This window comes from Amblyomma americanum, chromosome 9 (assembly GCF_052857255.1).
Source record: "Amblyomma americanum isolate KBUSLIRL-KWMA chromosome 9, ASM5285725v1, whole genome shotgun sequence".
Classification (NCBI taxonomy): domain Eukaryota; kingdom Metazoa; phylum Arthropoda; class Arachnida; order Ixodida; family Ixodidae; genus Amblyomma; species Amblyomma americanum.
In genome coordinates, this window is record NC_135505.1 from 137660123 (window position 1) to 137782018 (window position 121896).

General features: G+C 46.7%; 4 protein-coding genes across 6 annotated transcripts; 2 read left to right on the forward strand and 2 right to left on the reverse strand.

Moving 5' to 3' along the window:
• Nucleotides 1-12478: 12478 nt before the first annotated feature.
• On the reverse strand, nt 12479-22355 carry LOC144103721 (uncharacterized). The gene is made up of 4 exons (XM_077636378.1): nt 22062-22355; nt 19356-19500; nt 18381-18591; nt 12479-12485 (listed from the first exon to the last, which is right to left on the reverse strand). The coding sequence occupies exons 1-4, from the start codon at nt 22353-22355 to the stop codon at nt 12479-12481; spliced, it is 657 nt and encodes a 218-aa protein (XP_077492504.1).
• Nucleotides 22356-54971: 32616 nt separating this feature from the next.
• Nucleotides 54972-77117, forward strand: LOC144104551 (lysosomal acid lipase/cholesteryl ester hydrolase-like). The gene is made up of 9 exons (XM_077637638.1): nt 54972-55307; nt 59069-59270; nt 61865-61979; nt 65605-65755; nt 67569-67661; nt 69154-69306; nt 70991-71062; nt 74329-74397; nt 76805-77117. Exons 1-9 carry the CDS (start codon nt 55194-55196, stop codon nt 77057-77059), a joined length of 1224 nt encoding a protein of 407 aa, XP_077493764.1. The 5' UTR covers nt 54972-55193; the 3' UTR covers nt 77060-77117.
• Nucleotides 77118-92167: 15050 nt separating this feature from the next.
• Nucleotides 92168-103427, forward strand: LOC144104555 (lactosylceramide 4-alpha-galactosyltransferase-like). Of its 3 annotated transcripts, none has more exons than XM_077637641.1 (7): nt 92168-92424; nt 94597-94684; nt 96387-96464; nt 99160-99355; nt 100200-100541; nt 101326-101720; nt 101973-103427. In XM_077637641.1, exons 1-6 carry the CDS (start codon nt 92422-92424, stop codon nt 101666-101668), a joined length of 1050 nt encoding a protein of 349 aa, XP_077493767.1. In that variant the 5' UTR covers nt 92168-92421; the 3' UTR covers nt 101669-101720; nt 101973-103427. The 3 variants fall into 3 exon arrangements, with proteins under 3 accessions (XP_077493767.1, XP_077493768.1, XP_077493766.1); XM_077637642.1 differs by having other exon boundaries at nt 99163-99355; XM_077637640.1 differs by lacking the exon at nt 101973-103427 and having other exon boundaries at nt 101326-101775.
• Nucleotides 103428-104706: 1279 nt separating this feature from the next.
• LOC144104554 (short-chain dehydrogenase/reductase family 9C member 7-like) lies at nt 104707-121580 on the reverse strand. Its single transcript, XM_077637639.1, has 5 exons — nt 121243-121580; nt 116176-116382; nt 112528-112710; nt 106823-106955; nt 104707-105957 (listed from the first exon to the last, which is right to left on the reverse strand). The coding sequence occupies exons 1-5, from the start codon at nt 121445-121447 to the stop codon at nt 105627-105629; spliced, it is 1059 nt and encodes a 352-aa protein (XP_077493765.1). The 5' UTR covers nt 121448-121580; the 3' UTR covers nt 104707-105626.
• Between the last annotated feature and the right edge of the window lie 316 nt (nt 121581-121896).

The following is a 121896-nucleotide window of genomic DNA, read 5'->3' on the forward strand; positions in this document are numbered from 1 at the left end:
CTCGGGCTATGAGAGACGCTGTAGTGAAGGGCTCCGAAAATTTCAGCCACTGGGGGTTCTTTAACGTGCACTGACATCGCACAGCACAAGGGCCTCTGGAATTTCGCCTCTTTCGAAATGCGAACGCTGCGGCAAGGATCGATCCCGCGTCTTTCAGGTCAGCAGCCTGGTGCCATAACCACCTGCGAGCACTGAAACCTGAAGGAGGGAGCGTGAATGAACTTCCTGCTGTGGAAGTTTGCGTGAGACGAGAGCTACATATACCACCTATGACCTCACTGGCTTCCGAACGGGCATGATAAGACCGCACGTGTGTCGCCTCGGATCGCTGCATGGTGTGATTCGTGGCGTTTTCACGGGCGTCGCTTACGGCGCTGAACACGACGCCCTGGCGGTGTCTCGACGGAATGACCTTGAAGAATAGCTGCTCCCGTAATCTCAAGGTAAGCGATTCACTCCAGATACGCTGAAAAGAACGGGAACGAGGAAAAAAAATAGTCACTCGCACGTTTAAGCGCTGGAAAAACTTCGTTTATACCTCCATCGCTCTCCTGTTGTACTGGTTTCATTGGACAAGCCTGATTGTCCTCCGGTACCTGTGATTGGGCTGACGTTCGGCTCTCTTTTGACTTCCTCCCTTACTTTTTTTCTTTTATGCAGCTAAAATGTAATTTTTCCTGAAAAAAAAACTTACCTGGTCGTCTTTTGAGCCGCTGCGGTGGCTGAGTGGTTATAGCACTCGGCTGCTGGTCCGAAAGACGCGGGTTCGATCTCGGCCGCGGCGGCGGAATTTCGATGGAGGCGAAATTCTAGAGGCCTTTGTACTGTGCGATGTCAGTGCACGTTAAAGAACCCCAGGTGGTCGAAATTTCCGGAGCTCTTCACTACGGCGTCCCTCATAGCCTGAGTTGTTCTGAGACGTTAAACCATCAGAAACCAAAGCAAACCTGGTCGTCTTTACTGATTTTTTTCTCGGAAATAGTGAGCCTGGGCTCACATGTCACATTGGTTATCACTTTTTCTTTTATTACCCTTTTAGAAATAGTCGCAAGAGAAAGATAAAAAATTAATGAAAGAGAGAGTGATCCCGGACCAGCAGAACTGTGCCGGGTTTAAAGCCAATATAAAATTAATGAAAAGGACACTCATTGTATTGGACATCGTGAGGCTCACCGTCGACAAGACCCAGTTGCGCTGGCCGCCGAGTGAGAAGCCGATCAGCGGCGCAGCCAGGCCGAAAAACGGCGGGGGGATAAGACCTTGCAGCAGGGAAACCGGCGCCGGCGGCAACGCCTTGAGGGCGAACCCTCAACTTCCGCAAATCCAGTGTCGGACGAGGTTCGCGCTTGGAGAGCGACGTTGCTGCAAGAGCGTACGAAGCGCGTGTGAGATCGCCGCCGGCTCTGCCCCATTGTTTAACTAGGTCTTTGCCTATAGTTGAGCCATTTTTTTTTATTTCGCTCTGTAGGCACTTGTTCTTTGCTTTTTTCCCATAGTTCTCTGCAGTGTCCCCTAATCCCGCCCAGAGTCTCGAATCTATAGCTTTTAGCTGTGTGACGGAAAATTTCATCCAGTTTAGCCCTGAGTGATTGTTTCCACGCTTGTACAACGTTGGAAAATTGCAGAGCACGCATCAAATGATTTTTATCTTTTTCTAGAGATCATTAATCAAAAATTAATAAAGTACGTTGAGTAGTTATAAAGAATTCTTACACAGCACCAGTTACTTAATACCGCTTTTCTCTTCATACGGGAGCCACGAAGGGTGCCACCAATTAAATTACTGGGAGTGAAAAGTTGCTTCGTAAGGCTCCACGTTTATTCATAAGTTTGTGCAGGAGTGTGTAGCAGGAATTCTGAATGAAATGTATCCGCATTTTCCTTGTGAAGAAAAGAATGTGAAAGAATTCATGCGTACTGTGATATTCGTGATTATGTTACGGCCTATACGTGCCCACTAAGCCTAGCTTTGCTTTGGAACCGAGAAAGTTTAAACAATATGCGCCCCTGTGCTCCAAATTATCAGTTCTACTGCGCACACGTATACCACGCATCTAGGACCCCCTGATAATCTTATCGCGAGAACCGCGCCCGGACAAGGCCACAGCGGTCATTTGAGGCCATTCAAAGTATCTTGTTGACAAAACCGGCGCGTCTAAAAGCCTGACGACAGAGCAGACAGTCTCTGCTTACCGCGACGCAGTTCGAAAGAGCGTTATGACGAATATAGTTTATGTGCGCGTCGAGAGATAATGCAACGCTACTGAACCTGAGGAAAGGGAACAATACAGTGTAACAGAAGTACTTGCTGTTGGGCTAGCTTGTTCATCACAAAGTTGAATGACGCGACAGAGACGGAAAAGCGCTATGTGTCTTCGTGTGTTCGTTCCCCTGCGCCATTCAACTTTATGATGAACAAACTAGCCCAACAGCAAGTAGTTCTGCAACGCATTTCTTCTACTCTGGGCTCTTTTCTGTGTTCACCTCTCTTACATACGCCTGTGATGTCTTGCACGAACCATATCGCAGTTTCAACTTGCCATGCCAGGGTCTTCACCCAAGGCGCTCTTTCTGTCTCTGTGTCTTCCTGTGTTCGTTCCCGTGGGACCAGTGCTTAAGAGTGCGTCTCAAAATACTTGCCTTTTCCTTTTTCTACCGACTGGTTGGCTTGAACAGGTAATTAATTACCTGTCCTGTGCGATATGGCTTCGTGGATGACAGCACGTAGTTATTGTGAGAGAAGTAAAGAATAAAAGGCGCAAGGGGCGATCTCACTACCGTGAACTCAGCAAAGAAAGGGCGAGCATACAGCATACCAATTTTCTATCCGTAATTCTTCTTTTTAGCCTCATCGACTTCCATTCAGAACAGCCGGTCAGGCAGCGAACGGGCCGTGCTCACGGCTGCCGACATCCCAGAGCGGACATGTGCTGAAAAGTAATCGCTCCTGTACTTCCTGTAGGCGCTGGACGTCGTCGAAGTTGCTGGATCATCATTTTCATTTATTCAAGCATCTTACTCATCTCTCATTTCATAACCTTTCATAACATTTCATAACATTTCATTGCCTCAAGGCAATAAACATCGCGTGAAAAAAAAATATTGCTGGATCCATTCACTCTCGGCGCTGCAGCCTTCTGAAACTCTGAAAAACACACACACACACACACACACACACACACACACACACACACACACACACACACACACACACACACACACACACACACACACACACACACACACACACACACACACACACACACACACACACACACACACGCACGCACGCACGCACGCACGCACGCACGCACGCACGCACGCACGCACGCACACGCACACACACACACACACACACACACACACACACACACACACACACACACACACACACACACACACACACACACACACACACACACACACACACACACACACACACGAAGAGGTATAGGTAACAACAACCATGACCTCCTTAGCTCTTCTTTCACGAAGCTGTTGCTCGCGGCATTGACTTGTTGCTCTTTGTACGTATCTGGCACACAAGCTGTGAGGTGTGCATGCGTGGTATGCGACAACTCCCGAAAGCAGGAGCGATGTCTACGACAAAAAAAAGAAAAAAACTGAAGGCATCCACGGGCCTCCTCTGTCCTGCGGCATGGTTTCGCCCCCTCGCGGCCGAGTCAGGAACGACGCGAAGGCGGCAGATCCCCATCCGTCAACCTCGATCACGAAAGTCCGATCACTTCGTGGTCGGCAGGCTTAAAGACAACGAGAAAAAAAACAATCGCGTCGCCTAGGTGTCTCTCGAAACCGTCCTCCTAGAGTTGTGTGCACTGGGAGGCCGGATTGCTTCGCAACAATCATCCTTTCGATGTTTCTCAGTTTCTTATTTGCTTGTCTCCCTGGCGTCTAACTTAGTGTCGTTCAGATTGTTTGGTCTCACGTTCCGCGAGAAACACTCGACGCGGCGCAGATTGTGGAACATGTGTTTCTGGCGTTTTCCAATTGCATGTCACTCCACGAGTGATGTCCTAGTTTGGAGCAGTAGCGAAGTCACTGTCAACATTGTTGCGAAGGCAGCCTTGTTTTGGTGAGTATCCAAGAAATGCGTTAGACTGATGGGATTATATTGGTAAACTATTGGTTAAATGTTTAGGGGAATCCCTCAAGGTGGTGTAGACTTGTAATAAGGCAGTATAATTCCTTGCAGCGCTTGTTTTGTTCCTTCTTTTTCCGTGTTTCCTGCGCTGTTGTGAAAAGTGAATATGTACCAACTCTCCCTACTGTTTTCACTCGTCAATACTTATTTGCATCCATCCAAGAGCACCCATAAGGTTACAAAGGAAAGCAACAGTTTTCGTGGCTACCAGATTAGGGTAAAGCTTGCGGACGAGTCGGCGACCCACTCTTTATGAACGGGAAAAACCTACAACCTAATCCAATCGAATTTATTCTCCTAGATTTGGGCGGGGTAAGCAACACAAAAAAACAGCTGAATCAAGAGGCCAATTAGTTTAATGCTGTCTATTTCATGAAAGAGAGCCGTTCCTCGCACGCTACAACTTTATTAACGCTACAATACAGTTATATCCAATTTGTTCTCTAAAAAAGTTTCCAATTAAACCATTACCAAAACATTGGATTTTGCTCCACAGCCAAAACCAACGTTTGGTTGGTTGTGCAGTTTTCTCCAATTGCAAATTTTCTAAAGTTGTCTTGGTGGGGTAACTTCACCGTTTTGAACAGTGCAAAACGCTGATGTGAGGACAGGTATGCTTTTCTGGTCGTTCTTATACCTTTACACCTCTAGCATGAACTGAAAGCAGGCGTCGGTACTACCAGTACTTCGGTATCTGATGTTTCTTTGACTAATACTTCACCTTAATGTCGGTACTGGGCGCTACCAGCGGTAGCTAAGTTTCGCAGATATATTTATCTGATAGTTACTTAGAGACGTGACCTGGTGCAAGTTAGAGTAACCGTCTTTTATATCATCCTAACGTTAGGTCTTCTTCTTGTACTTTTTATTGAAGCTGTAATCCTTTGACCAAGCATTTTGAGCGTTAACAGTGCGTTTCCTTGCATTCCGAATCCTAGGCGTTTATCGTCCCTTCAGTTTTGCCGCGTTCTATGTGCCCTCCAACTTACCCTTGCTGTTTTATATTTTTATCTTAATCAAGTGTTATGCTCGTGCATTGCAGTTTGCTAGTGCGTGTGCGTCTATTTTCATGCTATTTTTGTAGTCCTCTTCTTCCTGTAAGAGAAAAAAAATGTTTACATAACCCTCTCTTCCTATTTTGTTTTCGTGCTTACCTCATTTATTTCATTGCCTTAGCCCAAATGCTCTTTTTTCCTTTATTTCGCCCGCTTAATAAATGCTATTTCTAAATTAGACTGCAAACTATGAACTGAAAAAATAAATTCTTTAGGATGTTTACCCCGTATAATTTTATCTGTATTCTCCGTCTGTATAGAGTCCCTAACTTATCGGCATGAAAAAAAAAATAAGCAGGAATTCTTTTCCGCGAGCACTTTAGAAAAAAAATGCAATAAAAAATAAAACAAAATCGAGAAACAAATCAGACAAGCTTCTAGCGAAATATGCACAGTCCTCCCAACCAGATACAGAAGATGCGCCAGTCTAAGCTTCCCTTAAAAGCCGGTGTTTAAGGGACCGCCCAGCCACATGCGGAATGGGCGCCAGGCAGCGTCAGCACATAATGTGCGTTTACGAGGACTTCGCGGCCCACAAAGGATACATTGTTTTTACGCCTTGCGTTTCAATCGTTCGTTCGCGTCGTCCTTTGTTACAAGCAAGACCAAATTTGTCGGCAAGGCGGCTGTTATACGAGCCGTTCTTGAGTAAAGGAGGACTGGGATCGAGCTAATCTTAACCTATAACGCTCTCAACAAAAAGCAAAACGTCGCATATCCCGGAGGCTTTTAAGAAGCTCCGCCCACCGGCACGTGTGTATCATCGATGTCTGGACAAGCAGGAGCGTTGCACTGGTCGTACAACTACTTCCTCCTGCAGTGAAATGACACCTTTTTCCCCCTACCGCCGAATAGCTTTGCTGGTATTTCTTTCTTATACAGTGGAATCGTAGAAAACGGTTCTGAGACTTTCACGTGAGTTTCGCCCCGCAATACACTGTATGTTTTACTGCCTACTATCGAACCAAACAATAAAGGATAAATGAAACAACATTATGCTCGAAATAAAAGGGCAGCCGCGGAAAGGCTAAACGGCTCAGAATTTGGAAGCAAAGCTCGCAGTGAGGCGTGTGCTATCACCGATCCTTCACTTTTATTCATATACGCGCTGGAAACTTTCCGAAGCACTGCAGTATAAGCGGGGTTTTAGAGACAAAAACAAAGAAAAACGTGAGTAGGAGCGTCCGGATTTGTGTGAATGCTTGAGAAATGCAGGTTTTTGGAAACGGTCGACTCGCTGTCGCTGCTGCTTTTGCTGTGCGTGCAACACAAGGTGGTCCCTGGAGCAGTGTGGTAGACATAAAATAAACTAAGTAGGCACTAAAAATTCCGCCTTAGAGACTGGGAAACCGAGGCTGATATAGCATCGATTGTAATAAACATTGCGGTCTGCGCATGAGCGCAGAGGTAGGTAGGTATGATCATTTTTATTGCGTGAAATGAAGGGCCTGGAGCTCGTAAATAAAGAATAAAAAAAGGCGCGCTCAGCGGCCGGTGCTCAAGTAAACGATATTCTCAAATATGGCGGACATCTCTAAAAGGGGCAAAAAATCCACAAAAAATACACGCGTCTGGATAGTCGACACAGAAAATGTAGAAACGGAGGCTCCGCGTCGGAAGAGCGGTTTCCAACGAAAAATAACGCCAGACAGAAATATTATCCACGCGGTTATTGAATACTTCGACTGAAAAGCTCAAGTGGACTGGACACGTGGGTGGCCAGGGCAAGAATAGCAGCAGCCAGAACAGCTGCCATACCCCTTGCTTCAGATCAACGGCACCCTGAGCTCCATATATATGAACGCTTTCATCTTTTGAATCGAAAAGCTTCACTAGGCTTGTCAACACCGGGCTTCGCGTGAGCCACACTACAGATTTGCCACAGCTGCGCATGCGCGAAACCGATTGACGTCACGCGGAGCGCAGGTGGCCGCTGCTGCCGCAGCCGTCGTCGTCTGACCTTTCGCCATGGAAGGAGAAGACCCAGAAGTGGTAGCGTGGGAGCTGGAGATTTTAATAGCCTTGTATAACGACTGTACAAGCTTTCTATACCTAAGACAACACGTTTTGGAAAAGCTAGAAAGGTATACCCAAATTGTAACCCTATGTATGAAACCTTAAGCTAATCCACGAGCATCGCCACGAAGCTTTTCGCTTCGAGATATCCAGGCTTAACACTTTAGCTAAGCCTAAGCCCAACTTTTTGTTTTCAGTTCTCATTTGTTATACTTGACACATGAAAGCAACTTCGGGAGCCTAGCACGCGCAAATGATAATGACGGCAATTTGACTAATTTAATTGCGCCACAATGCAAAACACGAATTTTCAAAGTCGAACAGGCAAACGCTCCCGTCATCCTGTGTACGCTGTATTGTCACCAGTATTATATGTCCTGCCCATGTATAGCATGCATACATGCTATAAATGCTATGCTATACATGCGTGCTCTATATATATATATATATATATATATATATATATATATATATATATATATATATATATATATATATATATATATATATATATATATATATATATATATATATATATATACATGCTAGCAGCATGTATAGGATGTTTTTTGGTCGAGTGGCTCGCTAATCGTAAAGAAAGAAACTGTAAAAATGAAAGAAGGCATGGATGACACAGAGAACGGAACTGCACTGTCCCGTTCTACGTCTCGCACATATCTTTTTTGGGGCTGTTTCTCTCTTCACTATATCCACTGCCCTCCTCGTGTATTTACTTTACAGCTATGGCCTAGTGGTATGAGCAACCACCTCGCATGTGGTAGGTGCGGTACGTACCCATATTGAAAAATGTGTACAGGTTTGAATAGGAGACAAATAGGATTACGGCACATTTCGTTTAACATTATAGGAAGAAGCTTCCAAAGCGATTCAGCCTTTGAGTGACTCCTTAGTGGAGGGCTCCGTATAACTCCCATTACCCGTGGTTAATTACCGTGCACTTACATCACACAGTGCATGCAAGCCGTGGGTTCGAACCCGCCCACTACGGTGGCACTTCGACGGAGGAAAAAATCTGAAAATTCCGCGTAATGTGCATTGCTAGTGCCCGTCAAGAACCCCAGGTGGTCGAAATTATCCGGAGCCCTCCACTACGGCGTCCCTCATAGACTGAGCCGCTTTGGGACGTCCATCCTATAAAGCCAAACCAAATGTGCCATAATCCTATTTGCTGACCCGTTCTAACCTATATACATTTTTCAGTTCATTCCCCGGTACCGCCGGGTACCCACCGGTGATACAATTGGTACAAGCTTCCCCTGGCCTGGTGCTCGGCTTAATCAGGGTGGAATGCTTGGGAAATTGGTCTCTGACCCCAACTTGAGCAAACAAAAAAACCCCTTATGCTATATAGCGCTCTTTGGCCGGAGATGCCCTTGCGCCATTAAAATTCACTATCGCCATCATAGATATTGGTGGACGCGGGATATTTGCCTCTGCTTACTTAGTGTGCGTTATTTAGAATTTTTTCAGTTTTTTTTTGGGGGGGGGGGGGGGGGGGCGGGGAGAGTTGAGGGGGCTTTTTGTGCTATAAGGTTAATTCCTCTTACAACGGCTTTGTTCCGTTCCTCTTGAAGGTCACTTGGGCGAAATGCCGATTACAGCAAAGTTTAAGTCAAGGGAAAACAACGGCCCTTGGAAATGCCCGTTGTGAAGGCAACACTAAAAAAATAAACACCAAGAATAAAGAGACGTTTGCAGTTACGCGAAGCGTGCGATGAAAAGCGCTGCCTCCGAGGATGTCCCATGCCCACGTGCGTGTCGTAGTTGCCGAGTGGCATCTGACGGGAGTAGCGCATCGCGATAACAGCGTCGACGTAGCGTGCCGGCGTGCTTTGAGAAAGCCCTTGGCGAGGGGTTATCCAGGCATGACCGGTATCTCGATGTCCACTGCGCGGTAAAGAGCGGCGGAAGCGGTCTTTTGAAATGCCCGCTTGCTGGGTTCTCCTTTCTTGCCTCGGGTGACACGGTGCTAACAATGTTGCCAGGCTGAGTGAGTCTCCTCTGCGCGATTTCATTTTGTTTCTTCGTCCCAAGAAGTTCACCGCATAGCGAGCAACGGTATTGAGCTCGGTCACTCGCGTCTTGGATGACATAAGAATGACTCTTCTAAAGCCCAGTAAAGATGTAGCGTCCTGCTGACCTACTAGGTTCGTTATCTTTCTTGCACCACAGGTGCCCACCGCCAGAGACGGTTGCTTGATTTCACTGACCGAAGACTTCCTTCGCACCGTGGGTGTCCCGTCTGAGACGGGCTTGCGATGAATCAGGATGCAGGTATTAAAGGAGTACGACGACTGTTTTATATAGAAAAAATTACATTACAAACATGTTGATACACAAGAGACAATTTAAGCGGCAAAAAGTTTAAACAACAAAAAGGATGGAGCTGGCTAACACTAAGGGAGGCCCCTACTCGGCATAGCCGGAGATGCAATACATCGGGCACGGGGCCCTCGTTTTAAAGACCTAAAGGCCCGGCCCATATTCGGTAGCGTCCAATCATGTCAAACAATTAAATGACTGGTTAAACAAGTCTATGGCCGGCCCTCCAATGTCCGTAAGGCATATAACCCTCTTCCTGAAGTAAAACACGCAAAAATGAACATCAAATTCACTTTCAAAAAAGAAAAACCAATTTTCTCAGAAGGCGCGGCAACCCTTGGTCCACTGGTCTGCCTGCCCCGCCCGGCAGCCTTTTAATAATAATAATTGGTTTTGGGGAGGAAAGGAAATGGCGCAGTATTTGTCTCATATATCGTTGGACACCTGAACCGCGCCGTAAGGGAAGGAATAAAGGAGGGAGTCAAAGAAGAAAGGAAGGAGAGGTGCCGTAGTGGAGGGCTCCGGAATAGTTTCGACCACCTGGGGATCTTTAACGTGCACTGACATCGCACAGCACACAGGCGCCTTAGCGTTTTTCCTCCATAAAAACGCAGCCGCCGCGGTCGGGTTCGAACCCGGGAACTCCGGATCAGTAGTCGAGCGCCCTAACCACTGAGCCACCGCGGCGGGGCCGGCAGCCTTTTCAGTGTTGACCAAAACACTCTATCCCGCAGAAAAAGGAAAACAAAAACAAACAAACAATCGTGCCCGCACGTGCAGTCGATTCCGTCGAAGCTCGTCAACCCTGGCGCCGTCCGGCAATTAGAGCTGTCACCGGACTCCCGCGGGGTGCTTCCGCTGTGCGCGACTGCCCGCTCGGTCCCGAGTTTCCCAGGGGATTAGTGTTGCGACAAATCATAAGCGGCTTAGCTCCCCGGAGCCGGCTAGCCGAGGCCTCATCGATACCCGTTCAGTGCGGTTATCTCACATCTGTGCGTCGCTGCCCATCCGTCATCTTTATTGCTCCCCTGCTTGACAAGACTGCCATTTTTCAAAATCTTCGGAACAAGATGTCCGTCACAAGGCCACGTCGCGTCATGTGTCTGTCAAGAAGAAGGCGACGTCAGGCGCGAAACAGCCATGGAGAACAAAGCGCACGGCCGGGGTGCCCGGGGTGCTTGACCCCCCCAAGACGGGCGCTTCTTTTCGGCGCGTCCCGTCGCCGGGGGGGGGGGGGGGGGGGGGGGGGGTTTAAAGGCAGGCTGCAGCGGTGGGGCGCCGAGACCTGGCGACCGGTCCTAATGAGCCCACGCAACATCGATCCCTGACAAGCCTGGAATTAATTATTTATTTCTTACAGTCTATCTGTTTCCTTCTTTCGTTTTCTTTCTTTCATTTCTTTCCAGCATTCCAGCATTGCTTTCGGAAAGCCATGCATACTGCCATGAAATTGATTTTGACTGTGCAGGAGGAAAAACGCTACGGCGCTCGTGTAATAATAACAATAATTGGTTTTTGGGGAAAGGAAATGGCGCAGTATCTGTCTCATATATCGTTGGACACCTGAACCGCGCCATAAGGGAAGGGTAAAGGATGGAGTGATAGAAGAAAGGAAGGAAGAGGTGCCGTAGTGGAGGGCTCCGGAATAATTTCGACCACCTGGTGATCTTTAACGTGCACTGACATCGCACAGCACACGGGCGCCTTAGCGTTTTTCCTCCATAAAAACGCAGCAGCCGTGGTCGGGTTCGAGCCCCGGGAAAACTCCAGATCAGTAGTCGAGCGCCCTAACCACTGAGCCACCGCGGCGGGGTTCTGTGCGATGTCAGTGCACGTTAAAGATCCCCAGGTGGTCGAAGTTATACCGGAGGCCTCCACTGCGGCACCTCTTCCTTTCTTCTTTCACTCCCTCCGTTATCCCTTTCCTTACGGCGCGGTTCATGTGTCCAACGATATATGAGACAGATACTGCGCCATTTCCTTTCCCCAAAAACCAATTATTATTATTATTACTTTGCACGAACTTCGAAGTGTGCTAGACGTGGCTGGTCAATTAGATGTCTTGTTCTTTGATTTTCCTTGAGAGTTTGACACGATGCCGCATGCAAAATTGTTTGATGGTTTGGAACGTAGAGTCCTATCTTCAAATATTTATGAGTGGACTTAAGCATATCTCAGGGAATGGCAACCGTTTGTTACCATTAAAAACCGTCCTTTTTGAATGCCATATCTTACTTAAGGCACGAACCAGGGAACTGTCCTGGGACCGCTCCTTTTTTTCATCAGTGATTTTTTGTTGATGTCATTCACAGTGGCGTTTGACACCCGATTCTTTGCCAATGACTGTGCTATTTTTAAGGAAATTACATGTGCACATGTTGAGGCTGCATTTAAAGAAATTTTGGATTACTCCTACTGCTGCAGAAGTTGGGGCATGAAGGTAGATTCTGGAAAAACAGCACTTCAAAGACTACTGACAAGGGAGAAAAATGCGAGTGTTTTTAAATGCCAACGTCATAGTGCCGACGTCATAGTCCGAGGTGGAATCCTACAAGTACTTGGGAGGGGGGGGGGACGCTTAGATATAAGCCTACCTGACCAAACCACATATCATCTGTTTCCTCCGATACATTTTATAAACAGTGATTCCTTGAGATCAAACTTTGGGCTGCTCCTGTCAATACCAAGCGTATAGCCCTTAATAACTGTGCTGCGGCCAGACTTGAATAAGCAGCCATAATATGGAGCCCGATAAAAAAAAAGATATCCTCGTGCCCAAAGAAAGGCGATGTGGTTCATTTATGAGAAATGCAGATGAAAAAATACTTTTCGGGATTCTGAGACAGCATTGCAAATGCACTTTAGAATCTCGTAGAAAACTCATTAGTCGTATCATACGTAATCAATGTCTGTAAGAAAAAATAAGCACAAACGTTCAAAACTTTAGAAAAACTCACTATACAAGCAGGACCAGACATGCGCAGGAACACTCACTCGCACTCAAGATAAAATTTGGCCTTATCATGCGAAAATACATGCGCCTTCGAAAGCATACAGGCAAAGCAGCCCCTCCAGTGCACGTAACTAGTCGAAATAGCCAAATTTTGTCGAGCCACAGCGTCAAGGGTAATCGCGATTTCAAAATTATAAAAACGGCTGCAAATATGTAAATGCAACAAGACGCCCAACTCTAATAGTTAAAAGTGAATTATTGGAAATAAGTTAATCATTTTACTACTAGTTTAGGTGTTTCACCGAATTACTGGCGTCCGCCAACTCTGCCAATACCATGCCGCAATAGCCATATTTTTGCCTCAAAAATCATATTTTTCAAAATTACTTTCGCGAACGCTAGCTATCGGCTTTTAATCAAAGGGAACACCTACCAAAGACAGGGGCGAGACAATGAATTGAAATCAGGCCTTAGAAAATCCGGCGCCAAATTTGTCTCTTTTGTCCTTTGCAAATGTATTTTTGTTTTGCCGTGCTTCGTGGCATAGACCGGTTCGTGGCATAGCCGGTTAGCGGAATTCGTTACGAGCGGAGTCATTCTGTTTTACAGCGTCCGCGTTAACGTGCTGCAAAAGTAATTGGTCTGCGTACCCGTAATTAAAAAAAAAGTTGCTGTATTTTTACGCCTTCAAACAGCACTGCGCTATCACTAGTTTTCACTATTTGTTTTGTTCACCGCAGCGGTGGCGAAGTGGTTGAGCATCCGGCCTGACATGCGGGAGGTTCGGGGTTCGATCCCCAGTGCCACCGGTTACCCACCGGTGATACAATGGGTACAAGCTTTCCCCTGGTCAGATGCTCGGTTTATCTGGGGTGAAATGCTTGGAAATACGATCATTTACCTTATCTTGAGTAGTCGAAAATACCTTGTGCCATTGCGCTCTTTGGCCATAGATGCCCTTGCGCCACGAATATCTATAGTCATCATCATCATTTTTATAGTGGGTTTTGCAGTTTACCAAACACTGTGGATCGCAGGCAATCAGCCCACTCGTCCATTCTCATTACATGTCGAAGTTCAGGGCTCCCGATTTTTCTTGATAAGCCGGGGCTTCAGTATAGTTACCATGCGTGAAATATCAGTAAAGCGCAAAGTCGTGTCAGCAATAGTATGTGTGGTACGAAGCTTCGTCAAAAAAACAGAATTAGAAAGGGAATAACGTGTAGAGGAACCGTAAAATACGAATCTCGAATCTGTACAGGGAAACAAATATGCATAAATGAATAACCGACAAAGCGTAAACAAAATTCGTATACTCAGAAGCCGGATGTGCAGCTACATGAAACCAAACCGCACGAGCTATGCGAATACGAATGCAGCGCATAAGCCCAAAACAGTTTTTTGCGCGCGAACGTCAAGCCCTGTATGCCACCTGCAGTTTTTGTGGTTTCCAGGAAACACCGAACCTACCAAACAACATTCCATGTAAAATATGCCCTTACCAAAAAGATATGACCGTATTTCGAAATGAATATTTATGTGAACGAGTGTGTGTTGCAGGACGCAATTCATTCTCAACTTGACCTTCATCGCCCAATGAATCATTCGTCACTTTTGCCACGTGGTGCGACACATGGCGATAGAAAATTCATTCCCTCCCAACTGTCACGTGATTCACTAATAATACTGTCCTCTTTCTTGAAGGCCCAAATTGAAGAACGCTCTCCAAATAGTTCCCAGTTTAAATACCTTAGTCTTATTTTCACCATTAATATGTCCTGTTTGAAGTACTATCGCGATCACACTATTGCGGGACGTGGAAGCATGCGGCAAAACTGTTACACGCCTCCTAACGGAACACGCCCGCAATCCCGTACCTCGCAGGCAGCTCTTGTACCTTCACTCCTATCTTAAGGCGTGCCGTGCATAGATAGGAACCAGCATCAGGTGCCGCTTCGGTATACCTCGGGCACCGAGGCACCGTAGCGTCTGCACCAGCCGCTGTGACCGTCGAAGAATACCGCGCGCCACCTCCAACGCGGCGGCGATTAAAATGACAAGGCGACAATGGGCGCAGTAGGAAACAGTAAATAGGAATGCAATGCGCTCCATCACGGCCTTACCAAAGCTTACCCACATCCCGAATTTATTTGAACTTGCACAACTGAGTGCACTGACATAATTGATCAGCGAGAGGCAACAAAAATATAAAGCCAAAGTACGTTGGGCCCATAGCATTCTTGTACAATGCAGTGATCATACCCAGCACTTCTGAACAAAAGCAATCTTGAGCGGGAAACCGTTGTCGTGGCGCAGGGGTTCACTGCAACCCGGGCTTTATTGGGTAACGTGTCCGAGCCTACGGGTTGAAGAAATATGGAACTCGAAGCTTGGGAAAACTAAAAACAAACGGGTTTGCTGGCACTTTTCAAGAAAGCAAGAGTGGCAGATCGGGCTAGTTGGTAATTCATTATGCGATGCAGCGCGAACAGAGACAAGGACGAAGAAGCGCTTTCAGAGCTGTGGTGTCGTGTCTTTCTTCGTCCTTGTCTCTGTTCGCGCTGTATCGCATAATGAACTTTTCAAAAAACTTGATTAGATAATTTAGAGGGAAACAGACAGAGCAAACAGTCAAGAAATAAAAGTTCATTGCGTCCAGCGACTGGGTGAGTCTTGTCGCCAAGGCCCAAAGCGATTGTTCGTACTCAGGACGCTCGTTAAACAGACTGATGTTGAATTCCAATGGCAAATCCGGATCAAGTTTTTCTGCTCTGTTGGGAGCAATCGTATTCCAATGGCAAAATGGGAGTGCGAGTTGTCTGTTCCAATGGCAGATCGGGATCAGACGTCGATCCCGGATCGCTCCGTGGAGCAGCGATATTTGCTCCGCCGAAATCGGCAGATTTGACCGGAACCCCGCGCGACGTTTTAGTTTCCCGCGTCTGCTTCCGGTCACGACCGGCCGCTGCCTTCCTGTCGTCGCTACGCGGTGATCCGGGCAACGTACAAGCAGTATTTTTGACTTTTTTTAAAATTGAATTGTCCCAAATGTAATTATTTTTCGTTTTGTTCGCGTCCGCACAAGTTAAAACAAAAATTTTTTTAACAGGATGTCAATTCCATCGCGGTCATTTCTTTGTGACCGCTTTTTAGACCGAAATCGTTGACTTGTTTGAACCTCCCGCGCTTTCTGACGTCAGACGACGCGTACTCTCTAAGCCTAACAGCTCTGTAAATAAGGAAGCAATCTGAAAATTTGGCGCGTTTCATCACTGGAATTTTGTGGTGCGGGCATCATCACACAAAGCGAAAGCTTCGTGCGCCTTTTGTTTGCCGTGAACGCGAGAGACAGAGTGGCGGCAAGGACGAATCGCTGGTGAAGCGAGAGGCCGCGCTTCGAAGGGCGCCGCCATGTTGCCTGAACTTGGAGCTATTCTTGCGCTGAAGTGCCCCCGCGGGAGCGCATGCATTCCATTGGCAAAATGGGAGGGAGTGATCTCCGCCTGAACTACGCGCTCCGTTTGTGATCCGGCGGAGCGCTCTCGATCTGCCATTGGAATTCAACATGAGTCTCCGCCTCTTTCACCACACGATCCACAGACGGGAAGAGTGGCCGCACATAGCTCGCAGAGCCCCGTGGGAATGGGCGAGGAGGATTGGGAGGTTCGCTGCTACTTCGTCCGAAGCTGTCAATCACGGCCCACTTCCCCCTTCGACTGTACACCGTTGGTCGTGTCTTGCCAGGAACTGCAGACAAAGGGAAGGTCATCTCCCCCCCTTCGTGTGCGTGGGAAAGATTCCAGCGGCTGCTTCCCCGGGAGGCATCTTTTTTTCGCGGGGGTCCTCGTGGGTCAACGATATGTCGAAATTCCCGCTTCCCCGTGGTCATCCCGGTTGATGAATCTTCGCTTTAATCGCCGGTGTGGATACCTTTCATAACACCGTCTATGAATGCAATTTTTTCATGTAATGTAAGATTTCACTAATATAACTATCAGTATATCCGCAGATCACCAACCCGCAGCTATTGTATTCTTTTTTCTATTCACGTTTTTTTTCTACTCTGTTCAGTATCGCGATCGCACTATCACTCGACGGCACTCTTGTATATTTTCTATTACACGTTTTCTCGATTCTATTCACTGTCGCGATCTCCTACTCAGCTCCGATCCGTATATTCAGACAGGGGTCGTCCAAGTGGTCGAATACGCCCCCAGACAGCGCCTCAAATTGTTCGAAATAAAAGTTTCACAATCCTACAAAAAAAAATCTATTCACGTTTTTGCTCGTCAAAAGCGTTGCCCATTGGTTTTCAATGGCAGTTTCTACTGTTCCATGCGATCGCTGGAAACACATTAAAAGAACGATTTTGCTACATACCAGATTAATGGACCACTACCTTCAACATTTCATCAACAGTGTCTTACAATTTTTCAATTTTCAAAATCTTTGCCCGAGATAGCTGGACTTGAGTTAAAACACGTGCAATGGCTGAACCCCCACCATGGGAATTCAAGACTATTACGACAAGGAAGACGACTAAACTTCGTCCTAAAGAGAAGCGTTGAACTCGACGCAGATAAAAGAAGACAACCTTACACACCAAGTTCCAAACACTAATGCATCCCCTACCAGACACCCTTTTGATACGCGCTCCGCTCTCCCCATCTTAGCATACTCTTTAGAGAAGAGTACACGTGCCCTCATTCCCCCGTGCACTTTCCCCCTCCCTCATAACTTATCGATATTGGAGGAAGTATCCTTTAGGAGGATCAGGGCTGGGGCTGGCCCTTGCCCCGTCGGCTACGTACCGATGGAGCTCTGAAGAAGACGCAGGACCCACCACTTGCCCGAGGTGTTCCACACCGGCTACAGAGGTGGATGTTCACCACTTACTGTGGATTTGTGCAGGGACAAGGGCTTTGACCAAGGACACGAATTTTACAGGGGAGTAACGGCGACAAGGGAGGAGGATTTCTCCCAGTAGCTGACCGACAAATATAAGAGCAGGAGCGTTCTCCGGTTCCTGCATGAAAGCAGCTGCTTACACGATTTCTTTTAATTAGTATACAGCGAACCCAAATTATGCCTTTATGGCAAGTGTGCAAATAAAAACAATCATTATTGTGTGCAGAAATGCTTGAACACAGGACCCACCTCGTCCTTCAACCGAGCCCCAAGAGAGCTGCAGGTATCTAATCATTTTAGTAAAATTGACTAGACTCAATGAATTTACACGCATTACATGTTTTTAATCGTAAAGGGTGTTTAAAGAAACATAAGAAATTACATATTCGTACAAGGAGTGAGGACTATGGCTCTAATGGGTGCGTTTAGTTAAGAAGAAAAAGTGACGCATATTCTCCTCGTGACTGCAATGAACCTCACTGCACACTAGCGTGCTCTTTGAGTGCACACTTAGGGCATATGCAGGCTGATTTTCGCGGCAATTTACAGTAGAAAAAAAATTATTCGTTCGAAAATAGCTTCCGGTGTGTAACAGCGACACCCTGTCTCGGGGGGATCATCGAGAAAGCTGGAGTTGGTGCTCTGCCAATTAATAGCACCGGCGTGAATGGCTTCGTCCGCGGATGGGAAGTGTTGTTCTTCGAAGAATGGGGCAGTGGCTTCCTGGCAACCCGGTTCGGGAGGAGCGCCAGCAGCAGTATTACAACAGCTATGATGGCAACGGCGGCAATGATGTATGGCGCAGACTCCCCACTGGCGAGCAAGGTGCCCCTCTCGACCGCGGTGTTGGTCCTTGTGTTGATGGCTGTGGAACGACTGGAACCCGTCGAATGATCGGCGCTCCTTTTGTGACCAGTGGCGAGCACGGCGCCTATGCCTTGACCTTGGCTCAGCTCGCGGCTTGTTTCCAAAGTTTTGTCGGCGACCGCTTCCGTTGGTCCGATGCTGGCGCCATCTCCAGGGGAAGAGGTCATAGCTAGCTTGTTGTCTGCGGCCGTAGATGGCGACACCAGGCAAGGCATTGTCGGGGAAGACAATGGCAATTTCGTCGGGTCCGCTGGACTTGTTAACGTAGGGGACGGTCTTGATCTGGCCTGGAATTTGTGCGGCAGAACAGAAGTGGCGAGTTTTAAGCGGGAACAATGCGAAGCAAATATTCGCACAGAGGGGTCGAAATTAAAACCAAAATAGAAGTGAGAAATGCAGGCTCCTGAAACTGCGCGCATTTAGAAGGCACCATAGTGGGGTATCTCGGTCTGGTCCACCCGGGGTTCATTAATTTTGCATGTTGTGATTTGAAGAGCTGATGTGCATGCGTGAATTTAAGCCGCATGTAGAATGCACTGCTTCCCCGGTCATTCTTTCGCAATTCCGCTATTGGTGGACTCCACCGTTGGCTTTATAGCCAGCGAATGAGTGCCTGTTAACTTTCAGTACTGACGTCAGATGCAGACAAACCAGGGACAGAGGAGCGAAAGAATTTATTGAAAGAGAATCCTTAAAAGACAAAGTGTCAAATAAACTGAACCATGCCAAGAATGAGAATCTAACTTCAGCAATGGAAAAAGTCCTGATTATAAACGATTGACTACATCAGAAGAATGACGTGAAGGATGCAGGTTCAGGTTTTTGGATTACTGTTAACGCAAGCAACTTTCAGCGCACAGGAATTTGGTATCTAAATATAACACACGCTGCCGTGAGAAATATCAAAGTTGAACGTGCGAAGTGAAAAACAATGAGCCATTGTTCGCTGTCTATACCGTCTTTCACAGCCTACTTCCGCGCTGGTATCTAAGGTATTTTTCAACATCAGCGTGGCGTTTCCAAGCGGGTGTACGATAAAGAGTCGTGATACTCGCCTGCTTCTTGAGTTCGACGACCGAAGGTGACGGTAGCGCGGTCAGTCGCTGAGAGAAGCCCGATTCAAAAATATTTTCTTTTGGAATCTTGCTTGCATCGGCAAAGGCTCCGAAGTAGATTCCGTGGCTCTCTCTCCTCTCCTGCATTTTTGAATATGGCTACTGTCATGAAATGGTCATGCACAGCCGTCGACCAATGGACCGTCATACTCCGAAATCATAGAGTTACGACAATGAGGCTGTCTTCCAACAAAGGAGTATGCCGGGCTAGTTGGTACATTATTTGCATGGAAACAGCGCAGCCGACGGGACCAAGAAAGGAAGACACACACACGAGCGCTGACTATCAGCTGAAATAAATTTATTGCAGCGAAGAAACACGAAAAAGCTTTCGTTGATTGTACAAAGGAACTCGTCTACGATATTCCTTTATCGTGTGGATCAGCATACATAGGACAAACTGGGCGCTGTTTGAATGACAGGCTCAGAGAGCATAATAAAGATATAAAAGACGGCGCAAGGAAGAACTTGCCTGAACACGTGACCTCATGCCAGTGCACTGCCACTATGAACAGGACCAAGGTTCTTAAACGATACAAGAACCAGCTTGACCACGAACTTTTTGAGACGTATATGCCATTCATCAACGAGGGGAGAAGTGCGTCCGCACTTCTGTTAACTTGAAAAGAAAAGAAACCAGATTTCTCGATGGCTGATTAGAAGAATCTCGTCACCTAGTTTTAAGGTTTCATGCTTTTATCATATGTATGGGTTTTATATATTGACGTTGCTGCAATAAATTTATTTCAGCTGATGGTCAGCGCCCGTGTGTGTGTCTTCCTTTCTTGGTCCCGTCTGCTGTGCTGTTTCCATGCGAAGAGGTTGTCTTAGCTAGATTGCAGAACCGTTTGGTTGTAGATATCACACCCCCTCACATATATCTGAACGCGATCATTTCAGATGGTTCCGGCTAATGAACTGCTATTCTTTGCTTCTATCTCTCATTGGCTAGCTTTTATGGTTGCGCCCCTCCGGCGGTGGTGAAGAGAGCACTTCGCAAATAGCTCCAAAATAAAGACTAATTTATTTTTTTCGTTAATATTTCTTTTATCTTGAACCTCGTATTGAGACGTAAGCTGCCACTCCCCGTAAGTGGCGCCGCACCGCGGCACGTAAACGATTACCAGCGTCAAATGCGGCTGTAGTCCGAAGGGAGTTAGGCGACTGGCGTTGTATCCTTGACGTGTAGAGCCCGGCCTGCTAGAAATTGCTTTGCAGCAGTCTGTAGTCTGCGTTTTCTGCAGCAGTCTGCGTTATCAACTTACAACAGGACAACGTTTTCTCTGCGAGAACGGCATGTGCGAATATGACTTCCAGGCGCGTCGACACGAAAGTTTGACGTCCGGGGATTGCATCGTGCATGTGAAAAATTAGCGTTCTTTGGTAGTACAGTTCATATTTGACGCTGTGTTGCCCAAAAAGAAATACTTTTTTCAAGATAAAGAGTGAAGCCTAGGGTTGCTCCCATCACAACGTTTATTTTCCTCTCAAAGGCGCCGTAAATATTACGTAACTGTTTCCACTAAGAAAATTTACAGTCATGCGTGTTTCCTGTCAAACGGTAGCTTAAGCCAAAAGGTACCCAGCGTAAAGAAGACATTGGCGATCCTGGGTGGATTTGTTAGAAAATCTGAGGTTGACCCACTAAAGCTTATTATATCTGAGGTGTTACAATTAGGGTCGTTATACACGAGGTAACGCAGAAACTTTGTTATATACGGGATTAACACTCTGAAGTTTGTTATATTCGAAGTGGCATACTAAGGTTCGTTATGCCTTACGCCGGCGCCATACGTGATGGCGGTCGCCATTTCGTCTTGCACATACTTTTCTATTGCTAATGCATTAATGAAGAAAGTCAAGTGATTATGAAAAATGCCACTGAAATACAAAACGAAAACCAAACAGTAAAGGGGATGCAGAAACGTCCAAGCAAAGCTAGTTACACAAAATAGTTCAGGTCGATAAATTAGCGACAGGAAACAAAGCCAAGGCAAGTTTTAAGCTCGCTGCACATTCTTCGAGCAGAAAGTAATATTGTTCAGCAGCAATAAGGCTAAGCTGTTTCAGGACCTACCAAAGAACAGCACTACTTCTGCACGTATTCAAAAGGTAAGAAAAACGCCGCCAAGTAGCTGTACTCAAAAAACAGCATTTTCCATCCTCCATCTAGGTTCGGAAGTAAAAGTGATGACTCTAGGACCGAACAGTTCAAAATCAGAGAATCCTATCAATTTGCAGTTGGCGCTAATGGCAGCTGGCGCTTCAGAAACTTGACTTCCTTAGCTTCAGCTCGGACGCCACCAGCCCTGTTCATTTTTGCAGCCGTAATGACCTCGGTATAGCACTTCCCACGTGACAAAGCAGACAAGCACCCTTGCACCGTCCTTTTTCAAAGGTTCATAGCTCGCCGAACTCCAAGCTGAAACGTGGGACGGAGGGGCCGTAGATCCCTTGACACTCCAAATCTCTGAAGCGATGAGGAGCAGTTGTGCGCACCCTTCAGTGATTTGAAGCGCCTGTCATATCCTACACAAACGCTCATAAATGGTGTAGAAGCAATCCTAGACCCTTTGGTACATTTCAGAAGGGCAGTGCTTTAGTGGTCTAGCTAGAACCAACACAGGTAGCAAAGCACTCACCTTTGCAGCCTTGTCTAAAAAGTCGGGCAAGTCTTCTTCACTGGACTTTTTCTTCCTGTGCTTCTTCTTTTTCCTGCGCCGCTTGGGCAGCTTTTCCTCGATGGGCGCCGGCGTCTCGGTCTTTGGCGGAAAAGCGAACAGCACGGGAGGAAGCTGCGGTTCCACCGGGGGGCTCTGCAGTGGCGAGCGCATGGACGTCGGCGTTCTGGGGCGCACGACGAAGCGTGGCGGTGCCCGGCCCTGGGTACCACTCACACCTGGAGCTCTGTTTCTCGGCTCCGGACTCCAGTACATGGCTGCTTGAAGGTGCCCCTCTTCTTCTTCTACCTCCGCGCTCAGCACGTGGGTGTACGTTAACGAGAACTTCTTGTTTTTTTCTTTCCTATTTAATTTTTCCTGTGTATCATCCAAGGCGCATCAGTGATTAATTATTTAAAGTTTAGTTATTCAGCCCACACCGCTTTGTTTCCTCGATTTTCTTTCCGATTTCCTCAGCATCTCTCAAACTTCGTGATTTTCTTTCTCTCTCAGATTCCTCTATATTTATGAGCCGCTTGAGATAAACCTGGATGAGGTTGTTCCTTTGAGGATCTGCACCAAACCCTGGCCAATCCCCCACCGTGGGTATGTGCCATCGCTTTTCAGACAACAACAACGACGACAACAACAACTTCTTTCTTTATTCCATTGCGGCCCAACTGAATACAATGCAATTATATTTCTGCCTTCTAAAGTTATTTTTGTCTGTCTACTCCGTCCTTTTCTGGAATTAATTAATTAACTAATTAATTAATTCGTTTTATCTTTTCTCTTCAGCATTTCAATTCCTCGGGGTCTTCAGTCGTTGACAATGTCTAAAGGAGCATGCACTCTTTTCAAGAACTCAAGAACGAATGCATGAACTGAAAGTACTTGACGTTTCGGATTCTCTGTGGGAGCCGTAACCTCAAGAGCGTTTCGTCAAGGATGGATGTTTCGCCTTCAACTTAACATCCATCCCCGACCAGACAAGTTTGCGTTAAACCCTCGACTTCTACTGCTGTATACATGGCTTGCACGTGACGTCACATCCGCCTGCTCGTTGACCCGACGACCATGCTTGTGACCCAGTCGCTCAGTCTTCGTTCAGTGCTGTGCTGCCGCGGATGCTTTCAAATTCGTGGCACCGGCACCGTTCACAGCTCTTCTTCATCCGATTTGTGCCTGCTATGGCGCCGCATGAACCTTTAAACGCGGGTTATTACTCTGAACTCATCGGCAGTATTCGCCTTCGTTACGAAGACAAGTTGAAACTGTGCGATGATATCGATCCACACACGCTGCGGCCCGGAGTGGACACAAGTGCCGATGTGAGTGGCTTCCCCGAGATTTCGCACGGCGACATCGTCACGTATCTTGTGTTTTCCGCGAACTTTGTGACTTTGGAAGACATGAAAGCGTACAAAGCTTTGGAGTCCCACAATTATTTTACAAGCGGCTGGGTGAAGCACCTTTCTGCCAAGGAATTCCAGGACGGCAAAGTTGTCCTGCTCGGCGAGGTAAGCATTACGAATCCATTTGATGATTGCAAACCTTGTTAATTTGTATGAGCAAAGCTGTGACGAATGGTCCGTACGCCGTTTGCGCTAAGCGCTCTGTGCGGCGCATCTGAAGCGCGACATTCGGTTATGTATGTACGCGAGCGCGTGAAGTGCCCGCAAAGCGTGAAAGGAGGCGGAAAAACCTTATCGGTTCCAAAAAACAAACAGAAAAACGGAACTTGAGGTCAAATCTAGGTGATCAGAATACTTTGCTTCGTGATGACCTCGGTGGCTGGCTCGAGGACCCGGCGTTGAACAGCCAAGTCCGAGCTGGGCAGCGCAGTCTCCCACAGATTAAAAGAACCGAGTTGCAGATCCCATTATGTGCCTTTGTTTTTATTTTGCGCAGTCTGAATGGCATTGCAAATGAGCAGGTTCAGACAGACAAGTTCGTGCACCGCAACTCTGAAAAAAAAAACGGCTCAAATGTTTTGTTCTAAGACGACATCCCTAGGCAAAGTGCAACTGAACCGCAGCAATTTTGAAACGATAGGTCAGTAAAGCCGACGTTTTTTCTCGTTGTCTTCGCAGGTGAACCACTTACAGAGGTTGGGGCACAAACCTCTCCAAGTGTGGATTTTGTGCAAGAAGGATGGCGCTGTGATCACTGCGCACTGCACATGTATGGCTGGAACAGGGGAAGCATGCTCCCATGTTGGAGCCTGTTTGTTTGCAGTTGAGACCGGCATCAAAATTATGAAGTCAAGAAGTTGCACCCAGAAGGATAATATGTGGCTGTCCGCTTATGTCGAAAAAGTACAATATAAGCGACTCAAGGACATAAACTTCACATCATCTAAAGGGAAAAAGCGGCCGCTTGATAGCAATTCCTTTGAGGCAGGTCCAGTCAAGGAGCGGGCTCATGTCCCGCCACTTTCAGAGCAGGAGCGTACCAAGCTTTACGGCTCAATTCAGGATGCCGGCATTGTTCCTTCAATTTTTTCAGACCTCCCCGGATATGATGGACACTTTCAAAATCCTGTACCGATGCATGATGCCCGTTTGAGAAACCTCTACTCCGAAGAAATGTTGGCGCATGATTTGGATGTTTTGGTTAAGAAAGCCAATGATGTCATGCCATCAATAATTATAAGTGAAGAGACCGTAAAGGCCGTTGAAGCTTTGACAAGGCAACAGAGCAGCTCGTCTAATTGGTTTTTGTACCGAGCGGGCAGGGTGACTGCTTCTGTAATGAAAAGGGTGTGCCACACAAGCATTGATAACCCTAGCATATCACTGCTAAAACTGATATGCTATCCTGAAAAGCAGTCGCTGAAGACGCCTGCCATCACATGGGGAGTGAAAAATGAGCCCCGTGCCTTCAGGGCATACCAAACCAGTGAAGCCGAGAAGCACGACATGTTCAAGTGCTCCAAGTCGGGGCTGCACCTGAGTACAAGATATCCGTTTGTTGGAGCAACACCAGACGGTCTTGTTTGTTGCGCATGCTGTGGGAAGGGTGTTGTTGAACTTAAGTGCCCATTTTCGCTCAGGGAAGTGAAGGACGTTACAGAGATGGCTACTGCAGGTAGGTGTAGTCCAGCTACGGCGACAACACGGATATTTCTACCAAGTGCAGACACAAATGGCTGTATGTGATGTTCAGTGGTGCGACTTCGTGGTGTGGACACCTAATTTGTTGCACGTGGAGAGAATACAGAAAGACAGGCACTTTTGTGAGAAAATTCTGGCTGCTGGAAGAAAATTCTTCATTCATGCAATCCTGCCCGAGCTTTTCAGCACCTACTTCACCAGGCAGCATGCTGGTCCAGTGGTAAACTCTCCCAGTGATGTCCACTGTTTTTGCCGTGGACCAGAAACTGGAAAGATGGTTGCTTGCGACAACGCATCCTGCCACTACAAATGGTTCCACTTTTCATGCGTGGCACTCAAGCGAGCACCAAAAACTACACTGTGGTTTTGTCCAGAGTGCAAAGGACCCAAAGGCTAAGCAACCTGTAACACAACTTGGACAGCTGCCTCATGTTTCAACCTTGGAAGTGCGTCTTGAGGCTGGAACACACGTGGCCCATATGGGACACGCTGAAATCTGGCGTTGAGAAATGACAATGCCGTCAGCAGATTCTGAGTTTGCTTTATTCAGACATGCAGGAGCAGGACTCACAATCACTTATCCACTGAGGCCGAAGCCTGCTGTCCAGTGCTTTATTCAGACATGCTGAAGCAGGATTCACAATCACTCATCCACTGAGGCTGAAGCTGGTGCAGCAACAATTGATGCACACAAGTTAGATAGCACACAACACACAGTTACAATTTTGTCGAGTGGTGCGACTTCATCTCCTGGCCCTATCCTTTGCCAGCAAACTTCTTAATCTCCTCCGCCCATCTAACCTTCTGCTGCCCCCTGCTACGCTTACTTTCTCTTGAAACCCACTCCGTTACCCTTAAAGACCAGCGGTTATCTTGCCTTCGCATTACACTTTGTACACTTTCCTCTTGAGGGAAATTGGTAAACTACCACTCATTGTCTGCGAGAATTTGCCATATGCGCTCCACCCCATTCTTATCCTTCTAGTTATCTCCCTCTCATTCGCTTCCGTACCTACCTGACTACAATACTCTTGGGAACTGTTTCCGCTTCAGTGCCGCCGCATCTTTTGACGTCACAGCCTGACGCTTGTCGATCCTCACTAGATTCTAAGCTGATGTAGGAATGAAAAGGCGAAATAAATGGATTCTCCGCTGGGAACTGCAGCATGAAAACGATAGTGGCCGTGTGTCGTATTGCTCATGTATTTGCAAATTTTGAATGACAACTTTCCGCAGGCTTGTCTTTCAAGGCGGACGATCACCTATTTGACAGCCATATCGATCTACAGTAATGTTGAGCCAGGAGAAAAAAAATGGGTGGGGGGGGGGGGGGGGGGGAGCTCGGAATTGCTCAGTGCATGTGCCCAAAGGTCAACGTGCCTTCGACTGACAGGTGGGTACACGTAGGCACAAGCATCTCGAGACCGTGACATGCAAGCTGTCACGGTGCAGGTGGCAACCGGGCAAGTAAAACACACGATTGGCCAGATTTTTTATTTTGAATTTTTTTCCACACAACTAATTGGTCACCCAATAGTTTTTTTTCCTTGCACTGCGTTATTCAGCGCGTCTCTTGACCCGATCTTTAGTTATTTCATATATTGCACTTATTTCCACTAATTTGCCTCCCAATGGCCAATTTTCTACTAATTTGTCTCCATCATTGCACCCTTGTCCCTGTTCTGGGGATGCCAGATGTGGGGTGGCGTCTAGCCGCTCTTTCCGTAGTAAGAGGAAGGCCTCTCAACCTCGACCTCTGCGTCATCGACGGGGGTCAGGGGAGCCGGCTCGGGCTGTAACAAGAAAGGAAAAACAGGTTTGGTCGATCAAATTAAAATAACAGAGCTTGGCATCACGAACGTGCATTCGAATAGAGTGCGCTTGGGAGCCCCGAATAAACGGCATTGTATGCTTATTCGCGCGGAAAAGCGGCTACTTGATCCCTGCAAGCTTCTCTTTATGTAAATATTGGGGAATGGGGCATTGCATTGAGATGTGGAGCTCTTGCCCGTATCGACCAGCTAAGACTGCCATAGAAAACAGATGACAAACCCGATAGCAATTTGATAGCAAAAACGTAATAGCATGAAGTTGCAGGCCTGCCGACGGGATATCTCCGGATTATTGACGGTTTTTCACACGTTTCACAGCTGCATAGCTTTCCTTATTAAAACCCCTTTACCGTTCAAAAATTCTTACGAATGGGATTGTTGAGTATGTCTTCTCAACTGCGGCGTGCCTGAAGCTATTCGCGAGGCCATATGTGTACGGTAGCGGTCACTGTACCCGCGAGGTACACACTGAGGTGCACTGCAATTCCAGAACATTCCTTATGGCAAAGACCTACCTTAGGCTGGGGCTTCGGCAGCTGTTGCTGGGGCTGCGGAGGCTGGAAGTGCGGCAGGGGTGCCTGGTGTTGGGGGGCCTCGTGCTTGGGCACGGGCACGACGGCGGGCTGCGGCAAGCCCGGAGCGCCAACCTGCTCCACTTGCTGGTTCAGGTAGTAGAACTTCTCAGCCTCGTGGCATGGCACGGAGCCCGGGGGAGGGGTGCAGGTCAGGGTTTGCTGGTCGAATACGGTGTTGTTGGGGCACACGAAGCTGTACTGCATCATGGCCACCTAGCGGAAAGATGGAGAGAAACGGATTAGTTCGGTTGGCTAGCCCACGGGCGGGAGCAGACTGCTATTTATAAATATACTTTTTATATATATCAAGCGTTATTACATAACCTCCCACTTATACTAAACAAAAATACGCACACTTTAGGATTGAGTAGAAGATGTTTGAGATCTTGTTCTATCCTCTGGTAATACTACAATGGTAATTGTACAATGTTTTTGCCACGTTTCTTGAAATGTGTTTTTTTATGTCTGATCTGCTATAACTATCAGTGCTCCGAATATTGTATAAAATTTGCATTTACTGTTGAAAATTAGAGGTAACATGTATGTTTTAACTAAAATATGATGTTACTGATACTGCTGTGTATAGTCTTCTGGCCTTCGCTGCATGAGCAGCTTTTAGCCAGGGAGACCCTCCAGGAAAATACATTGGATTGAATTGAACCACCAAAAGCTTATGATAAGCTAGGCTCAATGCCTCAACGGAGCACTAGTAGTGGGCCGTCTAACTGTGGCAAAAACAGGAGGCCATCATGCGAGCACATCCGTAAAGAGGCATTGTCAAGATTGAAACCGAACATAAGCTAACAGTGGAGAAGGCTGTGCGGGATTAAGTGGACAGACCGCAATGGTCCTCCACCACATTTCAAATCCATTAAGCGCATCTACAATTATAACCCTGCGATGAAACCTGGGATGAAATTAGGACAGTACCTGGCCATCAGCCACAAGAACAGGATTGCAGACGTGGAAGATCTTGCACTGGTTGTTCACATCAGCGTAGTAGCCGAGGTTACGCTGAGCGCAGCTGAAGGTGATGTCGATGGGGCTGACGATGCCATCCGAACCCGAGGGGAGGCCCAGGTAAGCAGACTCGGGAGACTCCTGAACGGGAGCCGGCTGCTGGCCAGGCTAACAGTAAAAGAATCATTAATCCACTGGCTAATGAGTGAGTCAGCAACAAAGGAACGAGTCTGCGCAGTTTTCGAGCTTTGCTGCGCTATATCCTCAGCGGAAGTAGCCATGCGGGCTTGAGCAGACCTTTTGCACACCCAGATGCTCATAGTCCAATAAATGCTTTGGGCGTAGGCGCTATATGGGATGTGCAGCTTTTGCATTTGCGGATGCGATATAGCATCTGCTGTGCGTGTAGCATGCTATACGCACGAAGCAGCGGTATGCTCGTGCAGAATACGCAGATTAGGAAGCCTTGCATTCGCGGAAACCACGCGACACTTACCACAGGCCCAGTGGACACGAAGGCGCACACGACAGCCAATATCACAGCAACTGCAAACGGGGAGCAGAAAGCGAGTGAGACTGGGAACAACCCGCCTTTCCAACCCGTCTGCGCATGCGCAAAACAGACGAGATGCGTTGTCAGCCTCGAACTCGAGCTTTGACACCCGCAAGTCGCGTATGCCGAGAGAGCCGGGATTTTACGGTTGCTACAGCTCAGCACAAAATCAGGCCAGCCGCACAGAACTCCTCCACAACAAAAAATTGTTCCGCTGTTAAAGCTTTCCTTGTAAGCTAACCAAACAAAGGATAAAACATCGTAAGCTGTAGAATTTTGATAGATTGGTTAATAGGGTCACATTAAAAATCGGATTTCGCTTTACTGTTGCGATTGGCTGGTGGAGCAACAGGACGCCGCTAACTTCCGAAAACAATTAAAGAGGATAACGCCGGGGCCGTTTTTTGCTAGTAAGACTAAAAGGTGGGAAAAAAGGGGGAATGCGATGCAGAGGGTAAACAAGTTCGTTATGGTGCAAGTCGGGAATGCAAGTGGGACATAATAACAGGGAAATAGGGTAAAGAGCTCTACAGTAATCCCGGACTGCAGTGTACTAATATTAAAAAAAGTAAAAGTAATGTAAAAGTGCTGCACTAATATTAAGACATGCAGGGCTTATGGCGCCTAGGTTTCCCGTGGGCTAGTGGAGCTAGGCTTCTTTAGATTCAGAGAAGAAATTGGAAGCACGCTATTTTGCTGTGGACAGCCGGGCAGCTCGTCGAGTTGCCGTGTATTACGTGAGCGGATAGAGGCAAAACTAATGACTGGAGCGCCAGTGCTTCAGCTCAGTGTTGCGCAGTACTGACGAAGAAGAGAATACAGTAATAAGCAGACTCACTTGAGATAGCGTGCCTCATGATGGCAGGTGTGGCTGAAAAAGAAACGAAAATTAACAGAGGTGTCGGTAATGCACACAACTAAATCAAACAAGATCGGTGTCTACGACAACTGCATCAAAGACGCGGTAAGAAGCTATAAGCGGCAAGGTAAGCCGGCTTTTGCGGCGACCGTCAAAAAACAAGACAGGACGAATGACGAAGCTTAACCACTTTATTCTTCTCTTGGTAGCATGCAATGAACATGCGCAACAACATTTAACACGCATCTATTCAAGGAGGAATCTGGTGGAAATGGCTGCAGCAGAAATAAATTATTCAAAAATGGTACATTGCATGCCCCCCCCCCCCCCCCCCACCCCCTTGCGCTGGTAGCCATGCAATTGAGCGGGCATTGCAAGAATTTTTCCCGCACCCTTTAGATTAAAGATAAACCAACAAGCCGTGCGACTGCAATGCTGCGCCTATCGACTGCATGGTTCTCTGCATTACTGCAGCCGTAATGCAAAACGCATTACGGCATGAGGAGTCCTGCAGTCACCGGATTTATAGGATTAAAAATTTGGGGCGGATAATTTCAATATTTCAGCATTAACTAACGTGTACGTAGTCTGCGTGCAATTCAATTAAATAACGCAATTCTTTCTTCACTGTTCTGTCTACCAGTATATATATTGGATGTTTCCACCATGGTTGCAGTACAAATTTTGTGACACAGGATTTCTAAAAGACGAATAAGCAATGAACTCGCTATTTTAATCTCCCTCGTCGGAACACATTAAGCCTACATTGTAGCACGGAAGGCTTTCTTTTAGTCTTCTATGGAATCTGACAGCATCAACCGCATGACTTTGGTGCTAACAGTACTGCAATACTCAAAGTTAGGTATCAGCTTTGTTGCCCTGTATTCAAGTTCTATATTCAAGACCAAACAAAATAACCTACGACAAAATTCTCACCTAGGTTGAACTGTCCGAGGAACAGATGAAAACTTCACCAAGGGTTGGCTCCACGCTTCTGGGGTCACGCGCCTCAGCCGTCGAGCTTAAAAAGCCTTCAGAGGGCGTGCTTAGCAAGAGGGAAAGGGCTGAGACCTCCTCGCGGCATTAGTAAGACTTCTGGAACGAGAGGGCGTAAAAAAAAAGGAAAGAGCTGACCCCAAGCAAGTCCAAAGCAACCACCCCCCCAACAAGCTGCCTGTACCTCACCACCTCCAAGTACTCTGGCTGACCCATGCTGTCAAACATGCAGGTGGATCTCTGGAGAAGTTTCAACCGTGTGGTTATTCCTGAGGGTTGCACATGTCAGTGCAGTGGGAGGGGAAGGGAGACCGTGACTGAAGACATGGGTTGAAGGTTTTTTTTTTTTTGCTTCTGTAGGGCTTGGGGTGTCTGTAACTCGAATACCAGAGGTGCCCCAAAGGTGGAAAGGGCAGTCGGGCTGCCGGGGAAGGGACCACATCGCTGGGGTGGAGGGAAGAGAGTGGCGGGAAGGACCCGGAGCCGGCGGACGCTAGTTAAGGGATTAAGGCTCTCCCCCTCCTACCTATTATGAGAGGGGGATTTTAAAGTGAAACTTGGACCACATTGGAGGAGGAGACAAGAAGAAAAAAGAAGAAAAAAGAACGCCTTGGCATTTGGACACTGCATGGGAAGCCGTTGCCACTAGTGTAGCAAGAGGAAGAGGCTCCGAGCTCGAATTGGTCCCGGAAAGTAAGGAGACGGGGGCGAGGTTAAAAGATACCGCATCTTCCGCAATACAGTGCACAGACTATCCGTGCTTGAAGGTTACAACTTCAAGCTTTACGCACTGTTTATTTGTTTTTTGATTTTGGCCATTTGCCATTCCAAGACATACATAATTCTCGCCATCATGTTTTATCCTCTTTAGATCATACTTCCGCTCTGCGTCTTGCGCCATCACCCAGCTCACTGTTTTCACGGCTGCTTACTGGCATTCCCTGGCTGCGCGACTTGCTCCTTCAATATATATATATATATATATATATATATATATATATATATATATATATATATATATATATATATATATATATATATATATATATATATATATATATATATATATATATACATATATATATATATATATATATATATATATATATATATGTATATATATATATATATATATATATATATAGATATATATATATATATATATATAGCGCGTGTCTCTTGCTAAGCGGCTTACTTCTATAAAGCATGCATTTTTGTTTGTCGGCCCCCAAATCGGGAACATAGCGATAACCAGCGCGATAAAAACACGGTACCCGTGCCTTCTGAGAGAAGCACTCTCTTTGTAACAAGAAAACAGAGCAACAGGCTTTTGGTTATAAACCGTATAACGGAGCCTTTACGGCTCCCCTGAAGACCAACAGGTGTGAAGACGTGAGGACAAGGGTTCATCTTATTTTACACACATTCAGAGCTGAAGGGCTCCTCTACGCGGCTAAGAAACAAGCCACCATAGCCCGGTTACTTTTGGCAAAGACGTTACGTTTATACTAAACTGCAGCTTTCCTTTTGAGACCTTACTCCAGGTGCGTGAAATCTTAAGCAGAAACTTTTTTTTTTCCTGCTGAAATCGAGCCCCATGGACTAAACGGGGAGTGCGGACTGTAGTGCGGAAACCACGATAGGAGAAGGGAAGAGTGTTTGAAGGGTAGTGAAGGAATGCCAATGCCATGAGTAGGCGCGCAAACATACGGGGGAAGAAAGCACCAAGAAAAAAAAAAGAACTTGCTTATTTTTTTTAAAAAAAGAGAGAAAGAGAAGTTAAGGAAAAGAATGTTTCCGGACATCATCAGTACCCGAGCTGCAGGTGACCGCTTAGCGCGGTGCGATGGCAGTGGTTGGGAGAGTTAAGATGGGCGGAAAAAATTTGAATATTCAGGCGAAAGTCTTTACTGGCTCATTCTCCCCGCGTTACATCTAGCGACTCGATAAGAAAAGAAATCATTGTGCACGAATTAATGGCTCATACTCGCGGCCATGAGCCGGTCCGTCCGATCTCATGCTCTTCAGCAATTTGATAAAAAAAGAATTCTTGTGCACGATGGGATTCGAACCACCATCCTTCCGGTCAGCAGCCGACGGTGCTAACGACTACACTACTTCCTGCCAATGTATATGTAGTTCTCTTTGACTAGGACGCCGGAGCGTGTTTGCTGAGAGGCGTAGAATCAGGAGGATGCCTCCCGAACGCCCTCCAGTGTCTCCAGCATTTAAGGTACACAAAAATGCGTGTACTTAATCGAAATCTTAACCACACATCAGTGACACAAGCAGCCACACCGAGCTGAAGGCTTTCCCCTCCCCGGCCAGTAGGCCAACAAAGTGGCCCCTGAATTTATTTTTTTTTCATCCAGCTTCACTCCATTCACGTTCAGATGAAACACGGCTCTCTGGCCACACCATCACTGCGAAATGGTGATATGAATGGCAAGAATTTCCCATTTGAATCTTCGTTTCTCGGATATAATGCGAAAAGTGGCTAAGTAACAGCTAACGTTTCTTGATAACTGTCCGTCTGCTCCCTCGATCACAATGCTTTTCCTTCGCTAGTTTAAATCACGTTTCAAGCTCTAATTTAGACACCATTATTAAATTCGAATGACCTACTGGTTGCCGCTTCAAATAAGAGAATACATTGCCTGTGCTATTACCACATATATGACCAACATAATCTGCCGTGAATCTCAGCCGACATTCAGGACAACTACGTGAGAAAATGTAGACCGCTGGTAAAGCTCTTCTTTTTACTTAAACAAGGAGCCAATCACGAGACGAAATTGTAGGTTCAAGAATCTTGATGTTTCTGGCTTGTTCGATACAGCGAAACGTTAAAAAAGCTTATTTTGTTCGCTGTTGTAATTGATAAGTGGAGCAGTACAGGATGCCACGGATCGTGGCCAGTGTCACCAACTGCTATTTTATGATTTCCTTTTCAGTTGTGTCCTTATGGCGCGAAATATATACGCGTACCGCATTTATGCGGGCAGGGACCACAGTCGTGCAGGCATCAAACACAGCGTCAGACTGTCTGGGTCGTTACAATAGTTTCAGACGCTAGCTTAAAAACAGGACTGTAGAATTCCGGTTTCGGATTATCGCTGAAAACAAAAAAAATCGCGAATAAAAGCGAGGCCGTCACCCTCATATAGACGGTAATCGCCGCACAGAAACTCGCCGAAAGAAAAAGAAAGTGAAAGTGTAGAAAAATTGCAGGCTAAAGTCTCTGTCCTCTGCCGAATTTGGTGCACGCGTCAACGCGGACGGAGTTCTTGCGGCACTTGCGAGCTAACGACTCAATGCTCACATCGATAAAAATTTATTTCCAGCCTTTAATGCGGCCAAACTCAAGCATAGGCTTATTTATAACTGAAAATGTCGGCTGGAGTTAAATCTCACACGAAAGATTCCACAACATCACGGGGCCGCTTTGCTTCAATGGCAGAGGCCCCATCACCACCGCGCAGCCAATGATACCAATTATAGGCACAATACCTTCTTTTTAATTTAAATTTTTATATTTATTTTCCGCAAGACCCGCCTCCCTTTAACCAAAAGAACGAACATTTCTCAGTGGTCGGGTGGTCCATGGTCGGGGGGGGGGGGGGGGGGGGTGCGATCGAAGGGGCAGTGTTTCGAGACCCGGTTAGAACATTTTTGTTATAAGCGAAATTGCTTTTCTTAATTGGAGTTAAGTAATGATGCCGGATTGACGTCAAGATCCTGCAGACCGACGAGGAATTGTGTGCTGACGTAATCACTGCTGTACTGTGTGATTATTGTGGGGTGTTTGAATTAACCGTGCCAGGTGCGCACTATTTAAAATGTACAAAACCTAAACTTTGCGCCCTTCGCCCGCGAGTGTCCACGCATTCGCCGCAGTACGACTGCACGCGAGCGACCAGTACAATATTTTCAAAAATATTTTCAAAATATTTTCAACTATATTTTTGTCACTGTTCACTGTTCATTTATCATTTTTTTCTCTCGTTAACACTGTACTGCACTTCTGAATATAAAATAAATTACGACACATTTTTTTGTGATTTCAACAGTGCAGTTCTACGCACCGAATATTGCACCGAACAAAGGGCTTTTTGCACTGCTTTAATAGATTTTTTTTTGTCAGAGCCGCAGTGGACCTAGCGTTCTTTCCCGCCAAGGGATTCACAGCGCGGAATGACCAAGATAGAAGACAGGGACACGGGACAAGCGTTCTTGTTCACACAAAACCTCCCGCAGTCGTGCGGGGCTTTCTAACTTTTGGATGTTGAGAATGGGGCAAACGCCAAAACGCATCGGCACTTTGTTTTTTTTTTTTCGAGGGGGGAGGAGGTGATTAGAAACTGGGCAACCACGTAGTAGTAGTTGTTTTATTGTTGTAAAAAGTATGCAAGAAAGAGAGGAAATGATCATGGGAGCCGCGGCACTGAAATCTAATATTTTAAGCTCCAAGTGAGGGCCGGCGTAAATAAAGGGAGAGGGAGACGATAGCGAGAAAGGAATGGGGAGAACTTTATTCGGCGTCGCCTGTCATGAAGTTGCAGGTAATTCGGTTAAAGCGTGGTTAATCCCCTGTCAGCTGCCTGGTGCAAGGGGATTTGAGCCGATATATTTAAGACAATTGGTCGAGACCATTGGCTTGAGGGCATCCTTTCAGAGCAAATGCCGCTTAGTTGTTCTATCCCTTTCCTAGGTACAAATACTACAGAGATCACTGAGCACCAGGACATAAAATGAGGTAAAATTTCGCTCTGTATATTTTTCAACAAGAATCTGCTACTGAATGAATGCAATGCGCAATAATGTATGCAAAGAAAAAAATTATGGGAAAGCTTAATCTGTGGCTTTCCAGGGTGAACTGAATATAAAACTAAACACCACCTGGTGGGAGCTAGGACAGACTGGGGAATTCGTTATTGCGGAAAGGAAAAGGGAAGCAGCCTTTCCCACACTGATTATCAAATCGTCAAGTTGAACTTTGTGTTGTCAACTGAGCCAAAAGAGATTCGATCCTGTCTGGTAGTAGAAAGACTGGAATTTTCCTTTCATCTCTCTTTGTTACCGACTGTTGCCATTGACTGTCATCATTGAGGCAGTGCCGGGCTGTCCGCCCAAAGGCACCGCGTGTAGATCGGACGACGTCGCACTGCGGTGCTTGGGACCTCCGGGCGGGGCTTCTCGCGTGAGGGAGTGTCTCCAGGGGGCCCTTGACATTGTGGACGTCCGGTTGCGGGGCCTCGGCCTGGCGCTTTGCGCGGACAAGTCTGCAGCCAGGGCCTGCGGCGCTCGCCGGTGCGCCCGCCTGGCGCCGCTGGCATTGCCTGGTCCCCGCTGCCGTGGAAAAGCTCCGTGCGGTACCACGGCCTGGACATCGACGAGCGCCTCGCCTTCCGCCCCGCGGTGACCAGGGCCTGCAAGCAGACGAAGAGGACTACCGGTGCCGTGCACAAGCTCACTGACCGGGGCCATGGGGATATCCCAGAAGGGTGCGCTGCACCGCTACAACGCTGCAGTGTTAGGGGCGGTACACTACGCGCTACCCTTCGTCACGGTGCGCAAACCATCATGGAAGGCACTGAAGGTGCAGCGTCGCAATGCGATGCGAACATATGCTTCGGCCTACCAGGAAACTCGCAATGCGAGGCGACACTGGCCGAGGCAGGCGCGTGGCTACTGCAGCTGCATCGCTGCGCCTCATCTCGCTGTATCTCGCAGCTCGCTGCATCACATCGACCGCCTTCACCGCGCACCAGACCGCGGGGCACTCCTGCAGCGCCTTCGGTTATACCTGCGCTCAAGAATGGGCGCGACATTGCAGGACTATGGCCAGCTGTCCCGCGCTACGCCCCCCGATGGCCTCTGCACCCCCTGGCCCCTCACGACGGAGGTGAAGCGAGAGATCGTCGGCATCGCGGGAAAACGCTGCACACCACTATGTGCGGTGCGGCAGCTAGGCGGAACCGTCATCTACGAGCCACTGCGTGACCATCTGCTTGTATACACGGACGCCTCCGCGGCAAGCGAAACCAGCTCACTCGCCGCAGCGGCCACCAGCCCCGCCCTGCAGCTGCGCCGCAAGCAAAGAGTGGCTCACCTGGGCTCTTCAACGACGGCGGAGCTACTGGGTCTTCGCCTGGGCTTGGACCTGGTGCTAACCCTTACTCCGCCGCCGCCCAGGTATGCTCTGCTGTGTGACTCCCGTGCCGCACTTAGCCGCCTGCAGACTCCTGGCCGTGGCACCCCGGTGATGTGCGCGATACGCGAGCGCATTGAGCGTCTCGCGGAGCGTAGATGCAGTATTCGCATGCATTGGGTGCCCGGTCACTGCGGCATCCGCGGCAACGAACAATCCGAAGAGCTCGCCGCCGACGCACACCAGCTTCCTCCCAGCGACGAACCAATCACCCTGGAAGACGTGCGTGTGGTGATCTACGACCACCTCCGTCGGCAACACCCGGATCCTCGCATCGCGCGAGGGGAGCGCATTTATGTCGTCGGCGTGCGCTCATTGTCGCGCCTCCAGCGCTCGATGACCATCCGAGTGTGCGTCGGATGCGTGTGGCGCGGATAAAGACGGGTGCGCCACGGACTTTCGTCGAGCGACGAGTGCGGTTACTGCGGTGCAGTGGAGACATTGGAGCACATGCTGCCTCGCTGCACCGCTTCCGCGGGGCCGCGTCGCGAGATGCTCGCGGCCTACAGGCCGCTGGGAATCGTTTTGACGGTAAATTCAGCGGGGAGGGACGAAAGACACTGGAAGGGGGACAACTGCATCCAACTCGCCCAACTCACCATCTTTCTGCTGGGAATCGTCCCGGACAGTCTCGAGCGTAGTCGCGTAGTCGGAAGTAGCGTAGTCGGGAACGACTACGCTACTTCCTGACAACGCATATGTAGTTCTACTTGTCTAGGACGCTGGAGAGTGTTTGCTGCAAGGCGTCGAATCAGACGGATGCCTCCCAAACGCCCTCCAGTGTCTCCAGCATTTAAGATTCTAAAACAATTGTGTACTAAATGACATCTCAACCACACATCAGATCCGCCGCGGTGGCTCAGTGGTTAGGGCGCTCGGCTATTGATCCGGAGTTCCCTGGTTCGAACCCGACCGCGGTGGCTGCGTTTTTATGGAGGCAAAACGCTAAGGCACCCGTGTGCTGTGCGATGTCAGTGCACGTTAAAGATCCCCAGGTGGTCGAAATTATTCCGGAGGCCTCGACTACGGCACCTATTTCTTCCTTTCTTATTTCACTCCCTCCTTTATCCCTTTCCTTACGGCACGGTTCAGGTGTCCGCGATATATGAGACAGATTCTGCGCCATTTCCTTTCCCCAAAAAACCATTATTATTATTATTAACCACACATCAGTGACACAAGCAGCAACACCGCACTAAAGCCTTTCGCCTCACCCTACTTTAGGGCAACAAAGTGACCCCCTGAATTTTTCCATTCGGTTACCATCCCTTTTGAGATTCCATCGTATTTTAGCTTTATCACCCTGCTATGTTCTTTATCGATGTTACGGCTATTTACACCCTGTGACGTTGGCTGAATCTGATTACCTCTGCCAGTGCATTCCTATATATTGTGAGCGTTTTGCTCAATAAAACTAGGATGTCAGTTCAGCGATCTTTCCTGTCTCTTCTTCGGTTCGCCTTGGGGCTTCTTCTTTCGCGCTGTTTCACTTATGTAAGCTGTTAAACAGCTCCAATTTCGCATTACAATTCGACGAGCGAGTAGGGGCAGAAATCAACACCCTCTCTGTTTTGTGCGGAATAAGTCCTGGTTTGGACCAGCCGGTAAGGCAAAATGGCCGCAGTTGTCACAGGACGTTGTTAGGCTGCTGCTGATGATTAGCAGTTAAGAACGCTGATTCATCTTTCCTCTCTTCTGTGGAGAAGCTCAGGCGTGTCAGAAATTCTTCTCGACCGTTCACCAAAAATTTTCCCGACGGCCGAGACCAGCCTTGAGCTCAAGAAGGCTTGCTGCCTTCCCCCAAAACTTCTTTTCTTTTTCTTTTCTTCTTTTTTAAAAATAAATCACTACGACCACCAAAGCGTGATGAGCAATCGTCAAATGCTAGAAACGCCTGGAAACCGGGGAGCGGCGTCCTCGAGTCCGTGACTAACATGACCTTTCAGTTCTCTGCCTCTCCCCTCTGGGGTTGCCTTCGCGAGGCATTAGGAACCCCTTCGAAAGGGGCTGAAGGTCGTTGCCCCCCCGACAGCACCCAACAAGCGTATCCTCTCTTTTTTTTCCCAGCTGTTCCTCTCTGGCAGACTTCCACATTCCCTTGCTCCCATTCTGTCTACCCCAAGTTCAAAATTCCGCAAGCACCAAATCACTTGGACTCCTGGGCACGAGGGGCTCGAGGGAAACGAGGCCGCGGACAGTCTAGCTCGAGGATATACTAACCGAGCGACTAACCACCCCGACCTCAGCCCTCTCCCCTCTACGTACGGCGAGCGCCTCCTCCTTCTCCGAACACAAAGACAAGTCTATCCCCCACCACACCGTAAGCTAACGGCGGCAGAGGCGAGGGACTGGCGACAACTACAGACGAACACCTTTCCTAACCTACACAAATACCATATCATCTTCCCCGATAGATATGATGGAATCTGCCCCTGGTGCGGCGGAGCTCGAACTACATACCATGTAACATGGGGCTGCTCCGGTCCCAAGCTCCCCAAACTACAGACAAACATCAATCCGAGGAACATTGGGAGTCTGCCCCGCTAAGCTCTGATTTCGCGACCCAGCATGAGCTGATATCCTAGGCAAAAGCAACTGCGGTGGACATCGGGGTCCTGAAATAAGGACTCCACCCAAAATCTATATTTTGTCTTCTTTATCTTATCTTTCTGGAATAAATGTTTTCTACTACTACTACCACCAGCGGTATGCTGTTGAGAAGACAAGTGTGTTGATTGCTGTCGTGCCCAGAGTAGGCGCGCAGCCGGGCCAGAACAATGGTGAGCCTGTGCATACATCGAGCAGGTGGTCTTGACGTTCCCCTTGCTTACTGCAATATAGTTCGCGCAACAAAGGAGACGCTCAGCTTTGTGCAGCTCTTGGACGAAAGGACGGTATGGAACCGGGGCGGGGCGCTCGGCCAAGTCGGGCTGCAACCCGATGTGGCCGAGGGTTAGCCCGCCTGGCTCACGACCCAAAGGATTCGAGACCCGGCTCGACCATTTTGCTGTTCAGCGTAGTTCCTTTCCTTTCATCAGAAGCGCTGCATAATTGTGCCGGAATGACGTCACGACCCGTAGCATTAGTAAGCGGTTTTTATTAATATGATAATAAAAAAAGAGGAAGAGATTTTGCTAACCCCGACATCGACCATCGATACTGAAGCACCTGTCGACCCGCAGCACAACGAATAATTGTGTAGTGACGTCATAAATGATTTATTCTGGGATCGTTAATTAGCGTTCGAATAGCCCGCGCGATGTCACGTGGCTGTAACGTCACAGAGAATTTCTCGGCGCTATGCGTGCTTGCCGCGTTTGGGGTAGACAAAAAGGAAGGCCCATTCTTTTTTGTCTGCCCTGCCCAGAAACGCAGAGAAGGGGATGAGTCACAGTCGCTACCAGGCGCGACAGGGGTAGCCGGACAGCGGAAGATTTTGAGAATACTGCAAAGGTCAAACCCCTCCTGGTGAAAGCACGCGGCCGGCGACGAGTCATCATAATCCGCGTGGCGTCGCATGGCTTTTGTCCCGCGTCTGCGGCACCGCTGCTCAAAGCGTAGTCTGTCTAAGGCGGCACTCGTTGACAGCTTGAGGCCCGCTCAACAAGACATTGCCCCCCTAGTTGCAGACATGAAGAATGGCCGCTCATTAGCACGGGTCAACCTCCGCTCACGTGCACAGGGAAGGGACACGCTCGAGACGTGCTTTGTACGAGAGTTGATGTCAGTCTACCCGTCTACTGTGCATCGTGACAGTTTGCGAGGGACGGCGCCGGGTAGATGGGCCTTGAAGATTGCCTTTCCTCGAAACTGGGTTCACCAGAGGTTGAAATAACCCGCAGCCGTGGGAAAGCGACAGTGTTCGCGAAGCTTGCGGAGGAAAGGAGGGTGCTCAGAAATCTCGGTAGTGTAGTGTGTTGTAGTAGTTGTGGTTTAAGAAAAAAAAGTACAAAAAGTAAAGAAAAAGAATGTTGGTGGCCGCGGCGATTGCTACCTTATATTTTGAGCACCCAAGCTGTAGCCGGCGTAGGTGAAAAAGAAAGGGAGAGGATAGCAAGAAGTGCAGAGGGGAACGATAGCAAGAAAGGACCGGGGAGAGCTTTATGCACAATTTACGAAATTGAAGAAGTAATCACGTTCGCGGCGCTCGCGCGCTAATGTGCAGCCTCTGTTCGAAAATAATTGCGCGCTAGCTGCCACTGAGCACCGTCATTTACAGAAAGGAAATAAAGTGTATATCGAACTAATCGCGCCCGCGACAGACTGCAAGAGCGGCCGGGTTGGGGCGCCCTGCCGCGAGCCGCCCGAGGTAGCACCCACGGAGCGTTCATGTCACGCGTGCACTACCTGGCGAAGAGCAAGCGGAAAGTCAAGCCCGCCTGCTCGATGAACGCAGAGGCTCACCATTGTTCTGTCACGGGTGCGTGCACTGCCCTGCGGCCACAGGAGCGCCTCGAGACCGTCTGGGATGATTCCCAGCGCCCTGTAGGCCGCGTAGTCCGAGAGTGTAGATACCTGTACAGTATTGGTCTAGATGACTTATCTTATTAAGGCCAAAGCCTTTAATGGCTCGTTCTTGCGGCCATGACCTTGTCCGGTCTCAGGTCATGTCACTGGATGACTCAAAAAGAAGAAAAAAATCTTTGTGTAAGGCGGGATTCGAACCACCATCCTGCCTTTCCGGAGCCGCGCGGGTTAAAGACTACGCCACTTCCCGCGAACGCATATGCACTAGTTCTCCTTGTCTATCATAAGGATACTTCTTGACACGGGCAGGGACAATATTTTTCATTCTTTTAGAGTTCCACAATAAATTATGTCTAGCGTAAGGACGATGGACAGTGTTTGCGGAAAGGCGTCGGATCAGACGGATGCCTCCCAAACGCCCTCCAGTGTCTCCAGCATTTCAGATACACAAACAATTGCGTACAAAATCAACATCTTGACCACACATCAGTGACACAAGCAGCAACACCGCGCTAAAGGCTTTCGCCTCACCGCACTTTAGGTCAACAAAGTGTCCCCTGAATTTTTTCCCGAATCATCCATTTCATATGTTCTCCTTTCCCCAATGATTTATTGAGTGGGTGTTTGTGAACTTACCTAATTGGTTATTATCCCCACCGAGGGCGGGACATAGGGTTTAAAACCAGCGTTTCCTTCGGAGGCGAGGATTGGTTTCGTCAGGTAAAACTAAGAGTCAGCCAAATGTAAATAACTTTTCTCCTTGTCTGTATCTTTCTTTGTTCTATTCATTATTAACAAAAAGTTCACCTCCCCAGAAGTGTCCTCGAGCAACGTAATGCAGCAATATCGAATCTGCAATCCTGATTTTGTCAGCACGCTTATGTCGACGCGGAGAGTTCCCTTAAATGGGACGTTTAACGTTATCGACATATCCTGAATTTCAATGGCAGATCCGGATTCAAGTTTTTCTGTTCTGTTTGGAGCAATCGCATTCCAATTGCAGACCTGAATCTAAGTTCTTCTGCTCTGTTTGGAGCAATCGCATTCCAATGGCAGATTCAGTTTCTTTTTTTCCTCTGTTTGGAGCAGTCGCATTCCAATGTGAAAATGGGAGCGCTTCTGTTCCAATGGCAGCTTGGGATGAGGCGTCGATCCCGAATCACTCCGTGGAGCAAGGCTATTTGGTCAGCCGAAATCGGCAGATTTGACCGGAACCCCCCGTGACGTGGGGTTCCGGTCAATACGCATACGACCTTCGTATGCGTATTGCAGTTACGTTACACGAAGACTGTGCAGTCCTTAAATAATGGACTAATGTGAAGTATATTGGTTTTTGAGGCGGACGTTCGCAGCAAACGAAAAATATTCATCAAACTTCAATCCATTCAAGTCTAGACCAAACACGGTTGTCTGGCCACACCTTAACTGCGAAATGGTGTTACGAAATGCAAGAAAATGACAATGTCATCTTCGTTTCTCAGACATAATGCGCAAAGTGGCTGAATAACCGCAAACGTTTCTTATCGAATGTCGTCTGCTCACTCGATCACCGCGCTTTTCTGCCGCTAGTCGAAAACACATTTTGAGCGATAATTCCTACTGTATAATTAAGCTCGAATGCCCCTCTTCCTGCCACTTCAAGCAACAGTACGTCTTCTATTTCCGTTAATGTGACCAACGTACGCTGCAGATAAACTATATATAGCCGGATACAACTCGATCTGCAATGAAGCTTCGCCCAATTTTTTTTAAAAATTGGCTTTTGGGGAAAGGAAATGGCGCATTATCTGTTTCATAAAGAAAAGCGCACAGTGAGGAATTTGAAGGAGTCAGCAACTTCCTTAAGGAATCCCCGTAAAGTCTCCTCACGAGTGTGTGCCGTCGGTGCGAATAGGAAAGGCAAATGAGCACTGAGACGCCTAATAAGCACAGCTACTAAAAAAAGGTGGTTAGACGATTTGAAAATGAAAAAACGCGAGACAAGCTGATGCACGAATAAGTGAACAAGGCCGATCTCCCAGACTAGAGAAAGAAATAGCTTATCGCGACGCATGGGTTCCCATCGGGAACACCATACGAATGTAGTAAATATTCTGTGCATCACCTGCACTTTCTTCCTCGCACAGTGGAAAACCTGCAGCACATAGGCAAGTTTTGCTCAGGCTCAAGTCTGCAACATTTTTATAGTTTATGGTTTATAGGGATTTAACGTCCCAAAGCAACTCAGGCTATGAGGGACGCCGTAGTGAACGGCTCCGGATATTTCGACCACCTGGGGTTCTTTAACGTGCACTGACATCGCACAGTACACGGGCCTCTAGAATTTCGCCTCCATCGAAATTCGACAGCCGAAGCCAGGATCGAACCCGCGTCTTTAGGGTCAGCAGCCGAGCGCCATAACCACTGAGCCACCGCGGCGGCTGAACAGGAGAGTTTATGAAGGCAACTTTTCATATATTGCAAGATTTGACTATTGCAATCAATATATCTGCAGATCTCCAGTCAGCAGGCTTCTATTTTTTTGCTATTAACGTTTTTTTCTATCGTCAAAAGCATTTCCCTTTGGTTTTTTACGGAAGTCCTAACTGCTCGATGCAAGCGATGGAAAAAACTTTAAAAGAAAGATGTTGCTGCACTTCGGAAATATGGACCATTACCTTCAATATTTTTATAACAGTACCTTACAGTTTTTCAGTGTTCCAAATTTTTGTCCGAGAATGGTGAACATGCTTCGAAGCAAGGCAAACATTGGACGTCCATTTTGAACTTCAGCTTGAATTACTGAAGAACCGCGCCGTAAGGGAAGGGATAAAGGAGGGAGTGAAAGAAGAAAGGAATAAACAGGTGCCGTAGTGGAGGGCTCCGGAATAATTTCGACCACCCGGGGATCTTTAACGTGCACTGACATCGCACAGCACACGGGCGCCTTTTGCGTTTCGCCTCCATCGAAACGCTGCCGCCGCGGTCGGGTTCGAAGCCGGGAACTCCGGATCAGTAGCCGAGCGCCTAACCACTGAGCCGCCGCAAAGGGTATCATATCAGTTTTTGGAATATAAAAACGCGGTTACCCTCGGCGCCGTGGCCCAACAAATTTTGGCTATTTCGACCAGTCACGTGCACTGGAGAGGTTGATTTGCGTGCAAGCTTCTCGAGCATATGTATTTTGGCCCGATGCAGCCACAATTTGTTGGGCCACGCGCCGAGGGTAACCGGATTCTCGAAATTCTAAAAACTGATATGGATATTAATTACAACGCTAAGGCGCCCGTGTGCTGTGCGATGTCAGTGCACGTTAAAGATCCCCAGGTGGTCGAAATTATTCCGCAGCCCTCCACTACGGCACCTCTTTCTTCCTTTCTTCTTTCACCCCCTCCTTTATCCCTTCCCTTACGGCGCGGGTCAGGTGTCCAACGATATATGAGACAGATACTGCGCCATTTCCCTTCCCTCAAAACCAATTATTATTATTATATTAATTACGGTGGCCTACAAGCCCCCCAATAATTAAGCAGCCTTACAGTAACAGCTAAAATGTTAACTATTCACTATTAGTCAACCAGCCTGCTAGTTAGCACGTCTTAGCTGTGTTATGATGTACTTCACCGCCGATAAAGCAGTGCCGAAAAAAGCGCTCTTCTAACTCAGAAAGCCCATCTTAAAATTGTGTAATGTTTTAGGTTAAACACCCTGTATATCCGGAGGCGGTTGGACGCAAAATGAAGGTTAGAGAAAACGCCAGCAGTGCGAGCTGTCGGCTTAACTACGTCGACAAACTACCTCGTAAAACAGAAAAAAAGGGCGATAAAAAGTAGAGCTCGGGGAATACTAATTCGCAGCGAAGGCATCGCAACTGCCGCAGCTGGTCCAGCTTTGAGGCTTCGTCACTGTATATCTTGCCATGGACCCAGGTGTTCATTTTTCTCGCGACAAAAAAACAGGACGTTTCTATGCGCGATTTTTTTTTAACCATCTGGGGCAATTTCAAGCGAATTCGTTCGTTGCGCAACTGTTCGTCATATCCCCTGCCAGCTCTAGCAAGGAATGGGCTGTGACGAGGTTTTTAACGCAGCTGCAAACCTCCTAGTGAAAAAAAAGTTACCTCTGTCACATATTCCTCAGATATCTGGAATGGCGGGATTCCTGGAAAATTCAGAAATGATACCGCGATTGTCCTATGCATGACACAGGTTGCTGTCTTTGATATCAGTGGAGGGGTTGCTTTGGCCTTGCAAGCTTCTCGAAAGCGTGTGTATTTTGGCGCGATGTATAGTCAAAGTTTGTTCACGCGCCGAGGGTAACCGCATTCTCGAAATTGTAAAAACTGATTTGGATATTGATTACGGTGGGCTACACGCTCCTCAATAATTAAGCAGCCTAACAGTAACAGCTAGAATGTTCACTATTCACTATTAGTCAACCAGCCTGCTGGTTAGGCGTCCTGACATCTTCAAAAAGCTATGCACCAACTAGCCCAAACCAAAGTACTTCTTGAGCATATTTCAGTAGAGCTCGTTCTGAGCAAATGACTGGCACAATCTGGTGATTGTGCGGAAAAATACAGGCAACCAAAACATGGCTGCTTAAAAGCGACCTCAGTTTTTAGAAAATGTGTGTCGTAAGCCACTGCAACGCACAGAACCAGGCTAAGGTGTTCTTGATCATTTGATTTGTTGCCATCTACTCGCTAGAACAACGTACTTTACTATGACGCATGTTGTAATTCAAAGCAGATTGTCAATTTCCTCTAGAATGTTCTCTTTTTCTATAGGTGCACTGTAATTTTAGTGGCCAGGTATTTTAGCATTTCGTCCTTTTCGATCGAGGTGCATCCGCAACAGCCGGGTTTGGATCCCGCGGCCTTGGGCCCAGCAACCGAACCATTTAGCAACGGAACCGCACAGCGGCAGGGGCTGATAGGCGGCTAAAGCAAGTAAGGCTACGGGGCATGCTAAAAGCCGCACCAACATCATAAAACATAAACTGTCCTGCCTCAGTAATGCACGCAGTACGCGTAATATTAGAACAATTGACTTATGACTGATGCCTTCCCCTTCCCTCCGCTTTTGGCGCTGCGATTCATGACAAAAGCCAATGACGAGAATGGCATGCCTTCCCCTATCTTCAGCATTGCGGAAGGTGTAGCAGAAAGTCAATACTTGCAAATAATTGAAAAAAAAAATTGGCGGTGGTTTAGCTATGGTTAAACCTGGAGTGACGCGATAGCTACAGCTTGCCGAGTGGAACTTGGTCACGTGACCAACACGTGACGAACCACGTGATCAGCCACGGCGCCGCGCCGCCGGCAGCTCCTCCGCACCACGTACGTGACCAACCACGTGACAGCGTGGCGGCGCAGCCACGCGGAAGGCTCGAAATGCTACTGTAATGTAGCTATCGCTACAAAAAAAAAAATTGCGCTAAACAGGTCTTCGATAAATTGTGCTAATTTTTTTTCGGTAGCAGCTGTACATTCACAAAACACGCCGCTGTAATGCGTAAGAATAGAGGGCACATTTCGTGCAAAAAGTTACGCCCTAGGTAAGGCCCTGCCCATCCGATTATGAGAAAATTGCCCACTGTGGCCGGTGGCGGTTAAATTAATGATTGGCCACGAGAGGTAGCCGGGAAGAGCAACGTGAATCGCCCAAGCCCCACCAGGTGGCAGCACCTGCTATTGCATGGCAGTGGCGCATCGCTTAACCGCTGCACCACTGTGCCAGGAGGAGTATGAGGACTGCCAGGGAGAGAATGACCGATGACTCGGCGTTAAAAGAAGGTGACGAGAACGAAGAGATGAAGAAAGAAAAATGAAAGAAATTAAAAAGAAGTCGGTGCGTGGTCATTGAGCGCAGTTCGAAACTGCGGCCGCTCACTCATTTTAGTCGTGTCGCCCATGCGAGCGCCACTGAGTTTTTTGTTTTATAGTACATATGCCACACACACCCCAGCCCTCGTTATAGGCAGCTTTTCTAGGTGGTTTAGATGTCTCATTGTATTATAAACTGCTGACTGCAGAACGCGACCAAAAAAGTTCATGTATCGCACAGCAAAAATAATTTATTAGAAAAAATTTAATTTGGAGCGCACTTTGAACGGACATGAGAGGGCTTATACAGTTAGTTTCCCTAAGCTGAAAGGCAGGTTATGTGTAGGTTGTGTTGCAGATGCTGCTAGGGCTGAGGGCGCCGCAACAAGCAGTTGTCACGGTTGTTACAACTGGAAGTTGCAGAATGTTGGCAATCAGACTGGGGTGCTGTTTTCTGGCTGTGGACCTGCAACAGGTTCTAGCGAAAAACATTCATGCAGCTGCAAACATAGACTGCCTTAACGGAGCTCAAAAAAAGAAAAAACTACAGCCATTTACGTTCACGTGCTGAACAGGTGTGTGAGGCGCAGGGTTTTTTTGCGGATGCTGTGTGAACTTGTTTTATGTGTCTTGATTGTTACTACGAAAGCACTCATACGCTCACCAACACCGACAAGGAATCTTGTTACGTTTGGCTATTGTTGTTGCCTAGCGACAGCGACGCCAAAAATCTTATCTGTGGATCTTATGCTGTTTCATAGCAAGCGCGAAAAAGAAATGAAACTAAAAACTTGTGGGCGCGCTTAAGCTCCACCATAAAGGTATGACGCGATTGCGTACCGTGCTATTGTGTATATATGCAGAACTGGTCACTCTCTACATTACACTCATAGATCCCTGGGAGACCTCACATCACTTTCTGCGCCGTGGTGCAGCGATTAAGCGACGCGCCACGGCCCCGGGGATGGGAAGTGGCGCCACCGAGCGACCAATCAGTAATTTAACTGCCACCTGCCACGCTGGGCAGTTTGTTCACAATCCAGTGGGCAGGTTGTGATGCTCCCACAAGGTCACGTGACCTAAGTGGCCCATCTGCCTGCTAGGTTGCTTCTTATGGGATTTATTGGGGTTTTTGCGCTCACGGTCAACGACGACGCCGGATTTTCTGAGTCATGAGCTCCTTAACGCTGTCGCTTTAATAGGTGTGTCCACGACTAGGATTAGAACCCGTGGCGGCGCGGACAGATCAGCTTCGCAGGCCGCTGCGCGAGAGCACTAGGCTAGGCTACGCCGCTGCGCGAGAGCACTAGGCTACGGCGCTGCGCGGGAGCACTAGGCTACGCCGCTGCGCGAGAGCACTAGGCTACGCCGCTGCGCGAGAGCACTAGGATACGCCGCAGCCAGACACGTCTCGTGTTAAACTGCAGCGCACTCTCGCGCTGTGCATTGCACACCTCTTCTCCGTCCGCTAATACTGCTACGAAACTAATATTCGCGCTTTGAGCTGTGTGGCGGTAGTGATAGAGAGATGTGGGCTGCCTACGGTGGTGCGGACAACGTTGTGGCAGATAAATGGCACTAGAACAATACGCGTTCACGTTCACAAAATTGCTGGAGAAACGTGGGACGGGAGCATAAGCCACTGGCGTAATTTAGGTATTGACATTAACCATGACCAAATTGAAGCCGCGCCCGTGCTTTCGAACTATTATCGGTTTAACCAAGTCAAAACCCTGACACTTTGGCGACTGCTATAGTTACAAGATGTTGTCCCATGAGAGAGGAATGCTCTTATCTTTCTGTGGGCCAGCAACGGGCGGTAGAATAAAACGTCGCTTCAGCTGCACATACAGGCTGCTTTATGACAGTCCGAAAAGATACACCATCGACCTCTTATGCTGCCAGAGCATGTCCGTAGCTATGGCAGATTTTAAAAAATTTAAAATACAGTAAAAACGAAGCTTGTGCGCATTGAGAATAAATTCGGCTTCATTACCACCAGCAGCACCAACATAGATGCCCAGTGGATAAAAGCTGTACATTGTAAGCTTACATCCCGAAGTGACACGTGCTATCGGGCACGCCGTAGTCAGGGGACTGAGGATTAGTATAGACCAATTGGGTTTCTGTAACGTGCGCTGGCATCGCACAGCACGTGGCACTTTTCTATTTAGTTGACATTGAAATATGCCCACCGCAGATGCGATCGAACCCGCGAAATTGGCATCACGAGCCTAACACCAAAGGCACTGAGCCAACGCCTCTAGTCGAGACAAGGGCGCCATCCCCTGCCCTTCAGTAGACAGGCTAAAGTTTACAAACAAAGTGACTTCATGATGTACAGCTTGGCGGGCAGAGACAATTTCAGTGTCTTTACAGGCAGCATACACGCTTCACAACTGTCATTACATGGCTTTTCTGCAACATCACAGAACAGAACCTGCAACTTGCATGCCGCACCTCGCTGTATAATTGCAGCCAGCCGACCGAAAACGTGCGTTGATGTACTATGCGATAGGTTTTCCCCACCGACTGGGTTTACGCCGCCAAAGAAATAACTTGATATTGTCATTCCAGCTTACTCACTGCATCTTCTAACTAGGATTTGTTTACTGATGACTCGTGGATTTTTTCAGGCCAGAGCAAAAGTTTATGGTTTAATGGGGTGTAACGTCCTAAAGCGACTGAGGCTATGAGAGACGCCGTAGTGAAAGGCTCCGGAAATTTCGAACACCTGGGCTTTTTTAACGTGCACTGACATCGCACAGCACACGGGCCCCTAGAATTTCACCTCCATCGAAATTCGACCGCTGCGGCCGGGGTCGAACCCGCGTCTTTTGGTCAAACAGCCGAACGCCATAACCACTCAGCCACCGCGGCGGCCAGAGCGGAAGTGTATATAGGTATGATGGACGCCGTAGTCCGGGGCTCAGTGTTTAATGCGGCTACTTGGGGTACTTGTCATCCTTTAAATTTTTTTTTATCTGAGCCAAAGTGCTGATATCACACCCAGTGCTTCATGTACATCGAAAGTTTAATACATCCATCGCTGCATCGAAGTGGTGGGAGCAACATCGAAATCTCGAATTGGTCCTGAACAGTTCAACGCCAAAGCCTGCGAGTGACAGCTGTAGGCCTTGACTGCACTTTCTTTCCTTTGATACCTACCGTGTCCCTCTAACGAAGCATTGGTTATCGGTTCTGAGTTGACCTACAGCTTAAAGCCTTAAACGTTTAATATTATGACATCTTATTCTCATCATGAAACCCTAAATCCTTGCCTCGGTCAGAAATTAATTTCGTGCCATGCCCAAGCCCTATTCCAGCGCCTATTGTGATAAGTGACAGAGTAAAATAATTATAAAATTGTTTCAAATGTTTCCCGTATTTCCAGATACAGGTCATGGTTCACCGTCACGCACGTGTGATTCTGAACGCTGCAATTTTGTTTCCGCAAGTCGACCAGCTGCACAGGTCACGATGCGGTTTATTTTAGGGTACTTGCACAAAGAAGTGAACTAAGGAAATACATGTGCTCGCCTTTCAGGACAAAAAAAAAAATCTCACTCCCTCTTCCTTCTCTGGGTTATCTTCTGGGTTATGAGCACATGGCCATCAGAGATACACAGAAAAGCTTCATTTCTAGTTCAGTGTTCGGAAGTTCCTCTTGTGATATAAAAAAGGGACGTGATCGAGTGTTCGGTTGCTACGGACATGCTGCAAGTCCACTGCGGTAACTGGTAGCGCACGCCCCACGCTGCAAAAGCACCATAATAAAGTCGTCGTAGAAAAAAGAATATTGCTCATTGTATGCAAGGTCATGTTCAAATACTTACGAAACTGGTAAGGTTGCTCGAAAACTTTGTGCATCTAAGGTGGCAGTCAGGTTGCCAAGCACTCTGTCTGGCGAGAAACTCATCACTTTTGACAGTAGATGCCGTCGCAGTAGGTCTCTTGGGGAACAAAATCATTTTATGTTTGTCCGTTTCCTTGCGCAAAACATCGAGCTATGACCATTTCGAGCACTTCAGTTAGTGTTGACGAGAAATGGAATAACAAAGTGACGACAGCCTTCGTGCCAATATCCATGAATTTGACGACAGAAAACGAATACATCTACAGCTCGACACGAGTGTTACACTAGAGCAAGCGGGAGAGAATGATGAACCACGCGATCAGACAGGCCGTGCTTGAAACTACCCTGGGGGAGTTCAATGGCATCCCTCTCAAGTTTCTCCCGTCAAATAATTCGCATTCTGTGTTGCATTTAAAAGTTAGGTTTGGTTTATGGCATTTAACGTCCCAAAGCGACTCAGGCTACGATGGACGCCGTAGTGGAGGGCTCCGGAAATTTCGACCACCTGGGGTTCTTCAACTTGCGCTGACGTCGCACAGTACACGGGCCTCTAGCATTCCTCCGTCATTGAAATTCTACCTTCGCGGCCAGGATCGAACTCTCGTCTTTCGGGCCAGCAGCCGAGCGCCACAGCAACTGAGCCACCGCGGCCGCGTGGTAATTATAAGACCCCTCTAGTTTGATTAATGATCCCTCTCGACATTATTATATCATTTTGTCCTTGGCAGTTTTATTATGTGCTTTGTAGTCAACATACGTACGCATCCTGATTCTCGGCGGCCTCCTAGTGTGGGTTGTACGTCTGGGCCACAACAAATGATTACGCGAACACGTAAGTAAAAGTGGAATACGATAGCAATGTATTTCACATTTGTCGCACCTTCTATTTCAATACCTGTGCGCGTTTGCGTCAGTTTCTTTGCAGTTGTCCGTTCATAAACCGTCATATTCGGCCTGCTAGCTGTAGTAGCAGGTATCCGCAATGCCTTGACGGTGGCGACATTTGCGTACACCATATTTTAGAACACAGCTCCTCAGCCTCTTAGACGCCCGTTAACAAGTTGAGCCGAGTCGTCGCCATCGGCGTAACCGAGCCAAACCATAAATAATTAAGAGAACAAAACCGCGACTGCAATTCGAGCCCACGGCGCCCTGAACAGATCAGCTTTGCTGGCCACTGCACGAGAGCACTATGCTATCGGCGCAGCCGATCACGCCTCGTGTTAAACTTCTTCTTCACCCCAGGTATATGGCAGATACCCACGCGGGGGGATTGGCCAAGGTGTAGTTGAATAAACAAAGAAGTTTCCATGGAAGATGAAGACAAAATTGTAGCACCGATCGTGAATGTTGAAAGAGCAATGAATAAAAACATCAGAACAATATTGACAGTTAAATAACAGACAGCATTTTGGTGAAAAAAGAAGAGCTCGTAGAACTTTAAAAGAATTAGCACTTCAACCTACCAGTTGCAAATATGTAATCGTGGAGAAACCCACAAATAGAACCCAATGCAAATCCCTTGGAGTTCGCACCAAACGATAATAATACTGGAAAAGATAAAGGGAGCCCTAAGCTGGAGAGAGGGACCTCCAGGTAAATCTTTCTCTGAAGTGCGAACCTTGGGCAGTAGAGGAGAAAATGGTCTAAAGACTCAACTTTCGCACATGCGTCACATAGGTTCGTCGGTGTCAACCCACACCTGCATAGATATAAATTCAAACTTCCTCTCACTGCTCATTGCACATCGCCGTTGTCTGTAACTAATACTGCCATCAGACTAATATAGCGCATTCTCACGCGCTGTGCATTGCACATCGTCATCTTCATGAAGTAATACTACTATCGAACAAAAATCGTCGCCATACGTGCCAACGACCCATCAAAGCAAAGCAATGAGCATACAAAGCCTGACACACTGACAGAGCTGCGCTCAAATTTCATATTAGGGACAACCATTATCGTCCTTATATCTTTTTTTCTGAATTTTGATTGCGATTATCTATGTAGGTTTCTGTATAACAACTAGGTTGCTTACAACCACGTGGGCAGGCCGTGACGACGCCATAGGTCACGTGATCTCTTTTTTTCAATAAGCGAATTCAATGCCCTCCAGCCACCATGAGACGATTTCTTACAATCCGGTGGCTGTCACATGGACAGATTGTCATGACGTCACAACGTCACCTGACGTCGCTCGATCAATCAGCGAATTTCGTCTCGGATACCGCGTGGTATTGGTCTGACGACAAGCCTTGTGCTACCACATAAAAACAGCGGCCTTTAACCTCGGCATATAACGTCGACTCTCATACTTCTCGTGGTTGCAGATAGATAGATAAGGAGAGAGGGAAAGGCAGGGATGTTAACCAGAAAGGCTTCCGGTTGGCTACCCCGCACTGGGGAAGGGAATGAGGGGATTAAAGGGGGAAGAGAGAAGGAACGGAAAACACAGTCACAATCTGTCAATCAAGGCAGTCGTTCGCAAAAAACAAAACATTGCCTTGTAAGCCTTGATGGCAATCTACTGTTGTGGCCACGGGCCGAGGATCTTGGCCTCTGTGAAAGGGCGAGGATCAGGGCGGTCCAGAGCACAACGCAGCTTACGTCTTTCCTTCACAAAGACAGGGCACTCACACATGAGGTGACTGATTGTCTATTCGCAGGCACAGTTTACACAAGAAAGGCTGTCTGCCATCTCGATCCGGAACGCTTATCGATTTGTGAGGGCAACGCAGGGGTTGCAGGGGTTTCGAACAAAAAGTGGAGCTAGCAGCAATGCGCTGAATCGGATCTACTCTTGTTTTTTTCCTGAGAATTAGCCTAACGCGTGAATACTTGGTTAGCTCTGTTTTGCTTTAAGCAGTGCCTGTGAATCGGGGCCCGAAGTTAGAGATCTATGCGACTCAAAATCTATCAATAATCAATCATATGGACGCCAGTTCAGTCTTCAGTGTTGCACTGGAACGTTTACTACGCATAACGAACCGGTATTTCTGGTGGCAATTAGAAGGAAATACTTCGAACAGCGCCTACGCTTGCAGATACGGAGAAATTTCACGAGAGGACTCAGCAAAACAGAAACTGCGCTACACCGACGCTTTTGCACATTAATGCGATAACAAAAAAAAAGCAATCTAAACGACGCACGAACACAGCTGCGCGTTTCAACGTTCTGAGGAAACCGAAATGCTGTTTCATTTTACGCCTGTTTTCGGCGACGTCATGTGTGTCACACCGGGACAAACAAGATTGCGCGTAGTTGTGTTCAGAGAGCATGCACTGGCTCGACCGTCATTTTCGCTGTTTCAGTAGGGACCACTCTAGGCTGCTTTCGGAGACGCTCGCCTCTTTAAGCACCATACATTAAGTTCAGGCCCACGCTTCACTATTGGGGCTTATCAGACGGAATCACTGACGTAAAAACATTTGTAACTGGCGACACGATACTGCCTTTGCCTCCTGAGAGATACCAGCGTACTCGTAGCCTCGTAGCCTTTAAAATGCTGCACTCAACTGTTGCACCTCTCAGCAGCGATAGATAGAAAGAGATGACCCGCACCGCCTGCTGCGCCCGCAAGAGGGCGCATGTGTGCGGGATCCGCCTTGGCCTACTGCTCATGACGCTCGGGCCGTTGGTGTTGTGTTTGCAGGTGTTGTGTGGCGTTGTCAGAGTGGCCGAAGCCCCTATATTTCCCGTATATTAAGTGACGGCCCGATCATAACGTCTGCCTGAGCAGAGGCGCATTTAAAACGCCCTCAGCTTGTGGTTGCTCCGTTTCAGTATAGAGCTGCATCGATACAATCATTGGCCCATTGTTCTAAAATTAGTGTCGAAAAAAAATTCAAAAGAGGACGCGCGTCTTGCCTGTAGCAGAGTAACATGATTCCGGCTTTGATGATAGCGTTCTGGCTGCGAACGCTTGCTTTGCTGATACCGCTGGCGATGACAGGGTCGGCAGCCTCCGATGTTTATGAAGACGCCATGCAGGACCCGGTATGTAGATACGGTCATCTTTGTTAAAACGTATCTATTTTATACTCAACTTATGGACTCTTCCTGCAGCAGTTTGAACGCAGTTACATGGAACGATATCGTTTTGTTTTCTGGAAGACTGGTGACATCTTCTCGGAATCGTATCTTACCTTACACAAAGTGAGCGACAGATCCAGAACTTCATTTATTTCCACAGCACAGTAAATCAAAATTTTGTGTGAAATAAAATAAGCGACGACCCTCTCTGTCTATAGATAATAGTTGGTTTTTTTTGGGGAAAGGAAATGGCGCAGTATCTGTCTCATATATCGTTGGACACCTGAACCGCGCCGTAAGGGAAGGGATAAGGAGGGAGTGAAAGAAGAAAGGAAGAATAGGTGCCGTAGTGGAGGGCTCCGGAATAATTTCGACCACCTGGGGATCTTAAACGTGCACTGACATCGCACAGCACACGGGCGCCTTAGCGTTTTTCCTCCATAAAAACGCAGCCGCCGCGGTCGGGATCGAACCCGGGAGCTCCGGATCAGTAGTCGAGCGCCCTAACCACTGAGCCACCGCGGTGGGGCCCTGTCTATAGAGGCGGGTTGAGGATTCTAGCAAGCGTCTGATCAAAATTTCATAAAGACTTTGTGCTGTCAACGATCAATACTTAGATCGTCAATAATCTCACAAAACGACGAAAACTGTGGCATAATAGTCACTAGTCTTCCCGTGTTTTTGGTAGCAGCATTTCGTAGCTGTGTCGAAGATTAATAAACGAAAAGTACAGCATGACAGAGGAAAAGCTGAATTAAATTACCAAGAACTGCGTCAAAGTACGCTGCTGGGAATCTTGTTGGCTTCCCTTACAAAAATATCTTCAGGCCGTTTTGTCCTAAATGTTTATAGACTTTCTGTAGAAAAAATCTACAGACTATTCCATAGACATTACAAATCCTATAAACAGTTCTGAGACAATCCAGAGATTTATGAGCGTACACTTCATTTGACTTTTGTCTAGAGACACTCTATGGGCTATAAATAGAAAAAAGGAAATATCTGTCGGAATGAAATAGAGTCAATATAAAGTCTATAGAATGGTTATAGACCATTTTTGCAAGCGTTAACATTGTGAAAGAATTAACACGGCGCAAATAAGCGGGACAGGAGAACAACCGACACACGGGCGCTGACTGGCGTAGAAGCGTGGAAACAGAAGCTTTTTCGGGCACTGATGGCCACTGGGCACGTTTATGTAAAGTCCTGATGTTTTCCAGGTTCTCGTTTGTAACACCATCGATGAATTTTATTTACTTGACGATGTTCATGTTTTCCTACACTACGAACCGACTGTTATCAAAGTTGTGCAAGACTTAGAAAGTAAGTTCACAAAAGAGAACTTCATTAGCGCTTTCAGCGAATATGAACTTTTCACTTTACCTTAATTAGAACGTAGGCAATACGATGCTTGTGTAACAAAAAATTGAGGAGGGTATAAGGGGTATAACAAAACAAAAAACAGGGTACAACAAATTTTGGCTACCTCGACGAGTTACGTGCACTGGAGAGGTTGCTTTGCCTGCAAGCTTCTCGAAAGCGCATGTATTTTGGCTCCATAGGGTAACCGCAGTTTCGAAATCCTAAAAAACAGCTAACGATATTACGGTGTGCTAAACGCCTTTGAATAATTGGTTCGGTATATTGGGGTTTAACGTCCGAAAGCAACTCAGGCTATGACCAACGCAGTAGTTAAGGGCTCCGGAAATTTCGACTACCTGGGGTTATCTAGCATGCACTGACATCGTGCAGTACACGGGCCTCTAGAATTTCACCTCCATCGAAATGCGACCGCCCCGGCCGGGATCGAATCCGCGTTTTCCGGACAGTAGCCGAGCGCCATAACTACTGAGCCGCCGCGGTTGCGCGTCTATAATTAAGTAGCTTAACAGTAATAGTCAGCAAGTTAACTATTCAATATTATTTAACCAACCCGCTGGTTGGCATGTATTACCTATATCCAGATGTACTGCATCGCTGAAAATGCTATGGACGAAAAAGCGCTCTTCTAATTCAAATAGCCTACATTTAAGAAATTGTGTAAAGTCTTAGGTGAAACACCCTGTATAGAAGCTTTGTAGCTCGCTATGTATAAGGCAGAAAAGTTGTGTCTCCGGCTTAATATGTGAAAGCCCATTGCGGCTGCACTCGAGAGCATGAAGAACGAATATACGTGTTTGTAAAGTCACTGCTTTAGTTTAATGACGGACGGATTGCTCAGAGGGAACTTTACGTCAAAGCAGGAGCAAAAGTATAGAGGTGCACCGTTATTATATTTTACCAATTAGTCCGAAACTACAGTCCCAACTACTATCCTTGATTCTTGTGCGCAATTTCTCAGTTAAAAACAAGATACACTATGATCGCAATTGAGGCGTGTGCCGACCGTACTTTTTCGAGACAGATTCGAATACGAATAGTTCGAATAGTATCATCCTGCTATCGAATCGAAGAAGAATAGCGTGAATAAGTACAGAATAGGTTTTGAATCGAATAGTAAATGAACAGAATCGAGCATAGCAATTGAATATTTTGTTTATAATTATTTGTACTTGTGCGGATATTTGTACAAACCGAATATTCATGCGAAACAGTGAAGCGCTGCCACCCGCGCTATAACTCGTGCATGCTGCAGCTGTAGAAACACGCAACACTGATCTCGACTAGGGGGTTCGAAACACGTCGTCAGTATACGTTAACTCTACGACTGTCATGTCACACGTGTGGGAACATTAATATTTTTGGTGACGACAGCGAATTAGCTCCACATTTAAGTTCATGAGAGGGATGATAGTTATATGTCAAGGCTTAGAAGATAGGGCATCGAGGTTAACCCTGCAGCTGAAACCTCCCGTGCAGCCCAACATCGAAGGGCGTATGTATGAAAGGATTTGATCCTCGGCGCTTGGCCAGATAGTTTTATAACTGTAAAGGCAACGCGAGCGCTCTCACGCTTTTTGAGCGACACGGACCTTGTCTCGCGTTTGTGATGTCAGAAAGTGTGCCTTGTTTTTTAAAGTAGTTTTTCATCTGCCTCCTCCCATCATCATCGTCCCCCATCGTGACCTTCTTTTATCTCCTCTTCCCGTCCCCCAGAGCAGAGTAGCAGGCCAGATATTTATTTTTCAGGCCAACCTCTCTGCCTTTTCTATCAATAAACCCTCTCCCTCTCTCTCATAATGAAAGCTGTCGCACATCGCGTCCCGACCGTCAATCTTCCCTCCCTTGCATAGCGATCGCGGCAACATGCTTTGAGGGGTTGGAACGGCCCTGTTTTTGATACATCCGCTGGATACAACTACTGCGAGCCCAAACTTCACAACGTATATGATTTGTAGTAAGGGAGTAATTACTTAGTGGCATCCACCTTAGCGCAGCTAAACGGCTACAAATGAAATCTATAGAGATTTTTCAGAAAATTAGCTGTTAAATTGTCCTCGTCCGGGGTTCGAACCCGGGACCACCGCTTCACCGGAGCAGTCGCTCTACCAACAGAGCTAACAGAGACGGCAAGCTTATGGTAGGGCGAGAACGAATTGATCAATAACTCGAAGTGTGAACAGAGTTGGTCATATGTTATGGAGAATCCCTTTTTTTCGAATAATTTTGTGCATGCCCTATTTGCGTTCTGCAAGTCGAATATGAGGTAATTCAATTCGCTATTCAAAATATGAAATATTCGGAGACTCAACAACATTCAAAGCAACCAATTCCTTTTTCCACAGGCCGGTCTCATGCGCAGTTTCGGCTACGAGGTCGAAGTGCACAAAGTCACCACGGAAGACGGCTACATCCTGGAAGTGGACAGAATACTACCGCGACAGCCGGCAAACGGATCCGCGACTAAGAGGTCGCCGATGTTGCTTGTGCACGGACTGCTCTGCAACGCCGCCACGTGGACGGCCAACCAACCATGGCAGAGCCCAGGCAAGTTTACATGCCGGCGTTGCTATTGACCGATACAACTCACGAAACGCAAAAGTCCCTCAAAAGCTCTCCAGCCAATGGCGTAAACCGATTGTCATGACGTAGTTGTTAAATCACCTTGCGCCAGCTAGCGTGGCACCATTGGATGGCTGACAGCTGCAAGGGGATTGGTCACAGATCAACCGTGACGACATGACAATCCGTCGACGCCATTGGCTGGAGGAGCTGTACTGAGGGACGTCTGTCAGTGTTCGAGTAGTGTCTGTCTACATATATTGCAAACATGAAAGAATGAAAGAATGTCTTGTTAGTATTAGATCACTTTTAGACAAAGTGGAAAGTGACGTTGAGACACTAACAACTAAAGCGCGAGAGAATGAGCTGACTGTTTATTGGAATTTCATTTACAGCATTTAACTTGTATAATGCAAAGACCGGCGCTAATACAAAGACAGAGGAAACGGGTAAAACTTATGAAGTTCCAGTATTACGTCATTACTCTTCTCTAAATAGTCGACTTTTTAAACACTGGTAGAATGAAGAGAGAAATTCGATAAGTAACCTATTCAAACAAGCAACTTGTTTTGATTTCTGAACAATATATACCATGTCATATAACATATGACATATGTTATATAAGGGGCATGTAAGTTCAGAGTGGACGCGTTGGGACACAACTGTACAGACACCAAATTTTGGTCGCTTTTTCTTCCGTGTAATGATGCGTAAAATATCACCAGAGTCCTTCAATTCTAATTAAGGCGGAAACTTGGGCTAGTTGGAAGGCGTTTGAAATCATTTTGCTAGTCTTCAATGGCCGTTTATTTGAAAAACATTCAATATAAGACATCTCAAAATGCTGACACCTACACACGCGCAGTAGCCACGCGACGTTTCAGGAACATTTCTTTTCTTGATAGATTGACAGACGGGGTGCTGACAGATTTCGAACCTTCTTTATCAATGCACATAGCTTCGAAAATTGCACCTTCAGATTGCGTATTTATTGTACCTAGAATGCTTGTATCTTGAAAGATTGGTGTGTAAGGTACAGAGTCAGGGTCGCCATGGTACCGTTCGATAAGACAGTGTTTGCAGTGCGCAGCGAGATTCCTCGGAACGGAATCCATATCGGCGGGAGGGAATCGCTGCGCACTGCAAACGCTGTCTTATCGAACGGTATCCTGGTGACCCTGACCCTGTACCTTGCACACCAATCTTTCAAGATACAAGTATTCTAGGTACAATAAAAACGCAATCGTAGCGCGAAATTTTCGAAGCTATGTGCATTGATAAAGAAGGTACGAAATGCGTCAGCACCCCGTCTGTCAATCTATCAAGCAAAGAAATGTTCCTGAAACGTGGCGTTGCTACTGCGCGTGTGTATCAGCATTTTGAAATGTCTTATATTGAATGTTTTTCGAATAAATGTCGGTTGAAGACTACCCATACAGCACAGGTAATTGGCCTATTATTGGAAATGTATTGGCAAATGATGGTTCTGCATCGGAGCAGTGTGAAACAGTCCATGTCCAATATTGGGCCAACTATATGTGCTGCTTGGGTAGCGTCTGTCCAGTGTATTTGTGTTCTTTTGTGTATTTGTGTTCTTTGTCTCGTGTGCGCACTAAGCGCCAGCAAAATGATTCCTTCAATACATCTCTACTAGTCCTGTCACTTCGCCTTAAAGCTGTCGGCGAGCTTTGCACGCAGCCATGGGCGTCCGCGCAGTGGCGCTAGCTGTCGTCTAAAGGCACCAAGCGGACGGCAAAGTGACTGGTGTTGCCAGTGGGCGGAGTGGAACGTAGGGTTTGCAGTTCATTCTAAGTGTTGCGACTGTTATGTTGTGTGTGAGTGCAGTGCAGGACGCTGAACACCTGCTGGTTAACCTGGCTCCTGCTCCGGCTACAGAGTAAAGCGGGAAAAGGTGGCTTGTTTTGGCATTTACACCGGCAGCGCAAAAGATAGAAGCGCTCATGCCGCTGCAGGAAACGGCGTTTTACGGCCCGACTCTCCACATGTTCGTCTCGTGAAAAACATTTGGTCTTGCATGACATTGTTCGTGTCAGTGAATGGGCGGTCCAAGCTTCCGTATTCAAGGCGCAGCGCATGATACGGAAACTCAAGCCACGGCTTCTCTGTGTTTGTGCCGAAATCGAGACCTCGGACAAGAACACAACAAAAAAATTGGAGGGGACTCTAGCTCCGCCTTAAGGACATGACGCGAATGCGTAGCGGGCTAATGTATATATATGCAGACGGTCATTCTCTACTTTCCATTCATGTATCCCCTGGAGTTCTCATACCCTTCCTGGCGCAGTGGTGCAGCGGTTTTCTGAACAACGGGGCCTTTAATGCTATCGCGTCAACACTTGCGAAACGTCGTTGAGAGTTGTTCTTGGGGTTCTTGAAGGCACCCTGAGATGACACATTACATGGTGGGTTTATCTTTTCGCCTTCATTGAAACGCGGCCGCCATGGCGGTTGCTATAATTTCGCGACCTTGGACCCATTACGCGATGAAAGCCACAGGCACAGAACTTGCCCGGCGGGTGACTTCCAGTAATATTTCAATATTCCTGTCCATATTTCAGGCTTTCTCCTGGCTGACGCCGGATTCGACGTGTGGTTAATCAACACCAGGGGTGTGCCTCAGTCCAACTATCACGTGACACTGTCGACGAAGGACCCCAGGTTCTGGAAATGGAGGCGAGTTCTATTCTCCTTGTAAATCGGTCTGTCTGTCTGTTGCTTCGAGGAAGAAAGGAAGGAACGTGCACAGGCCTGCTCACTGGCTCAAGCCGAGCCACAATCGGTACCACGTGCAGATAGAAGGAGAGTTGAAAGATGGGATAAAAAGACAGGACAGTAAAGACGCGCTAAAGACAAGGCCGATCCCGGAGGTAGTGCAATACCGGGCCAACCGGTGGCGGGAGTGAAGCATCCTTCAATCTCTCCGCCACATTTCCAAAAATAAGTCCAACTTGGACCCGTAACAGATACTCTACGGGCCCGGACAATCGCTGCATTCCTTGTAAATGAAAGCGAATCTGGATATTTATTAGCTGGGCTTCTGGCATTACTTAACAGGGTAAGGTGTTCAGTGAAACTGAGTCAGTGTGGAGGAGTTGTTGGAGAAGGGTAAATATTTGAGGAATATGGAGCAGCAGGAGGCGATGATGATACCGAAGAGGTACGAGCCTGACTGCCAGTATTAGCAGTTGTTGTGACTAAAGAATTAGTATTGAAGAAGTGTAGCTTGTTGGGACAGTTGGTGCGTGGTTACGAAAGAAAAAAAACAGCATAAAATGACGCGTTCACATAAAACAGAGTAGAGAGGACGAAGTTCCTGTCTAGTCCTTGTTTTTGTAAACACGCCCCTTTTCTGCTGAGTTTTTTTTTCAACTGAAGAATTAGACAGGTGGACTCACTTATAGCGAACATTGCTAATGATGTCATGATCATATTGCAAAAGAACTGATGAGCCTTTGTGGTGGAGAGATTCTGATTCATTGATAAGTTTACGGCAGATAAAGCGAACTTTTAAGGAAGAGTCTTCATGAGTACATATTTCTAATGTTTTAGCTTCAAGGCTTTCTTAAACATCTTGTCTTTTTCTTTCAAGGAAATCTTAACGTTTTAATATAACAGGTTGGAGACCTCCTTTGCGACTTCTGGTAACGGAAGATAACGTTCCATTCTAGCACACGGGATCTTTTTGTCTAATTACTTGCCAGATTTTAGTTAATAGTCAGACACTAACTTCTCTTCCCCCTCAGATAGCACAGGAAGGTTATAGCTGTTGCGATGGCCGGTTTTCTAAATCATCTGTCTTAACCTTGACTGCTTTTTTAACGGTGCCAAACACGCAGTAGTCTTCCCTTTTAAACACCCACAATTTCCTTCTATCTAATACGTGAGGCTGCCTCAGTCATTTGAAACTGTACTCTCGTATGACACCACACAGCTGGGCTACAGCCATATATAGGCCACTTCGATTTATCATTCACAAGTTCATCGTTTCCTCTTGAAGGGCGAATATCACTCTGCAATGCGTTCTTTCCACCACCCATCCTGTGCTTCTTCATTCAAAGCTCACATTCTAGTTCTCTTAGTTGTGGTTTAAAAATTGGCGCTTTGCTTTCTTTCTACTCCAAAAGTTTTCTCAATTGTGCTATAGGCTTCGGTAAAACGGTAAAACGAGCTTTTAAGCAAGTTGGTTACTTCTTTGAGCCGTATTTACAGTGCGAAAACCACCAACGCGTAAGGAAGACAGCAGCGATTGTTCGTGTCTAGGCTTTGATTTATTCCATATTGTGTGGTACATCCGCCCTCTCTCCTTCCAAGGATGCGATATTTTGCTAAGGCACAACAGCCTATAGCCTGCACAGTGGTGTGGTCCGTTATATCCTTTGCCTACAAGTCTTTAAGCGTAGTTCGCATCACGCTGACTCTCCACTAATTTGGTCAACAATACAAGATGACGAAGTGAAGGTTCACGCTTGGGGTGTGGCTGCTTCGGTTGCGCCTTGGCCTCCCTAAATGTGTGGACAATAACGTCTTTTATCTTGAAGCCCGTATTCCCCCCTTTATCATCTAGATTTCAATTCCTAACTGTTCAGACGTACCTAAAGATATATGAATCAGACTTACACCACTCCTTGTCTGTATTTTGTTGCCAGCCGACTTCCTTTTTTGGAGTCCACTGGCCTAGATTTCATACCCCGCAGGTAGTTATGGTACAAAATTTGCTTGAACCTTTAAATGTTCTTTTGTATAACATCCTTCCGACAAAAAACAGTGGGTACTCTGTAGAAATTGTCTTTAATGACATTTTCTCGAAAAATGCTAAGCATTTACCATCCCGCATTTTAAATGGATTATTAGAAGACCATTTCCAAAGCCAACCTATTAGCTTAACGATAGCTACTGACGCCTCTCAATGTGATGAAAATGCAGGGGTGGGAATATATTGCCCGCTTCTATATTGCTCTTTTTCTGTGTGACTTCCCGAATACACCCTGATTTTCTAAGCGGAGCTCCTTACCGTTTTTATGGAGGAAAAACGGTAAGGCGCCCGTGTGCTGTGCGATGTCAGTGCACGTTAAAGATCCCCAGGTGGTCGAAATTATTCCGGAGCCCTCCACTACGGCACCTCTTTCTTCCTTTCTTCTTTCACTCCCTCCTTTATCCCTTCCCTTACGGCGCGGTTCAGGTGTCCAACGATAAATAAGACAGATACTGCGCCATTTCCTTTCCCCCCCAAAACCAATTATTATTATTATTATTTCTGGCGGTGGTGCTTGCTCTTCGCAAACTAGAGACAGCTTTCTCTTCAGTGCTTTTCATAACAGACTCTCTTTCTTCGTGTTCATCCCTTGCTTCGGCTGTAGATTCGCCAATCTTAAACACCATCCATTCCTTACTCCCTCCGCATTTGAGCCTTGTTCACATGATATGGGTGCCAGGTCACAGCGGTGCGACAGCCAATGAAGTTGCGGACTGCCTGGCAAAGGCGTCCCTAAATGGCCCCGTGCTACCTATCGTTCCGGCTACAGCGTGCATTACAGCAGCGAGGTTCCGGGGACAAAATTTGTTAAGAATGACAACTGCATCTCTTTTAAGATCTGATGATTACATGCACCGGAGGTATTCGTGGAGCAGGCAATCATGCCATTCACGGCAGGTTGAGGTATCTCTATCAAGGCTCCGCTGCCGGATCCCACCCTTAAAACATTATTTGCCCAGGTCTGGGTTGGCGCTTAATCCCATCTGTGTATTCTGTGGTGAGCACGAAACCATAGACCATTTTTTGTTGTTTTGTCGCCGATACGCCATGATGAGAAGATAGCTTTTAGAGAAACCACTATTACAGCTTGGCCTTTGTTTGAGCAGCCCAGTCATATTGTCGTTTGGAGCCATCATACTTGGGTACAGTCACAAGTCTGTTTTTACCGCCGTCCAAAATATTTTATTACAATCAAGTCGGCTACCTTGTTAATATTTTTATTTTTTTTCAATATTATTTTTTATTTTTACAATTATCATTATCATTTGACTGCTCGGCTATAAACATCAGTTTCGATCTCCTGCGTGCGTTATGCATTTCGCGTTTCATTTCGTTGTTCCTTTTTGTTTACTTCTTCCGTCCTTACCATTCATTTTAATTTCGTCCAGGAATTATTTGCCTCAAAAACTCTCTCTGCCCCCCAATTCTTGGCCAATCCCCCTTTGTGGGCATGTGCTATAGTATGTGGACAACAACAACAACATGCCCTTGATGTCTGAAATTTTTCGCGTGGGTTAACGCGCCCTTTAACGTCCACGAGCGCAGTTTCGACGAAATCGGCCGGTACGACCTGCCAGCCACGGTCGACCTAATCTTGAAGGAGACGGGCTCCACCAAAGTAGGCATGTTGGTGACGTCGCAAGGAACCACGGTGTCACTGATCTTCTTGTCTATGCGACCGGAATACAACGACAAGGCAAGTGACAAATTTGTTTTTAAAACTGTAGACACTACCAGGCCGAAATGTACCGTCCTGTTTCTACCTTTTTATCTGCCTTCGTGGAGTTAGATTTATACATCGAGCTATGCAGCGTTAACAACGCGAACTTAGAATTCATTACGAAGGACATCTGGAATTTGTAAAACATAAGCTCCAAACAAAAATTTCCAGATTTCGCACATGCCATAAGTAAGACAATGTATGCTTCAGTCACCTCGCCCAACGGCGAAAGTTTGAACGCTTCTCCTTTTATAGTTCTTTGAAAGGGGGCGGCAGATTTTTTGTTTTTTTATATTTTGTGAGCAATGTGGAAAGCTTTGTGGCAGTTCCAGCAGAAAGAAACGGTGCGCGCAGTTGCTGATTATATTTAACGTTGAATAAAAAGCTGCGTGAGCATTTGTAAAAAAAATCAAAAATTCTTTCACGATCTGTTCGGCCTGTCCTTTCGTTTTAGCCGAAATGCTGGAGTTAAAAAAGTTGTGACGCATCATCTGGGGTTCTCGCGGTAGCGCATGCACTCGTTCAGTGAGCTGACGCAGACCTACAAGGCCCAGCGTCGGCTCTACCTTCTACCACACCCTGTCCTCGACAATTACCATTAGACACTTTGGAGGCGGCTCCAAACACGCACCCGACCCTTCCCCTACATGCGCTCACGCTATCACCAGATCCGCACAAACCCCTCCGTACACTCAGCCACCACCCAAGAGCTACCCTCGACCATGTCCTTTTCTTCTGCACGGCGTACCCTCCACCTCGGGGTCCAGAGCATCTTTCCACTTGGGAAGCTTGGGAGACCCTGCTACTCTCCGCGGACCCGCCCAAGAAAGCCACCGCCTCAGGCCGCGCTGCGCGCGTCATAAACCTTAGGTAGATGAACGTTTGAGCGCAATGGGGTCGTGCGGGGGCGCAGGGACCTGCGTGTCCCAAACTCCCCTGTGTATAATAAATGTTTTCGCCAGAATCACCACCAGCACCCGCATCGCGGAGACGCCCTCAATCGCCCGGTGCGAGCCATGAGAGTGCACTGCACACCTCCTAGCCAAATGGTCGCAAGGTGGCCGCCATTAAAGAGACGTTTCCCCCTTTCAGGAGCGCCATGAAGATAGGATTCTGCAGCCGATTTTTGTGCGTTTTGTTTGTGTTTTTTCCACACTTTCGTGACTCATAACCCATACTGCTGCTTTCAGACCTGGAAGCCCATTAACCATTTACATCTTCTACTAAGCCACTATGCTACTAAACCTCTCACCAGTGCATACGGTGACACATTTTTCCACCTTCGATCTCTTTTATCTGGTGAGGTATTAATTTGCTCATCCCTACCGCTCTTACATGGTGTCGGGACACCCAAGAACCGGGGTGCTCTTGAGGCGGCGTCGTTCACCCTCTTGTTTAATCACGAATGGTTCCAGTGACGGTGCGAATGGGAATGAATTGTGACCTCTGTCACACCTGGCCTGATGTAGTTTCTTTAACAAAGCATGGCTTGTGGTATGGGGTATAAGAGACCGGGCGACATTGAGCACGTGCCCAGGACCTGACTTCCACTTTCTGCCAATAAAGAGAAAAGAAGACAGTAGTACAATAAATACGTGCATATGGACATTCTACACAAAGGAGGTAAAATGTCTGCTGTGCGTTATTTAGCTTCTTAGTGCCAGCAGTTCTTCACTCTTGTATTCTTGCACTGCAGTTCTTCACTCTTGTATTCTTGCACTGCAGTTCTTCACTCTTATATTCTTGCACTGCAGTTCTTCACTCTTGTATTCTTGCGCTATTGTTTCAGGTGAACATTCTGGTTAACTACGCTCCTGTTGGAAACTTGACCTATTTCACATCGCCATTCCGGCTCTTCATTCCAGTGGCCGAGGAGGTGAAGGTAAACATCGAGTTCTGAATGATTTTCAATTGATTTCAATTCCATTTATTTCCAGGAAAATTCTGGTTGGCTGCCTCGACTAAAAGCTTTAGGTATACAGCTTGACGAGGCCCAGGCAGCCGTTACAAGGAACAGGGGCAGACTCAGTTCAAAATCGTTACATGCGCAGAAAAAAAAGGAGCAGATTCAGTTGAAAATCTTTACATACACAAAATAAAAAAGCAAGCACATAGTCAGGCTATGTGACTATGTGTTCACAAAAACAGGACAGTCAAAAAGCACAAAATCATCATTCATGAATCATCATATTCATTTTGTGCAACTCGTGTTCACAGGCATGCATACCTGCAGTTGAAAGTTCGTACACGGCCGTCTTAGCATGCTGCCCGGGTAGAAATATTCACCCTAGCGCGCAGCATACGGATTACATAGTAAACTGTTAAATCACAAGTAATGCACCCTCCGCACTTCGATTTGTTCGCCAAAGTCCGATGTCATAAATTTATGACGGCTGTTGTATGCTTTTATTGGCGACAAATTTATTGCAATACAGACTTACTGGAAGCAGCGGCACTAAAGTATTGCTATAAAGAAAAGCTTAGTAGCGTTATACGTCTGTCATAGAGAGTTGCAAAGTTTAGAGTATTGCGTGAAGATATCAAAGGCAGTTAGCTTTCTTTTCAATATGTACGTGATTTTCGAGTCCTAGGAAAAAAAGGCTGATATACTCTACACAAGCTAGCCCTAGGGAATTATATGATGATCCCTGCACATAATCTGTTATAGGACAGTAAATACCAGTAATTTGGCTTTAAAACACACATATACACGCTTTCTTGGCTCAGTGTGTTTTAATGTGAGCACATGCTGTGTACCAGACAAGCCGATCGAGTGATGGCTACGCTTCCCGATAGTGCGAGAGCATTTTCGCTACCCGCCCTTGCAAAAATGGTCTATAGATAGTCTATCGACTTCTTGAAGAGCCTGTTGCCTTTTTTATTTATATATTACAGACACATGCAACGCCCGAAGGCGTTATTATAGGGAGGGGGGGGGAACAAAATAACTTCTGCATGTTTGGCCGAAAGTACACTGAATAGCAAAAATACAATGACACAACTAATAATAGATGAGGAAAAGCATGCACTGAAGGAGGACAACCGCGCCCCATAAAAAGAATGACACTAATGGTATAGATATTTCTTTTTGTCTAATGGTAGTCTATAGAGAAAAGCCTACTAAAAGTGTATGACCATAAATCTATAGACTCTCTATAGACTATCTGTAGGACTTGTATTTTCTATAGACATTTCCCTGTTGTTTGTCTATAGAGAATCTATATACTTTATAGACAGAAGTGTATGGATGGAGAGTCTATTGACTGTCTAAAGAAATTTTTGTAACGGCGGGCCTCCACTATATGGCCTGCTTGGTGGCCACAGCAGGTGGAAATGTCCATGAATAACGGATTACTTGTCTTCAAATCCCGCAGGCCGTGAATGACCTCATCACCAAAGGCGCACTCCTGGTTCAGAGCCCGGCACAGAAAAAGCTACTCGCAACCATTTGCGAGGGGCCGTTTAGTGATGTCTGCTACTTGCCATTCACTATAATTTACGGCTTTAACCGGAAACAACACAACAGCGTAAGAATTGTTTTTTTACAGACTCTTTTTGGATTCCAATGCACGTTCGCCCTCGAGCGGTAGCTGAGGCAAGGGGGACCTCCTGGCATGAATTTTGGCCCGGCAGGTTTTCAGAACGAAGCCGAGGAACAGCAGAGTCTATCTGTCGTGGCTAAATCTGTCGATGGGGATCTCAGATGTTAGCGCATGGCAGAATATGCAAATTTTGATTGAATACAAGACAGCGGCTTCTGCCGCTCTGCTCTGAGCAAATACGGTATTAATACAAAACGAAAGAATACAAAAATACCAACTCAAGAATAAAAAATAATAATAAAAATACAAAAAGAAAGGAAACGATGTTGCTGGCCTCGGCCAATACATTCAGCACCCGAGCTGCGGCCGGCGGATATAAGGGGACAGGAAGAGGATTGCAATAAGTACCGAGGGGAGCGACCGCGTGAAAGGACAGGACAGGGGTTTACGCACTATTAACAAGCAATTCATTTCCGAGAGGCAGAGCTCTACTCATTATAGCAGTAGGCAGCTACCAAATCGGCATCAGCCTAGGCAACCCCATTTGATGCCATGAGCAATGTTTTTAACAAAATTATGTATATTAGCGTGCGTTATCCAGTTCATTTAGCACCCCGTTGAGATATACAGACTATATTCTTCATGATTAAACAGCTCTTTGGGAACCCTTGCGGGCTTCTTAGAGCTTCTTGGCATGAATTCGTTATGCTGCATTTAATGAAAATTTGTCTATTTTGTTTATATTCTTTCGGAATAATAGCTAGAGCCTTTGCAAGTTGGCTACCGAATTCAATAAATTGCTATAAACGGAAAGAACGCCATGCACGCGCCCAGGACTTGTATTATAAAACTCTGAGTGATAAGAAAGGGCTGACTTTATCAGCATCCAGAAAAACTGGAGTGTGTGACGCGACAGGGTTACTAGGTGCAGAATTGATCAATCTCGACTTTCATAGATCCCTGGGAGTCTTCATACCATTCCTGGCGCAGTGGCGCAGAGGTAACAAGAACAGCTTGTTCCGCGAACGCAGTATTCATGTTAGGGACTGGCGCAAGCGACAGATGGCAGCAGCTGTCAAGCAAGCACATGCCACTTCTCGGGAGAATGTGCGTTTTTTTTTTTCAACTGGAATCCTGGTTAAAAAATTTTTTGGCGCACTCCGTAGAAGAAGTCACATCCTTTGAATGAGGTGAACTTCGGCGATGAAGGTGCGAAAGTAGCAGCTAGCTGCTATAACCAGTCAGGGAGAGCGGTTGGGGGGGGGGGGGGGGGGGGGTGGAGTGTGGGGAGTTAATGGTGTCCGTCACGCGGGGACATGCTTCGCACGATATAGAGAACCCAAGCTCAACTTTGGTCGCACTAAGGCAGCGCTCCATTTTTCCCCAAGTGACGTACTGTGATAATAGGTTGCAGTTACGCCGCCTGCAACATCATTTCTCCCTTTTTTTTTTCATTTTTTGCAATAATAACTCACTACTGCTAATACTACGCCGGCCTATCCATCCATAAAACACTCATATAAGGCGGGAGCCAGGCGCGTATGCGGAATGTGTTGTAGGATTGATGAGGTAGTCACTTGTTTATTTTTGTTGTACATAGAGTTGTCCCCCTTGTGATACTCAAAATATGCGCGGTTCTTGATAACATTTTGCTCTTCTCTGAACCCAGACTAGAGTACCCGTCTATGTCGTGAACCTGCCCGTGGGCACTTCGAGCCAGGACGCTCTGCACTACGCTCAGGTAAAATGACGTCACCAAGGTCCTTCCGTGCGATTGAATTACTTAAGTAGTGTATGTTCGCTACCACACTTATTTTTTTGCCGCGAAGAATTTTGTAATCTGTTAATATACCTGGTTAAAAGTTCGCTTTTAGGTTCTAATTTAATTTTGGCAAGGAAGTGTTTATCGCCCTGGAAACCGGTGAGTGCATGCGCGAGCTTTATATTGAATTTCGTTGTAGCATGGCCCTCGACGCAGAGAGCAGATTTGACACATATGGGTTCCTGCTACCGGATTTGGACTTACCTCATAGTTACGCCCTGTGCGAAGGTGAAGTAGTTATTACCGTGTTAGCGCATTAAAAGATATCAGAGGCATATACCGAGACACAGGACTGCGCCCGTCTTGTGTATTTCTTTTTGTGTCCTCGTTTTTTTAGCGCTGAAAAAAAAACTTCGAGGAACCGTCCCGAGAAACGGCGAAAAATTCAAATGCTAAAGGCCGCTGGTGTTCCTTCTTGAGTCTTGACTCAGCCGATTAATCGTCATCAGCATTAACATAAATGCGTCCACCGCAGAATAAAGGCCTCTTCCATATCTCGTCAAATAGCCGTCTTGTCCGATCAATACTATCTGCCTTCAGAGAGCACCAGTGCAGAGGGCAGGCGTAGATAGCATCTAGTCCAGAGAGGAGGCACTCTGACACCTTCGCCCTTCAATGCGAAGGTCTATAATTGCGCTTCATAATTAGCGTCTTGCTTATGAGACAAGGGCATCAGCAACGGAGTATTTTTTTTTTTGTCGCAGTCGAATCCACTGTGGCGGTCATAAATATTGTTGAATCTTCACTGCAGACTTAACTTGTAACCGACCATAGCTTCGATTTCAAATCTGTTTGCATTATGGTATCGCCCTTGTACTCACGTCTTTAGTAGCGTTTAGATAAACGGTGTAAAACTGTGCCGCATACATTTGGCATTGCACCGCTTTTAAGCGAAGACCGCTATATATCCTTAATGTCTCAGATTCGCTTTCCCAAGACGCATATGTAAGCAGAGGTGTAGCACGTTGTAAACTCGATGCTTTCGCGTTGCCGTTCTATCCAGCACTGTTACTCCCTGCCCTGCGCTCGTGCAGTGGTAGTGGTACGCTGAGTACGGATATTTCGGCGCACGTCAAAACATGAAGACAGTTTTTTTTCTTAGTAAGGATTCGTTTCCCGAGCCATTATAAAGCTGATTTCTCGTTTGCAAATTCATAAAAACTATAGCCGCCGTACCTGCATACAGCTTTGCTGAGTAAGAACGCTGACTCCACGGCCGCAGCTACCAATTTAATGAATAGCGAAATGGGCCAGTTTGTACTAACAGATGCAAAATACGGCTGCATGCGGTGGAAATATTTTCGCGCCCTGAAATGCGGCCATAAATCATAGTTTCTGGTTTGACAATTTGTGGCACGTGGGTGAGTGTACATTTATCGTTAACTGGTTCTATAGCCACGAGGATTGCATTTTTAGCATATAAGAATGACCGAAACAGTCACATCAGCCACAGCCACCCCATGGCCAGCATCAAGAGCCGTACTTTAGCAATGAGCAGTTCTTTTTTTCCTGACGCAATAACCCATTGGAATGCCCTGTCAAACGACATAGTTTCATGCAACGATCGCAAAACATTTCGCGCGAAACTCACTAGTCATTTTCAGAACACGTGAACTTGTAATTGCCCTGTACTTTTTCCTGCATTTTTTCCCTGTATTTTTGTGCTTTTTTCTTTTGTATTTTTCTTTTTTCTTTTTTTGCTTACCATTTTGTAACCGCTTGATCCTACTTTTTTAGTGTTTTTTTTAGTGTTTACAGTTTGAGTGTTAAGTTCATTGTGCCTATGTTTTCATCATGAGTGCATTTACACAAACCCATTTGTAAGCCCCTCATTATGTAATGCCTTCGGGCCTTTAAGGATGAAATAAATGAAATGAAATGAAATCATTTATTGCCGTCTGAACACTAAGCAAAAATTTTGTCTAAAGCGAGAGCAAGCTCTCAATATAGTCAGCGCAATGAACGGTTGGTATGTAGAGAAAATTGTGGTTTATGTCAATTTTCGGTCATATTGTATACAAGAGAGTAATGATTGCCTTCCTGGGGACTAACAGCTGTGCCGACGCAGTCACTCTTCAAAGGGCTAAGCCTAGTCTATAGAACTTGTTCTTCCTGGCTTATAGTGTACAGGTGACGGGTGTGAGACTACAAACTGGCACGAAGCCAGCGGGGCGTACGTACAGACGTACAGTTTTGACGTGTAGGTACAGTTGTGCTAAAAGGGTAGATTATTGGCATTAAAGCAGTGATTGCTCTATTGTCATGAGTAGGTACCGGCCTTCCATTATCCTAACGAAGTTTCCTGTGGATGAACAATGCTCACTTATCATTTTATATTTAGTGCAGGAATGAGGACAGATTAGGCCAAGTGTTCGAACTCGCTGTTCCCTTTAACATTACAGCAAGCTGTATGATTGGCGTTCCTTCTCTCGAGGATAGAAAGAGAGGAATGGAAACGGGAGGCATGCATAATTAAGGGGTCAAGACGTTTGACGCCTGAGGCAAGGCGTGTTGAGAAGTGTCCGGTGTAGAAAGCCAAGGAACCATTTCGTTGCCACACCTGTAAGTCTAATATGATTTTGAGTTAAAAAAAATTATGGCATCTGTGTGTTGCTTTTCGAAAGCATGCCTAAAAACCGTCGGAGTGAAATAACACTTTCGATTGGAAAAATAGTCTGTCCGGCCTTTCATATGAATGCACCTGCTATCGATTGAAAAGCTCATATTTCAGTGCGCGTGATGATTTTTTAATTGGTTTTCAGGGAAAGGAAATGGCGCAGTATCTGTCTCATATATCGTTGGACAGCTGAACCGCGCCGTAAGGGAAGGGACAAGGGAGGGAGTGAAAGAAGAAGGAAAGAAGGAGGTGTCGTAGTGGAGGGCTCCGGAATAATTTCGACCACCTAGGGATCTTTAACGTGCACTGACATCGTACAGCACACGGGCGCCTTAGCGTTTTTCCTCCATAAAAACGCAGCCGCCGCGGTCGGGTTCGAACCCGGGACGTGATGATATGCTGTTTATGCATTCGAAACGCTGTCGTCTCGTTTTCTTGTCTTCTCTCTTTTTCTTTCCTTTCACTGTTTCATTTTTTCCTTCCATCTCTCGTTCCTTTCTTCCTTCCTTACCTTCCCGCCATCGTTTCGCTCTCCCTCACTCTCTAACCCTTTACGTCTGGCTTTCAGGTGTTCAGGCGAAAAAACCTTGTTCGGTTCGACTACGGGGCAGTGGAAAACTTAGTCAAGTACGGCACGGTAAGCGAGTGAGCTAATATGTTCGAATGCGATGGCATTTTTAGACGACATTTGGACTCTTTCTACTAAGTTGCGCAGCGAAGCAACATAAAGGGTTAACAGAGAACATTAGAAATCTGCGTGGGAGCGGAATTTATAATAACGACTACGTCGACGCCACAGGTTTATTGGGCGAGGCGGTGCAGGTCCAGCTGTGCATGCTGCCTCTTAATAATAGTAATAATTGGTTTTGGGGGAAAGTAAATGGCGCAGTATCTGTCTCATATATCGTTGGACACCTGAACCGCGCCGTAAGAGAATGGGTAAAGGAGGGAGTGAAAGAAAAAAGGAGGAAAGAGGTGCCGTAGTGGAGGGTTCCGGAATAATTTCGACCATCTGGAGATCTCTAACGTGCACTGATATCGCACAGCACACGGGCGCCTTTACGGAGATTTATAATAGGTAGACCCTACCGATTAGGGCGACAAGAGTATAGTGGGCTTCCTGTGCGCATGCGTAAAACAATGATGCCCCTCGGGTTATTGCCCTGTGCATGCGCACTGACGCTCCGGTATTCCCTTATCCTCCTAACCTACTGGGTCCCGCAATTCTAAAACTCCCTATTGGCAGGCTGCGCAACAATATTCCGCAACAATATTCCCCTTAAAAATGGTCTTTAGAAAGTCTATAGATTTCTGATAGACTCTAATGCCTTCCTATAGATATTTATTTTTGTCTATTCATAGTCTATACACTGTCGATAGACAAAACTCTACTAAAAGTGTATGGCCATAAATCAATAGATTGTCATAGACTGTCTATAGGATTTGAATTGCCTATAGACTCTGCTCTAGGGTTTTTCTATAGAGATTCAATAAACTTTATAGGCAAAAGTACATGGACAGTCTATGACTGTCCAAAGAAATTGTTGTAAGGGCGGCTAGCAAAAAACACACTGAGCGCCCTCTTTTGGGGCGTGCCTCGTAGCCCATTCATGAGCTTCGCTGAGCAGAAACACGTAAAATGATTGAAGCACAAATTACGTGCATGATATCACAGCCCGCCGTTGTGACTTTTATCTTAACGAAACATTCACTTGGACTGGTTCGTACAGGCGTTCACACACATGTTTAAAGCGCTTGAATTGCGCACTCTGTTTTTGTATTCACAACATTCGCCGCAAACTGGCGGGCCTGGTGCACCTATTAAGGAGACGATGAGTTAAACACGATCCATGGGAATGTGCAGCCTTAGGGAAAATCCGTAAGGCCAAAGGCTTTTATCTTTAGCCGCATAACAGAGCTGTTATGGCATTATTAAGGATAGAATGACCTTGAAATGCTGCAGAAAGTTTTTCATTGCGGAAGAGAAGCTTCCTGCTTGACTTGTGTTTTGAATGCTCCGCTACACGGAGCATTCTAGGAACATTCATTTCGCTGCAGCTGAACGCTGTGGCCTTAAGACTTTTCACCAAGACTGTACGTGCACCATAAGGACAGAATTATTGCCGTAGATCACTGGTAAGTGACACAAGCATACTCCCCGGAGTGCAATTCGAGCGCTGTAGACAGGTGTATGTCACTTGTTTCCTTCATCCTAGCTTCGCGATCTGTTTCACTCGTTGGTCACATGTTTAGGGGAATCCTCCAGGGTTAAGCAGATTTGTAATAAGAAAGAAATTACTCATTGGCATCCACCGAAACGCAGTCATACTGCTTGAAAAGAAAGCTATACAGCTTTGATTCTCAGAAACTTCGCAGTTAATGAACAGTTCGTCCTGGTCGGGGCTTCCAACCCGGGACCACCGCTTCTCCGGAGCAGTCGCTCTACCAACTGTGCTAACCGGGACGGCAATATTATGGTAGGGTGAGAGCGAATTGATAAATAAATTGATATAGAAACAGGCATACGGCTACAGACGAGAGCTGAACAGCTTTCTAGGGACCACCGCCTTTCCAGGGAAGTCCCTCTAAAAATTGTGCTAAAAATGACAGAATAGAAGATGGCAGGGCAAGGTCTAACTTTTCAACAACCCGAACTGGGAACTCTGTTAGTCCGGTGTGTTGGTATAACGGCTACTTTGGAGGTGGGCTTCACCCTCTGGCTGACGGTCAACACTTAGACCCTGACCCTGCTCAGGTTTCTGGATGCGGATAGCCTCCACAATCTTCTATAGCATATTGACACTCCAATCTCATGCCATATGCAAGTCTTCGCAAAAAAATATTCCCTTGTTACAAATCGACTCTAAACGGGGGCTTCTGCCAGAACTCAAGAATGAGCATCGCTACATGTGAGCATGTTTCGTTTGGTCGTGGGCTGCTTTCACAAATGCACAGAAGCACTAACCAGGCATACCTTCTGCATTATCAAAGAAATGATCGCTTGGTTTTACTTAAACAAAAAGGCTAAACTGTGTCCCTTCCAGGCAACGCCTCCAGCTTACCCACTGGAGAAGATTCGTGTCCCAGTCGCTGTGTTTCAAGGCCTTGGTGACATCTTCGCTGATCCCAAAGACGTGGAAGACTTCTGCAAGCGGCTTCAAAAAGTGCTCGTGTTCAGACGCGTGGTTCCGGACCCCGAATTCGGTCACCTGGACTTCATATTTGGCTTCAACGCCACCGACATTCTCCACCGGCCCATGATTGAGCTTGTCTCCAACTACACCACTGACGGGGCTTAAGTGTGACAGCGTGTAATTCATCACTCTAACCACAAAACCGTTCAATCTTCAGTTCACATTAAAAAAAATAATTCACACGAACAGCTAAGAAGGTGCAAATTTAAGCACTGATTGGTGGCGTAGTTCAACCTCAGTATCATATTACTGAGGAATAAGTGAGTTAAACGCAGAGCCCTTGCTCTGCAGCTGTGCTTAACTGGCCGCATGACCCTGTCACGTGACAGACAGTGGCTGCAATCGCCTTTTTGCAGGTAGCACTGTCTGGGGAAGGTGAATTCACACCTGCTGTGCACCCATGCGAACGACAAGTTCTGCAGACTGGCCAACGTTCCTTGCACAGCTAGCGCGATAAAAGTCATTCAGAATGCCGTAAAGGAAGTCTCAATATACTGCAAGCCCAAACCGGACAAAATTGGACTAACGACGAATAGTTAGTTCCCGCATGGAATCACAGTGGCTGGTGATCCCATTTACATTTATCCTCTCAGAGAGTAAAGGTTGGTCTCTGAAAAGGATCTAATGTTAATGGCAACGTATGTGGCTTCAAAATCTAACACACGCGCTCCTTTGTGTCTTTTCTGGCTTATATTGTACACGTGCAAGTTCTGGCACTCTTGATCACTTTTTTTGAACGATTGTATCTACAAGGCGCTTAAGTCAGTACAACGCCAGTACGAAAGATGCGCTGGCGATCATATCACGGGATGCGACAAATCTGCGTTGGCAGTATCGGCTGTAAATTTAGCTCCTAAGAACGGGTTTTTCGTTGCGTGTTGCAACTTTCTGTTGCCGTCATTTTTTCCTCCCAGTGTTGCGTGAGATTGGCGTGAACTTAAGCGCCGCTATAAAGGCACGCGCGTTGCAGGCAGCTCTTCCTCAGCTACCTCCCTCGACCAACCTATAATTTGCCTATCACCTGTGTAGTTTGCTAACAATCTGGTGGGCAGGCTGGAATGGCGTCACAAGGGCACGTGGCCTAGATTTAATTTGTGTCACGTGCTTCTATGGAGATTTTTCACTCAAGCTGCCGCAGCGAGCGCCGCCGCCGACGACGATGACGCTGGGACCTCGCTGAACGCTATCGCGTTAAATGCCACCTTTGGCCTTATTATCGAAATACTTTCCTCCGTTTATTTTTATTCGCACCGTTACCACTGACAGGTACCGCGTGTGACGTCAGGATTATCAGATAGCGGGCAGCGCCATTCTGTGCGTCGGCTGGCAAATGCGTCGCTGTCGAACCGCTTCCAGGCAAAGAAGTAGGGCGGAAGAAGAATTATTGCAATACACCGCTTCCGGACTGCGTTTTTAGACTGTTTCTTTTGCGGCTATTTATTCCTTCTATCTCCTGTACCTGCTACCTGTGATGCCACGGCGTGATAGCAAGCAAAATTCTCTGCGATGTATCGCGATGGTGTCCACAGATTTGGTAAGAAAGACGGTGCTATCCAATGGGTAAGATTAAAAAGCCTGCATAAAGTAACACCTGGAGGTTTTTGTGCGCATTCTGTGAAGCATGGGTATAAAAAAAAAACTGACACCTTTTGCGGCTTTCTTGTATCTCGAGCCTTTATATTGCGGAACATAGAACATCCGAGAGAAACACACGGAGCTCATTCAAATTCTGGCGCCCGTCGGAAAGCTAAGAAACACGCATAAATATCAACTCTAGGTTCGTAAGAACGCAAGGCTAGAGGCATTAGTGCAGACTCAATCAGAAATCCTGCATGATTTCAAGTCTGAAAACGGCACCCGAGATCCTGTCGTATAATGCTAACATGTAGAAGAGATAAATTATTCCTTCAGTTAAAATCCCGTTTAGGCTATTTAATTACTAACGGAACTAATACGATGAAGTAACATGGACCCGAGCAGGTTACCACGGAAGGATTTAACGGCAGATCAACGCCGTTATACTGCAGTTGCGATGCAGGTCAGAGCACTACCAATTGTAGAAGCTTCATTAGAGCCTACCATACTGGAATAACAGCTTTGGCGCCAAGCGAGAGGTTGGTATCTTTCATAATTAAGTCTGTAACGAATTAGTAGCCAGTCAGTATATGAAGCACAAGTGGTCTCAATCAGCACCGCGGCGCCGCTGTCTGAATACTACCACGTGTAAGATGACTACCGCTGGATCCGTAGTAAAGATTGCTCATCAGCAAGTACCACTTGTAGCGGTTGCCGTAGCACATGTCACCGAAGTTGTCATAGTCGTGATCCACCACCAGGACGCAGACTTGCCTAGGCCGTCCGGTCGACTGCCGTCCGAACATTCGGTAGTAGTTGAGGCGGAGGTGGAGCGTGCTAGCGCTGTTAACCATGTTGAGCCACGAATAGTTGCCGGACGCGTTCCGAGCAGCCGGAACACGGTGCAAGATACAGCTGGAGGTTTGAACCGTGTCCCGGCAGAAGCTGGTGTCGTTGCAGCGCTCGTATATGGGCATCCAGTCGAGCGACGCGCCGGGAACGAATCCGTACTCATCCGTGTTGGGGTCCTGCAAGCCGAGCGCCTCCATAGGTGCCAGGCTCTCCGTGATGCATACCTTCTGCGGCGGCACGCGGCCCCCAGCGGCGAAGGTGTTGGCAGCTGAGTGGACCGCTGCGGTTATTCCCTCACAGAAGTTCTCGACACTGGTCGTAGGCCTAGGTATAACACGGTGCGTCTCGAGAAAGAAATAGTCCACGAAGCCGGCAACGTTTGCGGCGAGAGCGACGTTCTCCGGCCGCACGTCGAGCATGACCGACAATGTGGCCGCCGTGCGGGCCCTGTTAAAGACCTCTCTCAAGCCTCGTAGAAGTATGCCCATGACTGCGTTGTCGTTCGGACCACGGCACCGGGCATCGGGCGTAACCCAGTGCACCATGACCCCGTTGAGGTCGTGCAAGAGCAGAGCGACTTCGACGCTCGACAGAAGACGCTGCAAGGTCGTGTAGTCCGAGCGGAGCCTGGTGAAGTGGGGAGAGTCCTCGGCGTAGCCGCCCAGAGCCAAGATGATTTGGATGTCTGGCCAGCCCCGCCGAGAAGCTACGTGGCGAATCCTCTCCAGACCATGGTCGTGGTCAAAGTTGGGAACACGACTCTGCAAGCTGCCGTTCTCAATGCCCACCGACCAGTAGACTATGCTCGAGCAGAACTGCATGGGCATTGTCTCGATTCCGTACAACAAGGAGCGCGCCGGGTCGTAAAAGCGCGAGTTATTAAAGAGGCAGAAGAAAGGCTTCGCAGGCAGACTTCTCGGTTGGGAAGCAGCGGCTGACGGCGATGAGACGTTAGTGGGACCGTAAGTGTCGCCAAGGGACACAGGGACGCGGCAGTCAGCCGGAATACCTTGCCATATGTCGACAGTCGTGGTGGGCACAGCAGTAGTAGGAAGAGGCGGAGTTCGCAGCGTGGAGGTCACAGTGGGGGACGCGAAAGTCGGCAGGACGGTAAGCGAACTTCTGTTGGACCGCACTAAGAAGGGAAGGACGAGGAGCCATGCCGAGAGGAAGTAAGGAGCAGTCAAGGCGAATATCATGGCCCAAGACTGGACGCACACGCGATCTTCCTCCGGAGTCTGGCCTTGTGGTTGAACCATGTTGAGTTCGGGTGACGTCGCCTCGGAGGCGGGTCCGGCATTGGTGCCCAGAGGGGTGCGCCTCGGCGAGAAGACAATGACGTTCGGCGCAACCTGGATCGCATCGATCCCTGCGAAACCAGCGTCCCTTGGGGCTTTTCGGGGTGATGTCCTGCCAACGCCGACAACTCCAGGTGGTTGGACAACAGTGGCTGTGGGTGCTTGGTGGATCGGTTCGCCCTGCTTTACTACCGCAGCCCGTTGCTTATGAGCCAACGTCTTGATAGCAGCGGATGCTCCGCCAGGCGCAGACTCCCGTGTCGGCACTGCGACGTCGTCGCCGTGCTCCGCAAGGCCTTTTGTGGACTGAGGGTTGGACATGCGGTCGTACGTTGAAGAGCACTTCTTCTGCGGTCCGGGGGCGGCGATATTGTCGCTTGTTTGGACAGGTTTGAAGTCGCTGGCCGGGATCGCGTTGCGAGCGCTGCACCCATCGACTTCTTCTTTCTCTTCCTGTATTTCTCGAAAAAGGTCGTGTGATATTGACGCCACTTATTAACAGGAAAACGTGTGTTAAGCGTTAGGGAATACCTTCTCGTAATGTCGAGTCGGGAGGCCGCGCGAAGTGACGAGGCCGTTGACTCTACGGCGACTAGCTCCGAAGAGCATTTATTTTCGTGACAATTACCAGCCAATTAACAGCTACTTATGTACACAGACAAGGACACAGCCAATCCAACGAAACAGAAACCAAAACCAAAACTCACGGCTCAACACGTCTAAGCTATAGTGTTTTTTGATTCCTAGTAGAAGAAGACTGACAAAATCGTGTGTTACGCTAGCTGCTAAGCAACGTTTCAGGGAACGGATTGATTATGTCGTTTTATCTATTGAGCATAAAAATATACCACCACAAAAGGAGCCCCACCATGAATAAACTACGCATGACAGAGTAACGTCGAGAGCATGCCGGTATATATACATACCCCTTTTTTCAGCAGAAATGAATGTCGTGACGCAGTTATCGCATTAATCAGTTATTTAACGCATGGCTTGAGACAAGTCTTTCATTTGTCTCGTTCAGGCCATTAGTTTTCTGAGCTTAGCTATCGTTTTAGCCGCAGTTTAAAAAAGGAACTAAAAAATGTTGCCAGCGGCGATGTTTGTTACGTAATATCTTAAGGGCAACTTCGGCGGTTTTTTTTTTGCCACTTACAAATCTACTGAAACTTTCACAGTGCGCTCTCCTCCTGTTTCTACTGTGCCAAGTGTCGCGGCGGGGCGGTGTTTTGTTCCAGCGCAGGTTAGGTGAGGTTAGGCGCACATTAGGTGAGGATCAGCTGCCGACCGACGACGTATCAGTAAGTCTATTTTCACAACCCATCGGGGGTTATCACTGATATAAATTCGATGACGAGGTTTTTGGGTCGTGCGTGGCCATGCGCGCTGTGAAATAGAAGTTGAAGAAGAAAGCGAAGTCTTGGTGCGGGCATGTCGCGTATTGAAGAGGTTGACGGCGAAAACCCACAAGCCGCAGCTGAAGAAGTGTTCCCGAGCGTCGAGATGAAAACCCGTCGCCATAGCAGCAGGAGCACCGTTAGGAAATCAGCAAAAAGGCGCAAGCATTCTCACAAGGCATCAAGAAAACGTCGACGCCGTAGGGCTCATGTAACGGGACATAGCGAAGCGGACGTACTTGAGCCCGAAGGCAGAACGCTTCAGACGCCCAACGGAAGTGTCTGTCTGTCGACAGTCGTAAAAGTTCCCACCCCTGAGAACAACTCACCACCTCAAGAACGACATTCAAGCAACCCGCCCAAGGATGCTCCAGGAAAGTCCAGTCTGGGACACAAAGCAGAAAGAACTCAAGGTAAAGAACAGTCAGCTCTTGTAATTAACGGCGAGAAGAAAAAAAATGGACGTGAGGAGGAGTCAGTTCTCGTAATTAACGGCGAGAAGAAAGACAGCGTGGCCTCAACGACGGGGTTCGCCCAGAGCCGACACGTCCCCGCTCCCAAGTGCCCCCCCACGGGCAGTCCTCGCCGTGACTTCAAGGCTGAACCAGGCCGTGTGGCATCGGGGCTTGTTCCAGAGCAAACCAACGCTAAAGTGATGCAGAGAGATGGGCAGTTGGCAGAGGTGACCAGTCCTTCCAGCACCACGGCTCCGCCGTCACCCGAACAAGTCGCTGCGCCAGGGAAGAATGTCTTAATGGACATCGGAAGTCCGGACGAAACGCTTCTTTCGAGAACCAGGTCCTTCTTGGCGTTTTGGAGGCTGGGAGTGTCGGAGTCTTGCAACCAAATATCCCCATGTAAGTCGGCACCTTGAAAAATATTTCAGCAATGCAACACAAAAAAAGGCGCTGCCACTCTATGAGGGAAGGAAGTTCGTATATTTTACCAGAAATTAAACGCCTTGAATGGTGAAGTAGAAAGCCGGGTGGATCAAGGAGTCGGTCTTCCCGGCGATCCAACCCAAACCATGCGCTCCATCTGAATGATTGTAGATGATAGCAGTTCGAAGAGCACCCGCGGCACTGAAAGGGACAGCGCTCCTGGTACGAATACAGAGACGAATATTATCGGGAAGAGGCATATCATCAGCCGAACAAGACCAGCAGAGGTTCTTAGGCTGCAGGTTTGCATGTTGTGCAGCATGTGAACCTTCAACGCTTTGAAGGCCGTGGGACGTAGGGATGATCACCAGAAGTCCTGTCTAGAGCCGTGATTCTGTGCCCTGATGCCTCGCCTATAAGGTAAAGCATGCTATGAGGAGGAAGAGTTTGGCCAGGATACCACTTTGTAGGTCTCAATAACACGGTGACGGCATGTTTTTCCCTTAAAGCGCATGGCCCATACCTTTACCGTTTACCGTTGCAGTAATTCAAAGTGGGGTAAACATTTTTTTTACGCATCGAACTTGAAATGTATCAAATGAATTATGCCTAAGTACTCAAAAAGGAGAAACCCATACCTTGCACTCTTACTTGAACAGTAATAATATAATACATGCTACTATTGTAATCTATCACCGATTGCTTTAGATTGTGACGACCTTGCTCAAGTGCCATTTCATAATTATAGTGAGCAAGCCTGCCAGTGACGGTGCTTTAATTCTTTCCTGTACAGTGTGTAATTCTTAGTACCGGGTAAAAAGTTCTAGAGCATGCGAAGATCAATCTAAACTCGTATGGGCCACCTCCGCGAAAAATTTTAATCATTATGACCTTTGAGTCCAACTTTCACCGCTTCGAATGTGGCTGTTAGCCACCGCATAATGACCGAGATATCGGCTCTGTGGTTGCTTCTCCCGAGTCCCGGGAAGGGTCCCCTATACTATAATCGGATTACGGAAGGCGAAATTTTTGAGGCCTGTGTACTATGTTATTTCAGTACATGTTAAGGAACCCCGGGTGGTCGAAATTTCCGGAGACCTTCACAACGCCGTCCCTCATAGCCTTAGTCGTTTTGGGACGTTAAAACCCCAAAAAACATAAAACATAACCATATACGGTTTCGCCTCTTTTTTAGTCTACCTAGGCCTGCTGCCATCGAAACTCTAATTACACTTCCGCAGAGCTAGTAAAGGGTCTACTCAATTAAAAAAAATGTTAAAAAATTCTTCAGACAGCCTATAGACTGTCCATAGATTTGTGTCTGCAAAGTGTTTAGGCTATAAACAAATCCTAGACAAAAGTCTATATGCAATAATATCCTGCGGATAGTCTACAGACAATCTATCGATTTGTGGCCATAGACATTTAGTAGACTTCTGCATACGCGACCGCTCACGGTTTTTAAGCGACACTGACCTTCCCTCGCGTTTTTGAGGTTAGAAAGTGTGCCTTCTTTTTTATTTGTTATGTATTTTTAATCTGCCTCTTCCCATCATCATCATCCCGCATTGTGACCCTGTTTTTTCTCCATATCCCGTTCCCGAGTGAAGAGTTGCATGCCAGATTATTTTTCAGGCCAACCTCCCTGCCTTTCCGCCAATAAACCCTCTCTATCTATTGTACATACGCAGTCAGCAAACTGTTAATAGACGAAAGGAACTTTCTATATGAAGGCAATAAAGTGTACAAGAAGCGTTTACCATTACAAAAACCTGTTTACACAGTCTATAGACTGTCCATAGACTTTATAGGCAACGTAAATCTTATAAACAGTCAATAGACAATCAATAGATTTACGGCCATACACTTTTAGCAGATATTTCTCTATGGAAAGTCTATAGACTATCAGTAGGCAAAAAATAAACATCTATAGCAAGGTAATAGTCTATAAAAAGTGTATAGACTGCCTATAGACCATTTTCATAAGGGTAGACTGTATATGGTACACTATTATAAGGGTTATGCGTAATCTTATTTCTATCGCAGGTTCCGAGAGTTCTCCCAGGTACCGGTTTTCCAGATCGCTCCCCAACGCATGCACCTCCGACAGCCACTTGTCCAAGGCCAGCCGTACAACGCTCTTTGTCGCGCTCCTGGTGCCGTGGGCGTGTGTGGTGCTGGTCGCTTTGCTGCTGGTTCGGCCTCACCCCAGGACGCCCCAGCTGCGTACCACGCCGTGGGTAGAACAAATGGGCAACGCCTGTGTCACCGATGGCTGTCTGAACGCCGTATGGGAACTCACGTCTTCCATCGACCTGACCGTGGAGCCGTGTAAGAATTTCTACGGTTTCGCTTGCGGTCTCTGGGGCAACGAGTCGTCGTCCCCGATTGCACACCACGGCAAGCGGCACGACAGTTACATGTCAATCCAGCGCGGCGCCTACGTAACCGCTGTGAACCTCAGCCTCCTACAGCCGCCGCGTAGTCCCTCGGTGGCGTGGATTACCACAGCGAGCAACATGTCGGTGGTCTACAGGTTAGTATCAGGCCGCGTTCAAACGTTGTGATACTTTCTCATGATTCACCCCTCACAAAAATTGTATATATACAGTTTATAGACTTCTTATAGACCCTATTTCCTTCCTGTAGATATTTCTTTTTGTCTATTCACCGTCTATAGGCACAGTCTATAGACTGTCTATTGACAGAAGCCTCCTAAAACCGTATGGCCATAAATCTATACATTGTCTATAGACTATTTTTAGGATTTGTATCACCTATAGACTGTTCTTCAGGGCTTGCCTATAGACCGTCCATAGACTGTATAGACAGGAGGCTATGGACAGTCTAAGTAAATTTTTTGTGAGAGAACTCTCCTGACATCAGCAGCATATGGACTTCAACGGTGTTGTGCATTCGAATACTTGGGCAGAACGCGACTACTAAATTTCAGGACGTTTCTATTTGTAGACGCTAACCTCTCAATTTTCTCTTGCTCTTAACTCCGCTCCAACACAGAGCTCGGCAGGTATTGTCTAGGGCTGGCACTGTTTAGGCCTTGGTGTAAAATAATTTGAAAAGCAGTGTCCTGCGTTCACAGGGTCTGGAGCTGGCATTAGACATTTTTAGCATACCGGATACGTACTAGAGGAGACGTATAAAGGTTCACCAGACCCCTAGCTCTATCGCATGGGCAGTGGCACTGGTGATGTCAGGGGGAGCCGAAAAACGTCTATTACGAAGTGCCTTATTTGACATGGAAAAAGAAATTTGGGGCTAGATGTGACTTAGCGACGCCGCGGTGGCTGAGCTGGCGTGAGGTGCTGCTCTGAAGGACGCGGTATCAAACCCCGCAGCAGCGAATGCTTTGAATGGGGGCTGAACGCAAAGCTTCTTGTGTGCGGTACGGTGTCAGTACATGTTGAAAATAACCCCGGGTGTTCGAAATGAATTGGAATCGTCCCTCCAAGCTCTAGTGTACAGTCCGCGTCACACATGTGTAAAACGTTCGAGCGGTGCATACCTGGTAACAAAAAAATGAAATTACACAGCAGCGCCTGATTTCTGGGAAACGTGCTCGTGTCTACTTTGTTCGCGTGTCTATCTCGCAATACTTTCGCTCAAGTGTCGCCCTTGGAACCTAGCAGCTGCGACAAGATCTGGATTTATTTGCGGGTTAGTAAACCACCCGTGCGCTCACCACAATGATGACGCGGACTGTACATTTTGGGGTTAAACCCTGCACGTCATATGCCGCTTAAGCGGTTACCTGTGAGTGTGGCTGGTGCGGACTAGAAAAAAAAAGGAAATATCAACTAGCAACTTATTTTGCTGGAAATTGCTAAATAGTGGCTGCTGTTCGTGCTACAGCTTTAAAGCTTCCTATAGCAAAGACAGAAATAAGGTTTTACTTCCTGGATTTACGTGTTCCCGTCCTAGTTAATTATTTCTAATGCTAACGATCTATTTTTATAGCTCTAGTCTCTATTTGACCAAAGAGCGCAACGTACTTTCGTATACACAGCATGGGGTCAAAGGGCCATTTCCCGAGCAATTCATCCCTTATAAACTCTGCACGAAGCAAAGGGAAAAGGCGTACGTTTGTATCACATGTGGTCGAACTCCCCACCTCCCGCATGCTCGGCAAAAGCTCAAACCACTAGGCCACCGCTATGACATGTTGCTTATTTCTTTCACCAAGAGATGCCTGACGTTGCACAAATGAGAGCAAATGGCATGATGACGAATGCAGCACGAGTAGACGCCATAAAGAGCTTAACAGGAAGGAAATAAAAACCACGCACTTATAAAAGAAATGAGCAACAGGTTGCTTATGTATGCACTCCGGTAACCTTGCCTGAACCAAAAGGAAGTTATTCATTGAAACAGAAAAGTGAATAGCTTCTAAATGAAGTTAAATAAAGTTGAAGATAAGGACAGCGCAGCCTGCTATGGAAAGAAAAATGATAGGTGCAACGTCAATAGACCGGAAGCGGGCTGAGTGGGTCGAGGATCAAACACGAGTTAATGACATCGTAGTCGAAATCAAGAGGAAGAAATGGGCTTGGGGGTGGGGGTGGGGGGCATCTAATGCGAAGGCAACACAACCGCTGGTCTTTAAGGGTAGCGGAGTGGATTCCAAGAGAAGGCAAGCGTAGCAGGGGGCGGCAGAAGGTTAGGTGGGCGGATGAGACTAAGAAGCTTTCGGGGATGCGGGGCCAACAGCTGGAAAATGACAGGGTTAATTGGAGAGACTTGGAAGAGGCCTTTGCCCTGCAGTGGGTGTAGTCTGGCTGATGATGATCCTTCGGAGATATTGAACTTTTAATTTAAAATTTGCCGCAGGTCATGCCTTAGATTCTTCGGCGAAGAACCGGTGGATTTCTACGAGACTATGCGGGCCTCGGGAATCGACTTCAACGCCTGGACAAGCGTGTCAACTTTCGACGATCTCTTCGCTCTCGCCATCGGGCACGCACTTCAGTACAACATGACGTCCGTCCTCGGCGTGCGTTGGCGAGACGACCGGGGCGGGTCTGAATTCCTAGACATCTTCACAGGAATGAGCATCGTGCAGCGCATGGGCAGTTCTTCACGGCGGCGCTTCGTCATCCGCGGACTCATGCTCATCGGCCAATACAACACGCTCGGCCAGATCGCTGCTGTGGAAAACCTCGACAACGCCATAACGGAAAAGGTGACGACGCCGTGTTCCTCCAGTACGCCGAAGACTGAGATAAGCCTAACTGAAATGGACACGCCACGGACAAACTGGTCCCGAGCGGTTGCCGAATACGCGGAGCTGGTCGGAAGACAGCCGCCTTCAGAGGCGCTGGTCGAGAATATTTCCGGCGTTCGAGCAGTCCTCGAGCAGCTCGCCAAGGCTGAGAAGCTGTCTGTCGCGGTATATTTAATGCTCTCTTCACTGGCGGAGTTCTTCCTCATTGAGGATGAAGTCCAGCGCCAAGAGCCCGTAAGCATTGACGGCGGGGAGAGACCGGCTATGTACGAGGCGTGCGTCCGGACCCTGGAGTTACTCTTCGGGGAACATTACAGGCGATGGGTGTCAATGCATATCCACAAGCAAGGCATTACCAGTGATGTGAGGCGAATCTGGAAGGTAGTGTTGGCTGCGCTTGAAAGATTCGCCCTAGACCGCCCGAGCACCCCTCTGGACTGGGAGACCGTGTATGCGGTGTCCGAGTTAGAGACGGGTGAGTTTACCAGTTATGTTCATAGGCACTTATACACATATACGATCGTCATGAGGCTCAACATTTGAAGTAGTTCCGTGGTTACAGTATTGTGAAGCTTGATTTCCTCTCCTTAAATGCTTGGGATGTTAAAAGGATCGCTCTTGAATATAACAGGCGAATCATTAAAACCACTGATGCGCCTAAGAGTCTTCTTGACAGACGTGAAGAACTTCCTAATCTTGTGTGCATACAACTCTTAAGAGGTAAAAGCCTATACGCGCGGCATCGACATTATAGACGTTGCATTATTTCAGTACACCACGCAAAGGGATAATAAAGTAGTAGGATTAACCGACGGGCTTCATACGAAACACGTTCTTGAACACTTTGTTCACTTTGTGCTGTCAAGAAACCCATTTACTCCCCCCCCCCCCCCCCCCTCCATGTACTTCGCCATGAGAAATTCCCTTCCAACGCTGAGTTGCCCGTTGGGAGCCGTTGAGTGCACTTAACATTTCATTCAATCCGCAGCTCTTCCAGACACCGAAAGACGCACGCCGCATGATCGGATCGAGGGCACGGCCTTGCCTTCTGAATACAGCCGAGACTTCATCTCGAATATAATCCGCTTCTCGCAAAAAACTGGTGCAAAGAGAAGATGTGAGCCGTTCCTCACCCTGTACTCAATTGGCATGAGATGGAGTGACCGAGAGACACTCCTGCGACTGGCCGTGCCCGACTTTTACCATCCTGAGGTGACTGAGCACGTCATCAACTACGCCACCCTTGGCTATTTCCTCGCTGAACTGGCCATCAGATCGGCACTGCCGAAGAACTGGAGCTCTAAGGGCTACTTCCTCTGCATGGAGAATTACGCGCGCTTTCATTTAGGCCTAGTGTCATCCAAGTGGCACTGGCGCCAACTGAGGGAACGAATATGGGCAGCCCAGGTGGCGCTGCGGGCGGCAGTGATGGAGAGCGCCGACCTGTCGACGCGCGACGATCTGTTGAGACTTTTCTTTCTGCGCCTCGCGCGCACGTCCTGCTCTCTAGCGGCTCGACGCCGCGATGATGCCGGCCACATTAGTGAAGTGGCGACTTCGTGCAATATGATAGCAATGACAGCGCCAAACTTTTCCCGTGCCTTTGGTTGTCCGAACTTACCCGATGTGGACTGCTGAAGCTACTCTCTTATTGCCTCTACTACGTATTGGTGTATGTTTGCAGCTATTTTGTTAGCGCCAATTGCCCAACTTTTCTCATTATTCTCGCAAAGATTTTGCTTAAATATCTGGCAACTGGTGAGTTAACCAAGAGGTGGTCACAGGTTGGAACACACATGTTTAATTTACGTCAATTTGATATCGCACCATGAATACGCTGTTGGCGGCTTTATCACCGCCTGTAATCAAGCCCTAATTTTTGACATTGAGCGATAACGGATCAACTAATGTATGCTATAACTTTCCCAAGCCCTGAAATTTTCGTCTCACAGTACGACAAGAATTGATTGCTTCGCTCTTTGCTTTCTTTTCTTACACAAGAGATTCTGAAGCTGGGCTATGTTGCTATTCAAAAAATTTGCTGTGCAATGTGGCTTTGAGCAGTAAAGGAATATAGGTTCCACATCTGTAGGACTAGTTAGGGGATATCAAAAATTAATTTTGCAGTACTGGTGTATAACCTCTGATAGAATCGCCAATATCGAATAAATAAATACGCAGCCAGACACTCATTGGCCTATAGCCATGAAGCATCAGTCCATTTTCAACGCGATAACAATAAGGATCCTGTTGTGGTGCAAATCCGGTGTCGTCGTCGGCGTTGTGAGAGCAAAATCCCCGGAGAAGCAGCCTATATCTTGTGACCTATTGTGATTAGAACCTGCCCACCGGATTGTGAGCTAACTGATCACCGTGGCAGGTGGCAGTTTAATTATTGGCTGCTAGAAGTTGCCCAGCTAGGGGAGCAACCAGGAGAAATAATCAGGATACAATTAATAAAAACAGGACAACGCAAAGAACGCTTTGATCGAACGCAATAATCATACCCAACAATTTGGACAAAAGCAATTATCAGCGAGAAAGAGTTTTTGAATGAGATTTTTTACTACACTGTTAAGATTTCACTTTAACAACCAATATATCAGATCTCCCATCGACAGGCTTGCATTTACTTTTGATTTAATGCTTTTGCTATCGTCAAAAACGTTCCCCATTGGCTTTCTATGGCAGTGTTAACTGCTCGATGAGAGCGATGGAAAAAATGTAAAAGTAAAATATTGCTGCACATCGCAAGAATGTACCATTGGCTTCAGTATTTGAACAACAGTACCTTAAAATTTCCTAATATTCAAGATTTTTTTCTAGGAATGATGGACATGAGGAATTCTCGTCACCTCTTAGTCAACCATCAACCAATTCCTCACCATTACAGCTTCGATAGGTAAACTAGGTATGTAGAACGTCACCATTTTGTCAACCATTTCGCGAACCAGCTTGTCCTGGTCACTTGCCATGCCATCGGGGTAAGTAAGTGGTTGTCATTTTTTGCAATAACGATGCTAATGATTTTTTAATTGCGCAAGGGCATTTACGGCCAAAGAACACCATGGCAAAGGGTATTTCTCGTTTGCTCAAGGCGAGCTTAAAGACTTTAAAGACGATTTCCCAAGCATTTCACCTTGAATAAGCTGCGCACCAGGCCAGGGGAAGCTTGCACCCATTGTATCACCGGGGGGTACCCGGCGGCACTCGGGATCAAACCCCGCACCTCCCGCATGCGAGACGGATGCTCAACCACCGAGCCTCAGCTGAAGTCTTTTTTTTTTTTGGAATGAGTGGAACATGAATGCCTGATCTGTGTCCCTTGAGTTTCGTGCTAAGATCACGAGAATGGGCGGGACATACCCATGACTACTGGAGGCAACGGAGTCGTGAGGTAAAGGCGTCCACAACACGTGACGGCCATGTGCAGCCGCTATTCCGTTTCTAAAACAATGGCGTCGCGCGTGCGGCAGCGGGCGGATGCGCAGTTGGCTCCTCGTTATGCGGCCACGCTCATTTCAACCTTTGTCCCGCAGACAGGCGTGACGGAAAAGTACGATTCCGGAGTCGCACAAAACGGTCGCCGGAAACTCGTCGCCCTACCCCACGAGCTTGTCCCCATCAGCTCCAGAGGAAACAACTAGCACGTTCCGCGAATGTCCGCTGGTTATGTTCGTCACGCCTTCCATCTAAACTGTCTCTTCTCTCTGCCCCTTTCCTTTATTTGTCTCTTTTATGTTTCCGCCTTCCCTTCGCAACAGGCACTTCTTCATTTCTAACTTTCATTCTTCTATCGTTATTATGCTATTTTTTACGCTTTTGTTTGCTAGCTTTTGTAGGCTCCTTTCTGACGACTTATTGCACCCTCGCACCAAGCGGGCTGTTTGGAGCACGGGGAGCTTGGATGTTGTTGTGTCTTTTTGCCCCTTTTTTATTCTAGGTGCCTGGCTTCAAGTGTCAAAGGTAGCGCTCAGAAAGAGGGCGGAGCTCAGCAGAAAACAGCTTTCGTTTTTGTTGTAACTCTTCGTGCTGTTGGAGAGCGTTTTCAGGCTGCCAGTCGCACTGTTTCGAGAAGTGCCGAGCTGCCATGCGTCGTGGTTACCTCCTATGGTAACTTGCACGCTCAATTGCTCGGGTGCGGCTCGACAGAGAATCCCGGAGGGTTAGGATGTAGAAACATGACTGTTGGCGTCGTCAAGTGACGTTCTCCTTCCGGTGGGTCATGGTGAGTGGTTCATTTTTTGGGGAACTTAGAATGCAGTCTCGCTTTGTCTCGTTTCTTGAAACTTTGTTCTCACTTTATTCTGAAAGAAGGCGTGTGTGCATGAGTATGTGCAAATGTCTTTGTAGGATTAGGCAAAGCTGCAGATGTCTCTGCAGGACAGCGTCGAATGTTCACTCTACTTGCTGCTTTGCGAGTGTTCCACAACGCGATCTAAAACCACCGCCGGTTCCTACTTATGTCTCAACAGAAGTGAGGATCATAATCTTGACTATGACAGACGCGTAGCTGACATCAATCTTCGCTTTTGCATGCGCGGTGCGGTCTAGTCACGTAGACGCTTACAGCGTCTACATAACCTGTTTTCAACAGTGCAGAGAGAAAAGGGAGTTAAGTACAGGCATTTTTCATTTGAGCGCCTAACCACAGCTGTTGCGAAACCGCTTCTGGTCTTTCCGCTTTTAATTCATTGCGTGAGGGAACGTTGTAGGCTATGGGGACTCCGCTACCCAGCACAGCACTCTTTCATGCAGTTCGAGACGTAATGGCTGCGAAAAGCATCATCGACGGCGCTAGTGAGGTGGGTTAATAGATCGCCGCCTTCTCATTTGAGCTGCTGCACTGGGACACACGACTCAACTGAGCTGGACTGACGTTGATAGGTCAACAGCAATTGACACCACGGAGGAACACCGTTACATTGGTGTTTAAGCCAAATGCAGCACAAGCAAATAACTCCCGTTGGAAACAGCCGTGTAACAGGGTCTCTAATTCTTTCAGGGCTTACAGCCGTCGCAATGGCGAGGAGGGGAAAGCAAGCATCCGATTTTTAAATTTTTTTTACAGGTCCACTGTTATTTTCCGTTTGATAAGAATTCCGTCAAACTCGGCAAAATTGCAGACTCGTTTGAGGAGATGTTTGATGCCGGTTATTTTTAGATAAGCGCACTGGATTTGGACATAAAGTCGACATTTAGGCCATGTTCTTCCCTGAAAAAACCATGTTGCTAGAAGCCCGCGTAAGAAGCCGAGAAATTTATTCATGTTTTATTTATTTATTTCTTACAACTTCAAAGGCCCCATTAAAGGGGTATTACATGAGGGAGAGGGATTCAGGGCACATAGTTGATTCGATGGATTGTTTGAATGATGAAGGGGTCGGAGTGAAGTACGACGGCGTTGGGAAAGTCATTCCAGTCCTTTGCAGTGCGGACAAAAAATGATGACAAGTGAGCACTAGTCCGGGCAGGGGGAGGGTAAACGGCCTTCTGGTGGTTCGTGCGTCTGGAGATGAGGCGGGAAAGGCTGATAATACACTTGATCATGGGGTGATAGTAAAATTTATGAAAAAGGCATAGACTTGCAATAGTACGGCGGCCTGCTAAGTTTATAAATTGAGCATTACGTTTTACTTAAGTGACACTTACATGATAGAAATAGGACGAGTGGATGAATCTTGCTGAGCGGTTTTGTGTTGCTTCCAGTAAATTTATAAAGTAAGATTTATAAATGTAATAGAACAGTATGTACTTTATTTTAGTGAACTGACCTTGAATATGAAACAATTGACTCTGAAGGAATGGTCATAGCCCATTTCCACTAGCTCATCTCTACTAAAACGCCGTCTAATTGAAACCGCTTTTCCAAGGCGGTATGCCATTCAGCGAAGAAACAGTCACGCAATTAGCCCTAGAAAATAAGGAGGGTTTGTCGATGCTTTTCAAATACTAAATCCTTGCTTCTAGAAACACACGTCAAATCATTTTCGCGAGTTTTAAGCTCTCGAGATGAGTAGAACTTTGATATTAACTCCCCATGAAACGAACTTTCTTTTCCCAGGTCATGTCCTCCTCTAGCGAAACGAAAAGTTCGATGTGAAGCCATGCTTTGCTTATTAAGCCTTGTTTTCATGAGCACATCTCCGATGAAGAGGTAGCTTGCTTGTGGCCGCTTAAAAGCACGCGCATGAAATCTTTTTTTTATATCCATTCCGTATGCTAGCATTCCTGTTGCATTCAAACAGTTTTCAGAGTGGTCTGAATGCTTCAGAAGCTTTAAACTCTAGTGTTCCTCAATGCGCAGGTATTAATAGCTTTCGGCGTGAAGATGTCAGTTGTTAAAATCGTTAGCTTGTTTAACGGAAGCTTTACTTTCATCTCTGGCGATTATTCGCAGGGGCCACTGTCAAGGCTGCACAGTCGGGGAAGCTCGGAGCTAACAGCCCTTGTTACTGTGCTCTTCTTTGTGCTGCTCACAATCATGCGTAAGTTTAGCCCTTATTTGATCTTTTGTTGTTTTTTGTTGTTGTTAGTCTTCATGGCTATGTTGTTCTTTTATTTCTTGTGAAGCGCACAACATGTCTTAAAATAGCAAACTGATTTCGAGTTTACACCCGCCGCGGTGGCTCAGTGGTTAGGGCGCTCGACTACTGATCCGGAGTTCCCGGGTTCGAACCCGACCGTGGGGGCTGCGTTTTTATGGAGGAAAAACGTCAAGACGCCCGTGTGCTGTGTGATGTCAGTGCACGTTAAAGATCCCCAGGTGGTCGAAATTATTCCGGAGCCCTCCACTACGGCACCTCCTTCTTCCTTTCCTCTTTAACTCCCTCCCTTATCCCTTCCCTTATGGCGCGGTTCAGGTGTCCAACGATATTTGAGACAGATACTGCGCCATTTCCTTTCCCCCAAAAAACCAATTATTATTCGAGTTTATCATTTACTGCTCTGCTGTGAACGCTGTTGGATTGCGTCATCACGCTCCTATTGCGCCCGCTCTGTAATATTGAGGTGACCCCGAGTTCCTGTCTCAGTAGGTTTTGGGTAGCATGTTAGCGAAAATTCAGAGCGGCAATCCCAAAGCCGAATTTTTTAACAGAAAGCAGATAACTGGCCGAAAGATTGTTTTACTCTAGCGAGCTGCCCATATCCCGAGGCCCACACTTTTGAAGCCTTCTTTATCCTCAGCATGCGGCATCTGGATAAACCTAACCACCAGGAACTCAGCGAAGACAAGCAATCAGCTTCTTTTCTCTTACAACTATTTTTTTGGTCACCGCGAGGAATGCTTAGCGCATAGCGGAGCAGTGCCCGTACAACGGCGAGAAGTATATGAAAGCACGAATTTTTATGTGTTAATTTTTTGCAACGTGGTTTCGATCTAAAAATAGCGGTCACAATGTTTCAGTAACGCATTTAAATGCACACATATTTGACAATGGACGAATGTTGTATTTGTTCAGGATACTACGATTTATGGTTTAAGGGGGTCGAACGTCCCACAGCGACTCAAGCTATGAGGAACGCCGTGGTGAAGGGCTCCGGAAATTTCGACTACCTGGGGCTCTTTAACGTGCAGCGACATCGCATAGTACACTGGCCTCTAGTGTTTCGCGGCCGGGATCGAACCCGCGTATTTTGGGTCAACAGGCCAGCACCTTAACCACCTAGCCACCGCAGCGGCTCAAAGTGCTGTGAAATGACGAGAAGTATAGTTCGCGCCATCTGACGAAAGAAACAATTTTGCTCCACGAGTCCATAGCTAATATTTGCGGCTGTCCAGCTTTTTTCAATGCACGAAGTGCCAGTGTTACAATCTTGGGGTGGATTTACGTGAACACTAGGAAAAGCACAGTGGACCATTGCGCATCTCCTGTAAAGAGTGAAATCTCAGCAAAATTATAAAGGCAATCTTAAGAATGAAATTCAATGGGACCGGCAGCCAATAAAACGTCCAGCTTGTCATAAACGGTGTTTTGTTTATCCCGGAGGCCATCTGCTAGAAAATTGTTTTTGACCGGCATCTTCCACCGTTGACCACAGACGTTAATGAAACGTAGCGCAGCATTTTTTCATGCTTATCAACCAAGGCCCGAAACCACGAATTCTGCTTGTAAAGTCTGCTGTTGCGTGTTTCATCAATGAAAACTGTGTGTATCGATTTCTGATTATTCCTGCCCGCCTTTGAAGTCAGCGCGAGGCACCTCGGCTACGATCCACGAGGTTTACTGGTGGTCTCTTCGAGCGCAAAGAAGCAGCAGTGCTTGAGTAAGTCTCTTTTTGGCATGTTGTATCTCTTAGGTCGCAGTACGAACGTCGTAATTATATAAATATCGTGGCACCGAGCGTCTCAGCCTCGGTTTGTTCCCTATAATTCTCCTCCGCGCTGTTAACGCAATACTGGCCCTTGTGGGCAATTTTTCTTCTTATCAGCACAAACTTCGGAAATCGAGTGCAGTGTTTGTAATCAGCTTGCATTTTTTGCAGAGTTTCTAAAGGGTATTCCCGCGAAAAGCAAACTTTCCATGGCCATAGTGTCGCAGCAGCTTACCAGTCGCTAGTGAAAAATAATGCTGGCATTTTTTTTAGTGCTTACTCATTGGCGTCGATCGTATGCTCGATGACACTTGGCTATGACAAAGAGAATAGCACGCTATGCACACCCGGCCAAATGTTAAACTGGCCTGAGTGTTGCATCCCTAATTGCACCTTGTAGAAAGCTTCTCTCGGCTAAGCCGGTGGCATATTCATGCTGTAATTTTAAGCGTGTTGAGGCAATTGGTGGTCTATTTTTTTTCATATTATGCTTGATTGTAGCACTTTTCTGATTGGATCAAAATTATAAGAAAATCACACCGTTTGCAGCAGCGTAGAGCTAAAACAAGCGGCACACGCAGCAATTGTTCTGGTTCATGTCGCCTCTTTCTCTGGTTAAACTACCCCTCCTTATGTGGTAGACAAGTCGTTTACCCACAGTAAGCGCGATTGCGCCACCAAAATCATTGCTACGTATCCCTCTTGTTTTGGCTCTTCGTAGCCACGGACACTGAAGATTACTAATAATTTTGATTTATACGGGCAATTACTCCACTCAAGCATAATATAAAAAAGGACCACCAAATGCCACCACATGCCTAAGATTACATCATGCATATGCCAGCGGCAGTAGAGACGAGAGAAGAAGCGTTTTACAAGGTGCAATTAGGGATGCAAAAATAACGCCAGTCAAAGATTTGGCCAGGTGTACAGTGCACTTTAACCGCGCTCGTCATATAGTGGAGTTGCAATGTAGCGTCCGGAATCCGTGGTGCGTTTTAGGGTTGAATCATGGTATGTTATGTGAAGTTTAACATTCCGATTAAAACACCGGCTATGAGGACGTAGCGGAGGCTCTGGATTAATGTAGACCACCTGAGATTCTCTAACAGTCGAGTTGGTGAAGAATGATACTGGTAAAACAGCACGAAAACTGATAGACAAGAAGAAAAGAAGACACGCAACAAGTCGTCGTCGTGTGTCTCCCTAATGGGCGCATGCAGTCCGTCACCCAAGTGCCACTCACAGTGGACCCTACGTTAGGTCCTTAAGTCTGCTAGAGGCAGCAGAGACGTGCAATGATATTCTTATTTGCCTATTTAGACGCTGTTACTGTTTTAGACAAACTCTAAACTGCCCGAACACTTGGTCACCACACTGTACATGCACAGAATTTTACTTCGGTCTCATCCAAAGACGCCATCATGCAATGAACTATTGCGTTACAACCCTTTTCAATGACCGCACTCTTTCCTAGCACACTGCTGTCACCTTTACTCCCCAGTTCCCTGCCATACGAAGAGTAGCATGTCAGCCGTAATATTCATGCCGGCTAAAATCTGTTTTTCATTGAAGGGCTCTCTCTCTTTCTCTCATAATGGGCGGTGGCATCGCAGAGCATACGGGCGTTTTGTAGCAATACCTACATTACGGTAGCATTTCGAGCGTTCAGCGTGGCGGCGCCGTGGCGGTGGTGGCGCTGCCACCCTGTGGCTGCTGCGCCACCATGCTGTCACGTGGTTGGTCACGTGGTGTGGAGCAGCGGCCGGCGGCGCGGCGCCGTGGCTGATCACGTGGTTCGTCACGTGGTTGGTCACGTGACCAATTTGCACTCGGCCAGCTGCAGCTATCGCGTCACTCCAGGTTTAACCAAAGCTAAAGCACCGCCAATTTTTTTGATATTTCGATTCCAACGAAATACGAGCGCAGCAGCAGGGATTTTGGAACCCGCAGTCTTAGAACCAATAACCAAGAGCTGAAGCCACAGAGCCACCTTATCAGGTAGGTGCCATTTCATTAACGCAGGTTCCTGTAACAGAGAGTACGGTGCTGTGCGGCGCGGCACAGTGCAGGAAAACCTTAATGCAGGGAAAGGTTGTTCTGCTCAGTGAACGAATGAAATGTTCGAGCAATAGGAGTCGGACGAGTGACGACGTCCACAAGTGTCAATGAACGCCGTCCGTTGTCTTTCCCCGAATTCCTTTCATGCTAACATATTCCTCAACATGTCTTTACCTCATCACAACGTCGTTATATGTGAAGCAAAAAGTAAACGTTCACAAATTTTAAATGTTAGCAAATGCTGTCTGGCTGGAAAGGTTTCAGCTTTACTATAAAATTTTGTTCCATTAACCAAAAGGGCAGAGAGTTCCTGCGGCAACATCTTTGTAATGGGTGGGAGAAAAAAAAACAATTAATCAGCTGAAAAGTGTTGTTTTTCCTCACTTTATAGAAACAAAACACCTCATAGTTTCGTTTTTCCGACAGCAAGGGACCAGCTCTACATTTTAAATAATTCTCTCTCTTGGATGTCACAAGCCGACTGCGCTAGAAGCGGCGAATTCGGATTGAAGGCTGTCTATATACCAATGTAGGGCAAAATATTAACAGCAGTAATGAAAGTAGCTCTGTGATGTTAATCGTGAAGCAGGTCCCGAAGACAACCGCAAAGACCTCGAATGGCGTGCTGCTCCGAACGAGTCGGAGAGGAACTTCTTCTTCCTCGAGACTGCCGGTGCGTCCTGCATCAACGACCGGGCAGCATGCTCCATCGAGTCGGCGGCGCTTCGGAATCCAGACTACACCGTGTGGCTGCTTACCATCCTCGACATGCGTGGCTGCAGGTGAGCCAGACAGGAAGAAAATCGAGGCGCTCGGGAAAAGAAAGACCTCAACTGTACGCCTCCTGCCTTGAGTAAAAGGGGACATACATAATTAGTTGAATGTGGCCAATTAAGCGCCCAATGGGACGAATTAGGGTCACAATGTGCACAATTAGACGAAATGATCCATGTGAACCAGTCTCATGTTTGCTTCAGAACGGGATCTCTGAATCCCGGGAGCTGGGAGACCATTCTGTCAGCTGATTGTTCCAGTCCCGGCATTGCAGAAAGAGTTCCTTGACCTTTTTTAGCTCACTACTGTGTTCAGTGCTCGATGCTTTTTTTATGACAACTGTTTCACTTCCTAAGCCTCCACAACTTTTGTTGGTGTAGCACCCTTGGCGTTCGAACGACATGTTTTTCTAAATAATCTTTAGGAAAATAGGAAGCCTTGACCACGAACATGTCATATGCAATAGAACACTGCATTGGGCGTATCGAAAGATTGTTTTTGTTCCAAGTGCACGCCAACAAATGCTTCCGCTCCTAACAGTGAATTTCAATCGCCTCTGTATGCTCCCTATGAAACTTAGAACGACTTGGTTGTAGGCCAGTTGGTAGGACATCGTGAGGAGCAAAACCAGTCAGTCCCGTCCTGTTTTGCGGTTTTTCGCCTCACGACTCCCTATGAAAGTGGTTACTGCTATTAAGAAGAGCACTGCGGGGTGTGCGGTAGAAAGCATGAGTTTACATGAAAATTACCTTCTCATATAGAAACATATACAACGAAGTAACTAAACTAACTCTAAAACGAAAACGTGCAGTAGAACATTACACGCCAGTTTTTTTGTTCTTTTCTACTCAGGTTCCTTGAAAATTTGCGCTACCTGCCAAATTTTAGGTTGCTCAACATAGACTTGAACACACTGGTAAGAGACAGCGTGCTTGTGCACTGGTACATCAAGGACGACTGGATCCGCAGCCCCTTTCGGATCAACCATCTTAGTGACGCCCTACGGCTGCTCATACTGTGGAGGTACGGTGGTGTCTACGCAGACATGGACGTCCTCATCCTCAGAAGTTTCGGCAAGCTTCGCAACGTCCTGGCGCGAGAGCACTTTCCCGACCTTGGCAACAGTGTCATGGTATTCGAAAGAAAACACCCTTTCCTGCTTCGCTGCCTCGAGGAGTTTTCTTGGACGTATAAGTAAGTATTTCAGAGATCGTTGGCTTATCTGGAGTGGATAAGTCATCGTGGCACATGACAATATGGTCTTTTATAGACGGTGACAAAGTCTCCCCACTTTCTACAAAGTGTAGCCATCGAGGTGGCTTAGCGGTTATAGTGCTCGACTGTTGATTCGAAAGACGCGGGTTCGACAGTGGCCACAGAGGTCGCATTTAGATGGAGACGAAATGCTAGAGGACCTTGTATTGGCGATGTCAGCACACGTTAAAGAACCCCAGATGGTCGAATTATCTGGAGCACTCCACTACGACGTCCGTCATAGCCAGAGTCGCTTTACAGCGTTAGACCCCTATTAACAAAACGAAACCTGCTCGTTTTCGTCGCGTGTTCTTGGGCTCAGGAGTCGAACGCCATAGCAACTAAGCCACCGCAAGGGTGCGAGTGTTCGTGCGTACGTGTGCTGAGAACGGCGGTGGGGGGAGCTGCACCATGGGTCATGAGAGACGCTATGCATAGAGGGCTCAGAATTAATGCACACCTTGCGCTTTCGAAACCTTACTCAACTGCGCAAAGCTGTTCGGCTTTGAATTCCGTCTTTATTCGAATGCAAATCTCAAATTACCCTAGACTGAAGTGGAGCTGCAGCGACCAGGATTTGTTCCCCAGACCTTGGGCTCGACAGTCAAGCACCAAAGTCACTTAGCCACAACAGCCGGTAATGGATATACATAGTAAACGATGACGAAGATATTGAATTCTCAAGACAGTGTCTACAAGTTCATTCTACCTGTGACTGGCGCAGGTCTCACAAGTGGGCTCACAACGGACCCCGACTCCTGGAGCGCGTGCTCGCATGGTTCTGCCCCCGGAACCTGCTGGGAAAGATTCCACTCGTCGAGTGTTCGGGAGTCACTGTGCTTCCCAGCGTTTCTTTCTACCCCGTGAGCTACTTGGAGTGGCAGAAAGCCTTCTTCAGAAACGCGACGGTGGCTGTCATGCGAGCCACGACCGAGAGCTATGCGCTGCACCTCTGGAACTCTTACAGTCGGTCAGCCGAAGTGCAGCGCGGCTCTGCGTATGACGTGCTGCGCAAGGCCCTGTGTCCCAAAACTTACGCCCTGCTAAAGAAGCAGAACTTGGTTTGAACGTGCGAAGTGCTGGGCACGGAAAGTGCGCTGAAACGGCGACGGGACTACGGCACCTCAATCTTTCTTTCTTCTTTCACTCCCTCCTTTATCCCTTCCCTTACGGCGCGGTTCAAGTGTCCGCCGATATGTGAGACAGATACTGCGCCATTTAATTTCCCTAAAAACCAATTATTATTATTATTATTATTCTTATTATTATCATTATTAATATTAATATTATTATTATTATTATTATTATTATTATTATTATTATTATTATTATTATTATTATTATTATTATTATTATTATTATTATTATTAGAGTGTACATGCCATTTGGCAATATTTCTCGGATTACTCGGATCTCACAGAGTGTATGGTTCCCCGTTGTGGCAACCAGCAATCTGTGCATTTCTTAATGACGTATTCTTTTCCTTTGCATGGGAAATGCACAAGGCCAGGGCGTGTAATATACAGAGCAGGAAATGATGTTCGCGTTTGGCAACAGAGTTGAGAACAAGAGAAAGGAAAATAAGTAGAGGCCGGTATATAGAGAGTCTGTCTGTGGGTCTATAAAATTAAGAAGTCTGTGGAGACAGGATGGCCGTAGGGGCTGTGAGGTATGATAAATGGGAGATTAGTGGGAGTGTCCTTTGTCCTGCAGCGGCCGAAAGCTTGAGCTGTTGAGGGAGATGACGGTCTTCTTCCTCCTGTTTTATCAGATTGTCAGAATCGAGAAGAGTTATCCGCCAAAATAACGAACAGGAAATGTTTGCTGCATCTGGAGGCAGCTGAGAGGTTGGCTATAAACAGAAATTTAGCGTGCGCGGTAAATTTAGACAAACGTATAAAAAAAGCATTCAAGTACTAGAAAACTAAAGCTAGAAAACAGAATCGGGGCATGAGTTTCATAACACCCCAACCATACTGCTACATGTTTCTATCCTATCACCCACTGAGGTATCGCAGGTTCCCACAGGTTTGCCGAATAACTATGAAACGAAGTATAGGCTCATACTATGTAGGCACAGAAAAGCGTATAGTGGACCACGACATCCGAATGGGGTGTATTCGTGGCGACTTTGGTCGCTCGGACCGCTGGGAGGAGCTCCCAGCGGTCCGAGCTCCCAGCGGTGGGCATTGTGCGGCTGAGGTTGCTCTTCCCGAGCGACCAATCATTAATTTATCTGCCACCTGCACGGTGGGCAGTTTGCTGGCTATCTAGTGGGCATGTTGTGACGACAACGCTAGGTAACGTGAGCTAGGTGGCTCACCTGCCTCCTAGGTTGCTCTCTGGGGGCCACCTCCCAGAATCACGCGCGTGATGTTTCGCTCCCAGCACCGACAACGTCGACACCGTATTTTCTGGGGAAGAGGCCTTTAACGCTATCGTATTATAAAGGGCTATAAAATTATTTCCTTTGTGCAAGCAAAAGTTCGAAATGAAGAAAAAGGTAATTTTGTAACGACGTTACAAAGATTAACATAAACGAACTTGAAAAAGGATTGACACTTATTGCAGGAGTGAGGAGGACATTTCTTGTACTGAGATCGTTGTTTGGAGATATACAGCCTCAAAGAGAGCACCTGTACGTTGCTCGCTAATTCTCATTCGAATGCGGCGAATCCAGCGCAGGGCGCGGTTACACACCGCAACCCCGGCGAACGTCGGCCGTAGTGCGGTGGACTTATGAAATGTGTGCGAGACTGGATGCTTCCGGATTTCATGGAGCAGCAGACACGTCCTACGAAAAGAAATACATGTCCTGGCCTAGAGTGTCTGACGCGAATCTTGTCATTGCGGCCAACCTGGGTTGTCAGAGCAAACACGACGGCGGCGGATTCGATCCGCTGGATACCATTAGTTCTTTTCAACTCTGGTAGTGGCTGGATGATTACACGTCTCCTTCAAGAGGATTATATATGTGCATGCTCTTGGATACTTTCTGCTAGTGTGATTCACACAGAATCTAAAGCAGCCTGCGTTGCCAAAGCATATTTAGTGCACAATTTACAGCAATCAAGGGCGAATATGAGATGGTGAAGAAAGGACTTTCCTCACCTTTGAATCCTTCATTTGCACAAACCTCCTAGAAAAAGATAACTCGTCAGTAGAGCAGTTAAAAGAGATGACGTGCGGGTGTGCAAAAAAAATTGGATGATATACTTAGGCCCCGCCTTAAGAGTGTGACGCCATACCGATAATGGGTTAATGCCCATATAAATGGAATTGGTAGATCGATCCTTTACACTCATAGATCCCTGGGAGTCTTCATCCCAATCCAGGCGCAGTGGTGCAGCGGTTAAGCGAAGCGCCACAGCCCTGCGGTGGCACTTGATGCCATTGATGGAGCTTCTGAGACCCAGGTTTCTTTTTCCGGGCAACCTCTCGCGACAAGTCATTAATTTAACTGCCAGTTGCTACGGTGGGCAGTTTGGGACCAATCCGGTAGGGAAGTTGTGATGACGCCGCAAGGTCGTGGGACATAGAATAACGTGACGAAGTCACGTGGCCGGCCCATTTTTAGACCACGGCAGGTTGCGCAAGGCCGAGCAAAATGTTTCGCCGCAGGTTCGCCGTAGGGTGGACCCTCTGGATGGATAGAGTGGCCACCTGCGCAGCCCTACTCAGCTCAATTTTTCGGTCATAACGCTGACTACGACGCCGGATTTTGTGCACAACGGCAGCCTTAACGCCATCGCGTTCAAACTGAAGGTGCGTCAACTTTTGTCCTTTAACTTAAACCAGGGAATAGTATTTCAACCATACTTTTGTAACCGAGTGGTCACAACGCAAACGTCTCTAAAAAAAAATCAATGACAATTTACGCTCTGTGTACCAGGAGCATATTGATTACAATGATGATTCATGCGTTTAACACCATGACGTGCGCACTCCGAAGGCGAGACAAGTTTTTACATTAGGCTGCGCCGGCATTCAGTGGATGTGACTGATATAGACGGAAAAAAGAAATTAAAGGCCTATAGTCTGTGTAAATGATAGCACCAAACAGCTCATAACGACAGACTCGGTTTTAATTACAGCCACTAGTGGTTGTAATTAAAACCGAGTCTGTCGTTATAAACGCTAGGCATTTCAGTAGCACAGTAAGATTCACCCTACGAACTGACGCCCAGTGTCATGTCTGTCGTAGTTCCTTTGTGGTTCTAGTAGACTTTAGGCTTCAGCTTCATATCGTAGTTCCGTTACATGCTCGAAAACGCGCATTGGTGACTAACACATATTTTGCCTAGCTGGCATCGGCAGGTCACGCTTCTCGCTCGCTACGCAATAGCGTACGGAGCTCTTTCTGCTGAAAATCCGACGTTGGTCGTCGTCCTGTGTAAGTCGTAGGGTCTGGTTTCGAACCCAGGCCCTCGGCGTGCAAGTGGGCACGCAACGCATAGGCCACAGAGTTGCTGATTCGAGCGTTTTAGAGGGGCACCTAGTGAGGGGCACAGCAACGTGTGTTTGAGATCTGCACTGACGGTGTAGTAACTAATAAAATAAAACCTAACATAAATATGCTAATTACGCAAAAGAAATTGCGCGGAATGAAAAGTGAAAAGGCGGTGTTATGGTCCCTCACTGCACTGAAACAAATGGTGCGTATGTTTATGAGCATGTATAGTGGCGCCGTACGCCATGCAGTGTAACCTAGATAATAATTGGTAATCAATAATTGTGATTGTTTATTGATGATCGGTAATGTGATCTGCAATTGTGATTGTATTAGATGAGCGTGATCAGTAATGGAATTGTGGATTAGTAATCAGTCACAACTGAGAATGAAAACGAATAAAATGAAAAAAAAGGAGCAGAACGCGCTATGTCGTCAACATTTAGTTTTAAGGGCAAGCATTAGAGTTTTCGTAGGTTTTTTTTTTACCTTCCATCACAACCGTCGGTCACGAGCCACGATGTCCATAGCGAGTTTCGTTTCATTTTACAGTTCACAGAACTTAGAAACACTGTTCAGGTGAGGAGGTTGACGATTTTTCTCGTGACCACGATGACATAGTCAACTGCTTCGTTGGGTAAAGTTCTAAGGACGCAGAGGGATGCGTACTCCAATGGACCAGTGGCCGGGTAGCAAGTCTTGGGGTCCGTCTCCCTCACAGCTGCAACCATCTGATCCACGACCTCGTTGGTGTTCTCGCGCATGGAGTAGGCGTAGAAGTTTGTAGCCGTCTTCAACCAGCCCTGCACTTCTGCCTCCGTATAATCATCGACCACTTCCGGTGCTTGCTTCTTCAAATCCTTCTCGACTGCTCGCTGTGATCCAACGTTGCTGTTGATGCCAGTACTGGGCAAAACAAAGTTGCGGGCACCCGAATGCAACACCATGAGACGAAATAAACAGAATTGAAAGGTTCGAATTCTTAAAGGGCCCTGAAATGATTTCGATGGGCATATTGTTGTGCAGTAGATCTGTAGGGGTGGTTATTATGGGTGTTCGAGTTAAATTTTAAAGCTCTGCGTAGGCCCTATAATATAGAAACAATTAAAAAAAATCGCTGCTCGCGGTAGCTCGCAATCGATTAAGGCGACACACCTCACGGCGCGTCTCCTACGTTGATGACGTCAGTGGGCAGACGGGGCGAGCTTGAAGAGTGGTCCTTCTGGCCACTGACGTCATCGAGGTAGGAGCGCGCGGTGAGGTGTGTCGCCCTAATCGGTTGCGAGCTACTGCGAGCAGCTATCGTTCAAAATTATATCTAAGTTATAGGGTCTGAGCAGGGCTTGCAAATTTGACCCGAATAACCACAAAGAGCGCCTCTACAGATATGTTTCACTAGAATGTTTCTACTGAATTCATTTCAGGCTGCCTTTAAAGTTTAAAAGGCCCAATTCTTGAGGTTAAATGCTATAATCGTGAAATAGATTTCTGCGGAGATCTAAAGATTCTATTGATGCAAAAACAGCATTACGCCACACTACAAAAATATCTCCCTAATGCCCTCCGTACTATGCACTGCTTTCAGACCTCCTAAGTTCTGGCTCTGTGCCTGCTAGCAAGACTGACTTGTCCGCCCTGGTAAATTGAAATCGATTCGGCTCAGACGAAGAAAGAACACTGCCATAATGTGATAAAAATTTACCACACACTGCACAAGTGGTCTACGTCGAAAATATTCACTAAAGAGAAGTATAACGGCCACTTAACTTACTTGTAGAGAGTAGGCTCAATGGCAATAACATCGACTCCTTTGCCGTGAAGCTCTCTTCTCAGGCCATCGACAAGAGACACCACAGCATATTTTGACATACAGTATGCTGTGGCCAGTGGAAATGTGCAGAAACCTGGAAATACGTTTTCTGGGGTAAATCACTCGTACATTTTAAGAACTTTTCGGTGCGCTGAAATAAAAAAAATTGGAAAGGACACTTAAGCTCCGCCTTGAGGGTATGACGCGATAGCGTAATAGGTTATGAATCCCCTACCTAGACCAACTTGCTCATCTTTTTTATTTATTAATCCTTCTGGGATTTTTTGCCCACGGCCAACGCCTTCGACGCCGCGTGAACCTGATGCTGCTAACGCTACGTACGGTGAAACGGATGGGCGGAGCGGCAAACCACTTAGCAGCGGTGTCAGGCGCCTTGCCGAAACGCGCGGGACTCAAGTTACAGTCGTAGTTCGTCGGCACATCGTTCTTTAAAAATCCGATGCCACGAACGCCAGCATAGCTTCCGCGCCGAACGAACGGGCAGCAAGCAGCAAGGCTTCTTGGTGAACTCGCTTTGGAATGTGCGCTGCGTTGTTCGCCGCTCACCGCGTGATTCCTGCGTCCCCGCACGGCCCCACTGCGCCCGAACGAGACGAGCGGGAGGCGCTAGTGTTCTTGTATATGTAGTGTTCCTGTATATTCTCCCGCAGGGAGCATATAGGAGGCGCTGCCGTCGGGCGCTATTTGTCAGAGCAGTGGCGTATGTTGCGAGAAGGAGGAGGAGGAGGGACTGGTTGTAGTGGATGCCGCCTTATGGCGCTACGTGCTCGCCAAGCGAAGAGGAAAAGTAGCGGAAGCGTACTTTGCTACTCTCTTAACTGCGACTTCTGTAATTTCCATGCTCATAATTACTAATATACACCACAGTACATGCCTCTAAAGCACCGTTCCAAGACAACACCGTATTCACTAGACACGCCTTTGTTGATCCCAAACCATCGAACTGGCGTGGCAGAGTGGTTAGCGTGCTCGTCTCGCACTTCGGAGGTCTTGGTTCGATTCCCCAACTCGACCAGTTTCCTACTCGGCTTTATTTATTAATGCTTTTGGGATTTTCCGCTCGCGGCCAACGCCGCCGACGATGACACTTGCTTTTATGCGACACGGGGCCATAAACACATCTAAGATTACACAGCGAATGGAAGGCTATCTTTTTTTTCTGTCACGGTTGGTATCGCCCCACACGTTTCCGAGTTCTTAGCGGTGCATTAAGCTTCGAAGGCTTCCCTGCCTACCTGATTGCTGCTGTAGTATTGGATCGCAGTATTATGCTAGTCAGGCAAGGGTCGTCATTTTGATCTTTGCAATCGCTGCAATGCTGCATTTGGTTGGAAGAAGGGGATTTTTTTCATGACGAGCGAACTCTCGTGCTCTATCAGCCTGATGTTAGTGCACCTTCCTGATGTTAATGCCTGTTTAGGGTTTCTTTGTCCTGCGATAAAGTATATTATGGACAGACGGGAAGTTCACTGTGATGCCTGCGGGCCAAACTAGCTCGAACACGGTCATGTCTTCCCTGTATAGAGAACCAAAAATAATTTTGTGTTAACCAACGCAATGACATGGTGAATATTTAGAGTAGTTTAGAGTAGACCGTAGTATGAATGGGGTCTATTGGTGCCCTGCATTAGATCCCTCGGTCTGTCCAGAGCGCTTGTAATTATTCATACACACAGGTGGGCGACAAAACTTTGTGCTCATATTTCCGTCTGCTAAATCGCCCAAGTCGTATGCTTCTTTCCAGATCGTATGCTCACCATACTGCTCTCGCCTGTTGGATGCTTTACAGGGTTGTAAGGCTTCACTGTAACCTACATAGATTGTTCCACTAGTGTAGCGTTAGTAGGCATCTTCAAAAAATAAACTATCATCGCCTGCTTCTAATTAATTCTTATTCTAGCGGTGACGCGTTTATTTTGAATAAATAAACAAATAGATAAGTAAGAGGGAGGTCTGTGCTTAAGGACGCATTTGCTGTATTGAACTGTTTGTGCTTTGCAGCTAGAAACGTATCCAGGGAAGGTAAGTCTCTTATAAAAATTTCAAACTATGCTGATTTACCATGCGCCTCTTTTTCCTTCATCAGTGACGTCACGGTCCAATTTTTGCAACCACACTGACGTGTTGGCAGCCTCGGCGCAAGGCTCCCACAGCGAAGCGCATTTTTTTCCTTGCATACCCCTTAGCATATGTGAGACATGAAGGCCACAGAATCGTTGAGGAAAGTTGAAACAAGCATTGCTGCCTGAAATTTCGCAAAGGCAGTAACGCTTGGTGCTATTATGTTTGGGGTGAGGTCAGAGACTCCAAATTGAGAAGCGATTCAGCAGAAACATGTGGAAAGTTCTTTCTTATGGAGGAACTAAGGAGAGATTGACGTTGGCCTGTATCGACTTATTATTTCGAAGCACTGCAGCAGGCAACGATGCGGTAATGACGCGGCTTCTCTTCATTTTCTAAACAATGAAGTTATAATACGTGCCAAGCACTGTGTATTTGGGCACACTGCTGGACATCGCATGGTTGGGACAATTGCTGGGTTTCGTACGGTTTACTAAACGCAACCGCACTAAACCTGCTGAAGGTAACCATGTGCAACTGCAAGCAAGCTGCCTCAGGCGGAGTTTGTTACCCAAGATGTGCCGAACAATATGCGAATGTTCTTCCAGTACAGCTTGTTTCACGGGTAGCAATGAAGCTTCAGTTTACGGGAAGAAAAACCGCCGTGGCCTCTGTCGCTGGGAGCCCACGAGTAAAAGATGCAATTAAGTGTTTCTTCGATCTGTGCCAGAAAAGCTCGAAGCCGTGCTTCGTATTCGGGGATTCTAGCGCCCCCTACTATCGCTTTTGGGCGACAAGAACGGCGGTATTCACTGAAGAGCTTGTTGCTGGGCCCTCTAGTGCTTTCTTTATCCGCCACGGAACGCATTCTTCACCTGTCGCACGTGTGGCCCGCAACGGTAATGACATGCACTCAAGGAAGCTTGCTCCCATTGCGCTATGATTATGGGATTAGATGGGCAACTAACGTCTCACTTTTAATGATCTGTTTTGTTGGAGTGTTACCCCAAGCAGCATAGGTAGTTGGCCCACTAATGGAAAGGGATGGTTTCAATCTAGTAATGTGTATGGTCAACATTTATTAATATGTTTCAACATTGGCCCAATGTTGGACCGATAAGGTATTGTAAAATGTACTGCCTCTCTCAGAAGCGTGCAGCCTACGGCGATTGTTTGTTACCGTGTAGTGAGCCCCTGGTAGCGTTGCTGAAAATCATAAGGTCAAAAAAAGGTGAGGAGCAAAGCTTAGTTAACTTTTTTTATACACGCATCAAAGCTTATGCTAAGCGCTGAGAACGTATTCAGAAGGGTGTACTTTAATTTTTTTATAATGATTACAGCAATTGAGTACAACAGGGTTGAAAAATCGGGGCTGGTAATGACATACATAAGAAGGAAACCAATAGTTCTTTGAAACCTAGTAAATCAAAGGAGAATTTTTGTTATTACTTCGTGGTCATTATTAGTAGAAAATTGTAGTGCAAACATTATTTTACATGAAAGATTAACGATTTGAAAGCGGAAGAAAAAAAACTTAATGCACCCAGCAGGATACGAGCTCCACGACCTCCGTAGGCTGAGCACTTGTATTGTTGCAGGGTGTTCTACCTTCACCGCTATGAACGAGGGTGGCGCTGGTGAACACTCTCAGCATACGTTGGACGTAACTATAATGAACTCGAAAGTGTAAGGTAGGAAGCCGTTGGCATAATTCAGTTACTAGGACACCATACGCGACATACCGAAGTCGTGGGTTCGGCTCTCGCCTGTAAAAATTGCTCTTTGGGGAAGGGAATGGCGCAGTATTTGCCCGACATATCGACGGACACCTGAACTGCGCCGTAAGGGAAGGAATAAAGGAGAGAGTGAAAGGAGAAAAGGAAAAAAGAGGTGCCGTAGTGGAGTGCTCTGGATTAATTTCGACCACGTGGCATCTTTGACGTGTGCACTGACATCGCACAGCACACGGGCTCCTTACGGTTCGTGTGCTGTGCGATCTCAGTAGGGTTCGTGTGCTGTGCGATGTCAGTGCACGTGCGGCTAGTGTTTTTTTCCTGATTTTTAATCAATCATTGTTCGTTCCAAAAAATGATTACCTACTAATTATCTCTTAATATAAACCATAACTGAGAGTGAAAAAATTCTCCTAGGCTTTCCCTGGTTTCGAGGACTGTTGGCTTCTTTGACATTTAAGCTGGGTAAATGTACAGGTGCGGACAAAATTAAACGAAGCACGCTCTTCTGTTCTAATTGCAATCACGCCTTTCCTATAAGAGATGAAGAAACATTATTGGTACACGATTAAGCGAACTAGCGTCCACTAGCATCCTGCACATGCCATGGCTGTCAGTTTCAATTTGGCAACGCATGGAAAACGTTAAAAGGTGATGGCGTGCTCCGCTTACTTTTTTCCGGACATGTACATGTGCGACCTTTATAACCAAAACATTTGCACTCTGGAATTCGGCGCAATTTACAGTGTCATAAAATCCTGTTCAACGTAATTAACAATCGGGGAAGGCTGGATTTCGAGACATAAATACACTACAACAGGACACAACAGACCAATCTCTAATAAATCAATAACATCTGGCTACCCCCAGAGCCGATTGGATGCGCAGAAATGTTCTTATCCAAGGACTATCACTGGGTTGAACGCGTAGCCGAATAAAAAAGTGAGGTAGCCATCAGCTTAACATTTTGCAACAGCTGTTGTTCCCTGTTTGTGACTACAGCGTGATGTTCTCCCAATTTCTCGCTGAGTGCCAATGCATTTAGGTGTGTTGCTTGTTATGTGTTTCTTTTGTCGGTGCTTGTGTTCTCAGCCATCACAATTTTTTATTCTTTGTCATAGCACAAACACGACTAAGCACATTGTGACACTTATGCCGTGGTTTCCAAAGAGGTGGCCGGCAGCAATCTAAAAATTAAAAAATAAAGATATTAGAGATATGGAACTTTTAAGCTGCAAAACGGACCGCACTGCATGGCCCTCGAACAAAAACAGTGGGCAGTATTTTTGCACCTATCTTTTACATTCAAGTGTTGAGGCCATATTTTTTGCTTATGTTTTATGCACTACGCATAGCTGGTTCCCCTCAGATGAATATATTTTAGCGAAATCTGAGACGTAAAAGTGCAAGTAGTTTCACGTTTTTCTTCACCTGAGAAAGAAAAAAACTTGTCAGCTTTTGAGGCATTAAAGTTCATAAAGTAGAGAACAATAAGCAGAAAGAATAAGTTTTTAGTCAGGAGCTGATGCGATTGGCACAGCTTGAGCTTGAAGAAGTCTTCAGTAGAAAACAAAAAAAGACTTTCATTTTCAACTTCTTGCAAACTGCAGTGCAATAGTATCTATGGGGCTAGGTGGATGAGGTTTTGTTGCCAGATCATAATGTAACCAAAACTCTGCAATTAAATTTGCTAGCTTTGCCTTCAGATAATGATAGCATGCCAAAGTGTTTGATAAGGAAGCTAAGTTTCTGCAGTCACACATGTTTGGCGATTCCTCGAAGCAAATTACGTCAAGGTCACCCAGGAGTATAGATTTACCTCATCACGTGATGACAGTTCATAAGACTCACCGTAGCAGCTGGTAACAATAACGATGCGACCTCCGCATTTTTTCAGAAGTGGTAGAAATTTTTTGGCGACCCGTACGACACCGAAGACGTTCACGTCGAAGACCCTGATGATACTCTCCATGGTCATCCACTCAATTAGGCCACTATTCGGGATGCCTGCGTTGGCCACCACCGCCCACAGCGCTGCGTGTATGCAGTGAACAATTAGCATTCAAAACCTGAAATGAAACCAATGATCCAAAGCTTGAAATATCAACACAGACATTAGCTTATTTACAGCCAGCAAATCGTATGACCCACTGAAACTTACATCAGAGAGCATCGTGAGTCCTTCGGTGCCTTTCACCACAAAAACAATTTTTTGTATCAATTTCGATACGGCTCTCGACAACATAAATTGCGTCTTTTTCAGTAGACTTCTGTTCTCAGGAGCTGTCGGAAGTTCTCAGGTTAAAAAAGCAATAAAGAGGGTTGGTGAGAAAAACTCCCTCGGCCACAAGTTCTTGTTTTGACCCAATTAGCTGGGCACATACAACACCTTTGAAGATACCAAGGCCCTCAGGGGCGAGAACGACGCTTTTATTCACCCTATAGAGATCTTGACCTTCTGAGGCTCTAAAGCTGTGAAACCCTGTACGTAATAATTTTCAACCTCACGAAATCCGCAGTGAAGCGAGGGATATGGCTGGGAAATCAGATTTAACTAAAAGTGTTGTGATCGTAGGTATATAACCGTGATCATGTGCAGGCGCTTTATCACTGGAAGCATTGTGGCATGGACACCCATGAGTCCGTCTAATATTTTTCCAAAAAATCATGCATGGGTCGACCAGCATTGTGGTGTCTATCTCACCAATCACTCCGAGTTGAACACAATTGCTTTCTTTTCATTCTGGGATTGCTCAAAATCGCGTTTTTTCTAATCAAATACGTTTGATATTGGATTTAACTGAAGTGCCTTTGTGGATGTTTTGAGGACTGCACAGTTTTAGAAATAACTACTTTACCATATAGCGTAGTGTTGCTGTTGCATTCAAATTCCCTACACACCCCTGCTATCTCTCCTTAACAAAAGAAGTAACAGAAGTTACCAGGAAATAAATAAATAAATATAAACAGCTGACAAGGACAAATGGTCACGGCAGAGGAACAATAATCCGATAATCCCTAATGCGCCCTAGGTTAAGCGCAACATCGTTATTGAGGCATGCATGAGATCGATTTCTTCTGTCCTCATCTAAAGGCTTGGTCCAATGTTTAGGGGAATGTCTCAAGGAGAGTAGGTGTGTAACAATGGGAGTAATAACTCATTAGCACCCACCAAGCACAGGCGTGCAGCTGCAAAGTAGATTCAGCCTTAGCATGCCTATGAGCCCCAAGGGTGACATATAACCTATCCGACAATAAAGTTAGACGTCCAAGTTAAAAAGAATAGACGGAAGATATTTTCTGTCCTCGCTATGAAGCTAGTCCTCAGTAATAACTGGTTATAGAGCATGACGTACCGCCGGACTATGACTCTTGTAATAGATTACTGTAAGGACGATTCATTTTCAATGCTCTATAAATTTCCGTCCATCTTCTTTCTCTTACCATAAATAACGTTTCCCAGTAATTAGTTCGTCAATAATTTCCTTTACCGCCGCGCACACAATCGTTCGATGTTTACGGTGAGCTCCGTTCTGTACAACTAGAAATAACTCTATCATTCTGAGCAGTCTTAATGATGAGGCCGGCACAAGAAACACATTTGCATAACATGTATTGTGCAGACGAGCGTGCGGAGTTGAGGGGCCGCCAATATATACATACGAACGAACCGAACAAAATACAGGAAACTATAATTTCTTTTCCTATGGCGGCGTTGACAACGGTGAAAAATAAGTTTCGTAATCGTTCAGAGAGTAAATATTTTTTCAGAAAGTAGCAGAAAAGCCAAAGACGCCCCGGCGGGATGCGAACCCACCACCTGCGCATGTCGCGTGCGGTGCTCTACCGACTGAGCTGCTTCACGGGCCACCTCAAGATGTATTTTCGAGTGTATCTCTGTAAAGTACAGCCCAACCTTGACAGCGTCACTAACAACGATACAGGCGAGAGTGGGAATTCCTCCGCCAGGCAAAACGGTAGAAACATGACTCGCAGGATTTCCTCCGTACACGTGCAAACTTAACTCCTTCAAAAAAAAACATTACAATACACGCAACAACCAAATCTGGAAAATTCTCTTTTCACGCTTAAAATCATCCGAACAAATGCTCCGTCATGCCCTCCCTGCCCTACTTAATCATCTTTGTGATCAAGGATTTAATATCAGCACTATTAATAACAATATGCTAAAAGCGTTCTTTGTAGCACAAGCCTGAGTGCATTTTTTATTGTATTGGGTGTACTTTATTGTATCGCATGTATAAAAATGCGTGCTTTTGGCTGTCTCTGTATATGCCTTGTGAATAGGGGGCTCGAAGCTCGTCAAGTACAAACTTCCACCTTTTCTTTGAGCTCTCCTCTTCCTCTTGTTTCTCTTGTGGAATAAATAAAGGCATTGATTGACTGTCTGACTGACTGATATATCTATCAATTGATTGATTGCTCAATCAATTGATCAATCGATTAATTGATCGATAGATCGATTGATTGCTCGATTGCTCGATAGATCGATTGATTGATTGCTCGATTGATTAAACGCTTAATTAATTAAGTAATTAATTAATTGATTAACTGACTGACTGAGTGACTGACTAACTGACTGACTGATTGATTCTCGTATCCCAGGCGCCACTATAACATCGCCGGTAGGACAGGATTCCAGCTTTGTGAGAACCCTCTTATGCTACCTATGGCATCAAGACTGCCAGAACCAAGGCCCTCGTTAAGCTGTTGAGCAGACAAGGTTATCAAAATGATTGTCACTTGAGGATAGTGGATATTTAACCGAGCAGCCATACATTCATAGAATAGTGCTGCGATATGCAGTATGGTTTTGTGAAGCGTCCTACGCAAAGAGATCGGAAAAGAAAAGGAAACAATAAAATATTTCCTGGGGAACTAATGTGTGAAGAGCGGTAACGGTTGGCCACGCGCAGCACGTGGGTAACACGTGGCACAAGCAGGAAGAGTCGCACTTTCTGACTCTGCGGTAAGAAAAAAAAAAACAATCAATATTCTAGCCGTTCGGTGGACACACGAAACAGCTATGTCGTGATAATTCACTTCTACGTACTGAATAGATTATTGGATAGCGCGCGTTCAAATTGCCTTGTTTGTTTCAAAGACAGTTCGGGTTACAAAATCATGCAGCGTCAAGCAGGCTTCTTTGCTACCTTATTAGTGGCAAGATCACCTTAGCTTATGGTAGTGAAATAAGCTTGCTAAGGCGAATAAGTTTTCAGGCTGTTTTGTACCTTTGCGACTGGAATTGCTATACATGTTGGAAGGAAGGATTGAAAACACATTCACTGCACTCCAATCTCCAAAGAGCTGAACAGGAGCAAGATTTTGCGGGCCATTTCAAATATGTACGAGAAAAAATTCTCTTTTTTTTTCAAATTCAGCATTTCACACGAAACGAAAGCTCTTTTTCTGAGAACAATAAAATCCTGACCACTCTGAACACCCCACATTTGGCTGTAGAAAGCACTCGTGTACCATTTGAGTCGAGGTCCTTCTTAACCGAGTCGAGGGCTTCGTCAACTTGGTTGTCCTTGGTCACGTCAAGCTGCATCACTTTGACGTTCCGGCTCTTCTTAAGGACCATGGCCCCTTCGCTGTTGGAGTCAAGGCAGCCGGCATAAACCATGAACCCCTCTTGGGACAACCTCTTTGCCAGCATGTTTCCGAACCCTGTATCGCAGCCTGCGATGAAAAAGGCACATGAAAATCATTTAGTGAGGCCGAAGGTGTTCCAAAGAACAAGTACCTTGAGAACCTCAGGAAAAAAAAAATAATTACCGCACTGCTAGCCGTTTAGTAAGCGGTTACCTGGGCGTAGATCAGGCGCCTCAATCAACTCAATAAATTGTCTTTAGCATAAAGGACATTATAAATGTTCGTTGTTACACGAGTGTGTGCATATGGATCGTATTTTATAGAGTATTGTGTGAGTAGTTAATAAAGCATGATGCTTAAAATGTTATGAGTTTGCTCTTTATACCACAAGAAATCAGCGACTTCTTTTTTTGCGGCCTTCACCTTATATATAATGTAACTAGGGTGCCAAGAGAGCGTTTTCAAGCACTCAGTGTCGGAAATTTAGCCAACAATTGTGCTGCTAGCATCTACTGCTTATCACCTCAGTACCTAGCGTTGCAATACAGCATGCCGTAGAGAAAAAAAGCGCAACGTAATAAATACACGGCGCAGTACACAGCATAAGGGGGTTTGACAAATGTCCTTACTACGTGGCTTCTAGCCACCCCTCAAAAGAAAAATACACAACGTTATCCTCAGGTGCTTTATTCTTGTTTCAAATAACGCGTTCGGCGTAGGTATGCATGGATCACCTCGCTGTATTCCCATACGACTGTTAATTTAAGACTGCATTTTTCTTGATGCTATATTTCATTTTCATGAACCGAAAGGCGGCTGCGATGTGTACGAAGTGCCAAGGTCATTTGAGGCATGAACAAAACTGCAATATAATCGCTGATACGCAGTTTTATTTCACCATACGATACAGAAGCTAGCCTGTTTCAAGAGGCGCAATGGCAACAAACAACGTATCAGTGGTTATACCGTAGCTTTTTGTTTTATTTGCAGCCTCACGTTATCTAAACTCTTCTTAGAGGCCACAGTCATATCTCAGTTGATGAAACCGAAATAGACCGAGAGAATGAACTCAGCTCCAAATTATTTAGCTGTTAAAAGCGAATACCACGAGGTGAATAATGCATTCAAATGTCTTGTGCAGTATTAAAGAAGAGAGAACATGCGACTGAAACAAGAGGGCTATAGTCTTTCAAGGTAAGTGGTTCTCACTCAAGCTCTTTCGCGAATAATATATCTACTTTTTACGTTTCGTCACACTAATATTTAAATGCCAGCTCGGTGTAGCTGACTTTTACCAATACTTCTTGCCTACGCACGTGTATTGCATTCACACTGTCTAAGCTCATCGTCGATTTGTCCATGACAAGCTTGCGACAGTGACATTTCCAGTAGAACAAAAGAGGAGATAAAGCGCTTCCATGGGAAATGAGAATATCAAAAGGTCTGCAACGCAAGCACCAGTTTGGCGGTGTGCATCTGGCACTAAATTTGCTGGTGTATAGCATGTATCAACAAAACTAACGCGTAAAGAGCATACTGGCAACACAGCTTCGACTGAAGCCCCCTAAGTGAATTCACCGCAGACACAAACGCAGAGAAAATGTCGTCACAAGTGCGTGCTTTTCCTATGGCAAGCGTTCCTTTTCGCACTAGTCGGTTCGCGACAAATTCACGCTTGATGACGTACTTCCGGCTAATGCGGACATCTTTTTGATCTCAACGCAAACATCTCAAACAAAACTTTAGGTTGTCTGCGACGTAACTTTTCTCGCGCATCATCTACCTTGAAATCAGTTCTTTATAAAACATTAATGCGTCCGAAGCTGGAATACTCAAAAGAAGTTTGTGATCTTAGGCATAACTACTTAATTACTTAAATACCTCCGCTCGTTTTACTCTTTCGAACTACAACCGAGGAGCAAGTATAACGGAAATGAAAGCTAATCTGAGCCTTCAGTCTTTGGCTTCGCGACGAAAGGTTTGTCGGCTAAGCCCATTTCACAAGTTATATTATCATTCCAGCCTACACTATAATTTCTTTCATAGACCCTGTTACATATCGCGTCGCAGTAATCATCCCCACAAAGTTGTCATCCCCTTATGCAAAACAGCTTCTTTCTTACGCTCATTTGTTCCCCGTACTTCCAAAGATTGGAACGATCTTCGCAATGAAATTGTATCTATTACATAACTTTCGTAAAGCTTTACCTACCGTTGTATAAACTCTGGCTGTTTTGTTCTCCACTAATGTTTTTTTTTTGCCTTAGCTAGTATTGTATACACAGGATTAATAAACTTTACGTACCCGTTCTTTTCTTTTCGAACATTGTTTTCTGTGAAATTTTCTGCCCACTCTCCTCTGCAATGCCTGTAGATTCTCTGAGGGTGAAATAAATAAAGAAAATAAATAAATAAATGAATAAATAAGTAAATAAATAAACAAATAAATAAATAAATAAATAAATAAAACAATAAATAAATAAATAAATAAATAAATAAATAAATGGAAGCAGCAGTCACATGCGGTGTTGTACTTCCGTGAAGCAATCACAAGCAACGAAACCGGCTAGCCTTGACCACTTATCTCAGCCCGTGACACTTTCACTCCATTTTACTTCCTCAAGGGCGCCTTTCTATCGGAACGACTTCGCCGACGTCGAAGCGGCGAACTTCGACCTCGACCCGTTTCGGCTTCCTCGTGTTGAGCACGCTTACTTCGAAGTGCTTAATACATTCCACTCGTCTGGGCTACGCACATTGGCCTTGAGCTCCTTAGCCGGCAAAGAAGGGATTTGAGCTGACCGACAACGGTTCACCGAACGAATATTGTCCTGAGCAATTTCACCCGTTTTGATCTTACCCGGATAAAACGCCACTCTTTTCTCTCGCGATCCCGAAGAAAACTACCCGCTCCGAGACTAAGGACAGTTTACAGAGAGATAATGTGTCCAATGTCCAGAGAAATCTCCCGTGAATGGGGTAGATTTGTATATCTTATCTGTCTATCTGTCTCGTTCAACCTCCAGGCTTGCTCGACACCATCATCCGAATTCACCAGCCCCTTATTTTGCACGGACGGATGTATCGTGTTTTCATTTTTTTCCCAGAACTAACAGACTGGTATGACTCATTGTTGCATGTTTCTGTTGAATGATGCATTGGTTATTTCTATTATTCTGTTTACCACTCTGCTTGGACCTGTAAAAGGCGTGCAGTATGGAATAAACAAAATAAAATCAATAAGAGAGTAATTATTTATCACCACCAACCTTGTGCAGCGATTACAGAAGCTTGGTAGCTGGAGAAAGAAAACGCCTTCCATGCTAAAGAGTAGTTAATGCCTGAGATAGAAATTTTGTTTTCAGTGCGCCTCAAAAGACAATTTGTCAAAACTAGCACACATTAGATCAAGTAAAAGAACCAACACATGAACCAGTCACACAACAGAAAATAAAATGAGAAGGACAATTTGAAAACAAGCATCTAAGCCTACCCAGTTATTCTGGACAGAAGCATTTTTGGGAGGGAAACCGTTGATGAACGCAATTTTTTCATATAACGCAAAATTTCACTATAACGATCACTATATCCGCAGATTACCCGACGGCAGTCTTGCATTTTTTTATTTTCTATTTTCTATTCTATTCTATTTTCTATTCTATTGGTTTTTCTATGGCAGTCTAAGGGCAAGCCTCGCCCTAAGGGTGTGTCTAAGGTCACCATGTGCACCAGTTCTGGGAAACATTATTATTTGATTTTGACTGAACCACGACGCCCATGAACTTGATAGAAGTTTATTCGGCAAACTGAGATAAGAAAAAATACTTTCCTTGTTTCGCACAACCATTCCTGCGTAAGATAGTTTCGCAGTCTGTGTTGTATTGAGTTTTATGGTACATAAACAACTGAGGATTTCATGCGCCAAACGTGAGACTAATGGTTTCGTAGTCTATCGCAACGTTGCACAGGGCCGAGGAGGTTTGGTTTGGTTTATGGCAGTTTAACGTCCCAAAGCAACTCAGGCTATGAGGGACGCCGTAGTGAAGGGCTCCGGAAATTTCGACCACCTGGGGTTCTTTAACGTGCACTGACATCGCACAGTACACAGGCCTCTAGAATTTCGCCTCCATCGAAATTCGACCACCGTGGCCGGGATCGAACCCGCGTCTTTCGGTTCAGCAGCCGAGCGCTATAACCACTGAGCCACCGCGGCGGCTCGGGCCGAGGAGGTAACATCTTATTAACTGCAAAGATCTCCAAACACCTAAATAAAAGAGTTGGCGTATAAGCGACCATCTAAAATATGCACTGATGAGTGGTGTTAGAACAAGTGATGCCGAAATATGCTTCCTGTGAGTTCTCAACAAATGCGAGATTAGCCCGACTGTGTTATATATTTGTTTATCATACCCAAAAATTCTGGAAATGCACGTTTTTCAATGGGAAAATTTTTTAATGAACGCAGTGAAAAGCACAGGGAGTAATTGGTCATTTATCATGTGGCCGCACATAATATACAGACACAGTACAGTCACCCGCAATAAAATTGCCTTCTCGGCGTTTTATGGGCATGTGCATCTTCAAAAAAAATAAAAATAAAAACACGCTCTCCTCAGTCACCGAACATTGATTCTTGTAAACTTTTGAGTTCCGATTTTACAGTTTTCTGTCATTGTCGCCCTTTGTTCGAAATTTCTTGCATACCTGCAAAAAATGCCACTTGCGGTAAGCGTTAAAGATCATAACTAACATGTCTTTCCTGAGGCTTGCGCAAACTGTTTCGGCAAAAAAGTTTTCGAGAGAAAAATGGGGAAGACAGCCTGAAAGAGTCAAAGTTACAAACTGTATATTCATGTCTAGATTGTTATATATCTTGTAGATATACATCTATTTATACTTAGTTCAGTTACTGCGTTCACATACAGTAGCTCACAGCTACACTCTTACCAGTGATGAGTACGGCCCTGCCATCTCCGTTGACCAGCTTGACGAAAAGTCGACGCCACAGGAACCGGGCCAGGCAATGCGCGGCGCAGGTCATTATCAACGTCGCCCCCAGCCATTCGGACAGCGTCGAGGTGAAAGGCAGCCAGGGCCAAGAATATCGGAGTGCAGCCAGAAGAATAAAAAATAGCACCCAGGACGTCCTCATGGTGACACTTTGTAGTACATAAATACACACACACGCACACACAGTTCCACGCTGCCGACAGAGCACAGACTTATGCGAGCTTCTATCCGCACCGAAATCACACGAGGCCGGCTTGGGGGGCGCTGAGGGCCGCGCAAACTCACTCCGAGTGCACTAGGAAAGGGACAGAGGAAAGAGCGGGGGGGGGGGGGGGGGGGAGAGGGGGACGAAACTCGGTGGTGGTCGAGGACGACGGCTGGGTATCTCTTTCTTGTATTTATTAGTTGAGTCAGCCAGCTGATCACTCTTCCTTTCCAAGAAACATGGAATGCTGGCTGGGGAAAGTTGCTACACTATCAACGCCCAGATTGTCGGGACGGCGCTGTAGAAAAGCAAACACGCAAGCACAGCTGCAGGGAGCAAATATGCATTTGAAGAGGGAGCTGCATTATAAGCATGCTTGTCAGTAG

Coding starts and splice junctions, on each gene's coding strand:
- LOC144103721 (XM_077636378.1), bottom strand. CDS start 22,355: ATGTACTGGAGTCCGGAGCCGAGAAACAGAGCTCCAGGTGTGAGTGGT. Junction 19,501..22,061: donor TTTTAGACAAGGCTGCAAAG/GTGAGTGCTTTG, acceptor TCAAAAATGCAG/GAGAGGAGAGAGAGCCACGG. Junction 18,592..19,355: donor CGAACTCAAGAAGCAGGCGA/GTATCACGACTC, acceptor CACAAATTCCAG/GCCAGATCAAGACCGTCCCC.
- LOC144104551 (XM_077637638.1), top strand. CDS start 55,194: ATGATTCCGGCTTTGATGATAGCGTTCTGGCTGCGAACGCTTGCTTTG. Junction 59,271..61,864: donor CCAACCATGGCAGAGCCCAG/GCAAGTTTACAT, acceptor TCCATATTTCAG/GCTTTCTCCTGGCTGACGCC. Junction 74,398..76,804: donor ACTTAGTCAAGTACGGCACG/GTAAGCGAGTGA, acceptor TGTCCCTTCCAG/GCAACGCCTCCAGCTTACCC.
- LOC144104555 (XM_077637641.1), top strand. Junction 96,465..99,159: donor AAAGAAGCAGCAGTGCTTGA/GTAAGTCTCTTT, acceptor TTAATCGTGAAG/CAGGTCCCGAAGACAACCGC. Junction 99,356..100,199: donor CTCGACATGCGTGGCTGCAG/GTGAGCCAGACA, acceptor TTTTCTACTCAG/GTTCCTTGAAAATTTGCGCT.
- LOC144104554 (XM_077637639.1), bottom strand. CDS start 121,447: ATGAGGACGTCCTGGGTGCTATTTTTTATTCTTCTGGCTGCACTCCGA. Junction 112,711..116,175: donor GAAGGACCTCGACTCAAATG/GTACACGAGTGC, acceptor GCATACACGCAG/CGCTGTGGGCGGTGGTGGCC. Junction 105,958..106,822: donor ATTGAGCCTACTCTCTACAA/GTAAGTTAAGTG, acceptor TGTTTTGCCCAG/TACTGGCATCAACAGCAACG.